Genomic DNA, 126,074 nt, shown 5'->3' on the forward strand with positions numbered 1-126,074 from the left:
AAGGGCCCACAGAAAAATCATGTGTAAGTTAACTTACACATGTGCCGGAAAATCATGTGTAAGTAACTTACACATGTGTAAGATAACTTACATATGTTTTCTGGTGGGTCCGTCGCCGGAAAGTCTTAGTGTTTTTACAAAAAAGTCTTGTATATCGTAGTAGATAATGATGGTGTACAAAAATCAATGGTCCTAGTTAGTCCTAAAATAAGAGGTGGTCTCAAAATATCTCACCCCTATATATAATTATTAAAAGAGTAGTAATCCAAGCCTTTTAAAGTCATCTTCAAAGCCAAACGTATGCTAAAAAGCTGTCATGTAGGATTTTATCTACATGGCATTTCCATATGTTTTTAACAATATTTATCTATTAAATAAATATTAAATAAAAAAACCAACGTATATTAAATAAAAAAAACAAACGTATACAAAGACATCAATATATTGCATCCAATTATTTATCATTTAATATCATATCCCGTATAAAAATAATAATATTAGATTCAAATTTTGTAGGCAAAGATAGTTACATATATTATAAATCATTAGTTTTAATTGATTCATAATGTGTATATTTGTGTTTTGAACTCTTTGATAATGAAAATGGCTCTTTATTAGGAAAACTGAGTTATTATCTTCATGTGAATTGGTTTCTAACTCTTATGCATATATCTTTATTTATGATCAAATTTGAGCTTTTTATTGATGTTCGGTTCATTGTTGTTACGGGTTATAGATGTCCGTTTCTTTCACTGGTTAGTAATTGTTTTAATAAGACATGCGTTGTGATAAAAGACACCCTTTATCAAGCACGTTGCTCGGAGGAAATATGCAGCCACAAGAGACCGTCCATCTCGCTCAAACTAATTCTTATAATGCAGGTAGGAAAGCAACACCATTAGGTTTCTAAATATGTTCAATTAAGTTTATAATCTTTTGTCAAACATTATCATGTAAAATTTTATCTAATGTGGCATTTTCATACTTTTCCTTGATTATATTTATTTTATTTATATATAAAAAATCTAACAACAAATTTTTAAAAAATTATTCAATCCGACGAATCTGTTTTGTCTATACAAATTTTAAAGTACGTAACTATGGCTGAAAAATTATAGTGTGCACGAATTCCAGTCGACCTTTAATGTATGCATGAACTAAGTAAAAATGTTTAAATCATGTAACTTTTAGTAACCGACCAATCAAAAACTTACACATGACAACTCATATGGTTGCCACGTATGCCATTTTACATAATTGTAACATTTTTTGGAAGTCCACGCATACAATAAAGGTCAACTTGAAATCGTGCACATATAACGTTTCAGCCAAAGTTAGTTACATTCTGGCGCACTTAACCCTACATTTTTTCCCTAAAAAACCTTTTTCCATGTATGTATTAAACAATTCTTTTACTTGCTGCACATCGTGCGAGTAAAATACCTAGTGTATATATATATAGGGTGACAAACAAATCAGAATGAAATTAAAATGAGAACAAATGATGACACTTAAAAACTACATTTTGATGCATTAAAAGTCCATAAAACTGACATAGTGCACAACTAATTATCATTATTTAAGTGTTTAACAACACACAGATCCGTCAAAATCGAAAAAATCACGTTTTTTGTTGGATGCATCATATTGATGAATATGCATCCAAGATGGATGCACACAAAAACGTGATTTTTTCGATTTTGACGGATCAATGTGTTGTTAAACACTTAAATAATGATAATTAGTTAAGCACTATGTTAGTTTTATGAACTTTTAATGCATCAAAATGATGTTTTAAGTGTTTTCGCCGTTCTTATTTTAAAAGTGTTCTTACCGTTCTTATTTTAAAAGTGTTTGAAATTTATATCATTTACACATGAAATATATTTACTTATTATCCGCCAATGATGACATGTGAGTTCACTAAATATGTTTTTTAGTATACCTCTTAATAGTATCATATGTTATCAATTTATAATTAGAGAGCTTTTTAAATCCTTGTTTTATGAGAATTTATCATTTCTAATACAATATATAAAAATTTTATTGTTGGGCTGCAAATTGTTAGGATCGGTCTTTCCCTATTCTAATACATTAGATCCGCATACGATATGAGCTTTTATTTTCTGGTACAAAAGACATTGTTTATTCGATAAAGATTGAAATAAAATAAAACGATTTTAGCTTTAGCTATATGATAAAGATTCTTACTTCATATATGAAGAAGTTAAAATTATCATTTCTAGCATTGGTTATTTTATCGATAAAAACAACCTGTGTATAAATTACAAAAACCTTTACTTAGACTTGTTTTCATGTTCATAATAATGATATTGGTTTGCTAGCAAGTGGCAGTCACAACTTATAATCAAGTTTTTTTAAACTGATCGAATAAAGTTATATTTTTAAATCAAACATATTGAATTGTTTTCTTAATGTTTTTTTAAAATATTTTAAAGTTGATAAAGCTATAATAATATTACAAATCAGTTTAATTTTGTGGTCAAAATAATCCCAAGTCCATAGTTTCTTTCGTGATTCTCAAGTCACACAACTCACAAGTTCCTTCTCAAAAGTCAGAAGTCATAAATTTCGTATAGAAATATCTATACTATATTATAAAGCAAATCTTTCTTTATTTACATTTTAAGTTTTAATATTTACTTTTCTAAAATGCCCATATATCAATTCTATATTTATCTAACATTCTTTCTTTCTTCTCAAATCTCAACCAATTATTTTTATTCTCTCTCCTACGTAAATCATTTCTTCCTCCAATTCATTCAAATTTTTTTATCTCAAAAACCGTACATCGATAAATTATAAAAATTATATGGGTGTTCTTAAAATTTAATGTTCTTTCACTAGAGATACCATTCGATAATTTCGACGAATTTTTAAATCCGAGGACGGAATACGTTAAGATATTTGGCTATCACACTCTATAACCTATCACCCCACCATCTCACCGCTGCAACGTGCGGTTACTTGCTCTCGTTTATAATAAAGTCGTAAAATATATAAAAGTTTTTCAAAAATTAAGGTTTAAGGTTCAAGAATATCAAACAATGGGTACTGTTTTTTCAGAACTTTCTTCTCCGTCTCCCTCCATTCCATCCCAACCACAAAACCCTGAAAGCTCCGCCGCCTCCACCACCACAGCCGCCGTCACCATGGCTGATGAAAAACCTATAAACCCAGAAACAGAATCCCCTAAAACCCTAAACCCAAATCATGAAAACCAAAACCCAAATGAAAAATCCAAAGATACACAAAACCTTGATGAGAAATCCAAAGATACACAAAACCTTGATGAGAAATCCAAAGATACACAAAACCCAGATGAGAAATCCAAAGATACACAAAACCCAGATCATAATTCGATAGATACAGATCAGAAACTTATAGATACAGATAACCCAGATCAAGAAAGTGAAAATAAAGAAGGAGAAGAAGAAGGGGAATGTGGATTTTGTTTATTTATGAAAGGTGGTGAATGTAAAGAATCATTTATAAATTGGGAAAAATGTGTTGAAGAAGGTGAAAAGAATGATGAAGATATTGTAGAGAAATGTTTTGAAGTTACTCTTGCTTTGAAAAAATGTATGGAAGCTAATGAAGATTACTATGGTATGATTTTGCAAGCCGAAAAAGATGCCGAACAACAAGTAAAGAATCAGTTAGATCAAGAGAAACAAGAAGAAAATGAGAAAGAAAAAGGTGTTGCAGAAGAAGTGAAATCAGGGGAGCAAGAACCTGAACCGAAACCGAAACATGAAAGTTAGGTACTTTTTTGAAAGAGGGATGTTTTAATATACTTAAACTTGAGATTAGTGATTTTAGAGTAATAAAGGTGATAAATTTTGCTATGATCAGTTAACGTCTAGCGTAGAGCCTTAATGATTGATTGCTTGGCTAATATTGTTTTGAAATGAATTTGATCTCCTCAAATTGAGGATGACGTTGTACCAGTAATGTTGGAATTATAATTTATATGTTTTGAATTTTGATATCATGCTTAAGAGATGTATTTTTTTATGTATGATTATCTTTTTGTTATATGGTCTGAGGCTTGATCAACAAATTTGGTACTTGATGCGTTGAGATAGCGATATGATAATGGTTTTAATTATTGTTTGGTTAATTAATATCTCAAATTGGTGAACTTTTTCAATATTGGTAGCCGGTAGGTAGGTAATAGGTACATAATCTAGTGGAGCCTTTCCAAGTATGAATTGTAGCTCTAGTTTGAATAACAAGTTACGCCCAAATGTTGAGGTGTTATGTTAGATTTTCTTTCAAGGTGGGACTGAAATCGAAGTTTTAGCTAAAGTTGGTTGTGTGTATCAATTTTGTTGTTTTTGGGACCTGAGATGTTGAACAAACAGTGAGCTGGTTATAATCCTTCGTCTCAAGGTACAGCTAGTTGTTTCTCTGCAGGGTTTCAACCACCTATATCTGAGGCAAGTGGTGATGAGGTATTATATTTTACTTTTATCGTCAAACTTGTTGAATATTCTGGTAGTTATCTAGTTCAGTCATTCGGCTACTTTTGTCTTGCCACTATCAGGTAGTTCATGGACATGGATTGCAAGAGAAAAATTTGCCTCAAGCAGGTTAGCTCTCAGGTATATAAGGGGCCATCAATTGTATATTCTTTTCTTTAACACAATCATAATTTTATTTTATATCTGATTAAACTCCACAGCATAGTGCCATAGTATAACGTTTGTAGGGCTAATAGGCTAGTTGCCTAGTAACCTAGTTATATTGTTTGTATTCTTGTACAACGTATACACAACAATGCATATATCATGGAGTAGGGCTTACCCATTGATATATGATGGACCATTTTATGTGTTCTTTCTTTCTCTTATTTCACCCTTCACTGGTCGAAATTCACCATGTGAAGTGTACATTATAACATATGCTCGTCATTTTGTTACAGATAAATATGTAACATACGTAATCTTCTGATCTGAAACAATAAACGAAGAGCCTGATAACCAATTTAGTGATATGGAAAATGGGTTTTTATGGGCATCTGATTCAGATAAATCACTTGTTAAAAATGTTGGGAATCCATAATCATGACTCTTATGTTCCATTCAGTTAAAAGCATAAGTTGTGCTTGGATATAGGGTATATGGGCAGACTGCCAGATAGCATGTGTTACCGCCTCTGTTTGGTTATGCTCTTGATGAAGGTAATAGTTGGTGGTCGGCCCATTGTTTAGTCTAGAAGTTTGTTATATGAATATAATCTAGTTATTTTAGTAAAATAATTAGCACGCTTGATGCTTAAAAGTACACTTCATGACACTTTACACATGTTTTTATTATGCCAAACTCTTTTATTTTATTTGTTTGACCTGTTATAGATAAAATAAATATAACATGAATCAGATTGATTAGTAAATAGGTCGAAGTTACGACCTCTAATTTTTAACCATTATCCAAGTACTCCCATGCTATTAAAAATGTCATGTTGATGATATGCATAATGCACCGGCCATTGCCGATCCTGTAAGAAGGGCAAGTTGTGATTCAATGCATGGTTCAGTAAAAAAGGTTTTAAATGTCTTAGACGGTGTTTGGACGTGTTGTTATACTGCTTATTACCATTCAAACTTGCAACGATTAGTGTAGGGTGTTTGGTTAAACACTTAAACTGATAATGATTATGCTTCCTGATCAACTTCTATTTTAGATAATTAAGTATTGAGTTTGTCTAATAATATTGACTATAGAGACAATGGTAAATTTACCTAGCCACATATATTTCAAAGCACATCCAAACATACCCCCAAAACAACCTTCCTTTAACATGTTAAGGATGTTTGTGTACTCAACACAATATTATTCATACATTTTAATGATGATAATGGAGGAATTACTAGTTTCCAGTATAGGTAACTTGCAATTCTCACAGGACATCCCACAATGCAAATTGTTAATAGTGTTTGCCTATCTTATTATACGCATTTTTAATGCTCTAGTTTGAGTAAGTTTTGTAATTTTGATGCAGTTACATACCAAGATACACTTTTAGCTGGCTCATCAAGCCCATGTGGTTAGTTATAAGTATGTGATGACTCTTCCTATCTGCTTGTGTCCATCATGTTTTGCCTACAGGTGGCAATATTGACCCATATACTAACGGGCAAGACAGGTTTCGGTATGTTTTATCTCAAACAGGTAAGGTGTGCTAATAAGCAAACGGGTCAAATGGTCCAATGTTTTGAAAGTCACCTACAATGTATTTTATTTAAGGCATAAAACCTCTCATCTTTTCATTAAATTTAGATTGCTTATACAATCGTGTAGTGTTCGCAATCATTTAAACACATTTCTTATGAATCTACTTTTTATTTGGACAGAAAGTGTTACGGGTTAACATAATCTGAACTGTTTTACACTTTTACCTTAAGCCTATTTTCCTTCGAATCCATAGTGCCACCTCTAGCTTCAAGGATTAAGTCTTGATACTTTTGTAAGCAGGACATTTTGAGTGGTGAATAAACAGGAACGGTGAACCTGACCGACCATTGATAGTACATTGGTTTCATTGAACAGGAATGGTGAACCTGACCGACCATTGATAGTACATGTTGGATTTCTTGGAGTTGAAAAGAGCTTAAATTTCCTCAAAGGGTATCTCTATCTCCATTCTTATATACGAGTGTTAATGTTATGCCGTCTATATTGTGTAATTTGTCGTCCAAACACCCAAGTCAGTTATCTACCAAGGGTTCATTGAAAGTTATCTTTGTCGATTTTTAAATACAGTGTCATGGAAAAGATCCCGGAAGTATGGTTAGCTTTTGTTGGTGATCGTTCACACAGGTAATTAGTTACAAAATTTTCCAAATTATAATTTTTGTAATTTATGATATCAACCTCCTAATTTAAAAAACCTAAAATTGTGGAAGCTATGAAAACAAATTTTTACGAAACTGAAACATGCTTCTATTAAACCTCATTCCCCTTGGAGTTTTATAGTGAGTTATGTTGTCAGCTACTGCTAACAATGACCACATGGAAGCTTTTATTCTTTGAAAGGGTCAAATTTTATTAAGTGAAAAATATATGTTCAGAGATACCATTTGTATCTATCAAGTGAAGTACAAACCTGCTTTGGTTTTAGAAGACCATGATCTTTTTGGTAGAGGGGAGATTTGGGGATATTTTATAAAGTGAAAAATATATGTTCGATGTAGTGTACTGATTACGTTTGTTGATATTTTTAAGGCTTGATTTGATGGCAGAGTGACGTTGGTGGTGGGATCTGATGGCGGATTTGAAAATGGCAGTGAGTGCAAGAGGTATGGTGGTGGTGATGGATTTGTTGTTGATGAAGGTTGTAAGGGTGATTAGATGCGGTAGTAGTTATGATTAACGGTTGTGGTGGCGTGTGAGATTTCCCTGCTAGGCTAGTAGGTGGTTGTGGTTGGATTCAGAAAGGTAATAGGCCGATTGCAAACGGTAAATAGGCTCATTCCAAAAGGACATTCGCTGATGAAATTAAGTCGTTTTTTTTTTTTCTTTTTGAACAATAAATTAGGCGTTTTATAGACATAATAATTTTGCTTAGACATGTTTTTTCTTATATTGTTTATATTGGCTCTTCAATAAATAATTTATATACCTAATCTATAAGGCTATTATATGAGTTAATAGGGCACGTGTTATTACTAATTTGTTTTCGGGAGATGATAAATTCACAATATTTTTTGTCATATAGAATAATCATTGCTATAGACAGTTGTATATTTTATACATTAAAATTTTTGTACTTGTTGAATCTTATGAATTTATCATCGTTTTTTTTTCCCACATAAACCAAAGATGTTGTATAAGACGTGATTATCTACCAACTTGTACCAAAATTAATTCAAAAATGTGTCTTTGATATGATGATAATGGTACTACGTGTGACGTGTTGGGCCTGGAACACCTTGACACTAAGGGGGCGTTTGGTAGAAGTGAATCAAAGAGAATGGAAATGTAATAGAGAACGAATATAGTGGGAAAGAGAATGAGTGTTTGGAAAGAGAATGGATTCCGACGTTTGGTACAAACAGAAAATGAATATACAAAAAATACAAAATTTTGAATAATAATTAAATTTAATATATATAACATCACTAAACCAAAAAAAAAAAACAAATCCATTCTCATCAGTTCTCTACATTTTATAGAGAATTGAGGGAATGAAATCGATTCCCATTTCTCGATTCTCTTTTTCATTCTCCATTGCAACCAAACATGAGAAGTTTTTCTCATTCCCTTTCCATGGAATGGAAAAGGGAGAAAGGGAATGGGAAAGATTTCCCTTGTTTGTTTACGAAGAAGAAAGGGAATGAGAAAGGAAAATCAATTCCATTTTCTCCATTCTCTACAATTACCTGACCAACTACCTAATACTACGCAGGCTCATCGAACAACGCTTTTTAGCTTTCTTCAAGATTTGGCCCGAACTGTTCGGCAGATTCCCACGCGTTACGCACTCATTCTCTATAAATTGTAGAGAACGAGTGAATGGAAAAAAATTTTTTTTTTTTTTTGAAAATGTTATATGTAATAAATATATTGTTATTTAAAATTTTATTTTATATATATATATATATATTCATTCTCGGTGGTACCAAACAACGGAATCCATTCTCTTTCCAAATACTCATTCTCTTTCTCACGATTTCCATTCTCTATTACATTTTCATTCTCTATGATTCTCTCCTACCAAACACCCCTTAACACTCTATTCTTGAGTTAATTTTTACATGGAAAGAAAAGGAAAAGATAGATAAACTAAGGTTTTTGGTATTCTTGAGATTTTTGACCAAAAGAAAAGAACGGAAAAGAAAAAGAAATTTAAGAGATTTTGGCTTAAAATCTTTCCGCCCAAATTGGCCAGAAAGAGACTGAAACCAACCTACTACATAAGCTAATTACCATCCTACCCTTCTACCAAACATATTCCACTCATATAAAAAAGGGGTATCATTGTAAAATTGTACTTTTATATTCTTTCCTTTCTTTTGTTTGAAACTCAAGAATGCAAATAGCTCTATCATTTCTTTTCATTTCTTGTATTTATTATTAACTCAAGAATAACTTTTACTTTTTTTTTTCTTTTTTTTTCATCTCTTTTCTTATCCTATCATTTATTTCCTTTGCAATAATAACTCGAGAATGCTGTGTAAAAGCTTTGCAAGAATCCAAAACAAAACCTAAAGAAAAACTCAAACAAGACGCGATGTGTTAAAATTCGAGCAATGATAGTATCTGGGACTATGAAATACCACATAATAATAAATAAATATAATAAAATAAAATAAATAGAGATATGTTGAATAATACTTTCGGTTTTTATATAAACAGAGTAAATAATACTTATCGAGCCGAGAAATTCTAAAGATACAAATAAATATTTACAAACTAACTTGTCAATTGATATTGACCAATTAAAATAATTTCTTTTTTTTTTCATGCTTCTTTTTCAATGTTTTATTGGTCATACATTAATTTGTAAGTTTTTTTTTGTAATTTGTTAGTAATTCTAAAAAAAAAACTTATCTATAGTTAATAACAAAGAATTCAAAAATAAAATAACCCGACCCGATTAAATTTCATACGAGACATAGGCCGGATGGTATTAACCCGACCCGGATCGATGAAAACCCGCGAACGCCGCTGCCATCAATCGGCAAAGGTATATATATAGGAAAAGGGTTTATTTTTTTCGCACAAATGAAATCATATTCAGACGATCAAAAATCATTGCTTACAATAATAATATTTTTCTTTGATTCAGTTTTCTCAATTTCACTATAATATTCTTTATTATTGTTTTTCTTTTCTTTTCCTTTCATTATGGATGCTATTAAGAAATTCTTTGCTGGTTTATCATCATCATCATCATCTCCATCATCATCATCATCATCATCTCCATCATCATCATCTCCATCAGCAGCAGCAGCAGCAGCAGCATCGTCAGCATCATCATCATCATCATCATCATCATCATCATCATCATCATCATCATCATCATCCATCATCATCATCATCATCATCATCATCATCTCCATCTCCATCATCATCATCAGTAGCAGCAGCAGCAGCATCATCAGATTACTCATCTTTTGAAGAGAATGTATGATTCTTTATTCTTTTTGTGTGATTCTTTATTCTTTTTGTTTATATATATATATATATAACTGTTGATAATCTATATTAATTATGTTTCTTTTATTCTTTCTCTTTATATATAATATATATAAATAAATGCAATTTTTTAAAAGATGATTTCTTTTTAAAGATTTTGATTACCAGATTTGCAGGGGTATATAAATTATGTTTCATGTTTCATTAAATATGTATAATAATGAAAAGAATCATATATATAGATATTGGATATGTATTTCGAGTCAACAGGTTCTTTTTAAAGAAAAATACAGCCCATGATTTTCTTACTCAAAATCTTTAAGTGATTATTGTTAAAACTCGAACATAATAATTTTCTTATGATACAATGAGAGAATCAATGTTCAAGTTTGTACATTCTGAGGACATTGGTTCTATATATATATTTTGACGACGTTCCTTGTCAATTCTTTAGGTTTTCGGAATGATAGGTGTCATTTCTGAGGATTGTGGCAGTCAGTTCGTTGGAACTCTTGTAAGTGTGTTGGTTGGTTTGATTCCCGTTGCTAAGAAGAGAAGTCGTATAGCTGTTGATCAAGGGAAAAGAATGCTCTTTTCGCCTTTCCTTGATAAAAAGGTCGTGGGTACTCATAGACCATCTCCATGTATTGCCTCAGGTAGGTTTATCTAATTGTTCAATACATGACAAATTCATTTTTACAGTTATAAAAGTCCTACAATGCTTTGTTTTGCATGTTTACAGCTCGAGGCGATGCATCAGGTGGTGTTCAATCTGGCTTTCTCTGCCCTACTCTTATTCAGGATAGAAAGTTGATTGGCTGTGAACAGATAACTCTCATTCAGGAGGTTAGCAAGTCGGTTGTGTTCAAGAAACTACATGCCACTTCAAAATTCTTTTCCGGTTCATCATCATCATCATCCTTATCGTCGTCGTCGTCTGATGATTCTTCCTATCATTATCTTCGACAGCATGTACGATCTTTTACTCCTTTTGGTTATGTATATACACTATAGACAATATATATATTATCTGTACAAAAAGTTCTATTTCCATACGTCATATCTCACTTTGTGTATATTTCAGGATGTTTGTTCTACGCTTTCTAGCACAATTCACTGTGTGCTTGATGGGATGATCATGAAACCAATTCAAAATGCAGATACAAATGAGCTTGAGGAAATGACCACAACAGCCGTCGGTTGTCATGGAGCTGCTTACAATCTTGAGAGTAAAGATGTGGTCGAGAAAGGAAGTCAAATTTCGTTTCTGAGCAAGGAGGTAGGTTTATTTAATAGTACAATACATGACAATTTTTACTCCTTTTGCTTATATTCCTTTTGCTTATATACATTATAGGCAGTATATATCTGAAAAATTATGGTGTATCTAGTATTTTTGATATAAAATTTTGTAATAATGGTATACCGGTGTTGGCAACATTAGCCTCTGCCATATCACCCAAGACCAGCTTTACCGTCACTGATCTTGCACTAGGTGGCTTCACTTTTTATCTGCGAGTGATAAAGAACAGTTTGTTTGAATTGTACACTGGTGTTTCCTTTTTTAGTTTAAAGCTTACAACCGGAACACTGATCTTCACTTTTTCTTTGTGTCTCTTTTTTTGTTGAGATATCGTTTTTTATTCACACAGGCCACAAAAAGGGTTTTTTAATTTTTGATAGTTTACAATCAGGTAGTATTGGTGTTTTGTATGTATGGTTGTTAGGTTTTGTATTCACGGTGCCTGGGTTTTTATAAGCTTTGGTGGTAAGCAATGGTGTTAAGTGAAGTTTAGTTTGTTTGAATGAGAGGTCAGAGAAGGAGAGAGTGTGTTAGAGGATAAATGATTAAACTTTGTTTCTTTTTCTTTGTTGGTGGTTCATGACAGCCTTTTTATAACAAATATATGTGATATTTAATTTTTTAGCAGAGAGTAAAAGTAGATTTAACTTCGTGTTATTAACTTGTTAAAGTTGCATGATGGAGACCATTCGATGGCAGTCTGTGGTTGAGTGATGAAATGCACTTGCAGTGTGAGGTTGTGTGCTAATTGGGGCAGGTGATCGTAAAGCAGATCATGGGTGATATGGCATAGGCTGGTGTCTTCAATAGTTATACCACTTTTACAGAATTTTTTTAACAAAAGTATTGAAAACACCATAACCTTTGAAATATATATATTATCTGCACAAAAGTTCTATTTCCATAACTCATATCTCACTTTGTGTATATTTCAGGATGTTTGTTCTACGCTTGCTAGCACAATTCACTGCGTGCTTGATGGGATGATCATGAATCCAATTCCAAATGAAGATACTAACGAGCTTGAGGAAATGACCACAACAGCATCCGGTTGTCATGCAGCTGCTAACAATTTTGGGGGTACAGATGTTGTCGAGAAAGAAAGTCAAATTTTGTTTTTCAGCAAGGGGTACGTATCTCAGATGATTTCTCTTTATGAGAGTAAACGATCAAATATCGTTTCTGAGAAAGAAAGTCAAAAATCTTTCTTCAGCAAAGGGCAGAATTATTCGATAAGTACGGACCCTCTATTTGAAAGTGAACAATCCAATCTCGTTTTTGAGAGCAATAGTAAGCCGGGGCCTATTGAAAGTGAGAGTGAGAATTCAACAAGTATTGGCTTGAGTTGTATACAAGATAAAAAGGTCGTGGGTATTCATAGAGCGTTGCCGTATATTGCCCCAGGTAGGTTTATTTAATAGTACCATACATGACAATTTTATATGTACAGTTTTAAAACTCTTGTAATGCTTTCTTTTGCATATTTATAGCTCCAGGAGATGCATCAGGTATTGTTCAATCAGGGTTTCTCCAACCTACTCTTACTCAGGATGGGAAGTTGATTGGGTGTGAGAATCAACAGGTCAGTTTTGTTACTTCGTTTTGAGTTATTCGTTACATGTACAGTTTGTTGTCTCTAAGCTATACTTCATGTGTATGTACACAGGGTAAAGATAAGCAATTAACTTCTGTCATGGAGCGTACAAGGAAATTGCATGAAGTTGACTTGACTAGGAAACAAGAAATAAATGCCGTGAACATTCATAGCATTGTTCCTAAGGGTGGCAAGCCGATTGAGTCTCAGAAACACAAGGTATATTTTTCAATCTTTCCATTCATAGAATATTGTATGTTCATTGTGTTGTTTCTCAGCTAGATTTTTTTTGTATGGTTACAGGGACAGAAAAAACAATTAAATTCTGTTATGGAGTGTAGAACCGTAACTGGATTGGTGCGGAAACAGCATAAACAAGTAGTGGGTACCCAAAGAACCATTACCGGTGCTGTCCCAGGTAAGTCACTGAATTGGGCAGTAGAGGATAATATGATTGCAAAAGTGTTGATATTTATGTATTATTATTATTTTGTATATATGCAGCTCAAGGTCATATACCAGTTGTTCGATCTGGGTGTACACGACCAACTCTCATTCAGAAAGATAGCAGGTCGATTGGGTCTGAGAAACTCCAGGTCAGCTCAGTTTATTTTAAGTCAATGTGTGTGTGTGTGTGTGCGCGCTATGTGACATCACTAAGCTAGACCAATGTGAATAATTACAGGGATCAGAAAAACTATTAAGTTCTGTTGCACAGAGTAAAAAGAAGCCAGGGATCATCGACTCAAGCAAGAAAAATCATATAAACGTTGTGAATACGCGTAAAGGTTTGGTTGGTGAGAGGTCTCTTCAGTCAGTATCCAAAAGAAAACCAGGAAACATCGACCCAAGCAGGAAGAAGGTGATGAAGGTTGTGAGTACGCGTAAAGATTTGGTTGATGAGAGGTTTTTTCAGTCGGTATCCAAAAAGAATCAAGAAAACATTGACCCAAGCAGAAAAAATGATATAAAGGTTGTGGGTACGCTTAAAGATTTTGTTGATGAGAGGTCTCTTCAGTGTGTTTCCAAACACAAGAATGCTAAAACTGTTTCTCGAGTACCATCTTATAAAGGTCGCATAATCAGCTCTACTTCTGAGCTCAAACCTCGGTGGAATTTCTAGATTAAGACGGTAACCTTGAGCTACAAGCAAAGCCACACTTTCGATACGACCAGGGACGTTTCAGTACATTTTTTTTATTTTTTATATTAAATAGATATTACTTGCTACTTGCTAGGAACTTACTTTTGTTCTTGTGTATGCAGGTTATGAAGACTGCACACAACTCATCCAGTTATCTCTCGTTTTTAATCGTGAGGCCAGCTTTAAATATAGGTAAGCAGCTGCGAGGGTAAAGGTATGCCAAAATCTAAAAGACCATTAAACACTGACTGCATTGTTTTAAATGCATAAATTATGATGGTAAAGGTATGTCAAAAGTCAAAACAGACTTCCACCCACCATGAGACCCCCCCCCCCCCCCCCCCCCCCCTTCCTTCCAAAACTCCCACCCATCATAAAACCCCCGTCCCCCTTCACTCCCACCCACCCCATCCCCCCCAAAAAAATAAAATAAAAAATAACTCAACACATTTTATCCACTTTGCACTGATTTTTTTTTACAGATCTGAGCCCTCATTGTTTTTATCTTGATGGATTGGCCCTGTTCAGTTTCGACCCAGGTCTGTAGTAAGTTGATTTATGCTACTTCGCTGTATTAATTTCTAGGCTCACTCTGCTGTTAAAAAACATAGGTATAGGCTCATGCGAATTTTCCTCATGCCATTTGGGTCTCTTATAAGGTTTATTGGTTCCGTTTTCACTTGTGTATCAAGTATGGGTCTAGGTTGGCCCGATGGCCAGATACTTTGTTTTATTGAGCACAAGGTAATGTAGATTTGGTTGAGTGGTAGTTTGTTTTATTTGCTGGTGCGTAGATTCAAAGTTTCCAATCTTTTATTGCCTGTTAGTACTGTTGGCAAGTCCCATTATATGTTACATGAGGGTCTCGCCCATTAAATCGACGTTCGTCGAACTGGTTGGATGTAGCTCCAACTTTATATACCTTATAGCTATTCTTAGACACGGTTAGGTTCACATAGGGTCACATATGAGTCTTGCCTTATGTATCTAGGCTCACAGGTCCCAACATTCTGACAGGTTAGATCAGCAGAGTGAAAACATACTCATTTACCATAAAGTCAGGTGTTTAGAGCAACTGTTAAGGCTTTGGAAACTGTGAATTTTTTTCTTATGCATGAGTTCCTGTCAGCTTAATAAGGAAAGTGTATTCACATCTGTGGATTAAGCTCTATATTTGCCCAAAATCTTGAACTGGTTCACTGCTTGGTTATGGGTTTGACCAACCTGGAAATGCACCCGATGTATTCAACTTCTTGGGGCGCAATTAATAACATAGCTTGAGCTAAATGACCATTAGTAGAATAACTTCGTAAGTATTTGTGTTTTCGTAAATGAGTTGATAGATTAGTTTTTTGCTTGTTATTGTTGGTTTCAATTTGATTCATTTTGGTATGTAGTCATGTTATGTGGTGGTTATGTGTTTTATTTGAAGTTAGTTTATGAAAACACATAAATGTGATAACATAATTTTTAGTTTGTAGAATCATTTAATTAGACTAGGTTTGTTTGAGATATCTTTTATTAATTGTGATTTCCATCAAATCGTTATCCGTCCTGTTAAGATTCGTGTTTACGATGGACCAAATTCTTGGTTTAACTTCGTGGAACCATGGAATATATTAGTTTAAGTTATTGCGTGTCAAGGCTGTTAAAAGCATCATTATATTTCATCCATGTAGTCATTACATTACACCTTGAGTTAAATGTGCACGTAATGTCTCTTTTTAGACTTGTTTTTGTCAAGCATGCGTTTCAGATACTTATTATCTTCTCTTTCAGTACTTGTTTCTCATGTTTTCATGTCATGCATGACTTTAGTGGTAAGAGGGACTGCTACCCCATGTGTAAAAGTTTGTAGAATCTGTTATTAGAGGCTTCTTGGAGTTTATAGACTCATTCTATATTTTACAACTCATCAAATTTATTCTACTTTTTCCGTTTTACTTGATGTTATATGCTTTCTTGATTTGGTGAGTGTGGGCTATAATTGTTTATGTTAGATTTTTCTATTTGAGTGTCTCTTATAGCTTTTATGGTTGTTTTTATACTAGGATTATACATACATATATATGTTCCCCAACCCATGTACGTGAGTTTGGATAACCGCTTACTAGGCTAGTTTAAGTTGATAGATTCGTCTTTGGTTGTGAAGCTTGATTTATTTATCAATCTGGTTACAATATGTGTTTTCATTTTTGACCCCCACTTTGTGGAACAATCTTTAGTTTTTTAATAACATGGCTTGAGCTAAATGACCATTAGTAGAATAACTTAGTAAGCATTTGTGTTTTTGTAAAAGAGTTGATAGATTAGTTTTTTACTTCTTATTGTTGGTTTCAATTTGATGCATTTTGGTTTGTAGTCTTGTTACGTGGTTGTTATGTGTTTGATTTGAACTAAGTTTGTAGGAACACATAAATGGGCTAACATAATTTTTAGCTTGTAGAATCTTTTGATTAGACAGGGTTTTAGTGATTTCCATCGAATCTTTATCTGTCTGGTTAAGATTCGTGTTTACGATGGACCAAATTCTTGTTTTAACTTGTAGACCTATTGTATAGTTTTGGTTGATAGACTATGCTTTGTATTTTCAATAGACTAGTAATTGTTGTTCTTGATATTATTTCTTTTTACATATCCAAACACATAGACACGTATCATAGATTTAACTTGTAAATCTATTGAATATTTTTAGTTCATATATGGTAATCTATGTGTTCAATTATGAGTTGATGGACTAATTTTTGCTTCTGATTCTGATTCTTTTTTTTTTTCCTGTGGGAATTTTGTTTTCCCTTCATAATGCATAGTGGTATATTTTCATAGATACAGATCTACTAAATAGTTTCGGTTGATAGACTTTCGTAGTCTGTATGTTCATATGTTTGTTGATAGTCTTAATTGTTATTCTTTGTTCTCATTATATTTTTTAACTTTTTGGAATTTTGTTTTCCCATCGTAATGCATAGTGGTATATTTTCATGTTATTTACTAATGCTTAGCAAATGTTTTATTTTATAATTATTTAGTTCTGCTTATTTGAACACATATAACATGTATATGGCTTCGTGGAACCATTAAATATATTAGGTTAAGTTATTGCTTGTCAAGGCTGGTAAAAGCTTCATTATATTTCATGCATGTAGTCATTACATTACACCTTGAGTTAAACGTGCACGTAATGTCTTCCGTTTATAAAATCTGCCATAGCAACTTACTCGATCACTTCTTCGACAACCAACAATTTCCAACAATTTTGCTCTCTGAATCATAGTTACAGAATTCGCTCAGAAACCTTCGAATTTCGTATTGGTACAAAACGTACCGAACGCAATACGAAAACGTTCCAAACGATGCGGGTACGTCGAACCGAGTCGATAGGGTACTGTGAACCGAGTTGGCAGGGTACGACGAACTGAGTCCAGTTCCAATCGTCGAATTCCGTCTTGAAATCGCTGAATTCAATTCGTATTCTTTGATTACAGTTCGTTTTTGAACAGGAAAAACATGTCCCGTGACTTCCAAAGCTCCAAATCTCCAAAAGACGTTCCATTTTCCAAGATTTTAAGTTTTTAACTATAACAACTTACTTTAGCTTTAAAAACAAAACCAATTTACTTAATAAGAATCTTTTTAACAAACAAAGATCTTCATATTTATTACAAAATCACAAAAACTTAGGCACTAAACGGCTATATATATCATACTAACTTACTAACCTTTGCACTGAAATTGTAGCATTCCAATCTTCTACTATTAGATTTTAGTTGGTGTTTTTGGTTGGTGTTTGATTTCTATTGTATTTCCTAATGTTATGTTCTATCTTTTTATTGAGAACTTTTGTTTACCTGTGGTTTTAAATTTTGGTACACTCACCGAATTCATAATACAACGTACCATTCGTACCGCTTCATACCGAAATGAGTATACCCCCTACGTACCGAATTCGTCACAAAGGGCGAATTGCGTACCCGTATTGCTTACCCGTACCGAAGCGTACCGCGTTTTATGTGACTATGCTCTGAATTAATAATCATCCTTGGTTAATTAACCACATATATACCCTTAGACTTGATTTTGTCAAGCATGTGTCTCCTCTTAGACTTGTTTTTGTTAAGCATGTGTTTCATATGCTTTTAATCTTCTCTTTCAGTACTTTTGAATACATGTTTTCAAGTCATGCATGACTTTAGTAGTAAGAGGGACTGCTACCCCATGTGTAAAAGTTTGCAGAATTGGTTAATAGATGCTTCTTGGAGTTTATAGGCTGGTTCTGGCCTTTACAACTCATTAAATTTATTCTACTTTCCTCGTTTTACTTGATGTTATATGCTTTCATGATTAGGTGTGTGCAGGCCATAATTGTTTGTTAGTCTATTTTGTATCTTGTCTGGTTCCTGTTTTGGATATGCCACCTTCATATATTAAACTTTGTGAGCCACTGAATAGTGCACTTTGAGTTGATTTATATGTTTCTTTATATTTTTGCTTGTGACGCCCATTAAAGTTTTCTACTTATCCGTGTTTTCATATCCATGAGTCAGCGTGCAATTATTTGTTCTCACTGTAATTTCCCTTGCCATATGGTGATGCATTGCTTATGTGTTGTATTCTAACCTTGGATTATATTTGACTTTGTAAAATCATTGAAAATTGGTTTTAGTTGGTAGACCCAGTTTTCCTTGTGAAGTTCATTTATTTATATGTTTTGTTTGTTAAGGATATTTGTTTTCTGATGTGGCATGACAAATCAGTTTTTGCTTGTCGTTATCTTGGTTTGACTATATTTTTCTTAGCATGCTCTCATGTTACCAAGCCTTGCGTGGTTTCTATTCTTTACTTTAGGCTTGGACTTACGTAGATTTAGATGCACTCCAATATATTCAACTTTGTTGAGCCGTTAATAGAATAACATAGTAAACACTTAGCATCCGTGATTTCATAAATGAGTTGGTAGACAATCGCCCAATCTGATTCCTTTTGATTTATTCTTCTCCCATATATGTAGTTACTATATATGTATTGTTCTAACTAAAATTATAAAATTCGGTTGTTTATATATTACTTATTTTACATGTTTTCACTTATCTGATTGTATAAATGCATCGGTAGAAATGTTGAACTATTTGAGTTAATATTTAGACCCACTTTGGTTGTAAAGGTCATCATTTATTTTCTTAGTTTGGTGATGAATCTATATGTGTTCATTTATGAGTTCATAGAACAATTTTTGCTGCTTATTATTTGTTCAGGCAGAGGTTCATATGATACGTGTTTTCATGTTATTTATCTTATTAAGTAATATGTAGCTTATGTGTTCTACTTGTACTTGTTTCATCATAGAAGCTGCTGAGTTAATAAATGAACTTGTGTCAAGTATGAGAAATAGCCGTTTATAGGTAATTCTAACCTCTGGTCCTTTTACTTTATATTTCTCAGTTAATGTGCATGATGCGCATCATAAAATAATCTGTCATCACAATGTTTCTTGTAGTAATTATACTATTTCCTTACAGCTATATATATTACTTGGTTACCCCCATGTCATCCTTAGCAATTCTTTGTTTACTGATAATCTTTACATGGTAGAAGGGTATTCCAGGGCTACATTTATATGTAGGTTAGAGGTAGCAAAATGGGCCAGCCGGTGTTACTATATAACTATGTGGTCATTTATGAGTTTATAGAAAAAGAGAAAAATGAGAAAAAGAAAAAGAATCAACAACACAACACCAGTACACCACCTACTTATGAAAAAGGTGAGTGGCAGAAAAATGGACTTTAATGTCCATGCGTTGATCGATTCATGCCCAAAGACTCTTATTCAGGGAAGTTTATATCGTTTCTTTTCTTTCTATTTTTTTTTATTAGATTTTTTTCTTTTATTAGATATGTATAAATATCTACAATACAAATCTAAACTTTTCCAATAAAGCAAAGTAGAAGGTTTTATGCATCTAATGACTTTAAACCCCCAATTTAGTTGATCAATCCATTTCTGTAGTTGATGATAAATCCATTTAGAGATAGACAATAGCCCAACTCCACCGATATATATATATATATATATATAAGTGGGTTGAAATTACCAATTTAGTCAGATGACCAATTTATGCTAGAGTGTTTCAAATAAATGCGAGAATCCTCTGACAGCTAAATTCTATTTCCTGCATCTATATTGGTGTCTTAAATAGTTAATCAGTCTTTTATCTTAATCCATTTAGAGATAATTAATAGCCCAACTTGACCAATTTAGAGGGTCGAAATTGCCATTTCTATCCGGAACTAGACTAATTCTTGATGTATAAATCCGTCTGAAACTTATGCCCAACTGTTTCGCAATTTAATTGTGAGTAACAACTCTGACCGCTAATTTGTATTTCCAGAATCTGTATTGGTGTCTCAATAACTCCAAGATTCAACATTTTCATGTATTCCTGCAAGATTTATGTATTAGAGTGACACTGACTTTTACTCGACATTTTTGATCAAGGACAGGTACTTGTATCAGATTCAAGTTTAACCATTGCAGAAGAGCAGAAATTCGTAATTTGTGAGATATGCCCCGACCAAGTATGTATATAGTCATTTTGATGGCTGCAAGTTTACTTGGCTTCTCCTTGTTGTGTTTTCCCATTTATATACCTGCTAAGATTAGAATCAGTTACAAGTTGTAGTTTACTATCAAAGGTGGATTATTATTTAGGTTATGTTCACCACAATAGATGCTGGCTGAACATTGTATTGTTAGGGTAGCAGCCGGAGGCATGACTTTAACCTTATTATATGAAAATGTGGATCAGTTCGGGTTATGATTATCAATAATGGTCTAATTGGTAAATTTAGAAATCCAGCTACAATGGAAATGTGTCAAATGTTTTAAAAGTGACGTCTTAATAATCTTTTTGAAAAAAATAACTGTTTTGACCAAAAATGTTGCCAGGTCAACCCAAACGACCTATCTGTTTTTAGTCATTTAGATGTTACCCACCCTTGTCTCCTTCAAATATCAACCATGTTTCTTTTCATGATAAACCTACACATTCCCTGATTTTCTTACAAATGACTATTATGATTCGAATCTGGATTATCGCTCTCTTCGCCCCACCCCATCAGATACACATACCTGGTTCCCTTTTAAAATTTTGGCCCACAGTCAGAGGTGCCACGCAAGATAAGGAATGTGGATAGTTATTTAAAAAAAATTGGAAAATTGGTATGGTGCTTATAGGGAACTTCTTACATACTAGTGCATATATTCTGCCGCAGGTACTCATAGTTGGGAAGGGGGTTTGAAGAAAGAGGCGAGGATCCGTGAAGTAGCTGATGATGTTTTGGATGAAGGTGAAGAGGAAGAAGCTGACGTTGACTAATGCTTCAGTAGTACTATTTACTTGTTTAGTTAGCTGTCAGATTATTTTGAAGTATTTATGTCGTGTTTTAGTGGATGGTTAGTGGTCTCCGGTCTATGGACCATGTCTACTAGTATTAAGTGGCTTATTTAGGCTTTTTTTATTTATTTATTTATTTATTTTTTCTAAAGTTTATCTAAAGACTTCGTTGTAGCCTATTTTTATGGAATGAAAGAATTAAATCTGTAGAATTTGATCACTTGCTTTTGTTCAAACATTTTTTTTTCCAATAAATTTGGTATTAGAGCAATCTGGGTATTTGAACAAAAGTCACTCCTGAAGTGGTTTCTGACGAGAACAGCACGTGCCCTAAAAGCACCACCTGCTGTTGTATCTATAGCTATTACTTTGCTTGGGGATGACCACTACAGTTGCTGCCCACATGATAATCTATTTGCAATGTGCGCTGTAGTACTTGTTCAAAGTTGAGCTATCTATTTTGTTTACCTTATGATTCGAAGAGTTTTGTTTTTCTATGTATTTAACATCTAATGCATGGATTGTAACGGAGCAAGAACAGCCCATCGGAAGTTAATTCAATTAAGAGAATTCTTGCTAAACCAACCAATTGGCAAGTGTTCCTGTCTTATGTGCTATTGAACAATAAGGACACATCATTTATGGAAATAGCTATACTGTGTCAGTTATTTTTAAAATTCTCTTAGCATAAAAGGAAAAAATCATCTCGTGTTAGATCATGCAATGCCCTATAGCAAATGTAAGTAACACCGTTTGCATTTAGTGGTGGGAGACATAATGAATATCGTTCTAGACCCGACATTGATATTTGTATTCAAGATGAGGGTTACAGAGGCAGCAATTGCTCATCTTTTATATCAGCAAGCTCTACACTTTTGGTTACGCAAATTTTTTGATATTATGGTACTTGATTGCAGTGATAGTCCTATAGAAACTTTTCTGGACCCGACATTGATATTTGTATTCAAGATGAGGGTTACAGATGCAGGAATTGCTCATCTTTTCTATCAGCAAGCTCTACACTTTTGGTTGGTATGCAATTTTTTTGATATTATGGTACTTGATTGCAGTGATAGTCCTATAGAAACTTTTCTGGACCCGACATTGATATTTGTATTCAAGATGAGGGTTACAGATGCAGGAATTGCTCATCTTTTCTATCAGCAAGCTCTACACTTTTGGTTGGTATGCAATTTTTTTGATATTATGGTACTTGATTGCAGTGATAGTCCTATAGAAACTTTTCTTTTGAACAGCATACAAAATCAATTGCCTTTATTGGGTTTGCACAAAACACAACCAAGTCTCGACTTCTTGACCATCGGTGTAATTTTAGACTCCGTAACCACTTCCTCTAGATCTAATTAAACAAGTTGACCTTTCACCTCTAAATATTAGGATTTACAACTTGGTCGGTTTTTGAGAAACTGTAAGCATTAATGATCCTTGTAAAATCATGTGTTCTTACAAAAAGAAACTACATTTTGAAATTTGGGGTTAAACTTGAAACATTTGAAATACAAAGTTTAATTATTATTATTATTATTTTTTTATTACTTTTGACAACATAAAATCTTGAAGTAATTTAAATATATAGCCACAATATTAATTGTACAGCAAGACAAGCTTTCACATTATTATTGATATTTGTTAATATAAACGGGGTATAGGATATATTATTCTTTATAAATATTAAGATGACACCTGAAAGTAGTTTTTTGACCACACAACTTCATTGTGTGATTAATGCTTTATATTTAATGAAACATGTATATACCAGATGATCTGGTGGTGCTCAATTCAGGATTTCTTTTACTGGTGTGTGTGATTTCTGCTACGTTCTGTGTGACCTTCTCACAACATCTTTGTCACCCTGGCTTGGAGCAACCCAAATGGCCAGCCAGGTAAAGAAAACGTTACCACTGTATTTTCAAGTTGAAGTGTTTTAGGATTGCTATTCAGGGTCAATGACTGTTTTTGGGGCTGCTGTTAGGTTCACTTTGCTGCTATTTGGTCAAGAGATCAGGTCACATGTATGTGTGTTTGACTGGTTCATCCCCGATGCTTCTTTGATTTTGGCATATTGGCAGGTTCATCCCTGATGCTTCTTTGATTTTGTCTTACACGTGATTGCTTTTATCTGTTTAGTTGGTGAACCTGTGTTATTGTGAAGCTATACGTCTAATATGGCATCATGTGAAGTGTATTTATCTTCAAAATTTTATTACGCAGTAAGATTAGTATCAATGTCTTAATGACTTCGTCTATTTACGAAAGTCCCCCTCCATTAAAATATACTCCATCCGTCCCAATTTAAATGTCCTATTTTGACTTTGAATTCTTTCATTCGTAACTTTGACTTTAAATTGTTTCGTGTGTGTTACACCAAAATGGATGTAAAATATATGAATAGATTGAACTTTAGATGTACATTTCATTGATACAACTTTCATTAAGTATTATATTATACAAACAAAAATACTTACGGTCAAAGTTATAGTACAAAGACTCAGGAAGTCGAAATTGGACATTTAAATTGGGACGGAGGGAGTATAGCGTTATATACTTCTATACTGTTTGATTTGGGTCAACATAGGTTGGGATAAAGTTACTTGCGTTGACTCGCGCATGACTTATCAATCCGAACTAGATAACACAAATAATATTGTATGGATTTGAGTCAAAATGGTTGGTGAAAAATGATTTGGCTCACTCAGCTGATTTGGTTCCAAGTGGGTTGACACAAAGTTACTTGGGCTGATTTGAGAATGACCCCTCAACCCAAAGATAATCTTATGTGAAATTACCATGCCCTGTTTTATTTGGGTCAAAATGGCTTGATAGAATGTTAGTTGGGTTGACCCTTGCATGACCCGTTGACCCGACACCGGAATTGATAACAGTCTGGAATAACTGGGCATGCTAAGCAGTTTGGGGTGGTTACAAGTTTCTTTTGTTAGTTTCTAATGTATAACTGAAAAACTACTATAAGTGCATAATCTGATCCAAAATCTTGAATCTGCCATGAGATTTAAACAAGATTTTGAATTGCAGTTTATGACTATTGAATCTTTGTGGTTTTTAACCTTCTTATTTTAAACTTTCGTCAGGTGGAAATGTTTGTAAAAGCTATGTTAAGGCCAGTCATGTCGAGGAGAACAAAAGATACCAAAGATAAAGAAGGATCGTTTGAACGAATCCCATTAAAACTATTTAGTGCTTTATGCACCATCCTTTTGGTTATATACAGAAATATGCGGGGGTGAACTTTTCATTTTGCTGAAAGTTTTATTCCGTGACGAGATTCTTCTTTTAGTTACGATTTCATACTACAATTGGTATCATCATTTTCTGTTGACGACAACTTGCTACCTTATAGTACTCAAACACACATTCACAGGCCACATATTCATAACAAGATCATTAACTCTAGCTCTTATTTATACAACAAAATTGCCAAATGCAAAGTGTTCCTATGCCGCCTCCGTATTTTCCTTATGCTGATGTTGTACAATTGTCTTTTATCGAAAACATCGAGTGGATTCGTATGGGAACAAATGCACTTAAAAAGAAAAAAGAATCTTTGACCTTACTGTGTTAAAACCTTTCAATATGTATGAGGAGGTCATATAAGTTGATGAGAGAATCGAGCTTCTTCTTGAAAATGAGAAACTGACCAACTGGTTCCTGAATCTGAAGAGCAGAATGTAGTTACAGGCATTTCGGGTGAGCAGGTTCGGGGTGTGAAGGCGACTTTACTTAATAGTCTATTGGAGAAAGGAATCAAGTGTTTAGGAGTTGTGTTAATGCATTCATATACATACCCAGATCATGGACTTGCTGTGAACAAATTGGCAATAAGTAAGGGTTCAATCATGTTTCCTTATCGTCTTCCTTGACTCCCATGGTTCGAGCCGTTCCTAGAGGTTGACTGCTAGTGTGGATGCATTTTTAACTCCCGTTATCAAATATAAAAAAAAAAGGCTCGATTTTTCTTGTGCCCTTTTTGATCCTAATGGTGGATTAGTTGCTTATGCTCCACACGTTTCGGTCCACTTAGGAGCCATGTCTAGCAGTCCAATGGCAACTTGAATATTGGGGTCAAAATTTGAACGAAGGAGATGTATTAGTGACCAATCATCCTTATTCTGGTGGTAGTCATTTACCTGATATTATTGTAATTACACATGTTTTCGATAATGGGAAAGTTGTATTCTTCGTTGCAAGCAGAGGCCACCATGCTGAAATTGGCTGAATTACTATGGGAAGTATGCGGCCATTCTCAAAGTCCATTTGGGAAGGAGCTGCTATAAAAGCATTCAAACTAGTCGAAAAGGGAATATTTCAGGAATAACCAAATTTCTTCGATTCCCCAGTTCAGAGGAATTAACCGCCAAGATTCCTGGAACACTCAGGATTCTACATAATTTATCAGATCTTCATGCTCAAATAGCGCAAATCAAAGAGGAATCATTCTTATTCAAGAACTTATTGAGAATTACCGGTTAGAAACCATTCAATCTTACATGGTTTATGTTCAAAAAATGCTGAAGAAGCCGCTAGAGAAATGCTAAAGTCGATTCCCAAGAAAGTTTCTTTTTCATCTGCTAATGCTGATAATTGTTTACCATTGGAGAAGAAGATTACATGGATGATGGTTTTTCAGTTTACTTGAGACTCACAATTGATTCTAAAATAGGTGAAGCCTTTTTTGACTTTTCCGGAACTACCCCTGAAGTTTATGGAAATTGGGATTCACCCAAAGCTGTAACAAAAGTTGTTGTTATATACTGTCTTCGATGTTTAGTTAATGTTGATATTCCTTTAAATCAAAGCTGATTAGCACCTGTTAAAATGTATATACCAGTATACCACATGGATCATTTCTATCTCCTAGTGATAAAGCTGCTGTTGTGGCCAGTAATGTTTTGACCTCACAGAGGATCACGGACGTTGGTTCGTCGGGTCCATATATCTATGCATGCCTTGTCCATTTGAACGACAGGCTGTAGTAGTTTTAGCCGAGCTAACCTATGACCAAGTATGTTTAACAAAACATGTCTTTGGCCCGCGTCTTGCGTGATCCTCGTAGTTAAAACTGTCTGGTTTGGCCTGGTTAGAAGATGAAACTAGTGTAAAGCATTCCATGAGTAGATGCATAATAATCTGGTTATATAATATATATATATATACACATCAAGTTTTGTTGTAACTTTGGGTGAACAAATTTTTTATCTGCTCAAGAAACAAATAAATCCTATAAACAATAACCGAAATGTGACTAATTCCACTCTCCTCTCTATCAACACTTTGGAAGATCTTTCTGAGGTAGCAATATTGACTCATTTGGCCCATTCCAGTTCACCAAAAATGCCATCTTTAGGCCATAAGTTGTATGAATCTCTAAATGGCAATGCATAAAAGGGTAACACTATGTAAAAGCAACAAAAACGATAATGATATTTGTTGAGTCATGGATTCGCTAAGGGACTTAGTGAGCTAGTTTATCAGCAAGCTCTCAGCGAGCATCTACACCAGCAAGCTTTCAGGAATCACTAATTATCTTCAAGTCCAAAGGATAAGTTCAATGACTCACCGTCCAGTTTTGTAAGTAAAAAATGAGCGGGAATACGAAGATTAGAAGGTTGGTCCCAAGGACACGTGTTGATCAAGAAGGATGAAGACATATGACCTTGTACCAACAATGGTACCTTGGTGTTTCTCTTTCATACCCGATATGGAAACAAACAAAAGGGAAACAGAGAACTCTGCAGATCTGAGTTTTCCACCAATAGATGGTTGACAACATTCGAGGTGTCAACATCTACTAGAGTTGTCATGTGATTCTTTCTCTGCCTATATAAGGAATCACTTGACCTAGCCACCATTTTGTTGGTCTTTGCATTATTTCACACTTAGAGTTTTCTTTGTATACCATTGTTAAGTTTTTGGTGTGTCGAAAAACTTAACAATCTTTTCTCTTCTTCTTTGTTCTTATTGTAAAATCAACCGACCATGTATTCACTGTTTAGTTTATAATACATATAACTAAACTTTCTTTCTTTCTTGTTCTTGTCTTAAGTAGTTTACATTAGTTGTTAAATTACTATAATCTTGCAAACGTTGGGACTTTCAATATTATTTTTGAAAAAAAAAATCTAACTTTTACCTCAGAATCATATAGCAACCCATCCACCCGAAGCTACCTCAAGCGTATTCCTTTCCACCGGGTCAACAAGGTTATAGTTATTTGGACCCACTTTAGGGATATTATTGCTGAAAGTCCCACGTTTGCACAGATTAAGTTAAATTACAACTAATGTAAACTTAATTAAGTAAACACAAACAAATAAAGTAAACACGTTTAACTATATGTATATATTATTTAAATAGTGAATACATGGTTGGTTTACAAAGAAGAAAAAGAAAAATACTTGTTAAGTTTTTTGACACACAAAAACTTAGATGTTCTACAATAATAAGAAACACACAAAGTGACAATTGTAGAACTTCACCAACAAGAGTTGCGGCTAGGTCAAGTGATTCCTTATATAGGCATAGATGGGAATCACATGACAACCCAATAGATGTTGACATATGAAGGTTGTCAACCATCTATTGGAGGATGATTCAGATCTGCAGAGTTCTTCTTTCTTCATCTTGTTTGTTTCCCAAAACGTCATGAAAGAGAAACTCCTTAGTACTAAGTCTGTACAAGGTCACATGACTTCATCTTGATCGTCCACCACGTGTCCTTGGGACCATTCTTCTTATCTTCATATTCCCGCCCATATTTGACTTACAAATATCACGGTGATTCATTGAACTTATCCTTTAACTCGAAGATAATGTAGGTCATTGAGAGCTCGCTGATGAAGTGTCTCACTGAGTCTCTCAGCGAATCCATGACTCAACAATCTCCCCCTATTCGCTAAGGAGACTTAGCTGAGAGTGAGTCATAAGGGCTTGGAGAAATTTACAAGATAGATAGATGAAAACGCTGATTTTATATATGACAAAATTGTTACAAAACATAAACATTACAAACAAATAGGCTAACTACTCCCACATGCATTCTTACTTAGCCTTGATCAGATCAGCATCTCCTTGCCTTTCTGGCTTCAACAGTTCTTGATCTATCATCTTCACAAACTCTTGATTGTTGGAGGATCTGATGCAATACTTTGTAATCTTTATAAGGAATGCTGAAGAGGCAATGCCAATTTCATTTGTTCGAAAGAAGATTTCGTGACCATGAACATTGCAAAAGCATAGTCCTCCCAGCTTCTCATCATATGCTCCATCGACAAAAAGAGTTCTTGAAGGCATTTTAAGGTTAAGAAGTGGCTCTTCTTCAATGTTAGATTTTGGGACAGCCCTGAGAATAGAGGGAAGCTGAGAGACTGCGTATCCAGCAGCTGTCCTTTTGATGCCACTTCTTGGTTGCTGAGGAGGAGGAGGAGGATAAGGATGTCTGGCAGAGCTGAGTAAAGAGTCTTTTACCTTGTACTTTCTTTCTTTACTTCTAATATCTTTAATCTGCTCTCCAGCCATCTTAAGTAAAGGATCATATTGTGGGCTCTTTTTATCTCTTATGAGCTTGAAGATTTCTATCCATTCAGTTGGCCCAAGTGTAGCAGGTTTGACATTTTTTAGATTGTACAACTTGGGCATACCATTTCTTTGCAAGCTTAAATTCATACCTTGCTGAGTGAGAGTAGGAGTGACTTTAATAATTTCTTCTTTTCTTTGCCTTATTTCTCTTGAAGCAAGATAAGCAGCCTGACTCTCCTCCAAGGTCTTTGATCTCTTTGCAAAAAATAACTCTTCATCCTTTTTAAGTGCCTCCAAGCCCAAACTCCTTATTTCTTCATCAGCACCTTTTAATTCCTCATTAACAATCTACTCACTGATGAACTTGGCTGAAAGCTCTTCTTCTTTCTTTCTACTTAGCATTTCATGTCAACGAACGACTTCTTCTGGAGAAAGATCAGTAGAGGCAGTTTTTGTTTTTGGAAAGGCTCTAACCATCAATTTTTCTTGCTGACGAGGTTTGGGTGGCTTGTTTCGAGAAACCATGACTGCTTTACCTTTGTCAGCAAATCTCTTTTCAAGAGTAGCATGGAACTCAAGAGTTGGTTTAAAAGAGGACACATTGATTGGCCTCGCTGGCACAACCTCAGCAGGCTTTGGAACAACTTCAGTAAGACCAGCTGGCCCCTTATCAGCTGTCTTCTCAGCAACCTCTTTATTTACTTGCTCCCCCTCAACGTTAGCTACCGGTTCATCAACCTTCTCAGCATTTGCTTCAACTTCAATATTTTGGGACACAGGGGGAGCATTTTCAACTTGAACTTTATTTGTTGGGACCTCCTTAGCTGTTTTCTCCCCCTTGGAAGTAGCTGAGGTATCAGCAGCTTCCATTTTCGATTTAAGGAGGCCGAACATCTCATGCATCATACCTTGAAGCTCACCAACTTCTTTTTCAAGTTGAAGAGTTCTATCATCAGAAGTGGCAGCAGAGGAAGAAGATTGTGGTTTTAGAGAGGAGATTTCCTTGGTAAGAGTGGTGAGAAAATCATCTTGATGTTTGGAGAAGGCGGAGACGGTATGATTGAGTTGATTTAGATGGGCAGTGAAGAGAATGTTTGATTGAGAGAGTTGATTTAGCGAAGAAACAAGACCAGGCACCTCAGTGGCCAAGTTAGATTTCAGAAATTCATTCTTCAAGTTTTCAAGGGATGCTGGGATAGAAGTGTTTGGAATACTAACCCTTTTCATGCTGGCGTCCAATATGGTTTGATTTTGACGAAGAAGGCGCTCGTGGGTTAGCTCGCTTGCACGATGAGCTTTCTTGATGCCAAATATGTTGTCTTTCAGTTCAGCTAGCTCATCTTGCAATGTATCGTTCCCAGCGACCAACTCATCAAACTTTGCCCATGCTCCCAAATTAAGCTAAGCTACTTTGTCAACTAACCATGCATATAAGTAGCCATGTCTATTCCCTTGACTTTGGCATACTTGCACCCTTCTTAAGATTTCTTGCAACTGGTAGGTTTCCACATAAACTAAACCAGGCAAGTTGATAGCAGTAAAGGCAGTGGTCGCTTCTTGAGGAGAAGGTACTTTTAGGTCCTTCAGCGACACTGGGTACTTACAACACAGAAGGCCAAAGAAATCAGGATGGTGTAATGGTGGCACTTCCATGATGATTTCATCATCCAATTCCTCAACCTCAACATATATTGCTGGCTTCATTTTCACCATTTTGCACATCATAATTCTTTTCTGAAGCTCAACATCATCTAATTCAAGTTCAAATTTTCCAAAGTGACCATCAAGCTCAAAGTCAGCAGTGGGCTTTGGGGAGAATCTAGGAGGTGGTGGCATATCACCAAGAGACTCTCGGACATCATCAAAATGATTGGGAGAAGAAATAAGCACATATCCCAAGTCTTCAGCCAGAAACCCACTAACAACATCTTCTTCACTTTCTTCAGCTGCAGCGAGTGTGATTTCAGCATCATCATCCAAGGGGTCAAACTCGCTGCCAGCTTCTTCATCTGTAACATTTCCAAAGACATTTGTCTCGGTCCCTGCAAAAGCAGTTTCCAAGACAGGAGTAGATGGAGGGTTAAGGGAACCTGGTGCCTCAACCTTAGTGTGTTGTTCCACCAAGATATCATCGGCCGCAGAATTTGTTGACTCTAGCATCACCTGTGATCCAGCTGCTGTCAACGACTCAGAAGGTATTTGAGAAGAAGGAGGAATATTTATTTGGGGTGGAGTTGGACTTTGACCTCTAGTGGGTTGGGGTGACCCAATTTCTTCACCAACCTCTCCTACAGAAATTTGAGGTGGCTGCCTGCTGTTCCCATTTAACTCGTCAACAAGTTGGGAGGCTGCTGATGGGGTGGCTTGGGTACTAGTGTCCTTGGGCGTAGAGGACATCCTAACCTTTGGTCTGCCCTTTGGTTCACTCCGCTTTCATTTTGGGATGACAGCGGAGGGTGAAGATTGAATATTTTATGTTGGGGATGTTGCCTTAGCTTTAAGTTTGGTCTTTTTAGAGACTTTGGAGGTCGCTGGGGGGTTTTCCAGCGAGCCAGCCTCTGAAGGCACATCTGCATCCACAGCGATCGTACCAGCTACTTCATCAGAAAGAAGTGCTGCCTCCCAGTCGCTGTCTTTCGGGTATAAAGAAGGGTTAAGAGAGAAGAGTACCTCTTTGATATGAGAAGTGAGGCGAGCAACAGTGATCTCAGCAGGTTGCTTATAGATGTTGTTCCTAACCCTAGCAATTGGGATTGTTGAAGCGTCTGGCAGCGAGTAAGCATCACCAAGTGCTTCCATGAAAATCACCGAAAATAATCTAACAAAAGGCACTGTATGTGACCTACTAGGGTTGCCTGATTATAAGATCCAGAATTTCCACCCATACATTGAATTACATGTGTAAAAAGAACTCTCCAGATCCCTGGAAGATTTTGCTTTAGAGGATTGCTGGGGATCGTTGCTGGAGGGTTCTTTAGGTTATAGTTGAACCCAATCGACGGCAGCCATGCTTTCCATTCACTTTCAGTAGCAGGCTCCACAAATTTATTTTCATCGGTTTCTTGAGGAAACCCAAAAGTTTGGCGAAGGGACGCCGGAGTAATAGTGATGGTTTTCGTCCCTTCCCTAAGTGTACCACTGATGGACTTAGTTTCATCATTATAATTACACGTCCACCAGAATTCTCTAAGAAGATGAACAAAGATCTTCTCAGGATCAGCCATAATACATCGACTGGCAGGGGATGCATGGATGAAATCCAGCATTGGCTTATATCCTTTTGTACCTTTTGGTACGTCAGACGAGCCGAGATGGTTGTTAGGTTTAACAACTATCTCTGATGCAGCAAAAGAGATTTTGGAAGATTTAACAATATTAGAAGAAGGAGAATAAGTAGAAGAATTTAAGTAAGATTTTGGAATTTGTTTAGTGGCGGCAGAAGCAGATGGAGTTTCAGATGAGGAAGCCATTGAAAAGATTTACAAGGAGATTGGAAGATGAAAATATCAAAAGAAGGAGATAATATGATTAAGAAAAGATGAACAGTTTGAGAGATTTCAAGAGATTTGAGAGAAGATGAATAGTTGAAAGAAAGCGTGAAAGTGGAAATATGAGTATGAGTTTGTATATATAGGGTATGGTGATGGAACACGATTGGTCAAATGAAAAGACAAAAGGGTTTTTCTCTTTCTCTCTCCTCGTTTTCAAACTCTACAGTTGTTTTTAACAACTGTCAAAGATATATATATATATATATATATATATATATATATATAATATTTCTGTGAGTAACGTTTTAAAAAAAATATTTACAAATACTTGAGTGTGCGCCGTATGCGTCAGACAGAGCCAGACAGTCAGATGCACAGTAATAGCCTCAAGTGGACAGGTGACGTACTCAAGAGAAACAAGTGGGTAAATTTTAGTTTTGAATTATATAACATATGGCTCAAAAGAGTGCCACATCACCAACATAGTTGCATCCAAAATAGTTAGTTTCAGATGTAGTCCTATGTTTTATTTAATATCGAAAAGATATGTATGATAATAATTTATTTATAAAATGCTTCAGCACCTCTTTTTAAGAGAAGGATTTATTTTTGGTGCTGAGACATATTTTTAGAGAATGAAGGTCAGCGATCTTATGACTAACATAAGGTCGCTGATAAAACAATTTTTGGCAAATTGTCAGCCATCAACGGATTTTATAGGTCTTTACCAACAGTTGTTTGCTGATGGACTAGATGAAGACTTTTAGCTCTTCATTGCTTTTATTTTGCTTTTTCCTAAAGCAACAAGGATCAACGGATTTTAGAAGTCTTTACCAATAACCGTTTGCTATTGGACTAGATGGAAACTTTTGGCTATCCATTGCCTTTGTTTTGCTTTTTCCCAAAGCAACAGGGATCAACGGATTTTAGAAGTCTTTACCAATAACCGTTTGCTATTGGACTAGATGGAAACTTTTGGCTTTCCATTGCCTTTGTTTTGCTTTTTCCCAAAGCAACAGGGATCGACGAGTAAGACAGACTCACTTGCTGAGTAGCAGACATGACAGTCATGTCGCTGATTCTCCATTCAGCATTCCTAATTTGCTTACAAGCAGTTTGAATCTAGTTTCATCCAAGGGTTTAGTAAAGATGTCAGCTAGTTGATCATCAGTTGGAATGAAATAGATTTCAACATCTCCTTTCATGACATGATCACGAATGAAGTGATATCGAATATCAATATGCTTGGTTTTGGAGTGCTGAACAGGATTGTGTGTAATAGCAATAGCACTTGTATTATCACACATGATTGGAATTTTAGAGTATTCCAGATCGTAATCAGCGAGTTGATGCTTCATCCCAAGCATTTGGGCACAGCAACTCGCTGCAGAAACATATTCTGCCTCAGCTGTGGAGATGGAGACAATATGTTGCTTTTTACTGGTCCAACTAGTTAGTCTTCCTCCCAACAATTGACAACCACCACTGGTGCTTTTGCGATCAAGCACGCATCCAGCATAGTCAGAATCAGAGAAGCCAACAAGATCAAAGTTGGAATCTCTAGGATACCAAAGACCCAAAGTGGGTGTACCTTTAAGATATTTGAAGATTCGCTTTACAGCGAGGAGGTGAGACTCTCGAGGAGAGGCCTGATAGCGAGCACAGAGACATGTGGAGAACATAATGTCAGGGTGACTCGCTGTAAGATACATGAGCGACCCAATCATACCTTTGTAATAAGTGGGATTTACATGCTTCCCATCTGGGTCAGCATGAAGATTATTGGGAGGAGACATAGGTGTGCGTTTGGGAGTGACATGGGTGAAGTCAAATTTATGCAACATATCCCTAATGTATTTTTCTTGGTTGATGAAAATGCCTGTGAGAAGTTGCTTAATTTGTAAACCTAAGAAGAAGGTTAACTCACCCATCATACTCATTTTAAACGTGCTTGACATAAGAGTACTAAACTTCTTACACAGCTTAGGAGAAAGGGAACCAAAGATTATGTCATCGACATATATTTGAACATACAAAGCATGAGCTTTCTCTTTGAAAATAAAGAGAGTGCTATCTATGGTTCCTCTATGAAAGCCATGGTCTAAAAGAGAGGTAGAGAGGGTATCATACCAGGCTCTGGGAGCCTGTTTGAGACCATAAAGAGCTTTATTGAGCTTATAAACATAGTGAGGATGCTTTGGATCCTCAAAACCAGGAGGCTACTTGACATAGACCTCTTCAACAAGAGCACCATTTAGAAATGCACTCTTGACATCCATTTGATAGACAATGAAGCCTTTATAAGCAGCGTGAGCGAGAAAGAGGCGAATAGCCTCAAGACGAGCGACTGGGGCAAAGGTTTCATCATAGTCAATGCCTTCAGCTTGAGTATATCCTTGTGCCACCAGTCTGGCTTTGTTGCGGACAACAATACCAGCTTCATCCATTTTGTTCCTATACACCCATCGAGTACCAATGGGTTCCTTACATGGAGGAGGAACTAGAAACCAAACATGATTTCTTTCAAATTAGGTAAGTTCCTCTTGCATGGCTTCAACCCAAGAGGGATCGGCCATTGCTTCTCCAATGTTAGAAGGAACAATTTGAGAAAGAAAATTGACATAGAGACAAGTATTACTTGTCGCTGATCTGGTTTGAACACCATTGGTTGGATTACCAATTACATGGTCAAGTGGGTGGTCAGCAGTCCATTTGAGTGCAAGAGAATGAATGGAAGAGTAGGTAGGCGCAGTGGATGAGGTGGAGATAGGATCACCAGTAACTATTGGATAGCTAGAGAGATCAACAGTTAGAATTGGTTCAAGATCGCTGACAGGTTCTTCTTGCTGAGGATTGTCATCCTCAGCGTCTCCTAAATCAGGATTCGCTGAGGCGTCATGGAAGACATCGTCAGTGATACTGTCAGTTTCTTGAACTACTTCAGGTGAGGAATTGCTGATCGAGTTCTTTTGTATTGACCTAAGAAGTGGCTCAACTGGATCTACTGAGTAGATATGAGCAGTAATATAGTCAATATTGGAAGTCTAAATTTGAGAAGGTTCAGCAGAGGGAGTGTCAGCAATTGTTTGAGTAGCTGACACTTCAGGAGGGTCAAGGAGATCACTGAGAATATCATCAGCAGATGATTGTTTGGGAAGATCACTCAGAGCTGAACAACTTTCGTCAAAAGTAACATGAATTGATTCATCAACCTTTTGAGTGCGAGTATTAAACACTCTGAAAGCTTTGCTAATTGAAGAATATCCCAAGAAGTAGCCATCATCAGCTTTGGGATCGAATTTTCCTAAATGATCCTTATTATTAAGGATGAAAACTGGGCAACCAAATACATGGAAATATCCAACTTGGGGTTTCTTGCCTTTGAGAACTTCTAAGCAGTCTTATCATGTCTCTTGACAATACGACACCTATTTTGAGTATGGCAAGCAGTACTAACTGCTTCAGCCCAAAATTTTGAAGAAAGGGAAGATTCGCTGAGCATGGTCCTAGCAGCTTCTATGAGAGTTCTATTTCTCCTTTCAGCTACTCCATTTTGTTCAGGAGTTCTAACAAAAGAGAAGTTTTGTGCAATCCCTTGATCAGCACAAAAACTTTCAAGAGTTTGGTTTTGAAACTCAGTACCATGATCACTTCTGAGTTCTTTAACACGAATGCTGTTGAGGTTTTCCATCTTTTTAATGAAATTGATAATTTCTTCAGCAGCATCACTCTTAGAATGAAGGAAAATTGTCCAAGTGTATCGTGAATATTCATCCACAATAACTAAGGTATATCTGCTACCCCTTAAACTTTGAACATTTACAGGACCAAAGAGGTCCATGTGGAGAAGATGAAAGCAACCATTGATTGAGTTGGCTTGTTTAGTTTTGAAAGTGGCTCGGTGGCTTTTACCCTTTTCACAGGCACCACAGAGCCTGTCCTTCTCATAAGATAGAGGAGGAAGGACTCAAACAAGATTTTTCTTGGCAAGAGAGTTAATGGTTTTAAAGTTGACATGCGACATACACTTATGCCATAACCAATTAATTTGAGAGGCAGCCTTAGAAAAGAAACATGTCTCGCTGTCAGTTTTAACAGGAGTAAATTCTACCAAGTAGATGTCTCTTCTTCTTGGAGCAATTAGAACTACCTCTTTATTGATATTGATAACTGTGCCTTGATGCTTGTCAAGAATGACTTTGTAGTCAGCATCACACAGTTGGCTAATGCTGATAAGATTATGTTTTAATCCATTCACATAAGCAACCTTTGTGAATTTTATCAGGCCATTTGAGAGAGATCCATATCCTTCTGTTTGGCCAGTAGAGTTGTCACCAAAAAAAACTATGGGACCACTGGCCTCAACATAGTTATCCAGCAGGTCCTTTGATCCAGTCATGTGTTTTGAATAGCCATTGTCCAAATACCACACTTCCTTTCCTAGCGAAGCTTGCGGATAACATAAAAGGAATTTAGGAAGAATTAGGATTAGACCTGCTGAGAGCTTCATCAGCAGAGTCTTGAAGGTTTTCGAAAGGAAGAGGGGCTCTAGGATCAGCGTTCTCATCAACTTGATGTTCAACCAGCTGATGAGCAGGGAGCAGACGACGTGGCATTCTTAAGGTATAACCTTGATCCATGGCATATGTCATGGTATTGCCAGAGTCAAGTACAACCATGTTGGTGACTTGATCGTTACTGCCATATTCCACTAACATATTTCCAAAGAAGGTAGACATCACTTCTTGTCTCGAAGGAAAAGATATTTGTTGAGCAGCAATATATTCAGCAACATTGCTGCCATTGAGAGTAATGTTCCCACCCAAAGTAATATTTGGTTCAGTGGGGGAAACTTCCTCATTAACAGCAGGTAGAGAAGAGGAAGAGGATGACACAACAGAAGTTGAAGATGGATTGGATTCAATCACAACCTCAGGAGGACCCCTTGATCCTTTGTTCTCACAATCAGAGGCAATATGCCCTCTTTCACCACAATGATAGCACTTCTTTTGAGGAGGAGTTTGCCTTTGATTTTGCAAGAAGAATCCCTTGAGTTGAGAAGAAAGATCATTTACACGCTTTGTTAACTCACTAATCTGAGATTCAGATGAGGAGAATGAAGGTGCAGGGTTGTTTTTCTTCTCAGGGTTGTTTTTCTTCTTCCTATATTGAGGAGGAAGAGTTCTAGGAACGGGGCCAAGAATGGATTCTTCTTTAGATTGGTTTGAAGATGATGGACCAGAATGAGGTTGGCCAACTCGCTGTCCTTCTTGCTGAGAAGGTTTCATTTGCTGAGAGGAGCTGCCTTGCTGAGGAACGAAAGTTCCTTTTCTTATGTAGACAGGTTTAGGTTGCTGAAAACGAGCGTCAGCAGCCTGTAACCGCCTTTTCATAAGCTTTTCATGCATGGCAAGCTTGACCTCATTACTGTTGGAGGAATAGGAAGAAGAAGGGATGGATTTTAATGAGACAGAGGGATCAGCGACCTTCTGAAGTTCAGCGACCTTTTAGGAAGCTGAAGTCTCAGCAGGTTGACTAGTAAAACTAGTTCGCTGAGGGGAATTGTAGTCATATGGAACAACAACCTTGCTCCTTTTAAACGGGTCTTCTGATTTGAGGGTCAGCATTTGGGGAGCAAAAGGCCTGAAACCATCACTTGAAATATTTCCTTCAAATGAAAGGGATGGAGAGTATTGAATTCTGCCTTCATCAGGCATCATATCAATAATGAGACAATTTGGAAACACTGTTTTAGCAAAACTGGGAGTCCTGCTAGTTACAGTTCTAGAGGATGAGGAAGAAGAAGATTCAGATTTCTCAACGGGAGAATCAATAACATGCTCAGAATGAAAGTCATTCAAACTTTTTACGAAATAATGTTTCATTAGTTCTTCAGGAGAAGCGTCAGGACTTGGAGGAGTTCTTTCCTCGGATAATGGACTGTCGCTGAACGTATTAGTTATGCGAGCAGCGGTCTCATAATCTCCCCCAATAATAGCTTTCATTTGAGCAGGGACTTGTAAGTTGAAGATTCTTTCATTTAGCTTGGAAGATTTACACCAAGAGTCTACAATTCTTTTGAGGTCAGCGACCTCATTTTTCAAATGCTCATTTGAGATTTGAAGATTTTTTGTGACAAGTTTTTGAGATTCAAGCTCAACATGGACATTTCTCAAGTCTTTGAGCTTGTCAGTTTTATCACTCAATTCAGCACTAACTGAATTGAGTTTGGACTGAAGGTCAGAACGAATAGATTCAACAAAATGAAGATCACATGTAAGAGATTCATGGATCTTGGTTTTATCTTCATCAGATGAAGAGGAAAGAAGGTTTACCTTTTTAAGAGTGACGTTGACCCACTGGCTTGAACAAATTTGGTCTTTTGTCAGCGCCTGATCGTTAGCGAGTGCCATAAAGCAAATGGCATCAACGTAATCAGCACCCTTATCTTCTGATGCATCAGATTCTGCCCAGTCATGTTGCTCAGCAACAAGGCTTTTGGTAGGAAGGGCTTTGGGCCCTTCAACTTCAGCCATTTTGGCACGAAGTTCATAATATTTCTTCTTGTACTCATCGGATGGCTTAGCTGATGAAGAAGAAGGAGAAGGCTTAGCTGCCTGCAAAGAAGGGACAGAAACTTTGCATTCCTTTTGGTAGTGACCTTTTCTACCACATCTCTAGCATTCTTCCTACGATTTGTCAACAACTGGTTTTTGAGGAAATGTCGACCTATGACTATTCCATTTCTTGGAATATCTCTTACCAGCAATTAGAGCAAATTGCATGAAATCAGAGAACATTTCTTGTCTCTCCTCGAAATCGAGGTCATTGATAAGGTCCTGAATGTGTGAGGGAGTGGTAGAGCTAGTGTTATCATCAGCAGAAACTAGAGCAAAAGAGTTAGGAGATAGAGAATCAGAAGGATAAGAAGAAGAAGAAGCAGTGAGACCAGCATGCCTTTTGGATTCATTCTCTGCTCTAATGCTTTGAGCAAGAGCTCTTTCTTCAAATTGAAGAGTGCCATAGAGAGATTCCAGATCATGAGTCTTAAGCTGCTTTGTAGTACGAAGAATTTGCCTAAGACCCAACCATTTGCTGGGTAAGCTGTCAATGAACTTGTGACATATTTCGAGCATATTATGCTCTATGCCCACATTCGTCATGTCATTCAGCAGACACTTGAATCTATTATAAGTGCCATCCACATTCTCATTAGGAAGAGAGAAGAATCCTTCATAGGCACATTTTAAGTCAATCTTCTTTGTGGCAAGAACCTCTTCTGTACCATCAAAACGTACACATAGATTATCCCACACTTGTTTTGCAGAAACAAGCTTGATGACAGATTTCATGATGTCATCAGGAAGAGTATTGATAATAAGGTTTCTGAGTCTGGCATCCAGATTGACAAGCCTACGCTCATCATCTGTCCATTGCACCTCAGGCTTGATTATTTCATCCACTATCTCAGGAGCTTCAGGTGTAGCTCCCGGTGTTCTTGAAATAGCAAGAGGTACATATGGGCCAGTTTTTAGTATGGTCATAAAGTATGGCTCAATACCCACGATATGTAATAACATCCTTTCCTTCCAGGACCCGAAGTCATGTGTTTTGAACCTGGGAGGAATGGAAACATATCCAAAGTCTCTTGTGTTAACAAGAGCAGGAACGTGAGTCATTTTAGATAATCAGACAGGAAATAAGGGTTTTTTAAGAACGAAAAAAGTTTTGAAAAATAAAGACTTAATTAAAATACTAATCTAGCAAACACCGTTTCAGATCAGTTTCAGTGTATCGAAACACTGTTCTGATACCAACTCCACGTTTGCACAGATTAAGTTAAATTACAACTAATGTAAACTTAATTAAGTAAACACAAACAAATAAACTAAACACGTTTAACTATATGTATATATTAATTAAACAGTGAATACATGGTTGGTTTAAAAAGAAGAAAAAGAAAAATACTTGTTAAGTTTTTTGACACACAAAAACTTAGATGTTCTACAATAATAAGAAACACACAAAGTGACAATTGCAGAACTTCACCAACAAGAGTTGCGGCTAGGTCAAGTGATTCCTTATATAGGCAGAGATGGGAATCACATGACAACCTAATAGATGTTGACATATGAAGGTTGTCAACCATCTATTGGAGGATGATTCAGATCTGTAGAGTTCTTCTTTCTTCATCTTGTTTGTTTCCCAAAACGGCATGAAAGAGAAACTCCTTAGTACTAAGTCTGTACAAGGTCACATGACTTCATCTTGATCGTCCACCACGTGTCCTTGGGACCATTCTTCTTATCTTCATTTTCCCGCCCATATTTGACTTACAAATATCACAGTGAGTCATTGAACTTATCCTTTAACTTGAAGATAATGTAGGTCGCTGAAAGCTCGCTGATGAAGTGCCTCACTGAGTCTCTCAGCGAATCCATGACTCAACAATTGCTTAACCCCTTACCACTGCTTAGAAGTTAAATACATGTAAATGAATCGGGTGGTTTTCCGCTTCAATAATACTTGTAACACTAGCTGAACCATCGAGTTATATTTCAACCTATAAACGTTAGTCCCACTACCGTGGCCATATTTACGGATGGGGTTCCTGTATACTTGAACAAAACTGGTGGGTTAAAGTAATGTACTTGTGTGGCATGTCGTGTAGGCATAACAAATGTAACATTGTTAACACCAGCCACTACCCTCCTTCCATTACCCGTTTTACAAGTTGGCCAAGGGTTGAGCCTGAGCCCGACTGTAAAAAATTATGAAGAATGATCAATTTTTAAGTAATGGTATATTGGCTGGGAACTTTTTCGAGTTCAAGCTACGCAGGGAATATATAAAGTTATTTGTGAGAGGGTGGGATATAGTGTGGTGGAGGTGGTACCTAGGGTTCCGGTGTACTGAAGTGTTTTATTGTCGACTACGTACAATTGGTGAGTCCATGAATGGGGTTAATTGAAATAAGGAGAATTAAACAAAAGTGATATTTTTAGCCAAACATATAAACGACATTTAGGGATTCATATGAAAGGGATCTTAGCTGCAGCTCACTTGTTATAAAGGGGGAAATTGTACATTTTAGAAGATAAAGGGTAGTTAATATAAAAGAAAACTATCCTGTTACTTGCGCAATGGGAGGTGGCTGTGGCGACTATTGATCGTGGCCTGACACTAACGATGTAATGCTAGGGGCGACTATTGAAGGTAAATGAGGTGGCCTGACACTAACGATGGTTAGTTGTGAACCGTTCAAACTATTGTGTATACCACAACTCACTCGATCACATTCTAATTCATATATTGATTTTTATTATAAAAAAATTATTCATTGGAAAGAATATTCAAGTGTTGTGCCTCTAAATTTATTTCCAATATGTTTGTTTATTTGGTTAACACAAATTAACTAGACATGCAGACCAATAGTAAACTGTGCAATTAGTATATAGAGGTTAATTATATTCACACACTCCATACACCTCACAAAACACACAATTCTCTCCAACTTAATCACAATCCAATCATAATAAACAATAACTTATTTCACAATTCTCTTGATTATCCATGTTTGGTAATACGATATGATGTTTCTGTTCTTTAAGACTTGTATTAATGTGCTACTAGCTAGTAGTCCTGACGTACATTATATGACTCTTAATTGGCTCTAGTATCGTGCTAGCTAGAGGCCTTTTATTTATATCACTTGCCATTAAAAAAATTAAAATTAAAATTATGACCTTCTCAATTAAGCTTGATCAGCTATAGCTTTTCATAAATGTGTAAAAGCAAATTAATAAAATCTTGGCTGAATTTGCTTTGATATACTATGTATATGTTTTCCTTTCACTACTAAGGGAAACATAAACCCAAGAAAACTGGCAGAAATCATGAGGAAAATGATATCATCCTCATCATCATCCAAACCTTCATGTCTTCATTTAGCTATATATATGCATGCATCATTTATATATATGTGATGATCATATATATTTCTCATGCTGATATGCATGATTACCTCACAACATACCATATATATAACTACTTGAGCAAAAAAGTTGCATCCTTGTCCACTCTATATTTTGCTTCAAAGCTACCATATATATATATATACAAGGAAATTACCCGAAGGACCAGCCTAAAACATCGGTCAGCTCAGGTGCCGCGGGCCTATAGCTAGCTAGCTTGATGCCGTCATGAGGATAATGAAGCGTCCATTTTAATTTAATTCTCGCTAGATGATGATGCAGAAAAATATACATATAACAAGACCTTACATATCATCATATCCATACATAATATTCTTAATTAACTAAAGGTTCACAAACTCATACTACACTGATACTAGTTAATAACCCAACTTGAGAATATGAGAATACGAACAATAAAAAAGTAAAATAAAATCCCAAAGTAAAAGATAGTTTCCTCAGTCCTTGTGCTCCACTTTTTTCTAAATCTGCAAAGATCAAAAAATAAAAAGACTATGAATTAGATACACTATACAAGATAATTACATAATATATCCTTAATCTAGCAAGACATTTTATGTGTCAAAAAAAACTCTATTATTGACGGGTGTCATAGCAGTATGACAAATTGACAATATACTCATCACTAGGATCTATTGTACAGACTTAATTGTCATGAAATAGATGCACATATATATACATGATATAAAAGGATTTGTCACATCGTCTTGGCACTAATCATCAAATCACATGTACTGTTAGCATATTTACATGGATAATGAATTGAAATATATTTCTTTTTTTTTGTTCAGAAACCATTTTATATTTCATTCATAAAATTGTTAGTATTTTGAGCTACAACTTCTATAAAATAGATTTCTCAAATCCCAAAATGTTGTAATAATTACCTAGATTTACATGTTTGGTTATAAATAAAAAATGAATAGAATTACCAAATGTACGGTATATCCAATTAAAGATTAAAATAAAAAAAGATTAATTAACTTATTTATATTTATTAAATTCCACTTAGTAATTAACTGTAGTATTATTGTTGTTGTTAAATTAATTACTATAATACTTATATAAACTTATAAATAAATACGTAATTCTATTTCTTTTCAAAAAAAAAAAAAATTTTAGTTTGAACTATAAATATATGTATTTCAATTCACTTTTGTTAACAGCATAAAAATTTTAATAGAAAAACACTACTAGTAATTAGAAACAAAAAAAAAAACACTTTATTACACATTTGGATTTGAATGAAACATGGAAATAATGAGATGTCACATTTTTTGATAATACTCAGCTCTCTGGTCATTAATTTTGTAACATAGATCCTCAAATTCACAAGACATATTATTTTACTATGTACTTTTATTTATTTCCTCAAACAAACAAAAGAAAAGGTATGGGAATGTACCAAATCTACAGTAGTAGTAGCAGCATTATGATCATATGTGAAAGCAGGTCGCACCAGGTAGTAAAATGCACCATGCTGAAGGGACTGGACTGTGACCCCCCACTCATTTGTCACCACCGTCTGCCCGGATGAATCGATTAGCACCGCATCACCACCAAACGCCTCTTTCACGTTAAACGGTCCAACCGCCACCTCAAACGGCATATCGTTGATAAACACAATGGTTTTTCCGGTTTCAAGTTCTTCAACACCTACATTTCAACACACTATGATATTACTAAAGAAATGTTATATATGAAGTCAAAATCCATGAATATATATAGTTTTTAAACGTCTTGGTTTTGTTATAAAAAAAAATTAGCAACGCAGCCTGTTTGTCTTCTATTTACATGTAAAAGGTTATAAAATACATGAATATTTAATTACTAAAACTAAAAGAAATGGAAGGACAATATAAAAAATGATGAAAATAGAGACCTTGAATATCATTGATAGTTGTTGATGGAGCAATAGTTATACTAGGAATTGTTAGTGGTTGTGGTGGTGGTGTGAAAGAAGTGGAGGGAGTAGTGAACATTTTCATGATACTTTCTTCTTCAATTTCTTTGTTTTTAGAGTTGTTTTTAGAAGGGTTTCCATATTGATGATTTATCATCAAATCAGTAAGTAACATCTCGGAGCTACTAACGACCGTTTGATGGTGATGATTTTCTCGACTACTAATCATACTTCCTAGCTCCGAAAAACAAAACCCTTGTGTGAAACTTGTAGGAGAAGGGGCCTGTTGTTGTGTCTGGCCCACGGGGAAAAAGTAAGGTTCTTGAAAGAACTCCCCGTGATGCTGTTGCTGGTGGGGCTGACTGTGAGCCCCACCAGCAAAAAAGGTTTGGGGTTGGTTAACCGAAACAGTAGGGGAGTTCAGAAAGAACTCAATTGACTTAGACGATGACTTGTCAGATGACGAAGAAGACGAGGTGGTTGCTGCCACCGCCTTGGTAGCAACCGACTGAGTTTGGTTGGTTTGCGACTTAGCAAGGTGACGGTTCTTGTGTTTGCTCCTTGACTTCCTGTTTTGGAACCAGTAGAAGACGTTGGCGTCGCCGACTTGACCGTACTCTTGTAACCGTGCTCGGATTCTTCGGATTTCATCTCTTGGAGGATTCACCAACCCTGAGTTGAAAATGGACTCCAGGATCCGGATTTGCTCCGGTTTAGGGTTCCATCTTGGCTTTGGTTCAGGGGTCCTTTCGTCATTTCCTGTCATATTCAATCAATAATAATATTAGTTTCTGTAAGCAAAATAGAGTATATAATAAAATAAAGCTTTTACATATTGTAACGTATGCAACATTATTATCTCTTTTTCCGGATGTGTGCATAAGATTATGGAAACAGTAACGTATATATTTCATCATCATTACAAAACTATCCGGAACAAATGTACATGCACCATTTTGTTTTTATTACACAAAAAATTAAAGAAAATTGTTTGATATAAATATATATATAGAATTTAAATATAATAACCAGTATACAATTAATTGAAAAAAAATATGAGAATAGCTAATCATCATGTAATTATCACCTGATCATGATTATATATAAGTATAATTAATTAAGTAGTGAGATAAATTAGAAAGAGAAAAAAGTTACCAGAAGTGTATGATTTGAGGGTGGCAGGAGGAGCATGATGATGAGGAGTAGTCTGCCATTGGTGGTGATCTTGATGATTGGTAGTGTAGGTGGGTTTTGATTTGAACATACTAGGCCAGTGCCTATTTGATGAAGCCATAATATATCTATCTTAAATGAAGAAATATATGTGGTATTGCAAGTGTGTGTGTGATGATTGATGATATGAATGAACTTATTGTCTACTACACACACTTAAAAAAAAAAAAAAAAAAGTCAGAGAGACAAAAAAGTTATCTTCCCTTGTATATCTCTTTTGTGTGTTTGGCTGTTTTTTTGGTTTACTACTGAAGGAGAATGAAAAGACTAGACATATATAACATCTCTTCTTATAGACTTCTCACCTACTCCTGCATTTCAGTTCAGTTACACAATTAATATTTTTAAACAAATAATATTATTATATATATATGCTATACGTACATAATTAATTTGTAAAATAAGATATATCAATGAATGAATAAATAAATTGAAAAACATTCCTATAACTTTATTTACTCTTTTTTATAAATTACCTATATATAGATCAAATTAAAAAATTGAACTAGGCAAACATGAAAAATCAAGTACTATACATCATAGAGTACGTATTAATGGACAAACATAGTAAAACTTCATGAAAATTGTAAAAAGTTACAAGGTTTGACTTGTTATCATGTTTGTGTCTTTCTAAAAGTACCACCTTTCTATCTTTTGAGAAAAAAAAATTGATCTTTTTTTTTTGGTATACAATTCTTTTAAAAGGTTGTATATATATTAATTTACCTCAATTGTGTTAGGAGAAGGTTCTTGTGTGTATGAAAGTGAGAAAAATGGATTATGATATGTTGATGATAGAAGATAGGGGGGAGAAAAAAATGGTTAATAATATATATATTTTTACTACTAAAATATTGTTATATTGACATATAGTAGTAGTAGTAGTAAGGCAAAAAGGTGGGTGTAGCAGGGAAGAATAAATAGGGGTGGGGGGAAATTATATTGAATTCGAAAGCCAAGAAGTAAGAAGGAGAAGAAGGCATGTTATGTTAGGGTTGGATGGATGGAGTGGGAAAGTGGTGGTGGTGGATGATTTATTGCAAGTTCGGCTTATTTCAGGCAAAGTTATAATATGGGTTCTTTCTTGGATTGACTCGAGGGGAATTTATTTCTTTGTCCATCTTTCAATGAAAGATAAAAAACTATTTAACATGGATGAAAAATATATCGAGAAATTTCTTCTTTTTACTTCAAGAACAAATAATAATCACAAAATTGATCAAGCGGTAACTATTTTATGACATTATGTATGGTTTTGGTTTGCTGTTGTTAATTTTAGTTACTAGGAAAATAATGTGAAAGCATTACAACTGAATATGAATTGAAGGTTTTGTTAATTACACTAGCTCTTAAAAATTGTTAGTAATATGTAGTAATTATTTATACGTATAGTCAGTAGTTAAATATTTTGCAATTTTCCTTTACCATTTTTCTTATATACCAATAAACTAAAACAAGATTGGAATATTTTTAAAACAACATGTGGCGTAATACTTAATCGACACATATCATTTTAATTTATTTATTTTATTAAATTAGATTCTTTAATTATATATGGAAAGTGATATTTTTACAACAGAACTTAGCAATCTACAACAAATATACAAATTTGTTATGCATAAAATACAACTGCATGATACAAATATTGTTGTAGATGACTAAAATGTGTTGTAGGAATATCATTTCCCATTATATATAGATTCAATTTCCTTATTAGACTTAAAATTAAGCTCTAACTCTTGGCTTGTTAATACAAAATATATTATAACCTTATTTGATTGATCGTTTTCTCATTAATAAATCGTCTCTTTTTTCCCTTTAATTTTTGAATTCATCATGTTACTTATATTAACTACTTCTAATAATAAATTATTAACATTAAGACTTCAAAATTTTGAGTTTACGATCCGAAATCACAAGGCTATTTGCTCTTATCCACTATGCTTACAAGTTTCGATTTTGACGTGATTTTAAGGTAAATCCAAAACTCTAACTAAATATATACTCCCTCCGTCCCAATTTAAATGTCTTATTTTGACTTGTCAAATATTTCTTTCATAACTTTGACCGTAAATACTTTTTTGTTATATAGTACTTGATGAAAATCATATCAATATAAAATACATTTAAAACCCTATCCAATCATATATATTACATCAAATATTATATAACACAAACAAAAATATTGACAGTCAAAGTTAAACACGAAAGACCGAAAATGTCAAACTATGACATTTAAATTGGGACGAAGGGAGTATTATATTTTTCATTAATGTTTATTATAATTTAGCTTTCATAATCGGTTTACTTTAACCACAATTTATTTTGTACTCGCGAATCATATATGAGACATATTTAAAATTCTTTATGATACAATCTATATAACATCGTACATCGTACGAGTATTAGGATTAGTATATATATATATATATATATATAAAGTTACTGTATATTTAACACCTCTGATATATATTCTCACGAACACAAATTTCAAACTTTTGTTAGTAAAAGCTATGAACAAGAATTAAAGGGCCATAATCTCTCTTTTAATGGTGTAACCAATAGCACATTCGTATTTAGTCAAGTAGAGATACCATTGAATTCCCACTTCCATTGAATTTGGTGCAATGACCAAGAATGGGCCATAATCTCTCTTTTAATGGTTGTATTAATCCTCCCCAATAGAAAAGAAGTTAAAAGCAAGATTAATGGTTTACTTAGATGTGGGAGTGATCCCAACATAACAAAAGCTCAAAATCCAACTCTTTTGCTTGCCATCTCTGTTTTGGGATTCATGAATTCATGCATTTCATTTTCAAAAATTCGTCAAGGTTTGACTTGCTAAATTATGGAAGATTAAAGTCATAGATTTCTATGCATGGCATCATTATATTCGAAGAAACCAATTGTTGATCTCTGGTTGGTCACAAGAGTCTAGATGTGACCATTTTGAAAACTTATTGATTTCTCAGGTTGGATAAGGATTCCATGAGACAAGTTTCTGAATGAATTGAAAAGGATGAGAAAACATAGATTCGCTAAGTTTGATAGCTTTGCTGATTTTATTGTATGGTATATATTGTATAGATATGAATTATATGACGATGATAAAGATGATTGTTTTCATAAAATAGTTGCTAGGGGGGGTGTCGAGAGTCCTACGTTTCATCCTAGGCATGCGTGGTTCGAGCTCCGCGTAGTGCCCAATTGGAAATCACCGTCGTCTCTTAAATGCTAAATGCTAATTACTAACTATTAACTAGTTGTCGAGTAAAAAAAAAAGAATAGTCAATTCACTTATTGGTAATATTGATATCGACCCGTATTTGGTTCATGGGTTTAGAACCTCGAATAGTCAATTCACTTATCGGTAATATTGATATCTTAAATACTTGATTGAAAATAGGGTTGTCAATCAGGTCGACCCCGTATTTTGTTATTGGGTTTAAGATCCCTAACCCTAATTTAATCCATTAAAAGTTTTAGGTAATAAACTTTAACCCAGACACGACCTAGGTCAACCTTGGGACTTGATTCAATTTGAGTTGTTTTGAGGTCAGGTGAGCTGTCGGATCAAATGGGTTGATTATGGATCAATGGGTCAGCAAGTCAAATTTGTTGGTTAAGTTTTTGGATTAGGGGCAACCCCGACAATGCAAGGACTTAACCTGGACTCGACCTCTCAGGTTGGTGGGTTAGCAGGTAACTAAATCTTCGACCCAGACTTGGTTTCAGGTCGGGTTGGGTCGACTATTGACACTTGACACTCAACAGCCCCAATTGAAAATGAATTTATCAAGAAGAAAAAAAAATGATCCATATATAATTTAAAAAAGATTTTCTAGTAAAGGCTTTTCTCAAGTCTTGTCCAATTCATTAAAAAATTAGGGGTATAATTCCCAGATAATTGTGTTTTGGGTTATTTGAGTCAGTTTATTGGAGTATTAAAAAATATATCTCGACCCGTAACAAGAATAAGTAATCATGTGATTTGGGATTGGATTATTCTAGTTGGGTCATGTTTTAGGTATCCAAATTCAACTCAAATAAAATAAGAAATGGAAATAAGATGCAAGTATCATGGATATAGATATGAACCATGAATAATATATGGGGGAAGGGAATATGAGGTTGTTAGACATTTAAGTTGGGTGAAAAACTTTCACATACCTTTTTTTTAAACCATAAAAATCATGGGGAGCCAAACATGTATTCAAAATATTAAAATATTGGTATATAAATGTTTTTTCACCCAAGTTGAATGCATAACAGCCTCATACTCACTTTTCTCATAATATATAGCCCGGTGAAAAATATATGTAGTACGTACTCCATATATGTTATCATACACTAAACAATTTAGAAACAGAACCAACTGCAAGTCCTAAGCTATTATCAGAAAACAAAATATCTATCCGTTTGGTAATTAACTACCAGCTCACTGAATATTTCCGAGTTAGGCAATAACCGTTGTTAACCAAAACTAATACAGAATTCATGCCAATCGTTATATTACAAATGTGTGGTTACAAAACTAATATTTGCTTCTTGCACGCTACAGTATATTTTATTCGGTATATTTGGGTTATTTGGGTCATTCAAATCAATTGTACGTTTATTAAACCATACAAAACATTTGGGTTCGTGTTAAGTGTTACCCAGACCAATATGTGATTCATAAGACCCAAACCCGATCGGGTTATTTAGGTACATGTGTATTTGTCAAAATATTGAGAACCAAACTTCAACAAATCGGTAATTTTACAAATGGCTACCCCGTTCTTACACTGTTAATGTTTTTATGACAATTGACAAGTGAGAAGACCCATCATCCATCCCAAGATGTAATTATTCCTACATGCAGACTTTAGGATCCACCAACTACATGGCTCTATAACACACAAGCACACGGTAAATATATAGCTAGCTAGAATTAGAAGGGTAATGGATCGGAGTGGAAGATCTTCTGATGATACATCCGTACAGACATCAATATCGATCTGTCATGATACATCACATTATTGTTCAGGAGGTTCCATTCCTACATTTATGTCACCTTATTCTCACTTTGTCTACATCATTTTTGTTAATTATGATTGATTAACATATACTCTTATGTACTTACCACATAAAGGTTAACTGTACTTTGCACCTTTTACCTTTTACTCAAAAAATTTATTTAAATTCCAGTTATGTGATACTATCCATAGTTGTTATACTTTTACAAGTTACGAGTCGACTCTTATGAGTCAAGTCGATTTACACCAAAAACGAGTCGACTTGTTGGGTGATTCTTTTTTGTCCAGACTCTTACGAGCGCTGTGTAAAGTTGGACCGAGTCACTACCTTTTAACTTTTCTCAAAAAAATTATTTAGATTCCACTTATGTGATACTATCCATAATTGTTATACTCTTACGAGTCAAGTCGATTTACACCAAAAATGTGTCGACTCGTTAGGTGACTCTTTTTATTTCATACTCTTACGAGCGCTGTGTAAAGTTTGACCGAGTCACGAGTCGCAAACTTATAATTATTAGTTTCATATTATGGTTATATATTACTATATATTATACTTAATATGCTACATTATTTTGTGTGTTATCTATGTAGTTTTGATCATTTTATTGCGAATTTGGAGATAAACTATAAGTTTATGTCTCAAAACTATTGAATATGTAATATTTTGGTAAATTTAATAAATTAACGAACTTATATTTTGCTTTTAAATTTTGAGAACCCATTTTTATTGTAAAAACCGTAAGAACTCCTAAATTTTATAATGGATCACATGTTTTGTTTATTTATTCACATGTGAAACGTTATAAAAATATATGTTTCAAAAGAATTTTTTTTTCAAAACCTTATATATAGCCGTTTGTTATATGTGAACAGAAAAAGTGAACAAATTCACAAAAAGCTACTTTGAAAGTTTCTTCAAAAAGTTTCTTCTACAACATATATTTTTATATCATTCCGCATGTCAATGAACAAAAAAAACATGTGAACAAACATATAACTTAAGAGTTCTCATGGTTCTTATAAAAAAATGGTTCTCAAAATAAGGATATTTTATGTAGTACTTAAAAATGTCATGACTCTTACGAGTCACAAATCAAAAAATTATGTTTTCGAGTCGTGTCAAAAATTACGAGTCGACAACTATGATAATATCTATTTCCCAATTTACTTACCGATCCCCAAATTATTCAAACACATAATACCTGCAGATTACCGCTATTGGTCCTATTTCCTATTTGATTCCACTTCCCCGAAACCCGGCTCTAGATCCCACGAACCAACAGAAGTGGATATCGGTCTGCTTGGTTGCATTTTCCATTCGGTATAACTTCCGCATATCAAGATTTAGACGCTAACGAAACAATACTACTTAGAAAAGTTATGTTCATCCCTAGTATATACCAAGCTTAATTTACATATTGTTATCTAGTAGACTAGTAGTTGTGTAATATATATGATTGTCTAGTACTATTTACAACTCATTCATATATCAAAATGAAATAGGATTTTCAATAAAAATAAGCCTTTACTATTTTAGTATTTTTTGTCCAATTCACTGGTCTATTTGTATTTATATTTTTTATCTATTACTCCGTACGTACATGTTAGCTAGACATATATCCGGATCTCAAGCTGCAGTGCACGTATGCTTTTTATTACTGTATCAAATATGATATTTGTCCAATGTTTGTTAGTATTACGTGGGGAAGTAAAATCAACTAAATAAGCACATGATTACAATAAATGTAGTTATTATTTTAAAAAAGTATACATGCATGTCTTCGCAAGATAGACGGGGCAACAGATTTACTTAATGCAAACGTGCTTGTAGTGAATACTGGACATATGCAGCTGCAGCAGTACGTGTTTTTCTTTTAAGAAAAATAATACCCGTATATTAATTATACAAGCAATCAAACATGTACAAAAACATTCATATATATTTACAAATTTATCTATGAGGTCCATTAGATGATTTAGATCTTATAACACTTAGCGTTACTATCTATCCAAATTAAGCAGTATTGCTTGCTTTATGTCTTGTATATAAAATTTAAATTAAAAAGTAGTAACTTAATTATTGGTCTAACGGTATTTTTGTGACCTTTTTAGCTAAACCAATACTTAGACAATTAAACCTTGATCATTTACTACAAAGAAATATGACATTGGAAGACCACCGACTTTTAGAGACAACATTTTATCATCTCTAAAAGTTGTTAAACGACAAAAAAAAATAACCTGATTCTTTTATATTTTTTTAGTAAAAAATACTTTTCGAGATGACAATGTCGTCTCCAAAGAAAATCTATAATTTCATTTTCCTTTATAGTTTACTCAAAAAAAAGATAAAAACTTATGAAACTTTGGTAGACAACATTATTGTCGTCTTCAAATGTTTTTGAGAAATTATTTGACTTTTATTTGTTCTCTCCGAGTGAAATAGTTCTCCCTCAAAATTTTTGGAGACAATATCGTCTCTAAAGTTTTAATTTTTAAAATTTTTCTTTTATGTTTGTGGATCCTACTTTGCGTCGTCTAAGCTATAGGTGACCAAGATTCGGAGTCAACAATTGTCGTTTCAAATGTTGTCTAGAAATGTCCAATTTCTTGTAGTGACTTATTTATTACTTTAATCAATTAAACTCTAAACAAGCAATACTTTACATTAATAGGTTATCATAGCATATATAAAATCATTCATTCTATGGTTTTGTTGATTATATAAGTATATTTATAAAAAAAAAAAAACGTACAAAGAATGTTTTAATCGAATATTATTATTATTAGTATAAATAAAATGGAGCATAAAGTGGTTATAAACTGCTGCACCTTGGCACTGACTCACACAAATTTATATAGTCAGTGGAGACATAGAGGAATGCCATAAGCTAGTGTTGTATTAATGGCACGTACACTAGAAAAAGTCGTCTTAGACCATGGTTTCTTCAACTTAACTTGCAATTGGCTACAGAAATTTAGGGCTTCAGATCCAAATTTCTTTTTAGTTTTTTTCTGCAGGTCGGTAGTTTATACGCTTAAATTTTATTTCATTTTACTGTCCATGTTATTTGCTTAATTGGCAACATGGCCTTGCATAACGCTTTATGTTTTTATTTTAGACCATTTGAAATGGTCCGAATAAGACCCGTGGTCAGCTAGTTTTGGGAGGGATCATGAGTCCACATCATTGCGTCGGACTCGTGGTGAAGAGTCTGTAACGAGTAACCACCAATTATTTTTATTTCTATTTTCTATTCCAACGCTCGGATATAGCAACGGCTATATATATAACATAAATAATTAGGAAATAGTTTTTTTGTTTAACGACAAATTTACTCTGCTCTAGATTACCCCAATAATCCTAAAATTGTCATGACCCCTGAACTTGATGACCCCTGAACTTGATCTCGCAAGTATAAAATTACTTCTACTAACACTTATTTCTAGTTTTATTAAATGTAAATTAATGATAAGTTTCCATGTATACTGATTTATTAGTGATGATCAGTTGAGGGTGTTATGTATAATTAGTTGTTAAAAAAAGAATGGTGATGAATCTACAAACGATTTTTATCCATCTACAACAAATTCATGTATATTAATGCATAATGTATAACTGGTTGAAATGACATCGACCAAGACCGATGTAATTAGGGAACTAGTGGACCTATATGTGAATGGTCTTTCAAGTCTTTTCACTTATTGACTCTATTGATTAGTTAAACCATCTATTGATGTGATTCCTTGTCATAAGTGTCTAAATCAAGTAAGTTTGATTTAGTTGCTGGCAATTTTGCGTGAGAATCATATATTACACAACTACTAGTCTACTAGATAACAAGACACTTGTAATCTAATGAAAAAAGTACCGTCAGTAGATCCATACTTTTTGTTTATACATATCTATATAGTTTATATATTTGGTTATTGCACGTTTACAAGGAGCATTAGCTAGTTTGAGGGGAACGTAGGTGTTTACTACCACAAAATTTTGAATGTATAGATTAGAGTTAATTACATAAATCGTACTTGTCGTGGTATCCAGCTTACAGGTTTCATCTCTAACTTTTAAAAATTACAGTTTTAATCCAAAAAACTTTACTCCGTCAACAATTTTAGTCCTGGCAAAAAACGTCCGTTTAAAACCAGGTCACGTGATAGGCAATCTCGTAAATTGGCTTAATAAGGCCCATAGTTAATTACATAAATCGTCCTTGTTGTGAATCGTCAGTTGCAACTTTCATCCCTAATATTCAAAAATTACAAATTTGGTCCAACCTTCTTCAACCTTTATCATCATCATCAACAATAAATTAACATAAAAGTTAAAATTCATTAAAAAAAACCATAAATCAAAAACAAATATTCAATAATATTATCTATATCTCAATTTTTTCTATATCAACACTCACACTCTCATATACATATACATATACACTTGCATATCATATCACCACATCCATTTACATCTTAGCAACAAAACCTAAATTACAAAACCCACTAGCCAGTAAAAAAAGCTTAGATGTTAAATTTTTAAAAATATAAAGAAAGAAATGATTACATAACAACATTCTTAGTCTGGATCTACACATATAAACGTGTGTGATGATGCGCGGTGTAACCCAATGAAGGATTGACATCGAAATTAATGGTGACATCGGAAGGAGATGTCGGAGTCGTTGTAAAATCCCATTAGATCTCAATGCCCGTGTAACTCAAAAAAGTTCCATCGGATTTTGATTAGCGGATCTTGATGGGGTGGTCATCTAACTCAACCACTTCAGTGACCCCAGATGGCCAAAAAAGAATGGCGATGGATTTATGAGATCGATCGTGAATGGTGGCGGTGGGTTTTTTTCTCTTTTTTTTTTTTTTTTTGCAAACAATGGTGGTACAGGTACGACTAATGGAAACCATCATATCACCGGATTTGAAAAGGACCATCTACTTGTTTATATTCTGTCTTTTTTAGACTTGATGAATTAATGATATTTTCCTAGACTTACATCAATGAATATATGGATTTGACTATGAAATCCTAGATTTGTTTATTGTTTTGTTTTCTTTTTAGACTTTTTGATTTTTTGTTTTGATAGGATTTGGAAATATATGGAGATGTATATGTATGATTGGATGTATTCATATTAAATATAGATACATATGATGTTCATGAAGAAAGTAAAGAGATAATGAAAATAGGGATTAAACTGTGTGGTTGGAGTGTTAAAGGAGGAAATTACGAAATTACTCATCACATGTTTGGCATGTGACCACATTTAAACGGACGTTTATAGTAAGGACTAAAACTGTTGACAGAGCAAAGCTTTTGGACTAAAACTGTAATTTTTAAAAGTTAGGGATGAAACTTGCAAGTTAGGTACCACGACAAAGATGATTTCTGTAATTAACTCTATAAATTATAATCTTTACAATATATACACTACAAACAATATTGCATTTGTTCACACTTTTAGGTGAGTGTGAACAAATTATAAAATTTTGTCACACTTTTTAGTGTGTAGAAATATATTGAATTAAAAGTGTACGGAAATTTCTCCACACTAAAAAGTGTGTATAAATAAAAGTTCACACTTTTTAGTGTGAACTTTCATAGTTATTTTGTTACACCTCATTTGTTCACGGTAACTTTTTTAGTTACCGTGGACAAATGGAGTGTGACAAAATAACTATGAAAGTTCACACTAAAAAGTGTGAACTTTTATTTATACACACTTTTTAGTGTGGAGAAATTTCCACACACTTTTAATTCAATATATTTTTACACACTAAAAAGCGTGACAAAATTTTTAATTTGTTTATACTCACCTAAAAGTATAAACAAATGCAATATGATTTGTAGTGATACTTCCGCCCTTAAGTTATATACATATGCTGGTAGTCTGGTGGGTATAGCACACGTACTATCCTTAGAAGGACACAATTGAATGTTCAATCCTTCACTACCTTCTTGTCTTTGTTTGTATATCTTTCTGATGTTTTTATTTTTCATTTAATTAATAGCTTCACTTCATAGAATTTCATCATAATTGTTTGATGGGCCAGGTAAAATAAAATTATACCAGTAGTTATGTCAACAACCATTGTATGATGGTATTAAAATTGTAAAAAATTCAAAACTTAACAGTAAGCTATTTTATTAATGACGCTTAACGTACTAGTTGAAAAAGATTTAAAGAATAACAACAACGAAGATAATTGTCGATACTATATATTGTAAAAGGGGAATCGTAAATTTTAGGGAGCGTTTGGTTGTGAAAAATGTTTTCTAATTTATTTTCATTTTTAATTTTATAATACTAAAAAACAAGTTAGAGATGTGAGAGGAGCTGAGTGGGAGAGAAAAATAAAAAATAAAAAAATAAGAAACAAAAAAAAATATTTTAAAATTTTCCAATGGAAAACATTGTTTTCTGTTTAATTAAAAAATATTCTTGGAAACTATAATTAGAACATGTTTTTTTTTCCGTATATTTCTAAAAAACAAAAACGGAAAAAAAAAAAAAAAATGTTTTTGCAACCAAACACACCCTTAGTATTTTAATTTCTTTCTTTAACACTAGTTTCATTTAAAATTTGGTGGTTTGTTTCTTATTGACTTATGAGTTATGATACAATAATGGAAAACATAATTTGCCTTTTTTTTTTTTTTTTTCCATTCGCTCCAAATCCAATTATTATAGTTATGTTTGGTTAAACTAAAATATGTCTAGTTCAATTTTCGGTTTGACCAAGTAAAAGACGAGCCCTAAAATTGACCCAAGTTATATAGTATGCCCCAATACCCCATGTAAAATTATTTTTAGCTCCGTTTCTGACCTTTAACCAAAATTTAGATGTTATCCAATAAGCTGCAATATATACAATTTACTCTTAATTACAGTACTTTTATAATCACAAATCTCAGAAACCATAAAAAAAAATAAAAAATGATAGGAAAATAGTCATTTAAGTAACAAGTTACTCGTTATAATGACCGTCGAATAATAAAACCTTTGAGTAATAGTAATTATATTATGTTTAGATGAAATAAATCCATAATTGTTACTAATCGACTAAAGTTATCCTTTCTTTGAGCTCGCAACAAACCTTAAGACACATATGATAATTAATTAATTATGACTTCCAATTACCGTACAAATTAAAAGAGGGTTTACACGAGTCCTTCCATCATCAAGCCTAGACGGTTTTAGTTGAACACAAGGCTATAAATAAATAGTATTTCTTGACAGTTTTCCTCGAACCATTTGTAAAAGTAGTCAGTCGATGTGAAGGTTTTGTAGTGCAATACTACTCACCACTAGAGAATATAAACTTATCATTTAGAATTCTCAGCCTTGGCCCAACGAGTTCGAACAATTAAAGTGAAGTTCCGAGTTCGACAAATTTAAGGTTTATTGAGTTTTTTAATGCACCTTGGTTTGGGCTTAGGATTTATATCAAGCTTTGGCCCATTTGTACCCAATCGATTATTGATCTTATGATCTAGTGTAACGTACTAACGTGCACGTCAATAGTATATGGTACTAGATTTTAGACCCGTGTCCAACACTTGATACGAGACTTACGATATTATCAATATTAGATGTTCATACATTTAAGTCATAAAAGCTTATAATTTTGAACATATATGGTTCCAAGTGTTATATTTTGCAAGTTGTAGTACAATAATCACAGGTTCGCCACTGTCATTATTAGCTAAGAAATATTGATGAAATTTTTTGTCGTAGTCATTCTCTACTATATAATTTTTTGAAACCAGTTGTACTCATAGTATGATATTATTATAAAAGATAATTAAGAATTAAAATATAAACATACTTGTGATCTTGTACTTGACATTCAACTATATATACTTGATCATGATACGGGCCTATAGCACAAATATATTTATTTTCAATCACTTGTCCTATGATAATTAGATAACAATTACGATTGTTTTCATATTCTTTGATAAGAATTAGGACTCTTGATTTATTGTTAAGGGCTAAAAAGTATAAATTATAGATGGAAAAAAAATGCAAATTAATGAGATTTTTTCTACAAATTAATATACATACTAATATAATATTATATTTGAATAATGATTATTAGGATTTTTAATTTATTGTTAATTTAAATGATGACATAAGTGAAAGTCACTTTGATAAAATTAAACGATTTGATTGGTTAATAATTCATTAGTTTAACTGTCTTATAATATATATTAAGATAAGATTAAGATACCACTATCTACCGTCTAGAAGAATAAAAATAGTATACCCCACAGTTTTTATCGTAATCTGTATTTCATCAGGGGATTGGGGAATACAAAATACTCGACTACTATGGCAAACGAACAATATAATATAGTTTTATGACTTTATATATATATCGGTTGAGGATATCTTTATACAAAGAAACTAAATAATATAAGCAAACCTTTATACTTTAATTGTAAATTAATTATTAGAATCATAATTATATTCAACAACCCCTTCAATTAAGACATGGGTTTCTTTTTGGAGTCAGTAAAACTTAAAAGCCGTAAGCTTTAAAAAATAACCTGAATTTAAAGCAATAACCCTGATAAAAATGGTCATTTTTAATAGTATAATCTGTTTTGTTATACTTAGCTTACATGTCCGAAATTGTCCCATAGGATGTTCTTATATTGAATTGTTAAATGATTTACATCGAAGATTGATGTCGTTTTGAAAGGAGCTTATCTATCAAATGTTTTACATGACTTCTCTCTTTGTTGAGCATTTTGTCATATGTCATCATAATATTTTTTGTGATATTTTGACACCATTATTAGCGTTATGAAGCATTTCACAAAATTGTGAAAACGTCCCTTCTATAATATCATGTTATCTATCCCTTTCAAAAAATAAGATCAATAAATAAATCATATAATCAGGTAACCCATTAACCCAATTAACTACCAGATTTATGTTACCTGTTGGTTCATAAAAACATTAGACGTACTGCATTATTCGACGAATTAATGACATGACAACATACAAACAAGTCGTACTGAATATACATAGAATACAACTCGGACCGCATCAAGTATATATTCACATAACAAAAATGTACCAGTCTTACATTCATCCACGAGTTATGGTTCCAAATGTGATGGTCATCAAAAATGAACATGTTAACCATCTATTTCTATGTTCTATACCTTACCATGAACTAAAATGAGATCAACTCCTATGAGCTTGATAGCATTATCGCAGCTGTGAAAAGTGCCTCTTTCGCAAATGGGAGAACCTCTGTGTGCCTGAATTATCATGAAATAATTCGCAATCATTAAGAAAGAATTCTGGAAATCCAACTAACAATTACCAACTTTTAACCTCGTATTATTGAAATAAAATTCACTGATTCATTTATTTTTTGTCATCTAATCAATAGTCATCTTCAAAAAAGTTGCAGTAAAAGTACTATTTCTTTAAAAATACCACAAAGTATAAGATACACATATTTTGAAAGGCTGCATTTTGTGATACAGATTCAGGAATATGAAACGAATCAGACTGTCAACAGGGGACAATATTTTTCAGTATCTTAAGCTGATATTAATTAGTATATTTCAGCTTACTAGTTAGGCCTCCTAATAGATGTCAACTTGATGTTCATTACCTTCAATTCATTCTAATTAAACATTCCATTTTCTTAATTTTACAGTTCTCATATACTAAAACAAGATTGACATTCAAATAAACGTGACAAAAATATTGTGCATAAGATTATGCTAGTATATGAATCTCATAAACATAAACGAAGGAGAAGATCAATCATAAGAAAAATAAAACTAACTATAAGATGGCTATAAGCTTACTCATCTATTTTTTTGAGGCATGTGAAGGCTGAAATAATATTATTGCAGATCACTGGGAGAGAGTCATCGGAAATATCTTCCTTGGATTCAGTTGAATGCTGAGACAGTAACAATATATATGCCTGATCAAAAGAGGAAAAAAACACGAATTTACCCTTCATGTTAACGCAAATTGTTGTACTCAGGTAGTATTATACTATCATGGAAAACTTACCTGAAAAGCATGTGCTAAAAGAAATTGAGCTACTTCTGTACTAATTTTCTTTATGATGTTTTTTGTACTGTTCCCATTTGAAAAGCACTTTAAAACAGCACCAAATGTTGAGTCATCTGTCGAGCCATTAGATTTCCTGGTCCGAACAGATGTCTGCAATGTGAGTTAAGGGCATAAGATTGGTCAAAAGAAAACAAGTTTGCTTTGAGAAAACTGTTAACTATATTGAGCTTCATAACTGACAAAAGGGTATTGAACTGTTGGCCTCAAGCTTGAAAAGAAAAATCAAATATAGCACGAGATCCAAAATCAAAGATCTCTCTCTGTAACAGGAGGGTTGTGCTCAGTGAAATGGATGTAACTAGAGGTGAGAAAATCACCAAGTCGGACAGGTTAAGTAATAGGTCAAAGACTGAAAACTGATTTGTTCTTCAGCACTGGCCAAAACTGGTCAAGTAGGGTTGATCCACAAACATTTTCCAGTTCACTACATGCAAATTTTAAATGTATTAACCATCCGTCTCAAAATAAAACGATTTAAGAAGTCACATTTTCCAGCACAGGCCAAAAATTTAAATGTATTAATCATTCTTCAGCACTGGCCAACACAGGTCAAGTAGGGTTGATCCACAAACATTTTCCAGTCCACTACATGCAAATTTTAAATGTATTAACCATCCTTCTCAAAATAAAACGATTTAAGAAGTCATAACCAGTAAATTGCATGTTTGGCAATTTTCAGCTTACAACAACGACGACACTCAATCCTGCCATGGCAAGGTATGCGGAAGATGGGATGTAGACAGTCATACTCCTAACAAAGGCTACTTTCAACTTGTTCAACCAATTTGAACTTCCCTTTTGGCTGTTTTTTCGTTTGATCCTTTAGGGATATAAAATAACCCAATTGACACAATATATTCAACCAAGAAAATGGAAGTTATAGGTTCAATGCTCAAATCCAGATATGCTAAATTACCTTGGGAATGTACTTGTAAAGATACTGAACAGTGATATACAGCTTCAGTTTCGGTTTATCCAATGCCTGTAACAAAATTCAAAGTGGTCAAAAATGTCTCGTGTATAATATTAACAAAATCTCAAGCTGCGCAAACATTTAATGGAACAAAACTCATACATGCAAAACAAGCACTTCCACATTACATATTTATATAGCAAACACGCACTTAAATAATATCAAATAGTCCATTTCAAGTATATTTACTAAAACCAATTTTTATGTTTATATTTATATAGCAAAACAAGCAATTCCTCTATCAAGTTTTTGATTTGATCTAGTTTTAAAGCTAAATTCATATGATATCAAACAGTCAAACAGTCCATTTCTAGTCCCAAATGTCCATGTCATAAAAAAAAGTTAATTTAACTGAATGGAAAATGCATAAAGTTGCACATTAAAGTAAGTTCTCTCAGAACTTGCAAAAGCTGGAGGGAGTATAAAAAGAAAAACATTAGGCCTCCTTAATACTCTATCTCTTATTTGTCTTCCATTTTCCATCCTCCATTATTAGACTACTATCTTCTCGTTAAGACTCGTAATCAACTGCTCATTTCTCCACATACCATATAAATGGGATACAAGAAATGGCAAGTTAAATGACTAAATGCAATAGAACATTATATCTGAATAGATACCTGAACAAATGGAAACAGTATATTTTTGTCATAGGTAAGTTCATCCAAGATGATCTCCACTGCAGGGGTTCTGTAAAAATTAATTACAAGTATATATCACTAAGAAAAATTAGATGGAGGGACACACAGAAGTTGTTAAAACATTAATCCCTTTAAGTGGAAAAGATAAAGACATAGAACTACCTTGTACCATCAGATCTCATAGTCCAGCCCTCTATGTCTGCTACTTTCTTAGATGAGTCCAGCTCAATGATCTATTATTTCCATAGGGTCATTGTTAACTCCACAATGTCACTATCAGGTATCAAAACACAAATGAAAGTCACTAGGTAATTACCATCGATAGAAGTTTCTGAAAAGCAACACATGTTCGCCTTACTACTTCAGGTAAAGCAATGGCAAGAGCTATATGGCATCTATTACTATCAGTTACTTCTGCCATTCCAGTTTCTGGAGGTCTCACATCATGGATACAGTCCGTTGAAAATTGAGACAGTTCACACATAGCAGATAAACAATCTTTGATAAGTCCTTTGTAGGTTATCTTCCGTGACCCCTACAAGATGATTCAATGGAAAAGAAAATAAAAATGTATGTCAATAATCATTAGATAAAATCATTTGAAACTATAGGAGGATATATATTTAGCACCAACCAAAATCATATTGAGCAAAGACTCCCTCAAAGCGATCCAGTCTGTATTTTCTGCATTAAGAACCACAAAAGCTTTACTACAAAAGGTTTGTTATGTTACAAGGTGATTCAAAAACATCAAAACTAGTAATGTTAACCTGTAAATGCCAAATTACGGGGTACAAAATCTGCTTCAAAAACATTCACTAGATACTGGAACAGTAACATATTCCTCAAAGGCTGCAAAGAAGTCATAGATATATACCAAGATTACTCCTACCACATCCTCTAAAAACATATCAGCATATATAAAGTATAAAAAAGTTTGGTCGAATATGATGCATATCTCAGGGCGCCTTACTATAGCTTCACATAAATTGACTTGGTAACAGTCGAGAGACTACCTTCGTATCCAGTACGTTAGTAATTGCTTCACTTTGCACGTTAGCGAGATCTTCTATTAGAGATTGGAGAGCCTGAACCATAAACATAAACATATAGGAAAAAGAAGAAAATTGTGCTTTTCATCCCTACACTTATTTGGAAACTTTAAAATAGAGTCCCAAGTTGCAGAATTATGGGTCCAAAAATGAATTGCAAATGACCAAATAACCCTATTATTTTATCATTCATTAGAACTGGAAAATAATCAAATATAACTCACAGTAGCATCAAGTGATCCATTATTATTGCCATAACCTCCATAGATCTGGCTAAAAGAGACATCTGTGCCAAATGTAAATGGAGACCATGCCTGACTTGCAAGAAGTTTAAAAAATTAGTTAAAGATGAGACTAGTTTAATATATTAAAGCTATAGACTTCAAAGGATTATTAAAAATGGCTTATAAAATGATACCTCTTCCACCACAACTAATTCATTATGCGGAAGCGAAGAAGGTGAAGATGATTCTGACTTTTCAGGCACAGACAGATATGCCCGAGGAAAGCGCTGCAATGAAGGCAGTTATATGATTAACAATAAAAAGATATCAAAGTCTAAGTGGAAAACGTAAACACAGTATCAACAACAGCAACGATAACCAATCCCAAAGATATTATGGGTATGGAAAAATATGGGCTCAGTATGTAATACCTTATCTAACTCAAGTAAGAGTTGATAGCTTGACATGATCAAATCAAGTGAAGTCTCATCTTTCAGTATCTGGAAAATTGACCCATACATTTTGCTGTGACACCAAATATGAGTTATCAACAGTTATACAATATCAAAATTACATAGATATTAAGTCCAATAATGCGAGTACTTACAAAAATGTGAGGATACATTGCACAAGCAAACAGAAAATCATAGCACCATATTAACTTAAAGGGTGTTTTGATGCAAAGTTAAACTAAAATATAATATCCAATTCTGAGTGTACAGGAGTGAAGGTGTACACATGATTATTCTGTTTTTTTAATGGGGTTGAGAATTTGCTCTATATATAAGGTATACACGAGCATAGTGCCCGCACGTTGTGGCGGCTAGAAGGCGAGGACAATATAAAGAGGTGCGCGGCAGCGGAAGGTGATAGAAGGTCGATGAGAGTATGTTATGATAAGAGAGAATGGGGAAAATGAGGGTATATAAAGGTTTTATGTTTATGTAAGGGTATTTTGGAAAGAAAAAATATGCTTAATCTCTTAATCCAATTCTCTTTATAAGGGATTATAGATAATTATAACCATAAGTATCCGATAGGCGAAAAGACCCCGAATCACCGGTTCACATGAAACAAAAGGGTCGTAGAAAAAGAACCCGGCCACCTATTTCATTCGACGTTCCGGGGCAGGGGCCCGACCGATTCGACCGACTTTTGCTAAATAAAAGGATAGATCTACCACTCATTTGGATACAGGTTCACCACCAAATGAAACCGTAGGGCTGCGATTTCCAACCGAAGATACAGATACACCACTACGGTCAAAGAATCGTGTCTAAGAACACCACCCAACATGCCATGGTTGAGCTAGCATAGACCCAATAATTTAACTCACATGATGAGATAAATTATCACACAATTCTTTATCTAAAAGCCATAAAAACTGCCTCTCGTTTATTTGCAAATATTGATATATATAGTGGATACAAAGAAGGACCCACTATGCTACAAATAAGGAGGTAAAAACTACCACAATTGAAAAGTTCAATACAGGAAAACAAATTTCATACATAAATAAATAAAATGGCAGAAGTCTTTTGTCACTTGCTCGAACCAAACAAATCCATTTAGTTCCATTTTGGGCTTGGACAATTGAACTGCACTACCCGGGCTCCCATTATCCTCATTGCTATCAGTATCATTTTACGTCATGGTTATCTACAAATGGTTGCGGTGCATAAACTATCTCCTATAGTTGATCATATCCAGATCACCATATTTGTTAAAATGGAAGTGATATTAGTACCAAAACAATCGATATACTTACCACACGTGTGCTTTACTGACTTGTGAATAAATCACTATTTGTGGTACTAATATCACTTTCCTTTGTTAAAAGCGAAATGTTAACTAAGTTCCACAATGGTTCCACTTAGGTCATGCCAACTTCTTTTAAGAGGTGTATCTGCTCAATTTCCAATTTTGTTTCAATATAGTTAACATTTCTTTCGGCATACAAACAAGTATGAGCAAGTTACATAATATATCAGTTGTGTAAAACTCAAGACATGGCATGTAATCAATTATACTAAAATAGATGAAATCTGGTATAATCAATTATACTTTAGTTTTCTACAACTAAAGTACCATAAACCTCTTTAAGGGGGTTGGCATCGGTAGGAAGTTGGGCGCATGGTCATCACGGTGCCACCACGGAACACCGCCGCCATCAACCGACGACGCGTCGTGGTGTCAAAGGCGTAGCCACACCACGCGGGTGAACTTGTGCGGGCTCCAAAAACGAGGTGGGTTCCAACGGCTACTTTGACTTCCAACGTTAACTTGCAGATATTTTTTTTTATTTTTTTTTGTTTTGTACTTTATATATACTCCCAACTCACAACACAAAACACACTACAACTACAAAACACACATACCACATTCAGTTTCTCTTTCAAAAAACACACTACAACTCAAACATACACACACTAAAAAAATGCAAAAACATATTGGTTCCACCACAATCATCGAAGAACCGTTCGAATGGTCCAACGATAGTAGTTTAGAGGTGTTTGCGAACGCCATTGAGTCCGAAGAAGCCGAAAGTTCCACGGCCCGTTCACGTGCGAAACGTAAAGTCGTGAACCGTAACCGTTGGACCTCTTCTGAAAGGTTGCACCGCGACTACTTTTGTGAAGAACCGAAATACGACGATGATTTCTTTGAAGATAAGTATCGTATGCCTAAAAGACTCTTTCTAAAGAAAAAATGTTCAAAACGGCACAAGAGGCGGCTCGCAAAGATATTGAACGGGCATTTGGTGTTCTCAAAGGAAAATGGCATATCATTGATGGACCGTTTCGACAATGGTCACTAGGTACAATAAGGAACTTGGTGTATGCGTGTGTGATTCTGCACAACATGATCATTCAGGATAGTGGTCGTGCGATTTGCCCAGTTCATATAGGAGATCCAGTTGTCCGCCCAAGTAGTCATCGGGACGCCTTACCGGAGATACAGGACGAGGAGACACATTTCCGTCTCCGGTATGATCTGACAGAGCATCTAGCGGGTCTAAACTTACCACACCTCCAGCCGAACGATGATGACGAGTAGTCGTATTTCTATTATTTATGTTATATCTTTTAAGTATTTCTAGTATGTTTTTTTTTATTTGTTTTAATTCCAAGAATTATTATGTATTGTTTATGTATTTGAATATTTTTAGTTTAATAAAATTTAATGTTTAAATAAAATGAAAATTGTAGAATGAGTGGTAAGTGAGTGTTCGGATGCCAATGAAATTTGAATGAGTGGTGAGTGAGTGGTGGCATGCTGTGATTGGTTAGAAGTGAGTGGTGAGAAAATAGGTGAAAGGTAGGTGGGTTGCCAACCCTCTAAGTAGACGTAAAAAATTTCAAACTTTTTGTTACTTTTTCTGTAGAGTAATTTCATCAAACACTTGATGTGCAACAAATTTACAAACAAAAAAAATTAAATAAATCCAATAAAAAAAAAACAACAAATAAAATATTTACTTAGTGGGCGCAGAAGAATCATCAGAAACAAGGAATCCAGAGCGAACAGCTTCAAGAAAAGATTGCCCTAAAAATTTTATAAAAAAAAAAAATCATCCTTAAAAATAATTACTAATTTACAAAAAAACATAAAAACCAAAAAAAAATGAGTATTTAGTATTATACGTACGGTCATCGGAAACATGTTGGGTAGATTTAGTGAAACAAGAAGTATCTAGAATCGCCATTGTATTTTCTTCCATTCCTCCGCCATCACCTCCTCTTCTTCTTTTCGTCCCCATTTTCCAAAAAAAAATTTATATATTTATTACTGTATATTATTATTGTTGTGTGTGATGTGTACTCCCAAAAAAGATAAATAAAAGTGCTGTTTGTGTGTGAAACTGATTGTTTTATTTGTTGCTTTTTCCCTCCAAAATCTGGGGTTGGTTTCCCAACGAAGAGTGAAAAACTGGGCTTTGATATTGGGCTTTCAAATGGACTTTGTACCCCAAAGTTTTTTGGTTTGCTTTTTTCTTTTGAAAAAAAAAAACTGCATAAATTAGAAGCATCTTTTTAAGAATTCACAAAAATAGTAGTGAGTATTTTACCTTTTAGCAATGAATTTTCATTAATTCATGAAAATAGTAACATTTGACACGTGTACATGACGACGTGGACATTTCTTTGATTAGGTGACATTTTTAATGACATGACATTATTCTTTATTTATTTATTATGTAACTATTATTAGGCGTGTTATTCCCCCCCCCCCCCTTTCCCCAAAAAAAGATAAAGCTTCGTTCCAGTTTCGGTTCCGGTAAGGTATTTTTTCTCATCGTTTTCTTTTGAAGCTAATTTTAGCTTGATTTCATTGATTTTTGTTGAGTCTCTTCCATTTTCAAACGTTAAAAAGCTGTCTATGAAGATCTTAAAGGAGATATAGATGTAGCTCTTTTTCGTCTATCTCGAGATTAAAAATCTCTAAAGTTAGATGCCAAAACGTTTTATAGGACGGATATGGGCCGTTTAAGAAAAATTCGTTGATGGATGACATAGATAAAAATAGCGGAGGTTCAGAGTTTAGCTCGAATTTGAGCAAACCGCCAGCGGTTTTATAAATTAGTTGAAGAAATCGAGAAGAAACCACCTCCACCTCCAACACCACCGTCGTCGGTGTTGGAGTAATCCGACAATAAATGAGAGTTTATTACTAAAAAGTAAACTTTTAAATGTAACTGTTATTTTCGTAAATTGATCGAAAAGCCCTTTTTATTTTCTGTAGTTATAAAGGATGTCACGTCATTAATAAGTGTCACGTAATCATAAAATGTTCATGTCATCATATACGCATGTCAAATGTTACTATTTTCGGAATAAATGAAAGTTCATTGCTACAAAGTAAAACTTTTAAAAATCACTGCTATTTTCGTGAATTGGTTGAAATGTACTTTTTATTTTCTGCGGTTATTTGGAAGTTCTGGACTTATGGAATTGTCGTATTGGCCAAATTTAAGAAGAAAGCATAGATAAATAGAAATGATAATGCAAACTTAAGAGTTATATTCAATATGTATAAAATGTTATACTTCTTTATCAAAAACTCAGTTTCTTAATGTCTATTTTATAAATTTTTAGATTTGTATATAGCAAAACTTTTAAAAAGAACATACCATGGTATCCACACTATATGATAGTAATAAATATGGAAGGGATTCACTCAAGTTATTTCCTCAACTTGAGTCAAATTGGAAAAATCTTGACCCTTGATTAAAAATGAAAGGACAAGAATCTTTAATTCTTATGGCACGTTTGGTTCGTGAAATTTGGAAGGAATTTGATGGAATTGGAATCTAATTCCATTCCATTTCATGTTTGGTTACAAATATTGGAAGGAATTCAATTCAAATGGAATGTTAAGATTACCTCATTCATGTGAATCACATTCTTTGGGTAGGTGTGATGGAATTTAATTCCATCAAAGCTTGAAGCTAAAAATACCATACTATCCTTACAAGTATCTTCTTCCTCAAACCATCTCCACATCTACAACTGTACCTTCTAGTCCACCACCACCACCTAACCCTGCCGGGAACATCCACCGCCACCCACCCAACCGAAATCATCCACTGCCACCCACCCAGAAACAATGGTCACATACGCAGCCAGAAATAGCCACCACTACCACACAGCTGGAAACAACCACCACACACCCACCCACCCGAAAACCAGAGCCGGCATTGCTAGTGGGCTGGATGGGCTCAGGACCAAAGCAGAAAAAGTTAAGGAGGCAGCAAGATACAAGTCTATACATACATGTACTAGGCTCAATTTTATCACTTTCAATAGATTTTAGAGTGTAAGCCCACTATAAGAAAGAAATAGCTATACTTTCCATTCTTTTGTCTCAAATTCATTCTTTTACGAGTACTAATTTACCTATGGTCGTTTTTGAGATTTTGAATAAATCAAAAGGAAAAGCAGAAAGATCAATATCTTATCATATATACTATACTATACTATCAAAATCTACACATCCATATCCAACCATACAACTTTCTTCCATTTCAAGGTGACAACTTTCTTTTATATTTTTCTATTTATTTTTTTATATATGTAGTTTTTTAATTTAATATATGTATTAAGATTTTAACAGAAAAATAGAATATAGACATAGTTTTCTTCTTTTTGTCATATTATTTTTTATACTTTTAATTGGTTAGTCACTTATTTGTTCATATAAATCATAAACAACCATTTGATGCCCAAATAAAAAACATAAAAAGGCAACAAGAAGAAGTTATATACTCAATATTTAGTAAATACCACGAGTCAAATCAATATTAAGTATTAAAATGAGGTTCTTACCTAATGTGAAATATGACAAATCAATGAAGCTTTTGTATCAAAAAGTGCACTTAGACTCATTTTAGATAGACTCATTTAATTTGTTGTAAATTTAATTCAAAGTCTTGTTAATAAGTATTTGTTTATGAATTTTTATTTATTTTGAAAAAATCGGCGTGAGATGAGCCGTCTAGCTTGTCTGGGTTCCAACCCTTTATACAAGTTGTGTTGTATTATTAAAAAATAATAATTATGTGGGCATAAATTTTACCATTTAGACCTAAGCATCCAAATCCTCAGAACCGGCTCTGCCGAAAACAACCCACTTCTGCCATAATCGAAAAGGAGCATCTTTAACTTTCTACTGATTAATGTTATTATTGATAATCTGTAAACAATAATAAAATTTTATGGAGTGTCTCCGATTAAAGAAAAAGGGGAAACAAAAGGAATGGGAAAGTGACATCTTGATTAACAATGGGAAAGTGATGTACTCATGTCTCTGTTTTCTTTATATCTAGAAAGGAATATATATATATATATATATATATATATAACCAAATGAATTTGGGATCCGCTTCTTTTTTTATTCTAAGAAAAATACTATTGTAAATATACAAAGAAAGGGCAAATATGTCATTTTGGGGATTTTATCAAAACATTCCTTAATACATTTTACCAACCAAACATCTTGATTGAATTTAATTCCATTTCATTCCATTCCATTCCATTAAATTCTATTCCATTAAAAAATATTATGTGAACCAAACGCGACTTTAGATTACCCTACCATCATGTTAGGGTAATTTGGGAAAATCATTTCCCCTTTTTGTTAGTGACATATTAAGACAGATTTTTGATAATTATCGTTATTAATTTTCTTTTTCTATTTTTTTTGTATTTTTTTTGTTAGGAGGGGGGAGTTAATTAATCATTATCATAAGATCTTTTATGTAATTTTAAATTAAAAGATTCATTTATTTTCTAAAAACATCAAGATATATAAACATTTTTTTTTGGACTTATACGAGTATTCGTAGTGTATTCGTCCTTGCTCATTCTCCCCCTCGTTCACACTTAGACGATTGCACACCGTTATGTGTGACTCGTCCTTCGGTTCGTTTTTGTCCGTCCGTCCCCAAGCTCGTTTCACTTTCTTTTTTTTTTCTTTTTTTTTTTGTTTCAATGTAACAGTTGGAAATTAAATTTCAAAAATTTTTACACAAATGGTCCCTCAACAGCCATATTTCATAATTTTAAAATTTTTACACTTTTGGTCCCTATTTATCATATATATATACAAACCATTTTCCTTCTTATTCTCTGCTAAAAAACACACACTTTTCTAAGCAAATAACACACATTCACAAAAGAACCATGGCAAACAACATACCAAACATGACCGTTCACGATGCAAAATTGGGCATGCAGAATCAAATGCATAACGATGATACAAACAGATCTGTATTTAACAATGTAATTGAGAACATAACTTTCAACAAAGCGGCAATCACAACCGAAATTGATCGACTTGAAGCTGCAGAACATGCTCGTAACTCCGTCAAAGATGAGTATATTATTTATCTTCGACAGAAGATCGACTGGCTCAATTAAACTATTTTCCAGCTTATCGCTTTCACTAAAACATTAAATAAAACTCTAGACTACACATTATTCTAGCAAAGCGCTATCGGTGGTCGTCGTCCTGATGATTACCTGATTGACCCTGGGAGGAGTACGCATCTCTGCAACCCGGCGACGCTGTCGGGTCTCCTGAACCATATCGTTACATTCATCACAATGACAACGACCGTACTTTAGACTCGGACTATTCTGAGTGTTAGTCTTATGTATGCTTTAAAATAATGTGTTAGTATTAAATATGTTTATGTTTTAATATTATTAATGTGTTAGTATTATGTATGCTTTATATTATTGTATTGTATGTTTTTTATTTAATGAAATTTTTAAGTGTGTTTTTACTAAAAAAATTGAAGTTGTATAAGTTAAAGAGTTAAAAGATATAATTAAATATATGGTAGAATATTGGGTTAAAAAGGTAAAAATAAATAAATTGTGGTATCTAGACTAGTCCTGGTATTATAGGTGTTTTGGGGATGCATCATTGGTTAGTCCTTGGGCTGATGTGGAGCTAATGTGATAGTGACAAGGATTAGTCTTTGAAGGATGAGTCCTGGGCACTGTGAATACTCTAAGAGTTCATCCGTCATGATACCCGATTTTGTCAATCTATTAACGGTCCACCCCATTTAATTAGTATCTTTGTGTATGCGAGTGTTATGGTTGGTTTGTGTTTGTGATGTTATGTTTGGATAAAACGATGAGTTGGGTGAACGTACGTTTTGTAGAAATGAAACATGGGAAAGAAGATAATCAAGTTTTCAAAGACATGAAAGGTGAAAGGTGTCATTCTAGCTTGATAACACGAATATAGTAAACCAACTTTTTTATTTCTATATATTTAATTGAATAGTTAGGAAACAAATACATGTACTTCGTATTTATAGATAGAGACTGAATATCGACTTCAAAATTAATAATTGATGTTGTATACCAACAAATTAATACACATGCGCCTTTTTAATTACATTAAGATCGACCGGAGCAAATAGACCATTTTGGCAGTACCACTCCATCTTTGTATATTGAAAAGTCGTAATCATGTTTCTAAATAGCCATGCACTTAGGCCTGTATTTGTTTAGTTGATCATATTATCAATGACCGATTTTGTTGATTCGAAAAAAATTCTGTACATTTCTTCTGATGGGTGTATCGAATCCCAGAATGCATATTTAGATGCATCCAAACACGTAATTGACTTGGGATTGCATAAGAATGTCGTTTCCAATAAACCCGTTCCACAACAACCACGTTTGACTTCTTTAAACCCTGTCAAAAGAAAAAGAAAAAACATAAAAGACATTACTAGAAATTTTTTTAATAAGAGTTAAAACTAGATAAGAAAACTATGGGGAAAAAAACTTACCATACTTATGACCCGCAACTGCGTCAAATAAGGATGAATAAGTATCAAGATACGTGATTCGGGCACCAAATAAGGCATGATTAGATTGCATAAGATTTAGTCGAGCTTGAAGAATGAAATTATAATTCCTTGCTACAGATGAGAAGTAATCAATACAACTGCGATCAAACAATGCATTTTTGGAGAAAAGAGTGATAACAATAGGCAAGCAACCCATTGGAGGTAGCCCAGCAACGCCAATTTTTCGAGCACCTTCATTCCACAAACCCTGATTATAGAATGAATATTACAATGATTATATAAGAAATTTTACAAGAAATTAAATTAGAGGTTTGTATGATATGAATAAGTTGTTTTTCAATTTTCTATTTTTAACGTAATGTTCTTTCAATGACAACGCAAAAAGTTTAGATTGACATACCTATGTAAGAATACTAATTTGGTCATTACCACACTCCCGCCCTTGTGGTATTTTGGTAACTAATCATAAAGTTTAAAAAAAAAATAGTTTCCTCCTAAAATTGTTGTTCATCTTTTATAAACTTTTTATACTACCCATGATTAAAGTTAAGACTTCCGATTTAGAAATAAAATAATACTGATAAAAATATCATTGTGTGAATTTCAAATATTTATCTAACCAGTTTCAAATGTGAGAATAATATTATAAGCCAATAGTACCCCAAACTTTATGCTAACTTTGGGGAAAATATAATTGCATTTATGATAAAGATGCAAACACTTGATTTGAAACTAGGTTCGTGGATCAACAACGAGCCTTTATCCCCGAATAAGCCCAACAGGAAAGTAGGTAACCATACATTGATGAAATCCCAAACCCTATAGGACCACAAAATAAGAACGACAACACACATTTATATGGTAGACATTATTCAATTAATTATTTGCACTACGAGTATAACTATTTATATTCAATGTACATATCATAAACTTTTTGTATGTAGGTGGTTGTCTTTATGGTCATTAGATGTTAGATATGGGAGGTTGAGTAAGATAAATGATACATCAAAATGAAAACTTATGGGTTTCGTTCGGTTTGGTTGAATTTGGGGGTAACAATATCATCCGATTCTACTTGAAATTGCTTTTAGTCGATGTGGACTATATAAACGAAATGGATGTCAATGTTTGGCACAAGTTTTTTAAAAATTTTCAACAATTTTAATTTTTCATTTTAAATTAAAAGCTCTTAAAATTTTAAAAGCTTCTTTTGGTTGGAAAAGCTACAAGCTTTTAGTTTTGAAAACAACTTCAAACTCAACACTAGTACAATAAGCGTTTCTTAGGGATGTAGCTTTTAAGATGTAAACTTACTCTAATACCCTTTCATTCACTATTAGAGCATCAGTTTGGTTCAAGGATCCAGAACTATCTAAAACGTCACTTCAGTGTCACATCAGTTTTCATCATTTCATCATTTTTAGGCCGTTAGAAAGAAGCAGAATGCAAAACACCACTTTTTTCATTAATTTATTTTACTTATAATAATACTTAAATTATTGTTAACTAACTTTTTATTCAAAAATACAAATAAAAATATATCAATAATGAAAACTGAGTAATCTAAGAATAATGAAGTCATTACTCATTACGATTGAAATATCAATTGATAAAAAAAAATAATCATAAGCTAACGTATATAAGTTCTAAAATTTCAAACTAAAATACCATTGTTTAATAACTATTAATAATGTAGGGTTTAAATTATAAAATTGTATATCAAATGGAGGGAAAAAAAGGAGAATCTATCATCTCTTTTGTTGAATCACGTGATTCACCGCCATCCAGAAACAACCCTTTCTCTCTCTTTAAAATGTACATACAACTTTCGATATAAAGTGGTTATCAAATGAAAACCAAATTAAAATGAGAACAAATGAGAATACTTAAAACTACATTTTGATGCATTAAAAGTCCATAAAACTAACATAGTGCATAACTAATTATCATTATTTAAGTGTCCAACAACGCATTGATCCGTTGAAATCCAAAAAATCTCGTTTTTTGTTAGATGGATGCACAAAACAAAAAACGTGATTTTTTTGATTTTGACGGATCAATGTGTTGTTAAATATCTAACTAATGATAATTAGTTATGCACTATGTTAGTTTTATGGACTTTTAATGCATCAAAATGATGTATTAAGTGTTCTCACCGGAGTGTTACCCTATTATCTATATTATATATTAAAAGTGTTATTTTTATAAAATAATAATAACAATAACAATAATAATAATAATAATAATAATAATTATAATAATATATGTTGATAGATGTAAACACCATACACGAAATAAAAAGGAAGAAAACAAAAGAAACACTGACGTTGGACAACGGGGTTTGATTGCCGCATCAAGAACCATGAACCAAGAACCAAGATGGCGGTATGGTTGAGGGGCGACGCTGATTATCCAAATAGGATTTGTGGTCTACATCGAGCGCCATACCCCATGCTCTTACAGGCTTGAAAATAAAGATTAATTACGAATAACAGCTTGGTGGATGACAGATTTACAGAGTTCCAACCTATTTTTAAAGTTTTTTCCATGATGATGTATGTCTAAAAAATATGTTCTTGAAACAAATATACAAAATGATGTATTTGGCAATGCTAAATATATATATATATATATATATATGGAAAAAGTGAGTGTGGGGTTGTTACACACATAAGTTTGATGAAAAATCTCTCACATATTAATATTTTAATATTAATGAATAAATGATGGGCCCCATGATTTTTATGGAATAAAAAACCAAGATATAGAAGATTTTTCACCCAAATTTGGTCTGAAACAACCCCATCTTCACTTTCCCATACATATATAATTAATGACTACCATTATAAAGTATAAAATTTATATTTTTATTTGTTTGTCTTTTTTAGCCATATATATTTTTTAGAACGACATTCTATCCTACTCCTAAATTACACGTATGTCCGATAATCAGGACTCTCGAAAAAACCAATTAATTCACCCCACAAATTATACTCTTATTTTGCAGCTACAAATTTCGTTCCAAACCATTTTAAAAATAAAAGCTCGAGTTAACAACTCTTAAAAAAAGAAACAACTTACAGCTTCAACTATTAGCTACAGCTAATTCTGTCAAATATACCTGATATGTAGGTGTTCATAGTAACCCCTTACAACTATAAATTGAACTACATGAAAATCCAAGAATATGATGCATTTAATGTTAGTTAATGTAAAAGAAATATTAAAGTAAAATAATTATTTAAATGTTGATAATATAATAATTAAGATAATTAAGCTTACAAAGGTTAACATAATACAAGTATATAAAACTGAGAGTATGAAGATTTGCAGAACACATGTATATAAATAAGCAAGGTTGTAAATATCGCTTTTTGGTATCGTCTCGGTTGACCACCGATAAGCAATATATCGGGGATATGTCGGGTATATATCAGATTTATCGAGGATATATCGGGAATATATCATCTCGGTCAACCACCGATAAGCGATATATCAGGGATATATCGGCCGAGATAACCGAGCTTTACAACCATATAAATAAGTGTATAAAGTTGATGCATTATTTAAAGATAAACCAATTAATTATAATGACTTTTATAGTTCCAAGATTTACTGATGTCGAATATGATACACAACACATTTCAATTAAAAGAAAATTGATTGCTTTTATAGTAGTTGGAAGTTAAAATGTTAAATATAATTTTAAAAGCTAACGTGCATAATAACTTTTATATTAAAAATCCATCTTTTAAAAATTATTTTATAGGTACATTTATATTATGTATCTTATTTATAGCCCTTAAGCCTGAATTGAGTAATACTTATATTATTTTATTTGAACATGATTCAGATCCATGAGATGTTTACAAAAAGCTTGAATTTAATTTTGTGAATACATCTGTTGATTTAATTCCAGATTATTATACTTTAATAAGAGAATAAAACTATTTTCTATGTATTTAATATTAACTTAACCATCCATATGTTACATGCATATATTGATTTAATTCCAAATTATTATACTTTATTAAGAGAATAAAACTATTTTTTATGTATTTTATATTAACTTAACCATCCATATGTTAGATGCATATATATATGGATTTAATTCCAGATTATTATACTTTAATAAGAGAATAAAACTATTTTCTATGTATTTAATACTCCGTATTAAATTAATCATCCACATGTTACATCCAAATATAAAAAATAACTGTTTAGTGTCGTCTCTTACGGGTTTTGAGTCTCAATACCTCGACGGTGTATGGGGGAGCTTAAGATGTAGGCAAACCTTACCTATACCTAAGTAGAGAGGCTGCTTCCAGTTTCTACCTAAATGGTAGAAAAGGCCTTCCAACCTTTGCATGGGATGAAGATTGAACCCATGAACTCTGTTTCCAGAGGCAAATGTGTTTACCACTGATCCAACCATGCTGCTTTAAATTATTATGCATGTCCAAATATAAGATAAGTTTAATATTTATTCACACTTATTTAGTTTTATTATAACTGCATGTCAAAATTATTATGCATGGTTCATTAAATTTTTCACTAGCAAAAATGAAGAAAAATTATACATTTACAAGCATGAAGAACTTGACTAATTTTTTCATATCTTACTAAGATCGAGTGTGAAGTAATACATATATATAAAGAATTTAGTATTTTTGTTGTATTGACACTAATCACTATTGATGAACTAGTTGGTACTCGATGAAATATGTATGTGGATATGGATATAAACACGAATGTGAATGGATATGAATACCGACGTACGTGTGAATTATTGCCAAAGTTTAACAAGTTATATTTGACAAATGACAAAGACTGCTAATTATTGATGGATTCATTATCTTTAACTTTAATATTGAATTTCATAAAAAGCAATTCATGACTCTCGCTGAATAGGATTATTTTCTAGATGGGTTTTGACAATAAATGAAGTGGATAAGAAAATACAAACAAATAAGCAATGAACATGGGCGAATTCTCGAGTTATACACTTCGTTTTTGTTTTTGTTTTCTATAAATAGGAAATTTTCCATACTCGAATAAAGTAAACATGCCAAAAGGCAGTACGTCCGAAATATAGCAATTTTGGAAAATAGTAAGACTATACTTTTTGGGTCGATAATTTTATGTTTTAACTGCTATATATTAATGTCACTAATTTTTAACGTATCTAGCTATTCCTGATAAATTTAGAGCCTAAATTGAGCTATGACAATTATAAACATTTATCATTTATATATAAGATAATGTGGGGATGGGATGGAGGGAAGTAATTTGGGCATAGTATCAGATTCAATTTAGACATTCGAGGTAGTTTAAAAGTAGAATTAAAGTAGTTTCCTGTATAAAAAAACAGCAAATTACCTGTAAGAAATCCAACTGTTTGTTCATCACGAAGTCCATGTAGCTTGGAAGACTGTATTTGTGTCTTCTAATTGGTAATGTAAAATAATTCACCACAAAATCATTTGTACCGGCACTCAATATATAGAGTGCATTGTTAACAATTTCCATTGTTTTCTCCTTCCCAATCTTTGCAACTAGTCTACTCTTGTACTCTTTGAAATACTCTAGTTGTTTTGGCAATGAAATGACATTCTGTGAAGAAAGAGATCGATCGGTTAGAATATATGCACTGTGAAAAACTTGTGGTGTCATCATTACAATTTACAATTCTAGCACTTGACTTGCACTTAAAAGGCTAGCAACTGCTAATTATATATGAACTCGTATTAGTAATTACAGTATATAATTAGCAACCGCTAATTATATAAGCACTATGAAAAACTAGAATAATATCTGATTTAGCATATTTAGAATATATGCTAAATCAGATATTAATCATCATTGTGTGTCTCGTTATCCATGGTACGTTCGTGGTTTTAATCGCGAGCATTTGAGGGTTTTTTTTTAATTTTGTGTTTCACCTTTAATTTAATTAAAGGTAAAAACTAAATAAATTGTGGTTCCAGACTAGTGATGGATTAGTTATGTGTTGAGCATGTACAGGATTAGTGTGGTAGTGATTAGGTGATTAGTCTAATGTGATACTCCGAAAACTAGTTACATGAGTTATTGATGACCACTTTTTATAAGTATATATTTGTATACGTAGCAAATTAAAATTTATGTTTTAGCACACTTAATTAATAGTGTAGAGATTAATTCGTTTTAATCACTTTCTTTTGCACCGACATATAATTATTAATCAAAGATAGAGACAAGCTAGGGGGAGAGATAGAAAGTGAAAGAGAAAAGATAGATATACGTACACTTATTGTTGGTGTAAGGGGGTCATATCCGGATCCCGCCGAAGCAAAACTAACCCCAGTCATTAAATCATAAACTGTTAGTGAAGGGTCCAAATAAGCTGGCACATTGTCCTTTACTCCAATATACCTAGCTACATATTATTCAAAAATTCACAAATAAAAAAGTTAATATTATATCAGGATCATGATCAAGAATGCAAGAAAACTAAATCAACATATTGCAACATTTTATGGCATGTGACAACTTACCAATCATATCGCTGGCTAATAGTCCATTCGTAAACCGTCCAGTTGGCTTTCGATTTGGATAATCTCTTCCATAGGGTGGAAAATTACCTTTGAAAGGAGTAGGAATAAAGTTGTTGTTTCCGGGATCAGAAGTAGAGTCTCCAAATATCAGAATAGCAGAAACCTTATGGTTTTTTGGACCTTCTTTCATATGGTGATTAATATCTGGTTTAGCATTGGATATGTAGATCAAAGGAACATGAATTAGTAAGAAAAGTGTAAGCTTTAATAAAGAAATATTGAAATAAGAAATTGCCATTATTATTGTGGAAAGAAATTCAAGGAGAGTAGATATGACTTCAAGAGTGAAAGATGATATAGAAATATGGCTAACTTGGCATGCAATCTTAAAATAGCCTTATACCCTTTCAAGTGTGGTTGGTTTGACTTCCTTTTCCATATTCACCCTCCAGAGCTACTATAATTTTATTAGTATTATTACTTTTATATAATGGATCACAAAGGACACATATCACATATAACTACATAACAAATTAAACAATGTATAAAACCACATTATTGTTGAGTATATATGCAATGCATACCTAAGGCTCCGGACCAAAGCGTTCCTCCAGCCTTCAATTTCATCTTTTCCCCATCGGAACCCCCCGGGAACGCCCGAAACAGTGCCCCGAGGGATGTTCTTGGTCAAAAAAACTGAAGGGGCGTGATAAATGCGATGGAGAAAAGAGGACGTGCTTGTGACGCGGCAAGCAGATGGCGTGCTTGTGACGTGGCAAGCAGATGGCGTGCTTGAAACGCCTTATTCCCTACAATCTAAAATTTCCGGTGTTTAATCAAATTAATGGAATGATTACACATAGTGCATTACAATTTGACTGCAACCAGCAACTTTTTTGTCCGCGCAACATGCAAAAGGAAAAAACTAATTTGCTTAAAAATTTATCAAATTTGTCTCAAAAATCTATTATGATAAATAAAAAACTCTTTTTCTACGAAAAATAACCTTAATATCATATTTCACTAATGTAAGAAAAAAATAACAACTGGTTATAAATTTAAAAACTTTGGCAAGATGCCGCAATGACTTACAGAGTATGAAGGGCTAACAAGCATATCGACCAAGAAAAGGCAAGTTTATATATTACATCAAATTAACTTAAACACAAATTAAAAAATTGCTACAATAGATCTAAGATATTCAAGCTACTATCACCTTCCATAGAAAACGGATCACTTGATTCTTGTGCTTCCAAATAGATCGACCACGTACCACCAAATTAACCCACATAATCCTTAATTTAGTATAAATAAATAAAAATTAGTTCACTCAATTTTCTACAATTATGTTATTGATGATAACCCCAAAAGTCCCTCAATTTCTATTCATTATTTTAAAAATCTTTATTTGAAATATTTGTAAAACATATAGCACCACCACGCCACCACCTGTCACCACCGCTACAACCATCACACCACCGCATTGCGAGCATATAACTATATATAGTTATATATCCCTCACTCACACAATTGTCGTGGATAATTATACAAAGTCGGTGGTGTCGGATGCAATCACTCCTAACCTAGTCATGTATTCTCACTGAACGACTTACCGGTTGGTACGAGTATAATTAGAATTTAGCAAATAGTTTTGTTAACATATGATTGATGAATGAGTGATTCTATGTTTCGTTTAATCTATAAATGTGTAATCTCATTATATGCCAAATTTGAATTGAAGTATGTATTACGAGTATTGTTGAGCGAGTGAGCATTTATGAGAATAAGATCGACACAGTTGGGAAAATGGGAACGTTACCAAACATTTTGGCCTAGCTGTCAATTTATATAGCTTTTCGTGACAAATAAATAAGTTTGTTGAATTAAAACAAGAAAACTGATTTTAATTAATTAATTAAAAATCTTATTGAAGTCGTATATAACTGCTCCAAAAAGTTTCTTCTAGAGTGTTGTACGTACGTGTCTGGATGATGCTCATGCTTGAACTGATCCTATGTATAACATTAAGAAATTATTTATACATTCTATCTTTAACCATTTAATACATTCAATACTTAATGACTGACAAAAACAATATTTAATGAGTGACAAAAACAAAGAGACCTCAAATGTTCCTTGACAAACCATAGTTATAGTTGCTATTTGGTTTTTTAATTAGAAATACACATATATTTATTAAGAAAAAATGAAAAGAGAAAGAAAACAAATTATTAATCAAAATTGAACTTGATACAAATCCAGATTTAAGCAAAATATTATTCAAGCATGAAACGTGGATTTTTTTAAAAATAAATGGTTTTCGCGAAGTTGAATATATATATATATATAGGGATGAGAATATAAGGCTGGTGGGTGTCTAAACTTAGGTGGGGAACACCCACATATTATTTTTTTAATCCATAAAAATCATGGGGGCTCATTCATTTATTCATTAAATAAGAAATAATAAAATATTAGTATGTGAGGGGTTCCACACCTAAACTTAGGTGCTGGACAGCCTTATATTCCTTTATATATATATATATATAATAACACTCCGTTGAGAACACTTTTAAAATAAGAACGGTGAGAACACTTATTTTGATGCATTAAAAGTCCATAAAACTAACACAGTGCTTAACTAATTATCATTATTTAAGTGTTTAACAACACATTGATCCGTCAAAATCGAAAAAGTCACGTTTTTTTTGTGCATCCATCTTGAATGCATATTCATCAATATGATGCATCCAACAAAAAACGAGATTTTTTCAATTTTGACGGATCAATGTGTTGTTAAACACTTAAATAATGATAATTAGTTATGCACTATGTTAGTTTTATGGACTTTTAATGCATCAAAATGTAGTTTTTAAGTGTTCTTATTTGTTCTCATTTGATTGTCACCATATATATATATATATATATACCTAAACTTTGTAAGATATATAACACCTTTTAACATAAACTAGAGGGAACCTGCACAAAATAACGGTAATGACGTTGTGGCGGCGACGATGACAACTGGTGCTGGTGACGGTGACGTCTGGCGGTGGCTACAGTGACGACGGTGGCAGTTGCGATTGTCGGTGGCTGCAGTGACGGGTGGTGACGGATGATGGTGGCAACAGTGAGTAGTCTTGGTTATTGTCTTATTGATATAAAAACAATTTGTGTAAAAAAAAATAGTGTGGCTACCTTAAGAGTTAGAGTGATTTATTTCTACCAAATATTCTAAAACAAGAGTTGATTGTCAACTGGTTTTTGACTTTTAGTCTTTTAAACGAGACCGCAACCAAAAGATATATTATATATATACTTTAAATTGTAATGTCGGCTTCTGTGAGGAGGAGTATTGTAGTTAAAAGTACTCTCCTTAATGCATAAGGTACGACTCGTTGTTGCACAACCAAAATAATTAACGGTCTTAATGACAGTTATCTGACTTGGCTAACTAACGGTAGTTACAAAAGGGTATTTAACGAAGTTTGTTTTAAAATTTAAGTTTTTTTAACTTTTGCCACCAAAGTTTTGTTTTATTTACTTTTTGCCACAAATCTTTTGGTCTTTAAGCTTTTTTCATCAAAAGTTTATTTATTTCTTATTTTATCACAAAACTTTTACTTATTAAACTTTCACCATGAAACCTTTTTTTTATATATATATATATTTCCCCTTTTAATTTATGCCACATAACTTTGTTTTTAAAACTTTCGCCGGACAAGATTTGCTTTCAAGCTTAAGTTTCTTAACTTTTGTACTTTTTTTCACATAGCTTTGCTTTTTTTAAGTGTCACTCCGAAAGTTTTTTTTATTTGCTTTTTACCACATAACTTTTACTTTCTAAATTTTGTTGTCAAAGTTTCGGTTTCTTTACTTTTGACCACAACTTTTATTTCTTAACTTTTGCCACGAAATTGTCTTTTGGCTTAATATTTTTTAACTTTTGTCACGAAAGTTTTGTATCTCCCGGGCAATACCCGGGTAGAAATACTTGTTTCAATGCAATTTCAAAAGACAGCCGTATTGGGCCATGGGCATTAATATTCCCCATTGTGGGTTTGTGGCTCACAAAATATTTTTCTCTATTTTTATTTGGCCCAAATTCTGATCCATTCGACCTTTTTCTTGGGCTAGGCTGTATCTGCTTTTTTTCCCTTTATGTATTGGATTTAACTAACTTTATTTTGTGATTACGACAAAAATATGTATTGTCTTGAACTTCCAAAGGGTTTCTCTCTCTTCTCTTTCTCCGCTCTCTCATCTCTAACGGCTCTTTCTCCTGGATTTTGGATCGGAGATTGAGCCTATGATTTCGAGATTTAGATCGTGTATTTGAGGTTGAAAGTTTGAGATCGAGATTATTCTCATCCGGTTAAAACTTCCACTCCGGTGGATCTAACCCTAATTTTTACACTTTTTGGGCCGGAGGTCCCTTCCACTTCGGTGGATCTGGAAGCAGCCTCTCTACTTTATGTAGGGGTAAGATCTGTCTACATCATATATCCCTCGTACCCCGGCTTATGCCGGGATTAAGTACCGTTGCGGTTAATACGACAACGTATGTTTATGGTTTTTTTTTATAAGCCTATTTCGGATTTAATTCATCCTCACATTTCCTTCTTATGGTTTTCTTTTGGTTTTGCTTTTTGACTTTTCTTTAGATTTTGATTTTTTTATTCGTTTAGAAATAAATCGATATATGTACGTTATATGTACTCAATATGAAAACTTTTGAGCCAGGTTATGGTATTGGTTTTCACGTAAGTGCATATCGAATAAACCCAGTAAGCTAGCATAACAAACCGTATCAGATATTAACGTAATCGAAACAAGTGAAGCAACGCGAAATTAGCTATTTATACATTACCTCTTCATATTCTACTTTCACAACAAATGTTAAACAAATGTTAGTATTCAATCGCATGTTGGTAAATATCTATGCTATATGGCCAGACCAGTTCTTGGATCAATTGTTGAAGAAACTTCTCCCTTTAATAGCTTGGTTCTAAATTCGTATGGATTGAAATCCCGGGTAAACTTGACCTTTGTATTAAAATCGAAAATCAAGATCAAAGATAAGTTTTGAATCCTTGATTTTAATCTGGTCATGATCCACCAAACTTTACTAGCAAAAGCTTTAAAAATCTTCATCTAGTATGTATTCTACTAGCCATTAGAGTGTTAGTCTAGTGGTCAGGGAGTTTTTCACAATGTGGCTTCTTTCTTGGGAGTCTTAGTTTCGAATTCTGTCATATGCAAATTTGGTGAGAATGCCCTAACAACGTCATACTCATCTAACACATGATGAACAAACCCTCTAAGGCGTTGTCAAGAGTCGAACCGACATGAATACACCCACGTAAGGGGTGTTAGCCATTTATCCGCTACAGTTTATCCTTCTCCATTAAAATTATATATGAGAACTTTCTCGCTGTTTATGCGTAGTACTGTAAATCTGTAATCTAGATGTTTTTAAACAACTATATACTTTCATATTCATTTTGTATCCCACCTTGTAACCGATGAATGTTCGAAGCCTAAAACTGGACCCCTTTTAGTTTTACCGATCAATCCAATAGATAAGCAGTTTGACTAACCGGTTCAATTAAGTCGTTTTTTTTCTGCAATTTATTTTATTTTAAAGTTATAAACTTATAATTTTACTTATTGCCAAAAAAGAAAAAAATAAATTAATATGGCTTTAGTGACTAAAAATTGGACATACGGTGATTGCATTAATATCTGTGGCTCTCTACCCATAACACTACAAGAAAAGCTGCTTTTAGTGACGCCAAAAGTCGTCGCTATATGTCACTTTTGTTTGATGGAATTATAATTTCATCAACATGGTTGAAGATATCGGTAATCAACCAACCATCAATAGGTGGATTAGTATATATGATAAAAATTGAGATTGAAATGTTTTGGAGTTTAGAATATGAAAACACATATCGTTGAAACCAATTTTACTGTTAGAAAAAGTATAAATAAAAAAAACTCTATATTTTAGAATATATAGACTGAATTAATTAAGTGATTTTATTTTTGACCTTATTTCGTAATCTACAAATAACCCTCCTGTTTTTGTTTTAGTATTATATATTGCCAAGCGTGTGATGATCTTCTAATTATTTATCTTTTGCCCAAGAGATACTCTATCATTTACTTGTGGTCGAAGAAATGTCTTCATTTGCGGTTCTTTTACACCAATACTAGTTTATACACTGGATACAGTTCTTGGTGCATGTTTACTTCGGGTTTTCCTAAACGCTTACTAATTAAAAGACGTTGCCAACGATATATACTACTAATGGTATAATTAGCGGATTTATGTATATAAATATGCGAACATTTTAACCTTTGGTTATCTTTATAATAAGTGTGTAAGATTTTTCTTTATTGTAGAAATATTCATTATGAGTTTACATAGATATAGAAAGCAAATGGCAACAAGTTGCACAATTAATTTTTTTAATAAAAACAAGACGTTTAAAAACTACATTTATATATAAAGTTACTATATATGCATGACGCATTGGGCCTTGCCAAGAAGCTCAACGGCCCTATATGAGAAAAAAAAAATGTCAAAAGCAAATAGATAAACATGTGTTGGTTGTCAATAGACACCTTCATATAAATCAGTTTAGACAATAATTCAACCATATATCTACATGGCTTAAGCCAATATAGTTTTGGACATTAAATTATATGCTTGTTATTGGCAAAATTTTGAGAACCTTGTTGCTTGAGAGGCAAGAGGCGGCCTGATTCGAGATTGTTTGTTTACTCTGATTCAGTCGAGGTGTTCCCAATACATCTTTGTATTTCATATAGGAACTCCCAAAAAAAGAAGTTATGATTGAGGCAGTGAAAAATATAATGGTAGAAAATATAAAACGGCCCAAGTAGCTATTAGTATTAATATTACCAATACGTGATATGGAGTGCTACATATTGGCGATCATATATTCCCCGATTTTTACAATATAGAAATGTAAATTGTCGTATTAAATCGCTATTTAGATCTTGCGATTTACAAAATGGCAGCAATCTGACTCACGATTTGAGAAGCCAGCAATTAGATTTCAGTTATACGTGATAACACATTTTAACCGGGATGTATTACAAGAAAACATAGTTATTAAAAATGATGCTTTATTAATTGTCCATCAATTGGTTATTAAGCTATTGATCGTCGAAACAAGTGTGTAAACTCATGACTATTAATTAATTTGAAGGAATGTTTCGAAGTAGTGTCTTAATATGTACTTAAGTTACCATGAAATTAATTGGCCAATGGGAACATAAATATATACCATTCAAGAGGATTATTTGATTAGAGTATATACTTATTTGACTTCTAATAAATCCACCACTTGTTTATTGTATCATTTGATTACAAACATAAGCAAATTATTATTAATATTATCAATTTTAGAGTTTATACCAAAGTCAACACTCCACCCCTCCTTTCCTTCAACCTTAATCATCAAATCAACCTTGATTTATGCTTATACATTGCCAAAACTCCAAGTTTCTTATCATTTTCCCATTCATACTTACAAATGAGTTGTTTCTAGCCATGTATTAGTTTTTTTGTATATATATATATATATACATCTCTAAATTCCATTGTTTTCCTTTCTATCTTGAGATATGGCTGTCGACAAAAAGTTACAAACATCTACGTCCGAAGGGATTTTAGAGAACGTATGGGCAAATTTCATTGGTGAAGATTGGCATACAAATGACGAAACAGAGATAAAAAGATCCGATGTTTCCAAATCATGGGAGGAATTGCCGAATCTTGATCTTGATAGAGATCACGAATCATTGGGATTTTTGAAAAGGCTACCAAGCCTAGGAAGATGGATATCAATGGGAGCGGACGAATGGGAAGAAATCCTTGATGGAATTGTCATTCCTTCAAATATTTTGGATAATTCCTGCGACTTTACTTCAAAAGGTAGTAGCATGAGTAAAAATTTGTCAGAAGTTCATGCTGACAAAGTTGATAAACGTTACAGGGGAGTCAGGAGACGTCCATGGGGAAAGTATGCAGCCGAAATTAGAGATTCATCAAGAAAAGGAGCAAGGCTTTGGCTTGGAACTTTCAAAACGGCCGAAGAAGCAGCATTGGCTTATGATAAAGCGGCATTGAGAATTAGAGGACCAAAAGCTCATTTAAACTTTCCTGTCCAATTCGTAGAAAATGAATTGGGCATCACTCATCCACAAAATGATTCAAATGATCTTTTAGGAAATTCTCAAGGGACTAATTATTCGACACATATTCATAGCTTCCAAGCCAAAGATTGCAATGCAAATAAAAGGGCTTTTAGAGAATGGGATGAACTCAAAGAAGAGTTAGTCATGGATGGACCATCACCATTGAAAAGATCCGAAACCTTGGAAGGATCTTATTGGGATGGCAACATTTTTGAGGATCATGAAGTTGGTTATTTCGATAATATATTGTCCAAAGGCTACGAAGAAACAAAATTTTTAGATTTATGATATAGTCATTGAAGTTATGTCAGAATAATTTTGTCAAATATTATGGATTTGTATGAAACATAATACTTTACGTAGTAATATTGTATATATATATATAAAATCATTGGTTAAAGAATTTACACAATATTAAGTATCTTTAGGTTTTATTAATTTCGTGACCACACAAGAATTTGAAACTGTGAATATGTTACCTGCCCGCATGACATATATTATCATTTCCATAACAATTTTACTTTAGTTTGTTACTTTGTGTGGGCCAAAAGATAGAGTTTATGACTCATGGACCATGGTAAACTATAGGGACGGAAAAAAAAAATCCCAACTCGATGGAGAAACTTGATTTCAATCGGGCCGGGTCGGGGTGATCTTACCAGGACATATATTATATATGGGCAGTTAATGAGGATTTCAATCGGGTTGGGGACAAAGACAGAGACTTGTTTATCCCGGAACCCTAAATATATATAGGGGTGATAAAATTTGTATATTGTGGTAAATGTATCAAATCTAGTGGTGCTCCACACAATTACATATATCTTGCAATTCTATTAAAAAAGAAAAAAAGAAAGGAAAAAAAAAAAAAAAAAAAAAACTTGAATGAAGCTGACCCTTGACAATAGTATACACTTTAAAACAGCTGCAACATATTTCCTTGACTAGATGATGACTCTGATGCTTTTTCTGAATTCGTTACTATACTTGATATCTCACCAGAACTACTTGAAGGCGACGGTTGCCAATCATTGATAATCAAGCTCGGTTCCATGTTAATTTTCTCCATTGATGTAATAAGCTCAGCAGGGAAATTCAAAAGAGCCTTAGAGCCTCTCATTTTAAACGCGGCGCGATCATAAGCCATCGCAGCAGCCTCAGCTGTTTCAAATGTCCCCAACCATACTCTTGCACCGTGTCTACTAGAATCACGAATCTCGGCTGCAAATTTACCCCACGGGCGACGCCTTACTCCTCTATAGTGTCTACTCTTTGTTATGACCCGAGTCGGATCAAGGGTATTTCTTGAAACACTAGTAGTTGCATGATTTCGTAACCCATGGCCCATTGGCCCAATTATAGCATCAGCCTCATTTAGGACTTGATAAATGACCATATCTTGTGAATCATTTTCGTTTAAGGGTAACTCTTGACTATCGGAAGCTTGCGCCATTTTTTCTTGAGTTTGAAGGTATGAAATATTGAATCTTGTATTTATTAGTTTTAGTAAGTTCTACGAGATAAAAATAAAATATAAGCAGGTGGGTGGGTTGGGGTGTTCTAGATTCTAGAAGGATGATGTCTTATTGGATAAGCGGAAGAAAATTTCTATATGAGTATGTTGAATATTTATGTATGTGGACATTTAGATGTTCTAAGTATGCATGTATCTTGACCATTACGTAATCTTAAGCACTTATTCTTTTATCAAAAGATACTTTAATAAATATTTTCAATTAATTCGATCTTTAACTTTTTTCATATACTTCTTATCATTTACTTCTTTAACTTTTCTTGATAAATAACTTTGATTCACTCATCATTTTAAACCTCCCAATTGTGTATGATATCATTCTTATTTAGTAGTTGTTGGAGCATTTTATAATATTTGTTTGGTTGAACCGAATGAAATAATAACGAAATGAAATAAATGTGGTAATGAAATAAACACCGTAATTAATTGAGTCATTATTTATTTGTTGTAGTGTTTGGTTATGATCGCATGGAACGGAATTAAAAAACACCAAAATAAAATACATAATAAAAACTACTAGATTTTAGACTCGCGTCAAATACACGGGTTTATTAGATTATAAATATAAAAAAAAATTACATGCAAGACGTAATACTTATAGGTTATGATGTAAAAGTATACTTTAAAAAATTTAGATACTACAACAAAACTGGGTTCTTAGTACGCCCAAAAGCGTCCTATAATGCTACTTTATAGGACCTTTGATTTGATAGGACCGACTTAAAAGTGTCTCATGTAAAGGGGTCGTAATAAGTTTAGAAACCTAAAAAACGTCCTAATATGCCAGATAAGATTATGAAACCAATTTTATGGTCGCATAATATGTCCATGAACAACACAAGTAGTGTCCTAATAGAAACATATTTAAGACACTTTACAATGTTCTAACATATGCTAATCAACTTTTATGTATTGAGACACATACAAGCGTCCTTAAAGAGTAACTAATAGGACGCCAATGAAGTATTATTATACCTACTTTAGTACCAATAAAAGCGTCCTAATAAGTGTGTTGGGACAAAATTTCAAAGTCCTATGACTCAAATTAATGTCCTAAAAGGTATATGGATCTTATATTTGTTACTTTGTTAGTACCATAAAAAGGGTCCTAATAATGCAAATAATTCATAAAAGATCTGTTACGACCAAATTATAGGGTCCTAATAATACAAACAATTCATAGAAGATTTGTTACGACCAAAATATAATGTCCGAACTTTTCCATCTAATAAAACCAGTCCTAAAATGTGTTCCATAATTTAATAGGTCAATACATAGCAATCCATAAAAAATTGATACAAAAATAGCGTAAAGTAGATTCTTATAATCAAATCAAAATAGTATCAATACAACTCCTGTTTGGACAGAATCAACAAAGTCATAATAGATATCAACATCAATACAAGAACATGCTAAAAGTATTGCAGTTGCAGATCATAGCGAATATGCTATATAGACAAAATAAATACAAAGGTTACATTTAAACCGAAAAGTTAAAAACTATAGTCTATTAAAAAGAAAATTAATATTCTATATATTGACCTCAAATTGTGATGACCACTTAAAATATCCACCATAATGTTGGTTGTTTGGTCCATAAACTCCTTTTAGCTCATAGCCATGATCTTCATTATTTAGTCCATTTAGTCACAACCCATCAAATGAAAAGCATAGCTGAAGTAAACGAGTGCCCATCACATGCATCCTCATATATCTCAGTACTACAAAAGAAGATTAACAATGCACAATTACTACAAAAGATGCAATTAGAAAAATGCACAATATAAACAATGGCATTCAGCTTAATCACTGTTCACATTTTGCAAACAATAAAGATTATAAACACTATCCAGATCACTATATTTAACAACCCTCCAAAGTTGTTCCCATATATCCAAATTCTTTCCAAATGGTCAGAACAAGACTATCATTCTCCTTGAATCTGAAACACATAAATCTAGAATTAAGAACACGGTAACCATATTATTTGTTACTGAGGACACAAGCAAAACTTAAAGCATGAAAGAAGTGACCATGTTAATTTTGGCTTTAGGATGGTAAATCACAAAAATGCCGATGAATTCAAAAAACATCATTCTTTAGTCCACTAACAAAGCAACTAAAAAGTTATATTTAGAGAATATCTGTTCTTATCAGTTTAATATCTAATATGTGAGCCATCAGCTCACTCGATACTAATGTTATTTTCTTATGGAGGAATGCCCATTCAGCTAGCTTGCTAGTCGGGCTCTTCATGTGTCGCCTTGGTCTTACACTCTCACCTAGAATAGAGGTGACAACATTTCCAAACAAACAGGTCGATTTAGGGTATGTTTTACCTCTAACGGGTTAAAGGGATGTAAATTTCTTCAAGGGTGTAGACAAGTAAGATGGGTTAGAAAAGTCAAATGGGTCAAAGGTCATTTGACTTGTATGTCCTAAATAGATGAATAAAAATATTAGTGTTACTCATATAATTTACTTTCAGTAATCGTATTTGATATACAACTGGTTTATAAAAATAATGTAAGAAGGTAATTAGCATCAGCCTAACCTATACCAAAATTACCCATTCTAAGAAAAACACATTTTTACCAATTAGTAGCTACCCAGGTTGTTCATGTTAACACCTCTATTAAACTATGAATGAATGAGACCGATAGAGCTTAATTCACTTGTAAAAAAAAACCTAGCAAGATTACACCTCCAAATTAAAAACACACGTCTTTCATTCACATCAAGCTCTTTAACAAACACTTTGGCATTACATGCTGATTAGAGAAACAAAGATTAAGAAATAGTAGTAAGAGGTGCATACTACATGGAACACTAAGACGACTTTCTCTAGGTATTGATGCTTTCACCTTTCCTCCAGAGTCATTTCAGTCAATTACAACCATCATTTTTCCATTCACAAGATAAAGATTAAAAAGTAGCAGAATAACCAGTAAGTAAATAGTCTATGACATAATCAATATCATTACCTAATGGCTAATATAAGTTTTGTAAACATTGGTTTTAGACTGGCCTAATTAACATGGCATATCTAAGAGATGCTTGAATTATATCCAACAAACCAAAATGGGAGATGAGAGTGAATGACGAAACTAATATATGCTTCCTAGCCTAAACATTTATAGTCTAAGAGAAACATTTAAACAGTTAAATTAAAAGATCAGATCTAACCGTATACAGATGAAATTAAATATTGAGATGATTAGCTAATTATAATCTAAGATCAGACTAACCGTATACAGATGAAATTAAAAGAAAAAAACTTAAACCCTAAAAAAGATTGAGATGATTCGATTAAATAAAGACATGAAGTCATAAACAAACACTAGAAAGGATCGAATCCTACACACAGGCAGCAGTATATATATATAAATATATATTAAAAATAAATCAATTAAACTCAAACCCTAACGAAGACTAGAGTCAAGATTGAAATAGATAAATAAAAATAACCAGAATCTTAAGCTAAGATGAGAAAAAAGCATAATAAGAAAATGAAATTATATACCCAATTTGAGCGGACTCGACCAAATCACCAGAATGTCTGAGATGAGAGGAACTTATTTGGGAATAACAAGTGAGCGAGAGGTTTCAATTTGGGGAAAATAAGAGTGAATTGATATTTGGGAATGAGAGGGGAAAGCGGGAGGTTTAAATTTGGGGGGAAAATGGCATAGTTTAATTTAGAAACCACATACGTGTGTTAAATATACGGGTTTTATAATATTATCAAAATACTTATAAAAATTAGTTTATGGAATAAAAATTATTTATGCGTTAAAATGTAAAAATATACTTAAAAAGAAATTGAGATATTCAAATATAAATACTAAATGGTTGCATCATATTAACGTTGGATTGTATAGCCGAGTTTTTTTATACAAACTCTTTCAGATAAACAATATTTTAACATTGATTACACAATTATCCAAGTTGTCATTGTTGTTTTGCACAAAAGAAATTTTTTCCGTTAGTTATGGTTCTTAAAAACAATACAAATAGCAGTTGATTCCTGAATTTTCAATGATTTTGTGTGTTGTGATTTTATTTGTAGGGTTCAATTTATATACTAAAAATTTGTATCATAAATATAATTTGATTCCAATTAGTAATAACAACAATCATTATCCTAATTATAATTCGATTACAATTATTAATTACAACAATATTAAAACTAGTTTGATTATAATTAGTTAAGATATTGAGAAGTTTAAATTAATTATTTTTAATTGGGTTATAGTGCAAATTGGTGATTTAAAGTGTAAATTAGTTATTTTTAAATTGGGTTAAAGTGTAAATTGGTGATTGAAAACCAAAAAGTGTAAATTAGTTATTTTAAATTTGGTTAAAGCGTATATTAATGATGAAAAATTAAAAAATGTAAATTAATTTAGACATGTGTTGATTTAATCGATTTAGATAAATTGAGGGTTGTGATTGGTAAATTAAAGTTAAGGTAATTACCTTTTAATATATTATATATATATATATACTAGTTTGTATTTGGCCGTGCAATGCACGACCCACTAAAGTCGGCAAGAAAAGTTTAGTGCTTTGCAACCCATCTATTTGTAAGTATAACCTAATTAATTTTGTATTATATTGTATTTATTTATAAAACAAGCTCTTTCCTTTTTAATTTCCTTAATAAACTTAATAATTATGATTCTGTGTCATATTTTTTTATTTTTAATTAACTAAAAAAAGGTACTCGGGTGTTACGACGGTGATGAAAGTAGCGTAAAACCTTTCAAAAGAAATTGTAGATATGTCACATTATAATTTTTTTCTAAAAAATATTTAATGAAGACAATATAAACATAAAGATTAATCAGATAGAATTATAATATATTGTCTTTTACTAAATTGTATTATATTAAGAGTGGTGATAAATCATAATATGTTATTAGTTTTAAAACAATGGTGTTATTTAAAAATATATAATACCATTTTAAATATACTTAATAAATATTTGGATCAACACTTGTAATGGGACCCAAAACAATGGTAGGATAAGACTGTCTATACCATAATGGTAGAATAAGACTATCTACATCTTAATCTACCGAAGTATTAGGAATCCACTACCATTACATGAAATTTAAGAAGCTAGGATTACTTGTTAACATTACATAGATAAATTGACACAAACTTAAGATATAATGAATACGAGAAACAATCGTGGAAGTAACTTCTCTACACTATCGCGATAGGGAAAATTTGGTAAACACGTAGGGTCTTACTTAAACAATACATGTCATTTTATTTATCTAATTTTTTGGAATCCATATCTCATTGTCTAGGGTACGCGTAAGTTTGCACCATTATACGGTGAATTTTCTCTAACGTCGTATATCGACCGAATATAATATTACTTTAATTATCCATCATATACAATATAGAAAAGTTCATTATAAAATCTTTTTTCACTTTTTTCTTTCCAATTGAATTATAAAAAATAACATATTAAATGATATAACAAATTAACAATAACTACATCATTAGTTACTTAATAAAAGAGAGATTTTAGGTTCTATTAATTTTATAACAACTATCTTCAACATGCGTGGAGTCGTTAAATAATATTATTTAAGATTTTTTTAAATAAAATAATTGTGTGTGAATGTGTGTGTCATGATGGGGTCACCAAGTCAGGTTTGGATCCACCCGTTAGCCATACCTAAATCAAACCACCACTTCTGCCTCGTCACCACCACTTCTAAAAATTACTTCCTTTCAATTCCAGAATTTCATTCCTTCCTTTCAATTCAATTCCAGAATTTCATTTAAGCGGGACGAGACACCTGATTTGCGCCCTTTTTCATCTTAATTTCATCTTTACAAAAGAGAGAGAAATTTTGCCCTCCACTTTTGCTGCCTCACCACCACCACAATAGAGAGAGAAATTTTGCTTGAGGTTCTTATCTATTCACTTTCATTTTTTTATTTTGTGTTAGGTTTTTTTATCTTTAATACATAAAGTCTCAATATGTGCGGGGATTTGATCAGACTTTTTTGCTAGTTGCTAAAACTGCTTTAATGATACTTAGTGGTAATACTTTTGTGAAATTGAGATAGGCGTTAGTAGCGTATTCTAATTGATTAAATGTTAAATGTCGCATATGTCAGGTTTCTAGTTCTTGATTGGCGTTCACTCTTTGTTTGTAATTTCCATTATATGTTAACAGAGGAGCAGTTGTAATTTACAAATTCTGCAGTGTCGATTATAGAGTATTTATACATCGTGTTATTATGAGTTTGATAGTAGCATATATTTTCGCACATTGCTCAAGTCATAAGAAGTATTTACACTTCTTATCACATATTTTTTTTTGTTATTTTATAAAATACAATCAGAGTATTTCTTTGGTTATTTTATATAGTTTTATTTCAATTACAATCTGATTTTACCTGAGTATATCGATCTAGAAGTTTACCCATTCAATTTTTGTCAATCAAATTGGGCTATTACCTGAGTATAGCTTGCTGATCCACTCATATGTACATTTGCATTGCAGCTTGCTGGTGTAAATCTTTCTGCGCTATTACCATCTACAGCCAAGGAATGAGCCAGGTTTGATTGTTGTAAGCACTCATTGAGTCATTTCTGCCTTCTTTACTTTTAAACATCCTAGTACCATTTTATTTATATTCAAAACTTAATGTAGGCTCATTTTTCAGGCTCAATTGTTGTATTTTGAAACTTTTAGATGTCTTTAAGAATACATAACATACTTTATCACCAGCATTAATGACAATTGTTATTTGTCATTTGCATAATCTTAGGTTATATCAAGTTGAATTAGTGTGAAATTTAGTTAATTTATTTATTTATTTTCTTTGAATTTCAAAGTTTCATTAGAGTGAACATAGTAAGTCGTTACACCATGTTCTATTGAAATGATATTTGACACATTATTTACACCTCAATGGGTTGAGATATTAGCCAAAAAGCAAAAGGTTGAAAGTCGATCGAGTGTATTTTACACTTGATTCATTTTATAAATAATTAATGTAGAATCTCCTAGAATAAAGAGTACCTTTTTGTAATTGTTTTTGACACTAGTTAAACATAAGTGTCGTTCGACGCAGTCCAATCATACTATCATACGCCTAGATCAAGTGATACAAAGTTGCCAAGAATTTATTTTTAATTATTGAACTCTTCGAATTGAATTTTTCTAATCATATACGATGCACTAGTTATTGATAAATTCATTTTTTCCAATGGTCTTTCCTCCCAGCCTACCAACCTGACCCATTTAGATCCGAATTGGTACTAGTATGTCTCAAACGGGTCACAAATCATCCAAAATGTACTGTTAATTTTTCAAAGTCATTTTGTTATGTATGTTTGATTATAAATCAAACAATATATTATTTGTGTAGCTTTTTGTAGAAAAAGTAGTTTTTAGCCCAACCCATTAGAAAACATTTCAAAGTCATCAACGCTTCTTACTTTTAATCAACTGTGAAAAACTCATCCAGGATCAACAATCCGGAGATGGGGAAACAGTGTTACATAAGACTCTTGATTACGGTTTGCTGACAACTAGTGGATAGGTTTTTTGTAGTGATAGGCTTACAATGTTGCTGACCGATTCACAGATTATCGAGGTTTGTGGTTATATTTCTCATTTCTCTAATGCTATAACCTTTTTCATTGGTAATGTTTTTGAGCAATCAAGTTCATTTGTCTCTGTCAGACAGGAAGTTACACTTTCCTGAACATGAAACCACTACAACACCATGAACAGACCATCAAAGGTATGCACATCCCACATGCCTCGTCTTCCGGTTTCATTTGTGTGCTTTCTGCAAAGTTTACATTGCTACTATAAGCGTTGGAATATTAAAATGTACTGTATTACTTTGAGAGATGCGTATGATGAGTACATTATTGATTTGTTACAAAGGATATTACGCTAAGTAAAGTTAGTTAAAACGTCGAGGATGAATCTGAAGATGATACGCCAACTCTGGAACCACTGGTTACTTTGCAGGAAGCACTTTTCGCTTCTGCACTCCTAAAACACTACACCAGATTGGTTTCATCTTGTCGTGGATATGTTTGTAGTCTACTTATCAACTGGATTGTGGAACACTGCAGCGATCGTATTATATAAATTTTAGTATTACTACTCTTGACAATACTTGAACAGACACAACTGCAGGCACAACTGCATGTTGCATTTTTCTTACCCCTTTATTTTATATACACAGTTAAGTTTTATATGTAACTGTGTTGATTCCGGCCCATATCTTTCTTTGAATTCTTTTTATGCAGCTACTTATACGTAAGAAGCATGATGGATTCATAGGAGTCTGGTCAGTGGAGGTGGCAAATGGATGGGTTGGGTATTTGATCCATTTCTTTTAACATGTGGCCGTAAATATAGGATTTTCTGAGCGAACTAGACTAATGGGTCGAAATTGCCACGTCTATAATGCTGCTACATGATGTTCGGATAAACTGAGGTCATCTGTAGTTTTGACTCAAGTTTCACAAATTTGGTTCCAAAGACGGTGACACATGAGAACAAGAGGAAATCCTTAAGAAGGAAAGTAGCAATGTGATGAGTGAGTTGCTTCCATTTAGGATGGTTGATTACATGTTCTTTTGCAATTGTATGTAGCCAAAAGAGTTTAATCTGACCAGGCGATCATAATGTTTTTCGCCTCTCTAAACTTCTATATTACAATGTGAGGGATGACTATATTACGATAGTTCTTTTTTAATCAAACGTTTTCATTTTATATGATCTATGTATGTGTTGTGAAAAGTTGAGATTGTTACCTAGCATTTTTAAGGTTACAAGGTTTAAAGTGTCAAATATCTTATTAAATTATGTTATAAAATAAATCTCTAAGGAATAAGCATTAATTCTATAAAATTGATGTTAAATTACTTAAATATAAAGTGTCCTATTATGGTGTATTATAATAAAACATAACTCATAAGAGTCCTATAAAAGTTATAGTTAATAAAACGTTTAACGAATAAGCGTCTTATAAAACTGACGTTTTACGGCTCAAATATCAAGTGCCCTATTATGATATATTATAATAACGCTACATTAATTAAGCGTCCTATAATGGTTAAAGTTTTAAGACGCAAGTTTCAAGTGTCCTATTAAGTTATGGGGTGATAAAACTCTAGCAAATAAATGTCCTATAAAACTGATGTTTTATGACTCAAATATCAAGTGTCCCATTACGATGTATTATAATAATACCACAATGATTAAGCGTCCTATAGAGGTCAAAGTTTTAAGACCCAAGTGTCACATGTCCTATTAAGTTATGTTCTAATGTGACTTCGACAAAAAAAAGGTCCTATAACATAGAGTTGTTATGACTGAAGTACTAAGGGTCCTATTAGGTTATGTTATAATAGGACCCTAGTGTTAAACTGTCCTATTACATTATCACATAAGAGGACACTACCAACTAAACGTCTTATAAAGTAATTTATTAGGATCCATATTTCAAATGTCCTATTAAGTTATATGATAATAGGACACCAAAAAGTCATCCATCATATTGAATAACTTCTTAGGACACTTTTTAAGTAGCATATGTTATATAAGGACCCTAAACGCTCATCCGTATTATTAAATACTTTTTTAGGACACTATTTTCATAGCATCCTACACAAAGGGTCCTATAAAGCCCTTTTTGTTGTAGTGATACTCATTACTTCAAAAATACATATACGATTTTGACAGATGTTCTTCTTGGGTTCACATACAGATGAGTTGGTTGAGTATTTGTTTATTATATTAATAAACTAAATACACGCATATCTACTAATAAACAAAAAAAAATTGAGATGTTTTTAAAACGACATGTGGCGTAATCCTTGATCGACACATGTTCTTTTAATTTATCTATTTTGTTAAATTAACTTTTTAATTGTATATAGATTCAATTTCCTTATTAGATTTAGAATTAAACTTTAAATCTTAGCTTCTAGATACAAAACACATTATAACCTTATTTGATTGATCGTTTTCTTGTTAATAAAGTAGTGTCTTTTTCGTTCTCAATCCTTCAACTTATATTACTTATAATAAGTTAATAATATAAAGAGTTCAAAAAATTGAGTTTACGATTCGAAATCACAAGGCTATTTGTCGTCATCCTCTATGTTTACAATTTTTTATTTTGATGTGATTTCCAAAACTTTAACTAAACATATATTGTATTTATCATTACTGTTTATTATAATTTAGCTTCGATCATCGGTTTACGTTAACCACAATTTATTTCAAACTCACAAATCATATATGAGGCATATTCGAATTTCTTTATGATACAATCTATATAACTATCGTATAACGTACGGGTATTAGGAATAGATACAATTAATATTTATAATATATATATATAATGTTGATGGGGTTCTTAAAAAAATTGGTCGGCATTATTGTATTTATTATTATCTAGAGTTAGAATTAGATTAGAATTCCTTATATAATAGTTGTAATTATCTATAGAAATTTTGTTGGTCAAACTAATATGACTTAAATTTAATTAATTGAATTAAGTCACATGTGTAATTTGAAAAATTGGAGAAATCGAGAGTTTTGATTAGTCAATTAAGGTTTGGTCAGTTGTCTTTTAGTATATATATATATAAAGATTTGGTTAATGGTAAAGTTAGAAGGGCATGTTTTTTATTTCATTTCCGTTCTGTGATGCAATGAAAAAACAAAAAGAAAGGCCTTTAGTCACTCATCATTTCAAACCTGACAATAACGTATGATGGATATGTAGACATTTAAATCTAAGTATGCATGTATGTTGACCATTACATACAGATTAACGACTAATCTTCAAATATTAAACATTTATCTTTTTCAATTTTTTTTAACGGCATACGATTTTATTCTTACTCCTAAATTACACGAATATTTGAGATGAAACTCATGACTTTTATAAAACCCAATAATAATCACCACACAAATGTGGTGAGTAAAACTTGTACGCAGATTCCTCAAAGTCAAAAACCTTTCAATTGACCACCAACCTCATTAGTATTTTTCAACTTTTGATACTTTGATAACTTTTATCTTTAGTTTGATAAAAATTTTCATATTAAATCTTATCATATACGGAGTACTTCTTTCAACTCTTCTTGATAGAATTCTTGTTGTTATCTTCAGTGACTCATCATTTTAAACCTTACAATTATGTATGGTATGGTATATTTGGTAGCCATTTGTCGCATTCCTTAATAAATGCTTAGCGTTTAAACATGCAACTATGCAAGTAGGCAATACTCGATGTTAATTAAGGTAGTTTTAAGAGTTAAACTACCTATATACTATCTTCACGATGTGTGGCGATAGTGTCACAGTGACAGTGATAGCGGTTGCGACGCCGAGTGATGTACTAATTGATGCAAAAATTATTGATAAAAGGAGTAATATGAATTTTTTTGAAAGAAAGGAGATAATCCATCAGATGCCATTTGGTTCTTAAAATTATTGCCTTATGGTTGGACAAACACATACTTGTATTTGAATTGATATAATGTTAGCAAGTTATCTGTACAATGCGGTGATGGTGGTAGTGGTGTCGGTGTGGTGGTGGGGGCGACTGTTGGTTGTGGGGGCGATATTGAATGTTGTAAATAATACTGATTTAAAAAATAAAATATTGATAATGTAATTTAATTATTAATATTACATTGAAAAAAATAACACATGATCAGATCTATTGTGCCTTCTCTTAATCTAATTTTTAAAGAAATTCACTCATTAGCTTATTTTTGGATTTGAATAGAGATAAAGGGTGGAATATGATTGGATAGTTCGTATAATAGGCCTAACATTCTCTAATTCAGTTTTTTTTAGATAAACTCTTTTATGGTAATCTTAACATTATTAGTCTTTGTTAGTACCGTTTTATTGATAACATTCCGTTATGCCGTTTAAAAAGAAAAAAAAACCCTATGATCTCATTACATTACATTACAACGCATAAGAATGTATGTGGTTATGAATAGTGTTGGGTCATGTGGCCCAACAAGATAACTTTTGTTGGGTCATCTGGGCCATCAAGAATATAAAATATTTATTTTTCTTTTATAAAATTTGACTTTGGCCTTATATTTTTAATTCTAATTTGAGTTTGACTCATTATTAATACTTTTTTTTTGTTTTTATTTGGTTGTGATATCGTTTTTAAATACCCATTAAATTTACATAATAAGTTTCGTATAGTAGACTTAATGTTGTTTTTCATTATGTTTTTTGGATGATAAAAATTAAGTAAGAGGAAAAAACTGAAAATTGACGTCTACATTGTGCGTGGTTATGAATAGTATTGGGTTAACTCGCCCAACAAAGTAACTTCTATTTAGTCATTTGGGCCATCAAGCAAAAAAATAAAATAAATAAAATAAAATAAAAAATTCATTAATAAATTTGACTTTAGCCACATTATTTTAATTTTAATTCTGGTTTGACTTAATTTTTAATTTTTTTTTTTTTGTCTTTGTTTGGTTATGAGGGAAACAGCTTGAGTATGCCCGGGAACAACTATATTCTTCCTAAATATTAATAAATTTTACATAAGTTTAATATAGTGGATTTAATGTTGTTTTTCATTATCTTTTTGGATGAAAAGAAATAAGGCATATAAAAAAAAGTGAGAATTAACGCCTACATATCAAAATAAGGAATATATGTATATATGTGCACAAACATTTTATCGTGGTCATCGTATTGGATTTCAATTAAACGGATGTGAATTCAATTCAAGTACTAACATAACGAAATCATAGCAATAATAAACATAATCGCAATAATTGAAGTTGCGCAACGTACAGTTTCAAAAGTTATCTAGTTGATAAAATTAGTGGCTAGTGTGTACAACTTGTATTAAATATAACTTTTTTTATTTAAAAAAAAGTGTTCGTAATTAAGATATGGAAAAAATCGTGAAGCTGACATTATTAACAACTAGACAGATTCTCATGCAATGCGGCGGTGATGCGGTAGCGACAACCATGCCAGTGGCGGCTGAAATGTGCATCGGTGGTGGCGGCGTGATAGTGAATGTAAATTAATTGATGTAAGCGTGATTAATATGGTTATTTAAGGGTTGGAGGATCTATATTGTAAATTCTTTCATTAAGGGTATTATAAGTATATAGGTGAAATTGTTTAAATCAGTGAATAAAAAAGAGGGGTAATATTGTCATTTCAAAGTCTTAATTACTTAAAAAATGGGGAAGTTTGCTTTATATAGAAGTATAGATATAGATATAGATATAAATTTAGATATAGAATAGAAGTATAGATATAAAGATGAGTATGTAGATGATAGTATGTAAAGGGTTGTAAACGAATCGAACGAACACGAACGGGACCTTGTTCATGTTCGTTCGTTTAACTTAATGAACGGTTCACGAACAGATTAACGAACACAGTGACTTGTTCATGTTCGTTTGTTTGTGTTCATGAACGAATGTTCATGAACACAAACAAACGAACACTAAGAACGAATACAAACGAACGAAATATTTATAAATTAAGTACTTTTATTTAAATTTTTTTTAAATAACTATGTATTAACAATATATAATATATAAAAGAAATATTTATATTTAAACTATTTTTTATAGTATAGTTGATTGTGTGTGTATATATATATATGTAAACGAACATAACGAACTATTGTTCACGAACATAAACGAATTATTATTCACGAATGACGGTTCACGAACATAAACAAACGAACGTTCATGAACAGATTATCGAACGTTCATGAACGAAAGCTTTGTTCATGTTCGTTCAACGAACACGAACGCCCGCCGAACGGTTGATGAACTGTTCGTAAACTGTTCAGTTCATTTACGGCCCTATGTAAAGCTAGCGAAACGCATTGATCGAGAGGAAAATATATTTTCTCTAATTACTTGTTTACTTACTAGGCTATCTATCCAATGGTCGGTATTTTCATTCAAAATGTTGACCATTCGGTATCTTATTGTTAGAGCTTTGAAATATCTAGCATGATGCTCTATCAAAATGCTTCGCAGAATCGCAGTGAATTGAAAGCTTACCATTTTCTTCAGGGCCAACTTTCTCTTTAGTATATGTGTGTATACGTGTAAATATTATTTTTGTAATTTAATTTGGATGATGATCTATATAGCTATATCGAATTTTAGTACGTTAGGTTGGAAACAAAATGATGAGTTTAGTGTGCTCTAACAGTTTGTTACAATGTTGGCATGTTGCTTATGTGACCGGTATATTTTGACATATTAAAAATACCGTTAGAAATTTAATAAGTGATTAAGAAAAATTTTATTCGTATATATAAAATGTTTTGTAATTTAACAGGCGATGGGCGAAAGATTGTTGGTCGTCCTTGTGTTACTATTATTGTCTTGTACTTTGTATCACCTGTCTGTATGAGATTACAACAATACATTACGGAATAAAAACCGGTGACGCGATCTCCATTTGGTGGGGTTTTTATCTCTTTTTGCAATCTTAGTAGTCAATGCTCTAAGATCGTTTATATGTTTATTATTCCATTGATACTTGCTTGTAACTTTGACTTATTTTTGTGATTTTTAGTAACTTGTTAGTTGATTACTTTATTTTTATTATATGTGTCTTTCCAATAATATATATATAGGGGTGAGTTATTTTGGGAAGTCATAAAAAAAAGAACTCAAGAACCATTCTGGACCACGAATTCTTTCTCTCTTTCTTTCTCTTCAATTAAATAATAAAGTTCACCCAAATCGTTCAAAATGCTTTATCTCACAAACTGTAAATCGTTAGACGAAACAAAAAGCAAGGGTAGTCGTAAAATTTCGTCCTCTTCAATTAGAGATCGAATTCGATATACTTTTGACGACTTTTTAATTTTCGTTTTCTTTTTGGTACTTACACATGTGTAGGTTGAACAAAATCTATGATTTGGATCCAAACGATAAGGAGCTTTAGCAATGGGGTTGGCTCCCGGAATAAGATCAATTGAGAATTCAACTTGCCGTTCGGGAGGAATGCCTGGCAAGTCTTCGGGAAAAACATCGGCGAATTCATTAACAATAGGAATGTCTTCGATGGATAGGGGTTGCTTCTCAACATCTACGATGTGAGCAAGATAGGCATGACATCCATGAGATATGTAACGTTTGGCACGAGCAAAAGTACACACGGATATAGAACGTTCTTTTCTATCACCGTAAACCACCAAGTCTTCGCCCTTAGAAGTCTTCAAATATACCGTTTTTTCATCACACGCGATCTTGGCATTACAAGAGCTCAACCAATCCATACCTAAGATTATGTCAAACTCTCCCATTGGAAAAGGAATTAGATTAGCTTGGAAGAGTTCCGAAGAGATTTTGATTTCACACCCTTTGTACACATCCTTCACTAATTCCATCCTACCATTTCCAACCTCAACTTGCATAGTATTTTCTAGACATGACTTAGACACGGGAATAAATATGAATTACTCTAGTTGCAACAAATGATCTATTCGCCCCCGAATCAAAGAGAATTCGCATAGGCACATCATATACAAGAAATGTACCTGTGACAACATCATCCGTGTCTCTTGCTTGCTCCACGTGGGTTTCGATGAACTTGGGCGTTCCTCCTCTCCGCCTCCCTCCTTCTTTCTTCAAGTCTCTCCTCCCCGGTTAACTTAGGGCATGAGCTTCTCATATGACCCTCCTCAAAGCATTTGAAGCATATAATGGGTTTTTGAGGTTTAGACCTACATTCCCGACTAGTGTGATCCGGCTTCCCACAAGTATATCAGCCCTTATTCGCCGCCCTACATACCCCCGAATAATTCTTCTTGCATTGGCGGCAAAAAGGAACATTTCTTCTATTTGAGTGGTTACCGGAACTACCTTCTTGCCTAGGCCGCTTGCTTGGAGAATTTACATCTTCATACCTTCTTTTCAAAACACCTTCATCAACCCTCGACATTTCAATTTCATGATCCCGGGCCACATCCGCCAACATGGAGAAAGACTCCATTTGACGCAAGCTAATCTTCTCCCGAAGATTCTTCCTCAACTTCAAATAAAATTGCTCCTTGAGCAATTGGTCATTTTCAAGAAATTCCGGACAAAATTGAGCCTTGTCCAAGAATTGGGCTCGAAATTCGTTCAAGCTCATGTTGCCTTGACAATCATTGAGGAATTCACTCCTCAACTTAGTTACCTCGGCCTCCGACCGGAACTCCTTGAAGAACATTTCTTTAAATTCGGGCCATTCGACATTATCTAGTGCCCCCTTCTTAATAGCCAGCAAACCATCCCACCATCTTTTCCCGCTGCTTCTTAACATTCCAACCGCGAATATGACCTTCAAATGTGTAGGGCATTGACTAGTACGGAATGCCCCTTCTATCTCCGATATCCACCGAGTACAAACGATGGGATCACGATCTCCGTGATACTCTGGTGGGTAGCATACTTCAAAATCTCGGAAAGTGAACTTCTTCTTATAGGTTCTTTCCCCGGTCACTTCCACTTCCTTCTCCTCCTCATTCTTCTTGCCATTATCCATGGCATCACGTTTCTCAAATTCCCGTTGCACGTTAATTGCAACCTCTTCCCTGATCATTTGAACTATGTGGTTATTCATAGCCCCTTCCATTGTTGCGTTCAACCTTTTGAGTAAAACTGGAGTGTACTTCTCTAAGGCTTTCCCAATTTGGTCCGAGATATCCATACTATCTTCGGTAAATATGGGCTCTCCTTCTTCATTTTGACTATGGTTTTCATCTTCGTCGTTACGTTGATCAGCCATACTATAATAAGATTGAATAAACAGATTTAATTTCATAACCTATCTCTACACGCTCAAACTAAAACCAAACCTAAAATTTTATACTAAACCGTCTCAAGGTTTGATGTCGTTAGTTTATAAATTGTTAGTACTTCAACCACAATAAGGCCGGCTTCTTATTGTGTTTTAAATACTAGCAAGTGGATAAACTAGCATCATTAAACGCATCTTTCGGTCCCATATAAAATTTCGGTCACCTAAGGTCGAGTCTCAACTAAGGTTTAAGTCTAGGCACTTTCTACACGAGGGAATACCTAAATCCCTTAAACCTCGGCTTTGATACCAACTTGAAAGGACTTGACTCAATAAACCGAAAATACAAATATTTTATTTATTTATTTTTTTTAAATACCCCACTGCATCGTAGTGGAAAGGCTCGGAACAGAAAGTGAAACTGCCCCACTGCGCCGCAGTGGGGCAGACAACCTCCCACTGCGCCGCAGTGGGAGAAAACCAAAACCTTCCATGGGTTTCCACTGAGTCGCAGTGGGCAAAACCACCCGCACTGTGTCGCAGTGAGCCACCTGATCAGCAACCCTAAACCATTTTCAACATTTGAACAACTTGCAACCTTCACAATTCAACATGAACTTCATAAAACACATTCAAAGGGTTACCAAGAACAACATAGACACATTTTAAACAAGTTTAAAATATCATCTAATTTCAAAACCATGAACACCATCAAATGGGTCATTTACCCATTTTGACACAATTTTCGCCCAAAACTCAATTATACAACTTTCCAAAAGAACTTGCACTTGACCATTTACAGAAATATAACAGTAGTAAGACATCAAAACATTGTGTACCAAGAGCCAAGAGAGGAGGGATAACTAAGCCTTTAACCAAAAGATCGTCATTCTTCCACAAATGACCTAAATACCTCAAGTCTTGCAAAAACTTCACTTCAAGCTCTAGATCAACACTTTCCAACCGTCAATACTAGTTCCTTCTTCCGGAACTACCTATAAAAGGGTAAACAACTAAGAATATAAGCAAAGGCTTAGTGAATATACTTGCATACATTTACGAATACGAAGGAAGACAAAGTACAAGGACTTTCACATGTAACCTATGACACCGTCATGCCACATTTACATGCTCACCTTGCACATTATCAACACATATATGGATCCATATAAGCTCTAGATCCGTTTTTTTTAACCCTTTTTTTCCCCATGTCTACTAGTAGATGATATAAGCATGTTGGACTAAACTTGGGGTTCCAATGTTCCATAATAAAGTTGGGCCTTATGCAATAGAGCAGCCTGCTAATCACCGACTTGTTAATCCATAAACCTAACTCACTCACATAAATAAAATTCCATTCTCACCTCAACCCTCTCCAGAAAATACACACTAACAATTCACCTTCACCACCAGCAGCAATGGCAGACGTTTACGACGACAATAATGACATCGAAAAGCTTTACGAATACGGCGAACGTCTCAACGTAGCTAAAGACAAGTCTCAGGTCAGCTTCCCTTCTATATACATGTATATATATATTTTAATTAGGGTTTATTTTTAAATATGAAACCAACCTTAAAAGTTATTCCGTGTTAATATGCAGAATGAAGAAGATTATAAGAATATAATTAGTTTAGCAGCAAGTACAAACATAAAAGCCAAACAATTAGCTGCCCAGTTAATTCCTAGGTTTTTCAAATTCTTTCCGGCTTTATTCGATCTCGCTTTTGATGCTCTTAACGAATTATGTGATGCTGAGGAACTTGGGGTTAGTTACCTTTTTCTTTTCTTATTTATTTAATCAATATTATTATTGTATGTATTTATCTCAATTTTGTTATAATTTGATGGATTAAAGTAATTAGAGTGGAATGTATTTGTTTCGGATGTTCGTTCTTAATCGTATTTTTAATTTTTAAAGTATTGAAACGTAATTAGGGTAGACAAAATATTTAGTTATGAGGATCAACTTAGGGATTTCCTTAGTCCTCTTTCGGCTCTTTTAGGGTGCATTTAGTTGTAGAAATTTCCAAGGGTTTTTTAGAAATTTTTTTTTTTTTAACGGAATCATGGAAAACAGAAAATGTGATCTAATGTGACTTTTATAAAATAGTTTTTTTTTATAAATATTTTTCACTTTAGAAATGGATTATTTCTTGTGTTTACAAACTGAAAACAGGAAAAGCCTTCCACTTTTCATCGGAGAAGTAGAATACACTTTTTTTTAATTGTATTCCAGTTTTCGTGTTCCATTTTCTTAATTTTAGAAACCTCCAATTATATTAACTCTACCCTTACGTTCCCGCCCCTCTTCGCTCCCGCACCTCCTCACCGTTTCACCAAGTAGATTAGAACGCATTTTCAAAGTTTTCTTTTGTTTTCTAGAGATGGAAAACTAGAAAATAGTTTCCATAATTAAACTCCAGGGTTTTTTAGGAATGAAAAACCTTTACTTGAAAATTGAAAATTTAAAAAGTTTTCCGCAACTTAATGCACCCTGGCTTCTTATATCCATGTATTATTGGTTCTTAGTGTTTATTTGTTTATTTTTGTTATTTTCTTTTATAAAGATACGTGTGCAAGCAATTCGTGGACTTCATCTTTTATGCAAGGATAAACCAGTATATATTCCCAAGATTGTTGACATTCTTGCTCAATTTCTCATAACTGGTAAGCTGCGTTTCTATATTTTGATTTCAGGCAGTTTTTGTATCATATAAATTTGAATTTAATCTTTTCAGAAGAGAACGTGGAACGTGATGCCGTGCATAAAGCTCTCCTGTCTTTGTTGAGGCAGGACGTTAAAGGTAATGTTTAAATGATATATATCTAATTATTGTGTTTTTAGACCCTTCCTAGTTATGATTTTACTGATCTGTATGACTTCAAATTAATACTTAAACATGTGTGTGCAGCATCTTTGACGGTTTTATTTAAGCACATCGAGAGTGTTGATGAACCAATCTTGGATGATAATCGTGAGAGGACCCTTCATTTTATCAGGGACAAGGTGAGAAAACTAACTTGTGAATTGTGATCGATATTAATCACTTTCAGTTGCTGTTGTAACATGAAATAAATGTCTTGATTAATAAAACTGCAGGTATTTCCTATAAAATCTGAGCTCTTGAAGCCTCAAGAAGAGATGGAAAGGCATATCACCAATTTAATTAAAAAAGTATGTTCCTAATTTATGCCTCAAGTGTTTTTCTTACATCATGTAGTTTCCCTTTTCTCTATGTGTCACTCTTGATGGCACAAGTCAGACTGATGCTATGAAGTTATAATAATGCAAACACACTTTTACTCCATTATATTGTAGATCTTGCAAGATGTTACTGGAGCAGAGTTTAAGATGTTTATGGATTTTTTAAAGAGTTTGAGCATTTTTGGAGCTAAGGCTCCTGCAGAGCGGATTCAAGAGCTTATTGAAATTATTGAAAGCCAAGCAGATCTAGATGCACAGTTTAATGTAAGTATATGATATTTCCTTTCTCTTCTCTATCTGTTTTGCAATGTTTGTATCACAAAACATGATTTGATAAGACACATATTACATATAACAAGAAACACTTGATACCAATTTATTGTTGTTTAATGAAGCTCCATGCAATCTGACATAATTTTTAAGTTGGATTTTTCTTATTTGAAGCTTAAAAGGAACTTAAATGATATCTTGAATGACATCAATTTGGTAAATCTCTTGGTCATCCCAAAAGCTCTTGATTGCTCTTTTATGAAGATTTAATTTAGATTAAAGTGTCGAGAAACTTCTATGAGCTTGGTTTGGAAATTGGTTCAGCTTAGCTAGGCATGTGAGTTGCTGAAGGTGCGGTATTGGAGTACCATAAAAGTGTTTTTGTGTGCATACCTGCATTTTTAGTAAAACTAACTTGTAAGCAGAGTTAGCAGAATGCTGACCAGGGTGATGGCTTTGAGCATCATGTGTTCCTTTTTGCTAGCAGCCCCTTCATAAGGATCTTGATTTTAAATTGTATTGCAACATGAAAGAGTCTGTGACCATCTTGGCAGTTGGTGGATAGCACTTTGTGATATATTCCATGTATGGGTTAGCAGATATACTTTGACGCTAAGAATTTTTTGTCAACTGCAAACACACTTATACAGGCTTATCACTTTATCAGATCTATGTTTAGTACTGGTAACCTCACTGCATAAAGACCATACCGAGTAACTATCAAAATTCTGGTGTAGGTTTGAATAAGAAAATGTTTAGAATTAAGGCACTAACAATTTACTCTGTGAAGATTGTGAGGATATTTGTTTCTGTGTTGGAATGAAGGTCTTCTGTGAGTAAAAATGTGGTTTTGACAGAATATATTTCTCAGCAGATGACTGGTCATCATAGTGTGTCATGTTATATAGGAATTAAGAAGCAAGATAAGTGATGTTGCTTGTTTCTTGTTCTGTTTTAAGAGGTGCTCACTTTAGCTTCTTGAGCTCTTGGAGGCAGATATGCGTTGTAGCCAGGAAAAGAAGTATTCCAACATCTTTTGTGAGGAGGTTGGCTTACATAAGATAGTTTAGCTTTCGTCAAGCTGATATGGTGTAGATGGAATTTTGAACTTTCTTAAAAGATGTTCAGAATTCTTAATCAGCAGGGTGTTATTGAGTTGTGAAATGGATTGAGATGCACCTATAGTGTCCACTTATTGGCAGAATGGCTAGTCGATAGGGTATTGATGACACTTTTAAAGGATTGATGTGTACTGATAATGACTTCTTAATTGGAGTTAGTAATTACTACAAAGGGACAAGAGGACTTAATTGGTATTTTTTTATGAGGGTTTGCTGTATCTAATTGGTACAAGATTAAGGCTTATTTTTTCTGGTTCAAGCCACATGCAATTTAGGCTTCGTCGGTCATTATTTCAAGGTTTATTTGCCACTCATCGTACTAGCTCAAGCAACGGAGTTAGTTCTACTGTTACTTTCCTTCATGTTGATATATGGTATTTGCCTACCTCCTGATTTGTACTGCATACTGATTGATATTGTTATGGTCGATGATGTTGTACAATATGTATAATTATTTTATGAAGTCACGGGGCAGGATGCATGTTAAATTGTAGTTTTCCACAATTTGTGTTTTACTGTCTTGTCTGAAATCTTGCCAAATATCTTTGCTAATTTCTTAAGTTTGTTTTCATTTCTGTCACATCATTAGGCTCAATTCATTGCAAATTATATGTCAACTTCAAGCCCTTTAAATATTGTAAAATTTGGTGCAAATGTGAATCTTAAGTGGGAAGTTTTTGATATTTTACCTCTCAAAATAAGAAATCAAAATAACTGAAAGTTGCTAGTTAATAGACCCTTAAATCTCTCTTGGCCATCTCTATTCAAACATCTCGTCTTCCTTTCTACTGGTTGTATACTTTTTTCTTTATGAATTATGAGTGTAAATTTAATGTAACTTGTAATCCTTTGGAATATGTGGTTTGCTGATTATATGGCCGTCACTTTGCAGGTTTCTGATGGGTACCACATTGATAGATTAATATCATGCCTCTACATGGCTCTTCCATATTTCGTAGTATGTGGTTTTGCTGTTTGTATGCATTTTTGCTCTCTATTAACAGGAAGTAACTTTGTTCTATACTGAAGCTTTATACTGTATGCAGAGGGGTGGTTCAAGTAGCAAGTTTCTCAGATATTTAAACAAGAACATTATTCCTGTTTTTGATAAGGTAATTATACTTTCTTATCGTTAACATACCTATATTTCTTTATGAATATGCTTCATACCTTGTGAAAGTTTTACATAGTGCCATATCTGTCCATGTACATAATGTACCCCTCGTATCCCATACCATATAGTTTCGTGGCTAGGATAACCCTTCTATATTTATGCAGCTTCCTGAAGAACGTAAAGTAGACTTGCTCAAAAACGTCGCTGAGAGTTCTCCTTACTCGACATCTCAGGATTCACGCCAGATTCTTCCCTCTGTTGTTGAGCTTTTGAAGGTTTATAATCTTTTTAATCAAAGCAGGTTGGGGAACTCGCGAGTTGGACTTGACTCGGCTAGGGTCCGAGTCAGGAGTTCTTTTCAGCTCGAGAAGTAATCGGATTGGGAATTTTATTTATAAAAGTAACAGTATTTGATATCATATGTAATACAAAGTTAGAATAGACTAGAAACTTCAAACTTGAAATCTTAAACATAAACATAATACTTCAAAGCTCAAGTTTAATTGTTTAGAAACATGCACATAACACGTTAAAGTTCGAAAAAACTAAAAAGAAAGTAGACCATCTTTACCCAAGTTTTACCGGAGTTTACTCAACTTGACCAAGTCTGACCGACTACCTTAGTTTGACCATTGGACAATTTCGTCCAAGTCGGGCTAAGTCGACCCCTAGACATTCGAGTCACAAACTGAGTCGGAGTCAGCTTATTTTTACAACACTGAATCAAAAGTGCATATTCTTTATGATTTGTGGTGTGTGGTTTATAGTGATGTATTGTTTATGATTCGTGACCTGCCAGAAGTACATGCCTTTAAGGAAAACAGGAGAAGAGATGTACTTGACATATGTTGAATGCTTGTTGTACAGTTTTCACCATTTGGCTCACAAGGTGACTTAGCTTTACTTTACTATACTTTTAGCATGTATCAAATGTTTTCTTATTATCCACTTTGCTGAATGACAATTGCATGGAACAGGCTCCAAATTCCACAAATAGTTTATGCGGTTATAAGATAGTGACTGGCCAACCATCAGATAGGCTTGGTGAGGACTTCTCAGAACTTTACAAGGACTTCACAGAAAGGTAATGTGGTCATTAATTATTCTAAATTGTGCTTTTTTTGTTCCCTGCAGTTTTCTGTTCAGGATACCAACTTATTCTTTGTGATACTAATGCAGGTTAAAATGTGTTGAAGATCTAGCTAAAGCTACCATAAAGAAATTAACCCAGGGAATGGCTCAGCAGAATAAGACAATGGCGACTGCGATATCTGACGAGGAAAAGGCTAACATCGTGAGTTTGTCTTTATTCCGATCTTTAGATATACTAAAAGGTGGTAAAATTTGGCGGGTCTTGTAGGCCTGGAAATGTGTTGATATAGGCTGGTTTATGTTGACTGAAAGTACTTTATTTTTTACTTAAACAAGGAGTGCATTAAGAAATAGTATCTAAGATGTTATGTGTTAAAAAAATCCCTTTTGGCTTTCATGCTGTTTACATTTTTCCTTTGCAACTGTTGTTTTATTCTACCCTTGAACCCGCTACAGAGAATAAACATACCCCAGGCTGACCATTTGTAAATAAAGAAGTCCAAAATTTTACCAATAGATTAAACTTCTTTTGCTTGATTTGTGGATGTGTATCTGAATATTAGTCTTGTTGATCTGCAGAAAACCCAAAAGCAGAATTCCACGACAGGCTTGCGAACATGCAATAACATTTTGGCAATGTCACAGGTAATGTTGAAATGTAGTCCCAATTGCTAGCAGCTGCATGTTATTGTACTGATATTTTCTACATTGTGCTTTTTGTCAACCCAGCCACTGCATGCAAAGGCACCTTCGTTTATTGGAGATAAAAGAATAAATCTATCCTGGAAAGATGCCATCAAAACTGTGGCACCACCAGCTAATGCAGCCGGGTATGTGCATGAACTTTAGAACTTTCAATATTATTTATCAGTAGCCACCCATGAAAAATCTCATAATATTGTCAATGAAAGATATCATTTTTTAAGTTGCCCATTCATGCATCATGTGGACTAATTAATTGACATTATATGCATCTTTCAAATGTTTCTGCTTTGTTCTTACGAACATATAATTTTAAATACTCGGAGACTAGTTTAACATATCCTTAATTCTTTCTGGTGTAAATTTCTGTAATCCAGTCGCTGTTAGGAACATATATCAAAGAAAAACCAATCATTATTCTTTTTCTTATATCTTTCTCTTTCTATATCGTGCATGGTCAGGTATAGTGGTTGCAAATTGGGTTAGTTGGGTTGGGTTGGCCAATGGGTCAAAGCTGGGTTGGCTAAAGTTATTTTATAAATAGCTAGTATGGAAATATGGTTACAAAAATTTCTTTTTCCAAAGGTATTTTAATATTTTTGATAAAAGTACTTTTACCATTTTGTACATAAATTTAGAATTTTGATACCTTTTGATGCATCTAACCTTGTTCCATTTTACCCATTTTAAACATAACCCGGATAAACCCATTCGTAAGTATATGGGTCGGAACAAGAGCACATTTTCGATTCACCGATGGCTCCTTTTTCCATAATGTTTTTTTTTTGTTCCTTTCATCAGGGTGAAACGCCCTGCTAGTACTACGAATGGTTCTGGAAACTATGTAAACAAACGAGGTCGTGGAGGTGGTAACCAGCTTGTGCACAGGGCATTTGAAGGTATTTCATATGGAGGGAGAGGTAGTTTGAGGGGCAGTGGACATGGTAGGGGCTTGGGTAGACGTGGTCGTGGAAGGGGTCGTTATTAGAATTTGCTTCTGAAACTCACACTATGAGTTACTAAATGATCGATTATCTTGTGAGCCATTATTTTGTATCATTCTCCAACTATTCTGAACACCATTTGTCATTCTCACCTGGTATGGTAGTTTCATAGGCTTCATGAGTATAGCTTGACCAAACTGCAATCCCAACATTTACCGATTCACAATGTTTGAAGAAAGAAGAACGAACAAGTGCAGTAGATGTGGTGGATCGTTTTTGTTTTACGTTGCTACATTCTGATTAGTTTTACTTATGGAATTTATAAGAACGTTGATATTTCTTTAGAAAATTGCAGTTTAGACATGTAGCAGAATGTACTTCTGGGTTCATTTGGTCTATGGTAATATATGTTGACTTATAGTTCATTTGGCTTAATATTGTGCTTGGTAGGGGTGTGAAAAACTTGGGATGGAACCATTAAAGTGTAAAATGATGCCCTAGTGGTCCTGCGATGGTATTCGAAACCAGCTATAGGACATAATTGGGTTATATATACACATATACATAAGGGATGGTGAATATAAGGTTGTCTCATATTTAAGTTTATATATGGAACTCGTTAAATGTTAATTTTTTAACCCATGAAATTCATTAGGCACATATTTATTTATTATACAACAAATAAATATTACTATTGGTATGTGAGAGCTTTAGCATACCTAAACTTACATGTGGGATAATTTTATATTTGCTTTTCTCTGTATATATAATAATGTCTTATGTTATGTGTATATATAATGTCTTATACTTATGTTTAGGTATGGAACCCATCAAATATTAATTTTTTAACCCAAAAAATTCATTGGGCACATGTCTATCTATTTATTATACAACAAATAAATATTAAAATATTGGTATATGAGAGATTTCATGTCTAAAATTACATATGGGACCACCTTATATTCATTTTTTCCTATGTGTATACGAGTATATATTAATGTAGTTATTCTCTATTCGGGATTTGTCCACTCCACTAGATTGATCTATTATGTAAAATCCCAATCCGGTCCCCGTACAGGATCGGTACTGAGAAACTTATAAAAATGGATGATAGGATTTGGTCAGTCAAGTTATATTGACCCCTAAGTTATAGTGGTAATTGACGACACGCCAGGATAGGAACGTAATATAAGAACGGAGAAGACATAGTATCACACGTGTCCTTGGCTTGGTGTTCCGCCATTGTATGTCAACTAGTTAATAAACGTATCGGATTAAAATTTAAAAATGATGTACTCATGTACATGTCTAAAGTATCATTACGCATAAAAAACAATTATACTTACTTTGGCGTCCTCATTTTAACATGTCTTGTATAATGATATAAATGTCTTATTGCCTAATACACAAAAACCCCATGCTGAACCCGAAACAATTTCTTCAACTTGGTAATTCTTGCTTACTGGTGGACAATCTGGAAGTGTCGTAACGAGTGCATCTTCTCCAATAAGCAACCATCTATTCACTTCGCATTCAAGGAAATCTAGTCCTCAAGCTTCCTTTGGCTTGCAAACAGATAAGTGAAACATAGGATAGATCGATTGGTCACGATGGAAATACTTCAATGTTTAGCCCTCTGTCTTGTTTTTTCTCGCTTGTTTTTGTTTTCTTCTTCTTCCCCTGTACTAATCTCTGATTTTATCCCTAGCATCTCGCCGGCCAGTTTTGATATTTAGTAATAAAGATTGAATGTTTAAAAAAAAACAAACGTTTATTTCATTCCAATCGAATACCAAGTTGATAGTCGACACCAAAGTCTAATAATATAGCTAAGTTAGATATTTGGGTTACCAACCCAACTCTTGTACATTAATCGGAAGAACAACAATAACTAAACAATTAAACATCATGATAATGAACTTTAAATGTTTAATGAATAAAAAAAATGTTAAAGTTGTATATTTAAGTCTAATATCTCTAACAGAAGAAGAAAGGTTACATGCTAGATCTCTAACAAACTAACGAAGCATTACAATATTGCATACTTGACTTTGTTGCATTGTTTCGATTGATACCATGAATCTTTCCATGTGCATCATAATTGTTTATGGTTAACTAGGCTGTTTTATGTTTTAAAAAAAGACTACTGCACGACTTTAAAAGGTACAGTCATTTTGAAATTATAGAATTTCTCAAACAGTAAACAGGTAAATAGATAAGGAGTTCTATCGAGGCTACTCGAGAAAAGTAAGACTTTGATTTTGATGTAAGCAAATCAACTGATATTATTGCAGCCGTTTTCTAGACCTTTTCTATTACACCAAGATGTCTATAATACCATAGTGTTATATGAGTCTATTGAAAATGTAAGATGAAATTTTTTCAAAGTTATACGTTGTCACAACCGGATCTTGAACCAGCTATTGATAATGTGAGCTCATCTATAATATTGCTTCCTAATGTGTTAATTCGTTACAAATGACAACAACTAATAGGCAAAATGATATGTTGTTACAAATGGCAAGATGAAAAATTTTCTCGAACCAGCTATTGATAATGTGAGTTCGTCTATAATGTTATATATCATATATATACACACCAATGATATGATTTAAAGTAAAATTTGATGATGTAAAGCATGATGTGTGGTGATGTACGTATTACCAATATATGGACGTTATTTTAACCGAAATGTGCAGATCAATAGATCAAAATTTAAGGTCAACGATATATAACTTCAAGGTGAATTTGTAAAACGTGTGTGAGAACAGGTAATATTTAAACTCAACTTGAAGTACAGACTCACATGTATGCACCGTCTCACATGTAATATTTAATCTCGATCATAATTGTGTTGACATTGAAATTAATCTATATATAAGTTAACTCATCCTACTAAGAATGCACCAATTCAATTTACTCATTCTTATTTTTCATTTTGCTCTAATTTCCAGTCAAACATGGCAAGTGCAAGAGGTTTATACTTATTTGTACTTCTGCTTATGATCGTTGTCGTGGTGGAATGTAGGTGGCTCGGGACGTCAGATGGGGTTGATCGTGAGACCGATAATATGAATCAGGAAAATGTCTCTTTTCTTGAATTGGGGGTTTCTGACCCGGGGTCATCGTATACTTCTAAGTTGAGATGTGAGAGCATTTACGGGTTTTTGCCATGTTCTGACACGGTGTTAGAAAGCGTGTTTCTCATTATAATGTACTCATATGTGTTAATGCTTGGAGAGGAGTGGCTACATAAAGGAAGTGCAGCTTTACTTTTATATTTTCAGAATCGGAGAATGGCTGGTAGTGTCTTCCGAATTCTTATGGCCTTACCAAGGGTCTTCATGGTCATTGGTATGTTATTAATATTATATGCATAATTGTATAGTATCCATAATGTTTTATATTAATTAGATTCATGTGTTATATGTGTGGTAAAGTTTATCTTGGCTAATTAAACTGTATGTAAATACCTACTTCTTTTTAACAGTATCAGGAGCACTTTGTACAGAGTCTGATGCTCGAAACCAGGTTGCTTTCGGAATAGCAATGTATGCTGGATCTACTGTTATTACCCTAACCGGAATATGGGGAGTTAACGTAATACTGAATAAAGAGGATTTAGCTAGTCATTCAAAACCTACTACAGACAGTTCTGCAACTGGGCTCCCAAGTAAAAAGAGTAGTTTTTCATTTCTCAAAGGTTTGATTAGCTTCCATAATCTTTCGCTAGATTTTGAATAAATAGAATATTGAAATTTTTATCTTATTTTAACTGCATATTCACAAACCCCTCACTTATGTATGCACTATGGAAATGGTTGGGGTTGGTGGCCCATTGGAAGGTCTTTTAACTGCATATTCAGAAGTTCTTTTTTTAATATGTTGTACCATGTCTAATTGTTTGACACTTACTGTTCATGCATAGATGTTGGTGTACATTTAGACGAAGACACCCGTGGAATGGCTTTTGTCTTTCTTCTGTCTTTAATACCATTTGCCGTTGTGATTCATCTCCAATTAGTGTTTAGTGATCGTGTGATGGTTTCAGTTTCACTCATTGTTACAGCACTATCACTCTGTTCCTATATTGCATATCAGGTACTTGATTACAAATAAGACTAAGTGAATGTACTAGTTCGTGACAACCTAGTGTTAATATTGAATTATTATGTTTATATAATGTACACGTAGATTATAGATACTGATATGCGCGCAAGGAGTGTGGCGTATCTAAAGGAGGAGCAGTTTCAAGAAAAGTTTTTGACGAAATTATCAAATCTTGCAAGTGAATATCTCTACAAGGAAGGCAAACCAAACATAAAGGCCATTGAAAGGTTCTTTATAATTAGTTTATACAAGCTTTGTTAAGAAAAAAAATTTGTACATTTTTATTAATCACTAAAGTGTAATACAATTGTGTAGCATATTTAAATCGTCTGGTGGTGAAGATGATTACCTGGATCAGAAGGAGTTGGAGACGTTTATACGCAAAAATATTGATGATGAAAATGATGACATTAGTATCGCGTTTCAAGTGAAGGAAATTATTAGGCACTTTGACACTGATGGTAAAGAAGGAATATCAAAGGCGGAATTTGTACAAGGATGCACAAAGTGGCTTAACAAGTGGAATGCACCCGGGTTATCCAATTCACACAGTCGCGTCAACGAGGCAAGTAAATTCCAACACAAATAGTCAAATACATTCAACATTCTAAAACTGACAATTAGTATGTTACTAATTCGCAGTTCGTGGCTGTCAAAAAACTTGAAGATTACACTGTCATGCCAAAAAACTTGTACAAGCCTCTTATCAGCAATTTGCGTGGGAATGGAAATGGAGAAGTTCTTGACGAAGAAACAATAGAGAAGTAATGTTCTTGTCTTTTTTATATTTTTATATTCTTCCACCTCCTTTTCATACATTTATTTACTTCATCATATCGATCATTGTCTGCAGATTGTTTAGTGAATATGATGAGGATAAGAATGGAGAAATAAACTCTGCTGAATTGGAAAGAGCAATTGTGAAGTTAGGCATTCATAAACACGATCCAAAAGGTTTTGCAAAAAGTATAATTGAAGACGCAGATGCAGATCAGTCAGGTTCAATCAACAAGGAAGAAATCAAGAATCGCTTGAAAAAATTGACGGAAATGGCAAATGAGCATGCTTCGGGTAACAATGATCTCCTCAAGTTTATTCAACAGTTCTCCAATGTAAGATAATTAATTAATACTACATATCTAATAATCAACCCCTCTGTCTTTTTTATGTACTAATCAAATTAACAACCTTTTATATAGACTATGACTGATGGGAACACCAACAAGGAGAAACCATTAACCATCTTATACGCTGTGTTTGGAGCGGCTACAATCTACTTATTCGCAGGGGCTTACATGGAAACTGTTATACACTTCTCGAATGCACTTAACATACCATTTTTGTTCACCTCATTTGTCGTAGCCCCATTTTTCATGAACACTAAATCGATGATTACATCGCTGATCTCTCACCTTTTTTCACAAAAAAGCCGCTTTAACAAGAGTGCTTCATTGGCCTATTCTGAGGTTTGTCCCTATCACTTATCTATATGATTACTTATACGTCAATTCACTTATTGTCAGTGATCAAATTTGCTGTTAAAATAAGAAGAAAAAAATAATTATCTTTTAATTTGTTCCAACTCAGATAGTTTTGTTTCCCTGTTTATTTCCTTGCAGCTCTATGGAGGATTGGTTATGAATAACTTGATGGGGTTAACGACGCTATTGACAATTGTTTATATACATCGTTTGACATGGGACTACACCGCTGAATTGGTCACGATTGTGGTGATTGGTTTGATCATGGGAACTTTTGCAGTCATAAAAAAAACATACAATCTTTGGGCAAGCATTGCATCATTCTTCTTGTATGGAACCAGCACGATTGTTTTTTGTGTATATGCTTGGCAACGAAATTAAGTTTTATAATCTTTCCATTTTTACTTTCTTGTATCTTTGAATGGTAACGTAATAATAGAAATTTCATAAAATAACAAAGTAAAAAAATATGTATATTGCTATTCTTATATTACTGATGTCCAAAAGAATATATAGATCGGAAATGAGATGAAGGGCAGAAGGGGTGAGCCTACATAAGGGACGAGAAATCGATAATACGCCATTAGACTAATTAAAGTCTCGTAAAAATGACTAATTCTACATCATATTCATGGTTCTAAAATGAATAACAATCCACTCTCTTGATTGCTTTTTTATATTGTTTTAACCCCCTTTTCTTTTTACCTCACAGAACTGGGGGGAAATAGTTAGATATTTTATCTTTTTTTTTGGTTTTCAGTATGTCTCCAGATAGGCCCCCCACTAGTCCGGCTAGCTAGTGAGTGGTTCTTTCGGGCGGGAAGCAGGCCGGGCCCTACGGGCGGGCATCCCCCGCAACGCAAGCAGCATTGTTCGCCACCACCCGAGAAGCAAAAGATTATAGAGTCCAGGCTGAAAATACATGCATAGATAGTGGTCTAATGACAAGGCCGACGACGGAAGCTCGGGACGGAGCCGTATGATGCGGAAGTCTCACGTACGGTTCCCTGAGAAGGGAGTAGCTACCTACTGGAGCTTCGACCAATCACCACCGGTCAATTCCGCTTTGGGGCCACCCCTTACTCTACCATTATTATAGGGGTATGGGGTTCGAGACAAAGAAAGATCAAGGCAGCATATCAGCTTTTCCTTTATACTTTACTTAGATCTGTTTTTATGCTATTAGCTATTCTGAAAAGGTGTTCTATCGCATTCTTTTAGCTGCTAAGGGCAAGGGAACCGTCAGGTTGTAGTGGTTGAAGTAGAGCCAAACAGCGATGGACTAAGCGAGTCAAATAAAGCTGGTGCGAACCATGTTGGATGACGGGTGAGGGTGATAAAATAAATAAGTCCTGCTCTGTGTTAAGCAAAGTGAGTTGACTTCGTTTCAGGCCATGTTATTCAGTCTCATGGAACTAAACTCTTAGATGCAACATGCCTTTAGCCAATTTAGCTCTTAATACAGGATCATTCAAGTCAGGTTTTTTTTGTTATTGGGATAGGTGAATTCTTATAGATCCATCCCCCGGAGGAACCGGACATGATAATTTTTTATCATCCGGCTCGAGTAAGAATAAAAAGAACCAAATGAATCCATATCCATCCATATATAATATAATAATAATATAATAATATAATTATAATAATATAATTAATTAAATTAAAATTTAAATTAAATAAATATATAAAATTTAAATTAAATAAATATAAATAAATATATTTAAATAAATAAACTTTTAGACCCGCATATACGATATATGATGAATGGTTTTAGGTAAGTAAAATAAAATTTTTACTGGATTCTTTTTGCTGGAGTTGAAACTCTCGAGTGCAAAAAATTAAGTTCTTACAAATAAATACTCAATACCCAAGTAGGCTTATAAAAAGGATCGTGATATGATCAATTGCTTTCTGGGTTGTCTCAGACCTTATGATTGGTGTTTCTTTTTTAGAGACAACACACACAAAGGATTTACTTGTTACTAATAGAGTCTAGTCTCTGTTCTTCTTTAGACCCTTTTTGCACTCCGATAGTATCCTAGATTGCGTCAATGCAGAGGAAATGAATGCATTTGTATACTATTAAATTCAATTTTTTAAATTAAATATGAAGTTAAAGATCTTACGGAGCCTGCTCATGTATGACATGATTCGTATTTGATCATAGAAAAGATTCTCTTCAAGCAAACCGGCCTATCCTCTGTATGGGCTTACGTGATGGTTGCCTCTCCTTCTCAGGTTATCCCATTTTTTGCCGGCCGTCAACTTCTTCAACTGCTGATGCCGCTGACCTATATGGTGTGCTTTTCGTTCCTTTTGCTTTGAGCGCCCTTTCCCCTTCTCCGCACTCAAGTTGCTGTCTTTCCTATGGCTTGGACCCCTTCCGTGCCTCTGAGGAAAGATTCTCGCTACTCATGTGGCGGTGTGGAAAGGCGTATGTACATCTAATTCGAGCATTTTCTACTACTAGTATGGGTAAGCATAAGGGGCTATAAATATGTCTTCTGTTACGACGAACACACAACCTTTGTATAATGAGCTACTCACGAGATGGGAACCACACGTCCCAGGCTTGCCCCCTACCAATAAAGTACAGCCAGCCACTATGTATCCATGTAAACTAGGGATGAGGAATAGAAAACGGCAGTTCGTTATTCATACTCGTTATTTAGATGGTTACAGGGTTGACCGAGCTATTTATTCCGTTTCCCGCTCCTTCAGAAAAACGAAGTTATTCAAGTTCTTTTTCTCAAAGAAGTCCCCCTCCGACAGCCCGACGAGTCATCCGCTTAAAAGGACCCTCCCTGCGGTGCGCCCTTCTTGAATTATTCGGTCATGCAATACTTATTGAAGACAAAGAACCAAATGCATTTCGACCCCGTCGTAGTTCTCAATCATTTCGTGGAACCGGGCGTGGTTGAACCATCTACCATGGGGGGAGCTAATGCACGGGGAAGAAGCTTAGATAAGAGAATACGTTTCGCTTTTTTTGTCGAAAGCTCGACCAGCGAGAAAAAGTTTTTGGCCGAAGACAAAAAGTTGACCCACTTCATTCGTTGGTCGAATCATCCTCGCTTCGCGGGAACAAGCTGTGATTATGAAGTCAGGTGAGAAGCGTTATGCCATAGAGAAGTCAGCTAGTGCACTTAGACAGGTAGTTGATTTCATTAGGGAATTGAATTGCAGGAAGGTCAGCAGGTCAGGTAGTCCTTAGACCGTTGAGCGAAACTCTTGGCATCCTCCTCTTATGAGGGGATAGGAGTGAAAGAATCATTATAAAACTACGAGGTCGCCCCCACTTCTTAGAGCTCTTTTGCTACCTTATAATAGGTTCCTTAGACTATAGGCACAAAGGCGCAGCAGTTCTTCCATACCAACTTAGCTGCCCGGCGTTGCTATTGGCATAACAACCGGTACACCATAGGTTGGCCCAACCCAGTCCTCTCGTACTAGGGTTGGCTCCTCGCAGTTCTCCCTTTAACACCAACGGTAGCTACTAAAGCGTAAACTGCTCGTTTTTCCTTCCCCGCGAGTATAGCATGATGAGCCCAAGTTACGGCAGCAGGAGAAACGCTTTTAGGCGCGTTCGCTTAGCAAATCTCTAATTAGTCTTCTAGGGTGTCGGCACAGTCCAAGAAGTAGTCTTTTTCCTTTTTATAGCAACAATAAGTAGCGATTCGCCTTCTTTCAATAGTAGTTCTCTCTCTCCTTCATCTGATCCTATCTCTTGGTTGGCCTGGTCTGGTTCTTTCTTGAATGTGGAATTTAGATCGTATCCAAGTGAAAGGTTATTCCAAGTGGATGCTAGATAGCAAGTGGATGCTAAGATAGCAAGTGGATGCTAAGATAGCAAGCTTATAAGTTGAATTAGCCCACAGGGATAGACAGATGAGTAATAGGATAGGGAGCACTCCGCTACACTCATTAGGACAACAATCTCCTAACTACTATGAGTTAAGCAACTAATGGACAGACCAGACCGCATAAGACTACTGGAATAGAAAAAGAGAAGGGATTCTCGGGCAGTGAAGGCAACCAAGGGAGAGGAATCATTCCATTCAATTCCGAAGCCTAGCGTCTCCTGTAAGACTCTATCACCTTAATTCTTTTGTTGAGGTTCTGGCACTTCTTCCTCTGGCCCTCTATTTACATAGCGAAGAAAGGCAATCTTGCTCGAATGCGTGACTTATGTCTATTTTTCCATTTATAAAAAGTAAGATGAATCTACGCTCCTCGGCCTATAGTAAGTGAATGAGAGGGTATGGGGTTCCGGGTCTTTTTCCAGCCAAAATTGACTAATAGGCAATCCCCTTTTTCCGTGATAATGTAGCAAGAACAGCCTTCCCGCAGTCGCATTAAGGAGGGTCTTACCAAACAAGACTGACTTCTTACCAACCCGCGAAGGGTTGTGAGGCTGGACCAGGTACGAAGAATGAATCTATATCTGTGCACGGAAGGGCCCGCGACCGCTCAACTGTTCGAGCGCAATGCAGTGGTATTGGTTCCGATTCGACAAAGGTAGAATGCCTGGTCGAAGGTCCAGTACAGTAGGTAGCAGGCGTGTTCGTTTTGGCTCCCGAGCGAGAACGAGAAATAGGCGATGCACCATCCTTGCTGCTACGTACGTTGACCTTGACTTGACAGATTCATCCAATTGAACCCAAACTCAAAGGAGGACTACAAGCTCGGGGCTCGACGAAAGAGAAAGTCTCGGCATTAAGAAAATGGGGTTAGCTGTGAAAGAAAGAGCCCGACATTCATTTTTGAATGAATATTCATAGCTGAGTCTACTAAAAGAGGGACCAGCTCATCGTAGTGATTAGAGGACACCTCTGATCGTTCACCTCTAATGTGACACGTTCCCTCCCAGTTTGACTTCACTTTACTTAAGATTAAAGAGAGGGGTCGGGCGGGCAGTAAAAGCTCATTTAGTAGACAGCGAGCGAGCAGCAAGCACCTACTCCTATCAAAATGAAAAGCAGCAAGCTGAACTTGAATTGAAGAAGCGACGCGGGGATATAACAAGTAAGCAGAAAGGTTCTCCCTTTAGGACCGACTACAACAAGCTCACGACTCTAATAGAAAGAAAGGATAAGCTCTCTGCTCTATTTGCTTGCAATGCTATGCCTATCAAAGTTGGCGAACGCTTCTGTAACCTTAGACTCGTTACGTTGTTCGACTGAACTCGTTGGCTCCACGTCCACCGAAAGTAGGTAACCTTCGTCACCGTTGGTTCCCGTAACCAAACCTTTCTTATCTTTTTTTTTATTATGTCCTTCTGCGTACTACCAACTCTACTCAAGGAATCCTCAGTCCAGCAATAAAGAGGAAGGTTAGGCAATCTAACCCACAAGGGAATGGATAATACGAGGGAAACCTGACCGGGTCAAAGAGACCGAAACTGGTAAGCGATCGTGAGCTCGCCGAGATCACCTCCATAGGCAATCTAAAGAGAGCTTGCTTGCAATACAATGCAAGGTTTGAAGAGTATTATAGTATATGCTAAGGAACAAAGCCCCTGACGCCTTATATATAGTCTCTTGACTTCCTTCGCGTACAGGTAAACTGATACGCACATTTCCTTAGTTAGACCATCAGCAGTGACAAGTGTCTTTCTTCGAAGAGTCGTTGCCACCGAAAGTGGAATGAGAGAGGGAAAGAGCTTTGATAAGTAACCAAGCGGTTCATACTTTTTTCTCCTGAAGCCCTCGTACCTGTCCTCCAAAGGTTCACGCATCGGACTCCCCAGTCTCC

At 33.9% G+C, this 126,074-nt stretch overlaps 9 protein-coding genes, 2 long non-coding RNA genes and 1 pseudogene across 14 annotated transcripts; 8 read left to right on the forward strand and 4 right to left on the reverse strand.

Moving 5' to 3' along the window:
• The first annotated feature begins 3,056 nt into the window (after positions 1–3,056).
• On the forward strand, positions 3,057–3,971 carry LOC122597894 (acidic repeat-containing protein-like). 2 transcript variants are annotated; one of them, XM_043770478.1, is made up of 2 exons: positions 3,057–3,267; positions 3,298–3,971. In XM_043770478.1, exons 1-2 carry the CDS (start codon positions 3,069–3,071, stop codon positions 3,783–3,785), a joined length of 687 nt encoding a protein of 228 aa, XP_043626413.1. In that variant the 5' UTR covers positions 3,057–3,068; the 3' UTR covers positions 3,786–3,971. The 2 variants fall into 2 exon arrangements, with proteins under 2 accessions (XP_043626413.1, XP_043626412.1); XM_043770477.1 differs by having other exon boundaries at positions 3,057–3,971.
• Positions 3,972–4,462: 491 nt separating this feature from the next.
• On the forward strand, positions 4,463–7,676 carry LOC122598302. 2 transcript variants are annotated; one of them, XR_006323580.1, is made up of 6 exons: positions 4,463–4,478; positions 4,571–4,628; positions 6,028–6,197; positions 6,576–6,653; positions 6,789–6,845; positions 7,251–7,676. It is a non-coding gene; the product is annotated as an uncharacterized LOC122598302 (long non-coding RNA). The 2 variants fall into 2 exon arrangements; XR_006323579.1 differs by lacking the exons at positions 4,463–4,478; positions 4,571–4,628; positions 6,028–6,197 and having other exon boundaries at positions 6,227–6,653.
• Positions 7,677–10,135: 2,459 nt separating this feature from the next.
• LOC122596550 lies at positions 10,136–21,818 on the forward strand. The gene is made up of 12 exons (XM_043769155.1): positions 10,136–10,155; positions 10,621–10,822; positions 10,909–11,138; positions 11,251–11,445; positions 12,405–12,873; positions 12,960–13,051; positions 13,136–13,282; positions 13,367–13,481; positions 13,568–13,659; positions 13,749–14,399; positions 20,706–20,780; positions 21,477–21,818. The coding sequence occupies exons 2-10, from the start codon at positions 10,630–10,632 to the stop codon at positions 14,184–14,186; spliced, it is 1,971 nt and encodes a 656-aa protein (XP_043625090.1). The 5' UTR covers positions 10,136–10,155; positions 10,621–10,629; the 3' UTR covers positions 14,187–14,399; positions 20,706–20,780; positions 21,477–21,818.
• Positions 21,819–43,099: 21,281 nt separating this feature from the next.
• Positions 43,100–45,835, reverse strand: LOC122597126 (WUSCHEL-related homeobox 9-like). Its single transcript, XM_043769758.1, has 4 exons — positions 45,697–45,835; positions 44,521–45,300; positions 44,044–44,294; positions 43,100–43,105 (listed from the first exon to the last, which is right to left on the reverse strand). Exons 1-4 carry the CDS (start codon positions 45,833–45,835, stop codon positions 43,100–43,102), a joined length of 1,176 nt encoding a protein of 391 aa, XP_043625693.1.
• A 13,984-nt stretch (positions 45,836–59,819) lies between these two features.
• On the reverse strand, positions 59,820–67,572 carry LOC122598179 (negative regulator of systemic acquired resistance SNI1). Its single transcript, XM_043770778.1, has 15 exons — positions 67,461–67,572; positions 67,292–67,358; positions 64,244–64,337; positions 64,007–64,099; positions 63,813–63,902; positions 63,553–63,624; positions 63,307–63,388; positions 63,171–63,220; positions 62,853–63,071; positions 62,699–62,769; positions 62,516–62,585; positions 61,839–61,904; positions 60,860–61,012; positions 60,646–60,767; positions 59,820–60,084 (listed from the first exon to the last, which is right to left on the reverse strand). Exons 1-15 carry the CDS (start codon positions 67,570–67,572, stop codon positions 60,015–60,017), a joined length of 1,431 nt encoding a protein of 476 aa, XP_043626713.1. The 3' UTR covers positions 59,820–60,014.
• A 4,995-nt stretch (positions 67,573–72,567) lies between these two features.
• Positions 72,568–80,388, reverse strand: LOC122596080 (GDSL esterase/lipase At5g45960). 2 transcript variants are annotated; one of them, XM_043768594.1, is made up of 6 exons: positions 80,267–80,388; positions 79,683–79,886; positions 79,434–79,564; positions 78,526–78,759; positions 73,126–73,393; positions 72,568–73,028 (listed from the first exon to the last, which is right to left on the reverse strand). In XM_043768594.1, the coding sequence occupies exons 1-6, from the start codon at positions 80,307–80,309 to the stop codon at positions 72,838–72,840; spliced, it is 1,071 nt and encodes a 356-aa protein (XP_043624529.1). In that variant the 5' UTR covers positions 80,310–80,388; the 3' UTR covers positions 72,568–72,837. The 2 variants fall into 2 exon arrangements, with proteins under 2 accessions (XP_043624529.1, XP_043624528.1); XM_043768593.1 differs by lacking the exon at positions 80,267–80,388 and having other exon boundaries at positions 79,683–80,039.
• A 6,953-nt stretch (positions 80,389–87,341) lies between these two features.
• Positions 87,342–88,202, forward strand: LOC122597127 (ethylene-responsive transcription factor ERF091-like). The gene has a single exon (XM_043769760.1). It carries the CDS (start codon positions 87,342–87,344, stop codon positions 88,200–88,202), a length of 861 nt encoding a protein of 286 aa, XP_043625695.1.
• Positions 88,203–88,675: 473 nt separating this feature from the next.
• Positions 88,676–89,399, reverse strand: LOC122596799 (pathogenesis-related genes transcriptional activator PTI5-like). Its single transcript, XM_043769443.1, has one exon. The coding sequence runs from the start codon at positions 89,365–89,367 to the stop codon at positions 88,831–88,833; it is 537 nt and encodes a 178-aa protein (XP_043625378.1). The 5' UTR covers positions 89,368–89,399; the 3' UTR covers positions 88,676–88,830.
• Positions 89,400–91,539: 2,140 nt separating this feature from the next.
• LOC122598709 lies at positions 91,540–91,750 on the forward strand (annotated as a pseudogene).
• Positions 91,751–95,229: 3,479 nt separating this feature from the next.
• LOC122596801 lies at positions 95,230–98,222 on the forward strand. Its single transcript, XR_006323385.1, has 5 exons — positions 95,230–95,380; positions 95,982–96,048; positions 96,952–97,080; positions 97,170–97,230; positions 97,751–98,222. It is a non-coding gene; the product is annotated as an uncharacterized LOC122596801 (long non-coding RNA).
• Positions 98,223–107,647: 9,425 nt separating this feature from the next.
• On the forward strand, positions 107,648–115,154 carry LOC122596729 (apoptosis inhibitor 5-like protein API5). Its single transcript, XM_043769354.1, has 16 exons — positions 107,648–107,782; positions 107,882–108,046; positions 108,849–108,948; positions 109,020–109,085; positions 109,194–109,288; positions 109,382–109,456; positions 109,601–109,750; positions 111,770–111,835; positions 111,924–111,989; positions 112,156–112,266; positions 112,791–112,880; positions 112,969–113,075; positions 113,171–113,285; positions 113,663–113,728; positions 113,813–113,913; positions 114,587–115,154. Exons 1-16 carry the CDS (start codon positions 107,696–107,698, stop codon positions 114,771–114,773), a joined length of 1,647 nt encoding a protein of 548 aa, XP_043625289.1. The 5' UTR covers positions 107,648–107,695; the 3' UTR covers positions 114,774–115,154.
• A 2,535-nt stretch (positions 115,155–117,689) lies between these two features.
• LOC122597128 (sodium/calcium exchanger NCL2-like) lies at positions 117,690–119,960 on the forward strand. The gene is made up of 7 exons (XM_043769761.1): positions 117,690–118,083; positions 118,220–118,432; positions 118,658–118,830; positions 118,924–119,066; positions 119,155–119,404; positions 119,482–119,603; positions 119,693–119,960. Exons 1-7 carry the CDS (start codon positions 117,690–117,692, stop codon positions 119,958–119,960), a joined length of 1,563 nt encoding a protein of 520 aa, XP_043625696.1.
• The last annotated feature ends 6,114 nt before the right edge of the window (positions 119,961–126,074 follow it).

This window comes from Erigeron canadensis, chromosome 4, assembly GCF_010389155.1.
Source record: "Erigeron canadensis isolate Cc75 chromosome 4, C_canadensis_v1, whole genome shotgun sequence".
Lineage (NCBI taxonomy): Eukaryota > Viridiplantae > Streptophyta > Magnoliopsida > Asterales > Asteraceae > Erigeron > Erigeron canadensis.

What these genes read in the sequence shown, in the direction of transcription:
- LOC122597894 (XM_043770477.1), top strand. Translation starts at nt 3,069, where the DNA reads ATGGGTACTGTTTTTTCAGAACTTTCTTCTCCGTCTCCCTCCATTCCA.
- LOC122596550 (XM_043769155.1), top strand. Translation starts at nt 10,630, where the DNA reads ATGATAGGTGTCATTTCTGAGGATTGTGGCAGTCAGTTCGTTGGAACT. An exon ending in ATCATTATCTTCGACAGCAT is followed by an intron (nt 11,139 to 11,250) that starts GTACGATCTTTT and finishes TGTATATTTCAG; the next exon opens with GATGTTTGTTCTACGCTTTC. An exon ending in TTGGGTCTGAGAAACTCCAG is followed by an intron (nt 13,660 to 13,748) that starts GTCAGCTCAGTT and finishes GAATAATTACAG; the next exon opens with GGATCAGAAAAACTATTAAG.
- LOC122597126 (XM_043769758.1), bottom strand. Translation starts at nt 45,835, where the DNA reads ATGGCTTCATCAAATAGGCACTGGCCTAGTATGTTCAAATCAAAACCC. An exon ending in CCTCAAATCATACACTTCTG is followed by an intron (nt 45,301 to 45,696) that starts GTAACTTTTTTC and finishes TGAATATGACAG; the next exon opens with GAAATGACGAAAGGACCCCT. An exon ending in AACTATCAATGATATTCAAG is followed by an intron (nt 44,295 to 44,520) that starts GTCTCTATTTTC and finishes GTTGAAATGTAG; the next exon opens with GTGTTGAAGAACTTGAAACC.
- LOC122598179 (XM_043770778.1), bottom strand. Translation starts at nt 67,572, where the DNA reads ATGGGGACGAAAAGAAGAAGAGGAGGTGATGGCGGAGGAATGGAAGAA. An exon ending in TACTGTTTCCATTTGTTCAG is followed by an intron (nt 61,905 to 62,515) that starts GTATCTATTCAG and finishes ATTTTGTTACAG; the next exon opens with GCATTGGATAAACCGAAACT. An exon ending in TTTACAAGTACATTCCCAAG is followed by an intron (nt 61,013 to 61,838) that starts GTAATTTAGCAT and finishes CTCACATTGCAG; the next exon opens with ACATCTGTTCGGACCAGGAA.
- LOC122596080 (XM_043768593.1), bottom strand. Translation starts at nt 79,980, where the DNA reads ATGGCAATTTCTTATTTCAATATTTCTTTATTAAAGCTTACACTTTTC. An exon ending in CCCTTACACCAACAATAAGT is followed by an intron (nt 78,760 to 79,433) that starts GTACGTATATCT and finishes CTTTCTTCACAG; the next exon opens with AATGTCATTTCATTGCCAAA. An exon ending in AACAGTTGGATTTCTTACAG is followed by an intron (nt 73,394 to 78,525) that starts GTAATTTGCTGT and finishes TTCTATAATCAG; the next exon opens with GGTTTGTGGAATGAAGGTGC.
- LOC122597127 (XM_043769760.1), top strand. Translation starts at nt 87,342, where the DNA reads ATGGCTGTCGACAAAAAGTTACAAACATCTACGTCCGAAGGGATTTTA.
- LOC122596799 (XM_043769443.1), bottom strand. Translation starts at nt 89,367, where the DNA reads ATGGCGCAAGCTTCCGATAGTCAAGAGTTACCCTTAAACGAAAATGAT.
- LOC122596729 (XM_043769354.1), top strand. Translation starts at nt 107,696, where the DNA reads ATGGCAGACGTTTACGACGACAATAATGACATCGAAAAGCTTTACGAA. An exon ending in ATCTAGATGCACAGTTTAAT is followed by an intron (nt 109,751 to 111,769) that starts GTAAGTATATGA and finishes GTCACTTTGCAG; the next exon opens with GTTTCTGATGGGTACCACAT. An exon ending in TTCACCATTTGGCTCACAAG is followed by an intron (nt 112,881 to 112,968) that starts GTGACTTAGCTT and finishes TGCATGGAACAG; the next exon opens with GCTCCAAATTCCACAAATAG.
- LOC122597128 (XM_043769761.1), top strand. Translation starts at nt 117,690, where the DNA reads ATGGCAAGTGCAAGAGGTTTATACTTATTTGTACTTCTGCTTATGATC. An exon ending in AAGGGTCTTCATGGTCATTG is followed by an intron (nt 118,084 to 118,219) that starts GTATGTTATTAA and finishes TCTTTTTAACAG; the next exon opens with TATCAGGAGCACTTTGTACA. An exon ending in GACGAAGAAACAATAGAGAA is followed by an intron (nt 119,604 to 119,692) that starts GTAATGTTCTTG and finishes CATTGTCTGCAG; the next exon opens with ATTGTTTAGTGAATATGATG.